Below are 144179 nucleotides of genomic sequence, written 5' to 3'. Positions count from 1 at the left end.
TTGTTCTATTGCAAGCCTATTAAACCCTAACCACCAAAATCAAAATGATTCCAATTGATAGACTCAGGGTAACCATTTTTTCTCAACTACGAATCAACATGAACCAGATTCGTACGAAGCAGATCCAAAATCAGAATCTGACTCATCCGACACCTTCAACCAAACACGACCTAAGGCGATCCCATGGATGCCCATGGGAACCCTGAATAAAATTTGAGTCTCCCATGGTTACCCATGGGAACCCTAGTGATTCTTTATTATGGTTTGGTATAAAAATTTCTTACCAAACCCTCTCTTTTCTTGTCCCATAAAATTATGGGATCCACAAGAATAGGGCAGGTCATCTCCTTTCCATCCCATGGAAAGAGGGATCCATCCCATACCTAAATGCACATCGGAAAATAGATCGATTCGGGTTTCTTTCACATCCCATGATTATCAAATAATTAATAAAACTTAATGCAAAAAATAAACATTAAGATTTGCTAACCTGTTGAGCGTCAAGCGTTGCTCTTCGTTCTTCCCCTAACAAGCCGATCAAGAAAGCCCTAATCTGGATCTCCTTGATGTAGTAGAAGATCCCTAAGCCAAACCAGAATTTCTTCTCCAAAACTTGGATCTAATCCAAAAAATCCGTGTTACATCCACGCCCGGATTTACTATTAATTATAATTTCTCTCTCTTGTGACATGTAGATTCTACTGTCGTGTATGCTGGTGAGCTGTTTTCGATTGTGGTCAAACCTAGCCACAAGATTGTTAACCAATTCACGGGCCTGCCTATGGAAGAGACGTTCCTCAACCGGTAGTGGGGAGATTTATTGACGGTGATTTCATCGACTATCCTCCTAGCACGAATCCCAGAGTAAAGAGTACCGGAGGGCGTTCCCTGTGTCCCCACACCTAGACACCTCTTTCGACGATGAGCTTAGCATCGCGATCTGAAAACTCTTTGGGATCATGAAGGACACGTTATGATGATAGAGGGGTAAGATATTGCCCTTGTAAATGTTAGCATACCCTCCCCTTGATGGCCTTGAAGTGTGGGCCAAAGCCTAATCAATTTCTGTAGGGTTCTGCCCTTTACAGTAGCAACAGACGCACGAACGGACTCATAAGACTACTTCCATTCATTAGTCCATCAGTACTATTTTAGGCTTTTTGGGTGTTTTCCTCGGGTGTGACCCACACCCTGTGCCCCGGGCATCCTACCTAGGCACCTAGATAAGGTGGGCCCCACCCTTGGTCTCCTTGAATTAAATGTGTGCTATTTAGGTGGACCCACTTGCCTAAGTGGCATTTAAATGAGTTTTAACTCTTGAAGCCCCAAGCCAAACAGGCCCTAAGTGGGGACTAATTATAAAAGCAAAGCTCAGCCTTTAAGGCTTATTTACTACTCCTACCTACCCAAAATGTTGGAGACTTGGTGAGCTTTGAAAGCTTTCAAGGAAAGATTGGAGTGAGCTGCGGAGGTGGAAGCCTTCTATTGGATCATTCTTGAGGTGAATGTTCTCATCCCTCTCCGTCTCTTTTCCATTTTCAAATTTGGGGATCCCTTGGAATCGATTCCCAACTTAGGGTTTCCTTTTGGGAACCCAATAACCTCTAATAATCCCTAAATTGAGACTCATTTTTTCTTCCTTGCTACCCTCATGGCTTTAATGACCTGAGATGCTATTCAAAGCATTGAAGACCTAGAACTAAGTTTGGGAAAAACCTTGGAGATGGATCCAATCCCTTGAATCTTCTTAGGCCTATGAAGGGCTGTATGTTTAGGACCCCCAACGAAGGCTTGGACTCACCTCCCTAACCCTAAAGATCCTATGGTCTCAAGAATGGAAGGCTGGAGAAGGAATTCTTCCCAAATCTCAATGAAAGTTTTGTCTGATCCACGAACGGATCCACTGTCGTGGTTTCATCCGTTGGTCCATCCGGTATAGTCCAGTCGATTGGCCTGGGTGGAGCCATGAGCGGATTCACTTGGTAAATCTGGCCATAGCTCAGCATGCTCTCGGGAATGTCTCAGGGTTTGGATAGATGCACGAACGGATTCACTTGGAAATTCCATCCGTGAATCCGTTCTATCTATTTTCATTGATTGGCTTGGACGGATCTAGGAATGGACTCACCTGGCTGCCTCTGCCCCTGCATCCACCCTTGCTGTCTCAACCCAAACCTCAAATAAATTGTTGGGACCTCTCATGGGACCCACCTATACACTTCTAACATTGTTCTCACGCATCCTTAGACCTCATAACTTGTACGGGAGTACGTGCACCAAGGTAAATCTTACCAAACACACCGAACAACAAGCAAGCAAACTATGAGTGGGTTTTGGGTGATGTTTGGGTTTGATATAGATATGATATATATATAAGTATATCGATCATATAATGGTTCTTGTGCTTGCATTCATTCTTAACATGTTGCATCCTTGCATATAAGCCATGTTGGATACGAATTGATGAAATGTGGATATGTTAACTTTACTTTATTGTATCAGGTTATAGTACCGGGTATGCCGGTGCTGGAACCCCATAAATGCTTATGGTATTATTGATTTTCATCCTGGTCTGTATGCGTCGTGCCGTGCTAGTACCCGGGTACTAGATGGAATGGGACATTGATGCACCCGGAATATCTCTCGGGACTATAGGACTTGCATGTAGTATATCTGTGGCTAGGATTCTTATTCCCTCATGCTACGACCCTTGCTAGCAGGGGTTTATGTGTTGGATAGTCTGAGCACCTGTTGCCTGCGGAGGTGAGAAAGGCCAGGTCAGGGGTAGTGATGGCTATCGGGGTCTGCCATTGGGTAGTCTGATGGCTTCTACCGGAGTAGGCTCCCTGGTGATAATTGAGGTTTCATTGTGGCGATAAGTTAAATGGCCCACAGTGTCTCCCGAGTTATCATAGTAGCAAATAGCATGACTTAGATTGTTTGTTAGGTGGAAAATCTATTTAACATTACATGCATCATGGACTATGTGTGATTGTGTGTTTGTGCATTCCCCTTTCCCCTCACTGGCTCAGTGGAGCTAACCTCCTATGTACACAATTTTTTAGATTTTGATGCAGATGGTTGCTATCTGGCTGGTTTAGAGGCCTAGCCGATAGATTATGATAGTATTGGCATGGAGGAACCTGAGGCTATGTCAAAAGAACACGGCGATGGCTGCCCCTGTGATGATTGTACCTACGGGCCTTGATGTTGTTGGGGACTATCCCCACTTTTGATTCTTTTGGGGCTTTGTGCCCATTATGAATATTATCTATAATAACTTATTATTCTTTTGAATAGTTACGTCATGGTCAGTTGGTAGTCAGTGTTAAACTATTATTGTATCACCTAGCCAGCCGAACATATAGTAACTGCTATATATATACTGCTTCCGCATGTATTAACTCTGTTTCCAATGGAATATTCCTTCCTTTCGATAAATTATAATTATTTGGGTGGGTCCTTGGTTGTTGACTATGGATTGGGACACTGTCGTTGATCCTGGTAGGAATTGGGATGATGCATGTCATCCTAATCACCCTCTTGACTGTGCTTATTTCTAAGCTTGGGATAGGGGCATGACAGCGTAGTATCAGAGCATGATGCTCTGCACCAAACATGGTCTACCAAGGACTCATGATTTACTCTACACAATAGGGTCTAAGTTAAAAGCTTTCAACAGACATAATTGGAATGTGTGTAAAACATAGGGAGAAGACTAGCTAGGGTAGAATCCGAGAACCATAGTAAAAATAATAGGGACAACATTAAATTAGAAAGTTAATATATTTTCTTATATGTCCAATGTATATCCAGCTGTTATGTTTACTCAACCTCCCTTGGAGGCGAGCAAACCACAAACAATCCAAAAAGAGAATTCCCAAAATTTACAACTGGAAAACCATAATTACATGCCTGGACAAAAAAAAAAAAAAAGAGAGAAAAGATAAAGGAAAAAAAAAAAAAAAAAGCAAAAATTAAAAATATTGTTCTGAGAATATCCAACCAAACCACAACACAATCAAAGAGAGAAAATCAGATATGACTCCAGTAACCCTGGGATCTAGTCCCTCATCTCATCATCGCTGCCCTCATCCTCTTCATCGTTTCCTTTATAGTATAAGTAGGCATTGATGTCGTGGATGCCTTTCTCCACCCTCTCGAAGCAATGATCGTATGAAGCAAACTGTCCATGTATGCCTACAAATCCCTGCACCATGTCTGGATTAAGCTTGGCCATGTTAGTGTTCAACTGCCCAAGGGCATTTAGGACAGCGCCCATATCTGAGGTCCCAAAACTAGAAGCTCCAATAGCAAACTACACTGGTGCTCCTCCCTCGTCATCATCACTCCCCTCTCCACCCTCCTCACCCTTACCCTCCTCACCCTTACCACCCTCTGGGTCCACTGGCTCCCCATCACTGAATTTATCGCATTTGATCTTCATCCGGGCTAGGGAATTTGGCCCAAAAGGGTCCTTGAAGCTCTCTGAGGGTGGCTCATCCTCCAGGTTGACCTGGAAGTACTCGAAGATGCGGGTGAGAAGCCTTCCCTAGGGTAGAGTCTTCTTTATTCTTGATTTGAACAAGACCTACTCCATGTGTTTAACAATGATGTAGGGCAGACACACCTGAACACCTTGATGCAGACAGTAGCCTAGGGTTGTAGCCATGAGTGAGGGCTTAGTGTTGTGCCCCTTGACAGGAACAAGGTTAGTCTTGACCAGCATGATCAAAATCTGCTATGACTTGCCAAACACAGTTAAATTCATCCGGTACTTGTACTTATCATTGGTCAGGGTAGAATACAGATGTTGGTACTCTGCCTTGGACACACAAGTAAGTGGATCCTTCCCTGGTGGATGGTAAACATGGTCTCCAACGGAGCTGATCCCAAGAATAACCCCCAGCTCTATTTCATTGAAGGAAATCCTTACTCCCTTCACAAAAGAATTAATCCGGAGCCTCCCTGCACCCTCCTGAACGACTGTTAGATTGGAGTAGAAGTGCCCAATCAACTTGGGGTAGTAGTACTTGGGTAGAGACAGCATGTTGAACCACCCCAAATTGTCAAACCTTTGCCCCACTTTGAAGGCAATTAATTCTTCTATGATAACATCCTTTCCCACCTCGATCTTCCTATCGTGTAGTTTCTGAGTGTATAGCCTTTCCGCCTCTACTGACACAAATAGATTGGTGTCATAGCGTATTGGTGTTGCGGCCACTGCAGGAGCCTTGCTACCCCTTGTTTTGGGAGCCATCTTTCCACTTTAGTAATCTACACACAAGCAATGAAACAAAAAGGGGGGCAATGTGAGTGCTTGGTTACTCCAACTCTAACAAGAATATAGAAATTTAAAAGTAAAACACAGAAAATAGGTGACCCACGTTTGATTGGAACATTAGAAAAGAATTATTAGGAAGATAACTTCCTTGAACTTGGGTTTAAGGGAAGAAATCCCAATTAGCCTTCCATAAAATCAAATACAACAATAAAGATCAAGCATAAATGTACAAATAATATGTTTGTAAGGGAAATTAAAAGAGAGAATGGTACATCCAAAATATAAAATAAACTCCCTCTCAAAAATGGCAAGAATTTGGGGATTTCTTCTAATTCCCATTGGGGCATTGACAATGATTCTAAACAAGTAAGAATACATATAAATTACAACAAACTCATGGAATGTATGGAGAATTAAAAAGCATATCCTAGTACAAACCAGATTACCCAAAAATAGTGGGGAAAATTTTGGTTTTGGCAAGGGTTTGATCAACCCTAGCCCTAATCGATGGGTGTAGACATGGTAAGACATGTTCACAAATAGATTGGAAGTTAAGGAAACAAAGAAAAACAATATTCCAACATTTTTCATGCAATTTAACACCATATAATGGACAAGAGAAGAAAATTTAACCAAAAACCATAGGAGAAGTCGAAGAACAACCCTAGGAAGTCAAAATGGGGAGAGGATCTTATACCTTGAAAGAGAAAGCTTGAATCTTAAGGTGAAGGAGTCCAAATCCACCAAACTAGGGCTAGAAACTTCGAACGGATGAAGTGTAGGTCTCCCCTGCACTGTGCCTCCGTCTCCTCCAAACAAGCCAAAGTGAATATGAAATGCGCGGTTTACATTCTTATCAAAAAATTTTGAGCAGACGAACGACCGAACTCATTATCGTGATTCCACCCGTGAATCCATTGAGTGTAAAAAACTTAACTTTTCATTTGTTGAACTGCACGGACGCATGAACGGAACCACGATCCAAGGATCCTTCAATAGCTCTATTCGGCTCAGTCTTTTGGGCCAAAATGGACACCCTGAGAATGGACGAACGAACGGATTCACATTCCACATCCGTCCGTTAGTCCATCCAGCCTAATTTGGCGACGGAGTCACGAACGAACTTAGAAGACTAGTTCCGTCTGTGAATCCACCCGTGTTCTAAAGGGCTATTCGCCTATGCTTTTGGCTTAGCCTCATTTTGAGGGCCTTAGTTTCTCTTGTGTGTTGTTACACACACTTTGTATAAAGTTTTGTACTTGTTTCCTTGAGGTCCCTTATGTTGCATTTATTACCCCTTGTCCTTGTGCTAACATGTGAAGCATCTTATCTATATCAGGTGCTAAATCATAGTCAATACCCACAATTGGAATCGTTCCCCTCCTAGGGATGACGCTAGTAACGTCCTTGAGGAAGGTTTGCCTGTACCACCCCCATTTAACACTAATACGGATGTTGCCGCACTCTTGGGGAACATTTTACAAGGTATGCAAAGGGAACATCGGGAATCCAAAGATGAGTAGCGCACTTTTAGGCAGAATGTGACTGCCCAGCTCCAGAATGTTGGACGGGAAGGACCAAGAGTGCCACCACCAGTGCACGTAGTCCCTAATCCCATACCTAATACCACTCCTATCATTCCTCCCCCTGGGCCAACTGCAATTGAAGTCCCTGTAGTACAAGTGTTTCAAAATCCACCTCCTCCTGCTCCGACTGCCCTACCAGTCCAAAATGTGGCACCAAAGTGGGCCGATGCCTCTAAAATTTCTAAGAAGTTCCAAAAACATAATTCTCTCCTACTTTCTACAAGTTGATTCATGACTCTATGTTCCCGGCTACCTAGATAAGAGATCTAGAAAGGATCTTTGAGGTACTACTGTGTAGTGACATTAAGAAGATTCGATGTGCCACTTTCCAACTTTGAGGTGACGCTGATGCATGGTGGCGTTCCTCAAAGGAACATTTCTGGGCCAAATACCCAAATGCAACCTGGGCTCAGTTTATAGAAGCTTTTCTCAAGAATTACTACCCAAAGAACTTGCGAGGGAAGAAGGAAATCGAATTCATGAGCCTCAGCCAGGGATCCAAGTCGGTCCTTGAATATCAACAAACCTTTGAGGAGTATTTCTACTTTGCTTCGGCACACTTAAAGACCGAGGAAGTAAAAGCAAGAAGATTTAAAAGAGGGCTGAGACCCAACTTGAGTACTTCTGTTGTACTACACAAGTACCCTACCTATGCGGAAGTGGTTCAAGCCTCCAAGTTGATAGAATTTCAACAGAGGGAGAACTATAAGGCCATACAAGTTGGCAAGAGGCCAATGTCATCTCATGACTCTAGGGGACCTAATAAGTTCCAAAGGAGAGGGGCCTACATGAATGTGGCTCCAATTTAGTCCCGTAGACCTGATGTGGCCCAAGTACCTAAAGCTACATCTACTCCTTATTGTGGGACCCAGACTCTGGTATGTTACAATTGCAAGGAGTCCGGTCATATGGTCAAGGATTGCCCACATCCTCAACAACCAGGTTCATGGCCAGCTGTGACTTCTAAGGCACCCCAAGCAAAGACTGTTGTTCGCCCACTTATTTCTCCTCCAGTAAGCAAGACTCACGGGCGAGTTTATTCTGTCACTCATGAAGAAGCCCAGTCTGACCTTTGTGTCATCACAGGTATTGTACTCAACCACTTTAGTAAAATTCCTTATGTTGAGTTATCATGTTTGGCTATTCGGTGTTTGTCAGGTGTGATTTTTGTGTGCTCCTTACCTGTATATGTGTTATTTGACTCAGGAGCATCGCACTCCTTTATATCACCTTTATTTGTCGAGAAGTTACCGATTAGACCGACCAGTATGAAACAGAAGCTGATAGTGTGTACACCAACTGGAAGTAAGGTCGAGCTTGACCAAGCCTTCAACTCTTGCCCTATTCGAGTGATTGACTATAGGCTTGAGGCTAGTTTGTTAATCCTAGATATGAGAGACTTTGATGTCATTCTGGGAATGGATTGGTTGTCCACTCACAGAGCTAGCCTGATCTGTGCAGAGAGGAAGATACTCTTTAAGTCAGAGGAAGGTAATGAATTTGTGTTCAAGGGCAACAAAAGTAAAAAGCCTAGAAAGACAATCATTTCGTCTCTCTAAGTTTAGAAGCTCTTAGCGCAAGGTTTCCAATGCTACTTAGCCTTCGTGTTAGACATTGAAGCTAAGATTACACCTATGGAAGTGATAACTGTGGTGAGAGATTTCCCTAACGTCTTTCCGAAAGACCTTACACGGTTACCACTAGACTGGGAGATAGAATTTATGATTGACCTGGTGCCCGGTGATGCTCCAGTGTCTAAGGCACCATATATAATGGCCCCATCAAAATTGAAAGAACTTCAAGAGCAACTTAATGACCTATTGAAGAAGGGCTTCATTAGGCCAAGTGTTTCCCCATGGGGTGCACTTGTATTGTTTGTAAAGAAGAAGAACGGTAGTATACGTATGTGCATTGATTACCGTGAACTCAACAAGCTTATGATCAAGAATCGGTACCGGCTGCCTAAGATTGATGATTTATTCGACCAATTGCAAGGCGCAAGGGTATTCTCCAAGATTGATCTTTGGCTCAGGGTATCATCAATTGAAGATCAGAGGTAGTGACATCAACAAGACCGCGTTTAGATTCGCGATATGGACACTACGAGTTTTTGGTTAAGTCCTTTGGGCTGACCAATGCCCCGACAGCTTTTGTGGAATTAATAAATTGGGTGTTTCATGACGTGCTGGATAAGTACATCATCGTGTTTATTGACGACATCCTGGTCTACTCCAAGAGTGAAGAAGAGCATGCTGACCACCTTTGCTTTGTGCTGTAGCGCTTGAGAGAAAAGCAACTGTATGCTAAGTTCAGCAAGTACGAGTTCTGGTTACAACAAGTGGTTTCTTAGACCATCTGGTTTCTACAAAGGGTATTGAAGTTGACCCTGGCAAGGTACAGTCCATAGTTGACTGAGAGACACCCAAGAATGCAGCAGATATTCATAGTTTCCTTGGTTTGGCCAGCTATTATAGGAGATTTATCGAGAATTTTTTAAAGATCTCCGCTCCTATGACTCGACTGGCCCGGAAGGAGTGAAGTTTGAGTGGTCAGATGACTACAAGAGGAATTTCCAGGAATTAAAGCAGCGATTGATTTCGGCTCTGATGCTTACCATTCCAAATGGTACCGGAGGGATGGTAGTTTATTGTGATGCTTCCAAGATGGGCATCAGTTGTGTTTTGATGCAAGATGAAAAGGTGGTAGCCTATGCATCTCGTCAGTTGAAGGATTATGAGAGGAATTACCCAACTTATAACTTAGAGTTGGCAGCTGTGATCTTTGCCCTGAAGATCTAGAGACACTACCTGTATGGAGAGAAGAGTAAGATCTACAGTGACCATAAAAGCCTCACCTAGAAGGAACTTAACATGAAACAAAGGCGTTGGCTGGAACTCATGAAGGACTATGATTGCACCATCCATTATCATCCTAGTAAGGCAAACGTTATGGCAGATGCCCTTAGTCGAAAGTCCCAGACCTTATCCATCGCATCCTTACCTGTTAGTAAAGAACTTGTTGAAGAAGCTAGAAGGATGGATTTGGAGTTACTAGTAGAGGATGTTACTATTTCTCTAGCAGCCTTATCTGTGCAATCAACCTTGGTGGAAAGGATTCAGTCAGCTCAGGCCTCAGATGAATGCTTTCAGGAGATCATTGAAGCTATCCAGGGTGACACACAGTGAGATCTAGATTTCACATTGACAGATAATGACATTCTCATGTTTAGAAATCGGCTATGTGTTCCTATGGACGATCAGCTGAGGAACGAAGTGTTATCAGAAGCACATGATTCTCCCTACTCGATTCACCCAGGTAGTACTAAAATGTACAAGGACCTGAAAGGACACTACTAGTGAAGTGGAATGAAGAGGGATGTAGCTGAATTTGTGGCCAGATGCCTCACTTGTCAGCAAGTGAAAGCAGATAGACAACGGCCCCATGGCCTTCTATAGTCATTGCCCATGCCAGAATGGAAGTGGGAACATGTTACCATAGACTTCGTCACTGGACTACCTCGTACTCCCAGAGGTGTTGATGCTCTATGGGTTATTATGGATAGATTGACGAAGACAACTCATTTCATCCCAATCAAGGTCACCTATTCTATGGATAAGCTGGCCCGCTTGTACATTGATAACTTGGTTCACCCGCACGGAGTTCTAGTTAGCATTATCTCAGATCGAGATCCCAGATTCACATTTAAGTTTTGGGGTGGATTCCAGAGAGCTATGTGCACCTTATTAAGTTTTAGCACTGCCTTCCATCCGTAAACTGACGGATAGTCGGAGAGGATGATACAGACATTGGAAGACATGCTTCGAGCCTGCGCCATTGATATGTAGGGCAATTGGGATGAGCACATCTCGCTTATCAAATTCGTCTACAACAATAGTTACCAAGCTACTATCGGGATGGCACCATTTGAAGCTCAGTATGGGAAGAAGTGTCAGACTCCATTGTACTGGGATGAAGTAGGTGAGCGACGGATCCTTGGACTGGAATTGATCCAAGCAACTTGTGAAAAAGTAGACTTGATCCGTGAGCGAATCAAGGCTGCCCAGTCTAGGCAGAAAGGCTATGCAGACCAAAGGCAGAAGGATCTAGAGTTCTTTATCGGTGACAAGGTATTCCTCAAGGTGTCGCCCACCAAGGGTGTGATGCGGTTCAGTAAGAAGGGCAAACTAAGTCCAAGATATATTGGGCCCTATAAAATCCTTGCTAAGATTGGACCGATGGCTTATCGGTTAACGTTTCCACCATCTTTGGATGGCGTGCATGATGTCTTCCACGTGTCTATGTTACAGAAGTACGTGCATGACCCAAGTCATGTTCTATCTCAAGAACCACCAGAGCTGGCAGCGGATAAGTCTTATAAAGAACAGCCCAAGAAGATCCTGGATAGGAAAGTGGTGAATCTCCGCAATAGACCTATTCACTATGTGAAAGTAAAGTGGTGCAATTACTCAGAAGAAGAAGTGTCCTGGGAAGCCAAGGTGGAGATGCGAGCAAAGTACCCTTCCCTTGGATTCTTACAAGGTAAGACAAATTTCGAGGACAAATTTTTTGTAAGGTGGGGAGGATGTTACATCCACCCCTGGATTTGCTATTAATTATAATTTCTCTCTCTTGTGATGTGTAGATTCTGCTACCGTGTACACTGGTGAGCTATTTTTGCTTGTGGTCAAACCTAGCCACAAGATTGTTGACCAGTTCACGAGCCTGCCTTGGAAGAGAGGTTCCTCAACCGACAGTGGGGAGATTTATTAACAGTGATTTCGTCGACCATCCTCCTAGCACGAGTTCCCAGAGTGAAGAGTACTGGAGGGCGTTCCCTATGTCCCCACACCTAGACATCTCTTTCGACGATGAGCTTAGCATCGCGATCGAAAAACTCTTCAGAATCACGAAGGACACGTCATGACGATTGAGGGGTAAGATACTGCCCTTGTAAATGTTAGAATACCCTCCCCTTGATGGCCTTGAAGTGTGGGCCAAAGCCTATGTTGGGGTAAATTTCACAAATCACCCATTATGGTTTTAATGATAACAAATAAGTTAGTTGTACTAACTCTTGTCTAAAAGATGCATAGATAAGAGCAGAGCATCAAGTGAGGGGGAGCACTCAATTCAAGAGATTGATGCTCAAAGCAAATTGAACTTGTCCAATCTTTCAAGACATCAAAGAATCATGAAGAATGGAGAACAAGTTTTGAAGACAAAGATCAAGACAAGTTAGAGGAACTCACTTTGAAGATACTCATGTATAGAAGTGAAGTTCAAGACTTGAGGAATTGTGAAGACTTAGAATTGTACTAAGTTGTAAATTCATTTGTTAAAGTCACAATTGATGTAATGCACACACGCACACATACATTCATTTAGAATGACCTTAGGAGGTTAAATGGAACCCTAAACATGTGACTATTGAGTTTTGGAACCCCCCAAACCAAACCCTTTTGGAATCTCCCATATAAGTCCAATAAAGGACTTAAATGAGAATGCAGAAATTTGAGAATCCAGCATACCGGATCAGCTGTTGATCTCAAGAAAATGGTCACAGCAGCTTGGTTAAGTAAGCTGGATAAGGATCCAGCATACCGGATCATAATCCAGCATGCTAGATCACTTTATAACTATTGTAATTTGACCGTTGCACCTTGTTTCAATATGGAAATTAGGTAATCCGGCATACCGGATTGGAATCCATCATACCGGATTATTATTGTCTAAATCTATCCGATCTTAAGACAGTTTTCATATTGATTAGAGCTACGTAGCCTATAAATACCCTTTTGTTTAAGGCTCTAATGACTACTAAGAATCGTCATTAAGAGACTTCATCACAAGCTCTAATTGCAATAGCCTAAGTAAGCATTCAAGCATCCAATCATCACAAGCTCACACACTCAAGCCCCTCAACCTCATCTAGCTTCAAGCTCCAAGGGTGGAAGATAGCATACACTCCTACTACGGTTGAGGTAACCCTTTTTCTAGTAGTTTTTACTTTATGTTTTAATTGAGTCCTCTTGCTCGGAATCAAGAATAGTGAGTCCTCTTGTTCGGAATCAAGATTGGTTGAGTCCTCTTGCTCGAAATCAAGAGTAGTGTTGAGTCCTCTTGCTCATTTCTCAAGAGTAGTTGTACGAGTCCTCTTGCTCTTACTCAATATTCTTATAGTGAAATTCTCTCTAAGTTTAGAGGAGTAGACGTAGGTGCGTGTTGGTCGAACCACTATAAATCTTTTGTGTCTCTCTTTAATTATTGTTTGTCAATTGGTTATCTTTACTTGTTTATTTTTTGCATAATTTTTTGTTTTCCAACCTTCACCTATTCACCCCCCCTCTAGGTGAATTCATATTTGTTTTTCAATCCAATTAAGAGTTAAAGACCATGGGATCCTCTAGCAATCGAAGGATTAAGGGACACACCATTACTAGACTTCCCTTCTTTGAAGGTGAATGATTCTCCTATTGGAAGAATCGCTTCAAGAACTTCGTGTGTGCCAATAACAATGACGCATAGGAAGTTATAGAGAATGGACCTAATACCATAGACAAGCCCAAAGAAGCATGGACCCCAACTAAAAAGGCTAAAATGCAACTTAACTATGTTGCTATAAGCTATCTCCAATGTGCCTTAGGAGAAAAGGAGTATAATAGGACATGCATATGTGACTCCGCCAAAGAGATGTTTGATAAGCTTGTAGTGACCTATGAAGGTACCTCTGAAGTTAAGCAATCTAAGATTGATATACTTGTAAATGAGTATGAACTGTTTAAAATGAAAAATGATTAGGACATCTATGCAATATTTACTCGGTTTACTAACATTGTGAACAAGCTGAAAGGATTAGGAAAAATCTACTCCAATGGTGAAAACGTTCGAAAGATTTTAAGATCTCTCTCAAAGAAATGGAGACCCAAGACTATAGCAATCAAAGAATCCAAAGTCATTGATAAACTAAGTCTAAATGAGCTGCTGTGATTACTCCAAACTCATGAGATGGAGCTCAAACAAGACACCAAGGAGATTGAACCAAAAGAACCAAAGAAGAAGGTTATAGCGTTCAAATCATACCATGAAGTAAATGATGATGAAGAAGAACTATCTGATGACGAGATCGAATATCTCTCAAAGTTTCTGAAGAACAAAGGCAAAGCCACATTCAACAAGAGAAGACTCTCAAGAGACCAAAAAGGTAAAAATACTCTTAAAGAAAATAATGATTCTTCTTCAAAGGACATTGTTTGCTATGAGTGTAGGAAATCAGGATATTTTAGGGGAGATTGTTCAAAGATAAAGAAATATAATAAAGTATACAAAGTCGAACACTCCTTCAATTCAAGCAATGAAGAAGAGGAAGACGAAGAATCTCAAGAAGAAGAGCAAATCAACCTTGCTTTTGTGGCTATTGAAGATGAAGAAAGTGAAAATAAGGTAACCCCCACTTCTCCATCTCATAAGGATAAGAATTTTCTAGAATTAGAAGAAGCTTTTGAAGACCATTACCAAAGTAGCATGGAGTTAGCTACTACTAAAAAGAATCTCTTAAAACAGATCAATACGCTCAAAGACCAAAACACAACTCTAACTTCTCAAGTAAATATCTTGGAAGAAGAGAAAGAGAAGTTGTGTAAAGCCTTAGAGTCCTTTATAAATGGTAAAAAGACCCTTGATATCTTACTTGGAAATGACTCCAAAGCACCTTTCAATAAGGAAGGACTACGCTATGATGTGAACATGAGTTTAAAACAAACCCAAAAGCCAAGTTCAAGTAAGATAGCAAGCAAAGGAGCTAAGAAAAATAAATATTGTAACTACTGCAGAAAGAAGGGACATTCTCTTGAGGAATGCTATTTCAAGAAAAAAAATCCTCAAGTTAAGAACTCCAATCCCAAAGGAAAGACTCAAAGTCCAAATACCCCTCAAATTGTTGTATGCAATAACTGCAACAAGAAGGGATATACTATTTGGGAATGTCATCACATGAACTAATTTTTTCACCATCCTAGAAGACCTTACAATGGTCAAACCAGGAGGAGTCAACCAAAGGTGCAAAGACCTACTAGAACTCCACCTAAGGTACAAAGACCTCCCAAATACCAAGGTTCATATAGAGTACCCCAAAACCAAAGACCTTGGAACCCCCAATCATACCCAAATTGGTATGATAATCAAAGGAAAAATGGAAACCAAATGGTTTGGAGACCAAGAGGAATATATGATACTGATATTGACGGACCCAATGTACAATGGGGACCAAATTTTTATTAAGTTCTTTTCCTTCTATCCTAGCTTTTTGATAATGCTAAAGGGGGAGAAAAATGGGGAGATAAAGTGGTAGTTTCTCTCTTGAACATATATTGTCTTCATATTGTCTCTTTATATCACTTATATTATTTATTTGTCATCATCAAAAAGGGGGAGATTATTGGGATAAATTTCACACATCACCCATTATGATTTTGATGATAACAAATAAGTTAGTTGTACTAACTCTTGTCCAAAAGATGCATAGATAAGAGCAGAGCATCAAGTGAGGGGGAGCACTTAATTCAAGAGATTGATGCTCAAAGCAAATTGAACTTGTCCAATCTTTTAAGACATCAAAGAATCATGAAGAATGGATAACAAGTTTTGAAGACAAAGATCAAGACAAGTTAGAGGAACTCACTTTGAAGATACTCATATAAAGAAGTGAAGTTCAAGACTTGAAGAATTATGAAGACTTAGAATTATACTAAGTTGGAAATTCATTTGTTAAAGTCACAATTGATGTAATGCACACACGCACACATACATTCATTTAGAATGACCTTAGGAGGTTAAATAGACCCCTAAACATGTGACTATTGAGTTTTGGAACCCCCCAAACTAAACCCTTTTGGAATCTCCCATATAAGTCCAATAAAGGACTTAAATGAGAATGCAGAAATTTGAGAATCCAGCATGCAGGATCAAAATCCAGCATACCGGATCAGCTGTTGATCTCAGGAAAATGGTCACAGTAGCTTTGTTAAGTAAGCTGGATAAGGATCCAGCATACCAGATCATGAACCAGCATGCCAAATCACTTTATAACTGTTGTAATTTGACCATTGCACCTTGTTTCAATATAGAAATTAGGTAATCCGGCATACCGGATCGGAATCCAGCATATCGAATTATTGCTGTCTAAATCTATCCGATCTTAAGACAATTTCCATATTGATTAGAGCTACCTAGCCTATAAATATCCTTTTGTTTAAGGCTCTAATGACTACTAAGAATCATCATTAAGAAACTTCATCACAAGCTCTAATTGCAATAGCCTAAGTGAGAATTCAAGCATCCAATCATCACAAGCTCACACACTCAAGCTCCTCAACCTCATCTAGCTTCAAGCTCCAAGGGTGGAAGGTAGCATACACTCCTACTAAGGTTGAGGTAACCCTTTTTCTAGTAGTTTTTACTTTATGTTTTAATTGAGTCCTCTTGCTCGGAATCAAGAGTAGTGAGTCCTCTTGCTCAAAATCAAGAGTAGTATTGAGTCCTCTTGCTCATTTCTCAAGAGTAGTATTGAGTCCTCTTGCTCATTTCTCAAGAGTAGTTGTACGAGTCCTCTTGCTCTTACTCAAGATTCTTATAGTGAAATTCTCTCTAAGTTGAGAGGAGTGGACGTAGGCACGTGTTGGCCGAACCACTATAAATCTTTTGTGTCTCTCTTTAATTATTGCTTGTCAATTGGTTATCTTTACTTGTTTATTTTTTGCATAATTTTTTATTTTCTAACCTTTACCTATTCACTCCCCCCTCTAGGTGAATTCACAGCCTAATCAATTTTTGTAGGGTTCTGCCCTTTACAGCAGCAACGGATCCACGAACGGACTCATAAGACTGCTTCCGTCTGTTAGTCCATCCGTACTAGTTTAGGCTTTTTGGGTGTTTTCCTCATATAGGATCCACACCCCGTGCCCCGGGCATCCTACCTAGGCACCAAGATAAGGTGGGCCCCACCCTTGGTCTCCTTGAATTAAGCGTGTGCTATTTAGGTGGACCCACTTGCCTAAGTGGCATTTAAATGAGTTTTAACTCTTAAAGCCCCAAGCTAAATAGGCCCTAAGTGAGGACTAATTATAAAAGCAAAGCTCAGCCTTTAAGGCTTATTTACTTCTCCTACCTACCCAAAATGTTGGAGACTTAGTGAGCTTTGAAAGCTTTGAAGGGAAGATTGGAAGGAGCTGTGGAGGTGGAAGCCTTCTATTGGATCATTCTTGAGGTGAATGTTCTCACCCCTCTCCCTCTCTTTTCCATTTTCAAGTTTGGGGATCCCTTGGGATCGATTCTTAGCTTAGGGTTTCCTCTTGGGAACCCAATAACCTCTAATAATCCCCAAATTGAGACTCATTTCTTCTTCCTTGCTGCCCTCATGGCTTTGATGACCTGATTGTTCAAAACATTGAAGACCTAGAACTAAGTTTGGGAAAAACCTTGGAGATAAATCCAATCCCTTGAATCTTTTAAGGCCTATGAAGGGCTGTATGTTTAGGACCCCCAACAAAGGCTTGGACTCACCTCCCTAAACCTAAGGACCATATGGTCTTAAGAATGGAAGGTTAGAGACGGAATTCTTCCTAATCTCAAAGAGAGTTTCGACAGATCCCCGAACGGATCCCCTGTCGTGATTCCGTCCGTTGGTCTGTCCAATATAGTCCAGTCGATTGGCCTGGACAGAGCCACGAGCTGATTCACTTGGTAAATCAACCCGTAGCTCAGCTTGCTCTCGAGAATGTCTCAGGGTTTGGACGGATGTGTTGGGAGTGACCCAAAATGCCCTGCCCAGATCCCGGCTCGGGCGAGGGAGCGATGCGCGCTGGCTGGTGTACAATTAGGAATTAAAGTTGCACCTTCCCTCATAAGGCATCTTTTGGGGGATTGGCAAGCGCTTCATCCTACAATTGATATCAAAGCAGGTGGTTGCGAGTTCGAGTCTCCCCAGTGCCATGGTTGCTCTGTTATTGGGAGTACATTTGGGGGGAGGATTGTTGGGAGTGACCCAAAATGCCCTGTCCAGATCCCAGCTCGGGCGAGGGAGCAATGCGCGCTGGCTGGTGTGCAATAAGAAATTAAAGTTGCACCTTCCCTCAAAAGGTGTCTTTCGGGAGATTGGCAAGCACTTAATCCTACAAGATGCACAAACGGATTCACTTGGAAGTTCCGTCCGTGAATCCGTTCCATCTATTTTCATTGATTGGCTTGGACGGATCCAAAAATGGACTCACCTGGCTGCCTCTGCCCCTGCATCCGCCCTTGCTGTCTTAACCCAAACCTCAAATAAATTGTTGGGACCCCTCATGGGACCCACCTATACACTTCTAACATTGTTCTCATGCATCCTCAGACTTCGTAACTTGTACGGGAGTGCATGCACCAAGGTAAATCTTACCAAGCACACCGGGCAACAAGCAAGCAAACTGTGAGTGGGTTTTGGGTGATGTTTGGGTTTGATATAGATATGATATACATATAAGTATATAGATCATATAATGGTTCTTGTGCTTGCATTCATTCTTAACATGTTGTATCCTTGCATATAAACCATGTTGGATACGAATTGATGAAATGTGGATATGTTAACATTATTTTATTGTATCGGGTTACGATGCCAGGTATGTCGGTGCTGGAACCCCAAAAATGCTTATCGTATTATTGATTGTCATATGGTCTGTATGCATCGTACCGTGGTGGTACCCTGGCACTAGATGGAATGGGACGTTGATGCACCCGGAATACCTCTCGGGATGATAGGACTTGCATGTAGTATATCTATGGCTAGGATTCTTATTCCCCCATGCTACGACCCTAAGCAACAGGGATTTATGTGTTGGATAGTCTGAGCACCTGTTGCCTGTGGAGGTGAGAGAGGCCAGGTCAAAGATAGTGATGGCTATTAGGGTCTGCCACTAGGTGGTCTAATGGCTTCTACCGGAGTAGGCTCCCTAGTGATAATTGAGGTTTCATTGTGGCGATAAGTTAAGTGACCCATAGTATCTACCGAGTTATCATAGTAGTATATACCATGACTTAGATTGTTTGTTAGGTGAAAAATCTATTTAACATTGTATGCATCATGGACTATATGTGATTGTGTGTTTGTACATTTCCCTTTCCCCTCATTGGCTCAGTAGAGCTAACCCCCTGTGTACACAACTTTTTAGATTTTGATGCAGATGGTAGCTATCTGGCTGGCCTAGAGGCCCAGCCGATAGATTATGACAATATTGGCGCAGAGGAACCTGAGGTTGTGTTAGAAGAACACGGCGATGGCTGCCCCTCTGAAGATTGTGCCTACGGGCCTTGATGTTGTTGGGGACTGTCCCCACTTTTGACTCTTTTGGGGCTTTGTGCCCATTATGAACATTATCTGTAATAACTTATTATTCTTTTGAGTAGTTACGTCATGGTCAATTGGTAGTCAGTGTTAAACTATTATTGTATCACCTAGCCAGTTGAACATATAGTAACTGCTATATATATACTGCTTCCGCGTGTATTAACTCTGTTTCCAATGGAATATTCCTTCCTTTTGGTAAATTATAATTATTTGGGTGGGTCCTTGGTTGTTGACTATGGATTGGGAAACTGTGTCGTTGATCCTAGTAGGAATTGGGATTATGCGTGTCATCCTAATCACCCTTTTGACTATGCTTATTCCTAAGCTTGGGATAGGGGCGTGACAACCCGAGTTTCCAAAACCCTAACCTAATCTCACAACTCTGGAGAGCAAGAGAACAAAGAAGAGGAGAGAGAGTGCCAAGGGACAGATTTTCCAGAGGGGGAGGTAGAAAAATTTGTCTAAGACTAGAATGCTCTGGCCATGCCCTTTTTGGTGTGCTTAAATAGGTGAGGTTCTAAAGAGCCTCCTCATTCTCGATGAGAGTCTGACACTCTGTCTCCTATTTGACTTAAAATCCTTATGGGCTTAATTAGTGAAGAAGCAGAATCTAAAAGGGAATAATTATAATTAATTAATTTAATCATTAATGGGTCTTTAATTAATTAGCATCAAGCTCATACTAGTTTAAATAAATTAATTATTAATTAGCAAATCCTAGAAATACCCTTGCATACCAATTTATGCACTAACCCTCCACTAAACAACACCATCATCAAAGAATCTAAGGCATGTACACTCGTACTGCCAAACCCCATTCCATGGTGCATGTCTATATCAGAGCATCTGTGTATGTGATTGGAATCCAAAAAACACGATTAATCTCTTTAATCAAATACATAATTAAAAATTATCATTTTATATGAAAATATGTTTTGCAAAAACCATTTAATAATACGGTATAGGATTCTAATTCAAATCCGACCATCCGCAGGCTAACTCCCCTTGATGTGTTCCTCAGTTGAACAGTGGAGACCTGTTGGGTGACTCTTTCACTCACATAATATTTATGCATTCCCAGAACATCAGCTTTAGTTCTCTTGAACCATAGTCATTGGTGAACCAAAGCATGCGCTCACATCATGCAGTGTGACAAGGCCCTCTCAGGTACTGGGTCTTGGTGACACATGTCTATCCCAAACCTACATCTAGTAGTAATACATGAGGGAATCGATAAAATAATATTCTCTGTCAATACACACATCAACATGTGCGTACTCGAATTTGTACCCCAACATCAAACATGTCTAGGCATACCCAATACGATGACCATATGATAAGGGCTGCCCAAACCAAACCCTAGTCGTAACAACCAATTTAAAATAATACTTACAGACATACATTGCTCAAAAAATTTATATAGCATGTGATCATATTAAACAAAAATGTATGAAATGTTTAATACACAATAAACCAGGTGGAACCGGACTGAGCCGGGTTTGATGGACACACATATCCAACATCCTTCTAAGCAATATTCACCACCTCATTAATTGTGCTAGTGTGCCTAAGGGTACACACTATATACTCCGTATTTGTTCCACTTATCTTAAGACTTTTTTATTCCAAGGTAGATCTCAATAACTCCAACTTTCCATTAATCCCTACCTTTGTTTCATCCACCAAAACAATATCTTTAGCAAAAAGCATACACCAAGAAACTTTATCTTGTATGTCTCTTGTTAAATCATCCATGATAGCAAATAAGGGCTTAAGGTTGACCTTTGGTGTAATCCAACTGTAATTAGGAACTCACTACATTGACCCTCCACAATTCTTATGCTATTCACTACACCATCATACATATATTAATGTCAACATAACTGTATGATACCCTTGTCTTCTCTAGTATTTGCTAGATTAATTCTCCAGGAACTCTGTTATAGGCTTTTGTTAAGTCAGTAAAGACCATATGGAGATCTTTTATGCCCTCTCTATATCTTTTCATGAGTCTCCGAAGTAGGAAAATAGCTTCCATTGTAGATCTTCCTAGCATAAAACCAAATTGGTTCTCCAAGATAGTAGTTTCAATGACCCTCTTCCATAACTTCATCGTATGATTCATAAGCTTCATGCCTCTACAGCTATTGCAACTCTGAGATTTCTCTTCTCTAGGTTGGGGTTTTGTATTAGAGAGTCAATAAGATGAGGGATATTTGTAGATTTTAGATGCTTTGTTCGGATCCCTAAAGAGCCATCAGTCCAAATTCTTTTATAAACCTCACAAGAGAGTACAATAAGCTAGTCAGATTCGGATGCATTATTGCAATATGCACACAGGTCATTGTAGACCCTGAATTTTGTCACCCCCTTAGGTAGTGATGGCAACCGGACATGAATTGACGAAGTTTCTCTCTCCCAGAAGGGCTCGACCACCTAACCTATTTAATTTTTACCTTGATCAGGTTCAGACAAGTGTTTTTAAAATGTAAAATACTCAATAATAGCCAAGGGTGCAGAAGCAGTGATTGGAAACATTGTCGGCAATTTGCCAACACCAAATTAAGGTTAATCACTTTATTCAAAGTTAAAACATTTTTTACCTAATCTTGGAATAAGATTATACATTTGGATAGTTCTCAGAAAGATGATTCCAACGGTATATTACACGTCAAAATTCGATACCTGGGTGCGAAATGCGTCCAAAATGGTCGAAATGGACTTTTCTGGGCCAAAACCGATGAGATCTAGATCCACTTAAGTATCCACGGATCCGTGGAACCCTAGGCCTATTCCTCGGGTCTGAGAAGCCTTCTTAGGCGGTGGGCTTTATCCCACATCCCACCCTTATCCCTTAAAAGCTTGTGGAAGCATTTCTGATAAGATTTAACAAAAAAATATATTTGAAGATTTCAAATCAGATAGGTTCTTACAAAAAAAAAATAAATCAGAAAGTTTTTTCAAAAGGGTTTTTTGAGATAGAGTTGAGAAAAAAAGGCTTCTGCAGAAGCTTTGTCCGAGTTTGGTTTTTAAAATTTTTTTTTTCTTTTGGATTGAGTTTTGAAAAGAAGAGAAAGAAGCAGGAAGTTTTCAAAATAGAGTTTTTTTTAAGAAAATCTGATTATCTTTTATCCTTCTCTTTCTTTTTCTTTTTGTTTTTCTTTTTAGATGCCTTGAGTGAGTAAAGTCTGTACCTTTACTCCTAATTTTTCATCCCTTTTGCCAACATGGATTTGTCCCCCTGATGCTTTGTTACTCTGTGGAAAGTCCCTCGATAAGCCCCTCGAAGTCCCGAATCCACAGATAATAGGGATATTTCCAAACCCTACCTTATGAGAGCTATAGCCCTTTAAGTGAGAGAGAAGAAGTCTTTTCCCCTCCACCTAAGCCGAAGTTCTATTTGATTTCCTACGAAGTTCTTCCGGCATGTCGAGGTTATGTTTGATTTTCGTTAGCAAAAGTTTGTTTGGTAAGTCAAGGTTCTTTCTGAATTTAATCAACGAATTCCATGTCATAGAGCGAAAGTGCCGCCAAAATTTGTACGAAAGTTTCTTTTGAAACCTTAGTGGAAGGTTGAATCCAGGTATTTTCACCTTCCTGCTCCATCGTAACTCTGGCATAATGTAGATTAGTAAAGTGACCGGATTATGGAATATACTTGTTGACATTTTCTATCATTCCCATGCATATGTTATGCTCATTGTGCATCATAAAATCATATAAAATAGGGAAAATTATGTTTACCACCCCTATAGTTTGAATTTATTACATCTACCATCCTTGTAAATTAATTAATTACATCTATACCCCTGAGGGCTAACTCTGTTAGTTTTAAATTGAAAAGACAATTTTGCCCTTCCATATTCCCTATTAGTTTGAAAAGTTAGTTTTCCCCTTCCTATTCTCTATTAATAAACTAACCCCGTATCCAGATCTTCTCCGGCGATGACCACCTTCTCTGGCGACGACAACCTCCTGCTCTGACGATGGGCATAAATCGGCATAGATTTTCACTGCGATAGCTCGCCTTCTCCTCTCCCTTCTCTTGTTATTCTCCCTCTCCCTCTCCTTCCATGTCGGAAGTCTCGTTCCGAACGTCATAGCTATACAATCAAATCAATTCTTCCCAAGAACACCAAAAATCAACTGAAACACCTTGAAAGAAGCAGATCAAACACCAAATCCTACAATTCTACACTGAATAACCAAGCACAAAACAGAGACTCAAGGCACTCGTTAGAGCTGAAATATTACCGCTAAGAAGACCATATCCATGTTCTATTCTATATCAAAATTCAATGACTACATCAAATTCCCATTTCGAATCATTTTCTTATCTTCACATTTATCACTGGTCTGTTTAATCAAACTTGTCAACAGCAACAGTGGTAGCAATGGATATTGAAGATCAATTAAGCTCTGCCATTGAATGTCATATTTTAAAAGAAAAAAGAATAGCAGGACTCACTGTATTGAGTGTTGACTATAATCTTTATAGCTCATACTGTTGGAACAGGAGTTGGCTTGAAACTTCAAGGAGCGTTACAGAGTCGCTTTCCTTAAGACGAAATTTGTCCCTACTTTCAAATGCAAATAGGTTGCGGATGAATTGTCTCCCAGGATACAGTGAAGCCTCAAACTGTGTTGATTATCTTGGCTATGTATTGCACAAACGAAGCCAAGAATGATTCCTGCAGCAAAACAGATTCCCTGTAAGATCACCTTTGAGAATGAGGAGAAGTAGAGAACGTTTTTGGGATTTTTTTCAAATTTGAAATACCTCTGGATATTAATAAGCCACTTGGCACCTGTTCCCAACAGATGGATTCTTCCATCTTTAAATCTGGTCTGCTAGATCATAACTGTACGATCTAAACCATCCAAACACATAACAGTCATAACTATTGATCAATTTTGAATCTGGTCCGTGAGATCGTAACTGTATGATCTAAACCATCCAAAAATATAACAATCATAACTATATACATTGATGTTATTCAGATTCAAATCGGAACTAGATCAATGTATACAGTCATGACTGTTATATTTTTGGATGGTTTAGATCGTACAGTTATGATCTAACGAACCAGATTCAAAAGGAATGGTCCAAATCAGATCTTGCTCGAAGTGTGCCAAGTGTTAAGTGGGCCATTCCTTTAAATCTGGTCCTTGAGATCGTAACTGTACGATCTAAACCACCCAAGAATATAACAATCATAACTGTATACATTGATCTTATCCAGATTCAAATCGAAACTAGATCAATGTATATAGTTATGACTGTTATATTTTTGGATGGTTTAGATCGTACAGTTACGATCTAACGGACCAGATTCAAAAGGAATGGTCCAAATCAGATCTTGCTCGAAGTGTGCCAAGTGTTAAGCGCATGCGTCACTAATGCCTCTACAGCCCACTGCCCATGCCGCACTTGCACGCTTGGACGAAAGTCCTCGCACATACACCGTAGCATCGACCTTGTTTATTAACTTAAACAATAGATAGAACTTTATTAAATATACCCAAGTATTCACCTTTACGTTTCCGATGTGGGACAATTCCCAGCATCATTATGTTGAAAAACACAACAAAATCAAACCCTGCTGGTTGCTTAAAAGACAAATCAAAGATAAAAAGAATTCATAAGAGAAAATAAAATTACAGAAAACAATAAATCATGTATTTGGATCTTCACCTCTGTATTCTACAACTTCGAGCAACCAGGACATCTCAACCTGGCATCTCCCATAAAGCCAATAAGATATATGAGATATATGAGTCAAGCCCAGATTGAATCTCACTCTAATTGTTCCCCTTATATTATACCGAATCCGATTACTCTGTAACTGATTTCTGGGCTCAAATGCCATATTTGGAGGCAAATAAGCTTCACTTGTTAACATATGAACCAAATCCAACCTCACATCTCCAGCTCTCAAAGAGAAGGCTTGAAGGGCTTGAGTTGCAATAAGCCTGTCGAAGTAGAGCTCGATTTCCAAGTACTCAAACCTCACATCAATCTTGCGATTTGGATTGGAGAAGTTGGCTAGAAATATAAAATCACCATTTACATAGTCTGATTCTCTTTCTTCTTTTTTATTTTTTACAGATCTCATGACCGATAGAAAACTAGAGTTTTGAATAGAGGTTTTTCAACTTCCCCAGCCAATTCTTCTTTTCTTCTTTGTCTTCCTTGCTCTCTTGCTTGGACTGTTGTAGAAGCTCTATCTTCCAGCCAATTTATTTTTCCTCCAAAAAAAGGAGTGAGAAATCATGGCAAAAACAACTCCTCTTCACCAAACCCTAACCGCAGGTAACCCAGACAAACCCTCTCCTCCTTTGCTGATCTTCTTCTTATTCTTTTCTTCTCTGATAAACCACCATGACTGTACCATCTCCATTATCCACAACTCTCCGCCGAGTGCAACAATTAAAAGGGTAAAACTATCATTTCCTAATTCTTATAAGAAATAAGAATGGAGATGGGAATGGTTGGTGATGGTGGTGTCGGTTGATCGGAGATGAGAATGGAAGTAGTTCTCTCGATTGTTCAGAGGCAATGAAGGTTCTCCTCTAATATTTTTTTTTTCCATTTTGAGATTTGAGAAGATGGTGTTTTGGGGGTAAAATAATAACATTACTTATTTCAATTGAGGGTAAATAGGAAATGAGGTTTTATTAAGGGTAATATGGGCATTTAGATTAAAATTGGGTGATGACATCATCACTTAACTGTTATAATCTAACGGTAGGGGTACGGTTGTAAGGTTTTTTCAAAATACAGGGGAGGTTTTTGAAATAGATTAATTTGCAAGGATGGTAGACGTAATAGATTCAAACTATAGGGGTGGTAGACATAATTTTTCCTATAAAATATCATCCCAACCTTTCAAGGGAATTCTGGTAATTATCCCGAAGAGCCCCAAAATGGCCATCCACTATCACTAAATTGGTGTATTTAGTCGTTTTACAACATTCGCCATCGGGCGATGAATTGTTTTCCGAAGTTTTAGTGATGTGTGAGTGAGTTATTTTACTAATGATCTGATCAATGATTCATGAGGTTGTTACCTACTTTTGATCATTATTACCTTCTAGAATAAATGACTCTGGCATTTGACTAAATTTATTGCTTTACACTGGTCATTCCAAAATTATAGCTTTCTAGAATAAATGACTCTAGCATTTGATAGAATCTTACTGCTTTACACTGGCCATTCAAGAATTACAACTTTCTAGAATAAATGACTCTGACATTTGACCGAATCTTAGAACTTTACACTGGTCATTCCAGAATTATAGCTTTCTAAAATAAATGACTCTGACACCTGATAGAAGCTTACTGTTTTACACTAGTCATTCCAGAATTACAGCTTTCTAGAATAAATGACTCTGGCATCTGACAGAATCTTACTGCTTTATTCTAGTCCTTCCAGAATTTTAATTTTTTGGCCCTTATGCCGTTATGTTTTCTTAAAAGACCTGTCAATCCTTTTATCGTCACAGTACCAACTTTTTCTAAAAATAAGTTCGATCCCCCTGCTAAGTTCAGAACGTTATTTCATGCATATAAATGCATTATAATCATGTTTTTAATCAATGGTGATGCCAAAATATGATTTTATTCGCACTTGTTGCATTCATGCCATTCAGAGCATTTTGGTAATTTACCAATTTTAGGCCCGAAATTCCATTCCAGTAATATTATTCAGTATGTCTGGGCATCTTAAGTTGATCAACATCACTTTTGACCTTTGCAACTCTCCAGAGTGTCATTTGCGACACCCATTTTGCTACACCCACACCCAAAATATACCCTAATACCCCGAGTTAAATTAGACCTTTACCAACAGGTAATGCCATGGTGGCAATGGTCAGCACCTATGACCTTGAACTTAAATTACCATTATAAGTGTCCCCTGGAACTCCTGGAAGTATGGGTCAAAGCTCCACAACTTTTCTTGAGGTTTGGGCCCTAACAGCAACAACGGAGTCACAAACGAACTCACTTGACTGGTTCCGCTCGTGGATTCGCCCATGCTGTTACTTGCCCTTTTAGTTTATTTTCCTGTGAGACCCACATCCTCGTGTCCCAGACACCATAATTAGATCCCCGGACAATATGGACTCCCACCCTTATCACTAATTGGTTAATTGGGCCATGAAAGTGGGCCCATAAGACTTAAACTTAAACAAATAATGAGTTTTCTATCCTAGCTTAAACCAAACAGACCTTAAGGACCAATATGTCTTATAAGACTTAGGGTAGGCCCAAACATGTCCTAACTAAATAGACCTAATGGGTTATGACCTTGGCCAAATAAGCCCTAAGGTCTAATTAAACCCCAAAGACTATTTTGTGTTTAGGGGCACCTAAACAAACAAGACCTAAGGCCCTTTGGACCTTTAAAAAACAAAACATGACCTCATATTCTCTTATCTCTTCCCCTCCAAGCAAACCGTGGAGGAGAAGAGACAAGAAAGAAGAAGTAGAAGTAGGGAGAGGAATGAGAGGGGAAGGGAAGAAGATGGAAGGCATGCCAAGGAGGTTGGTTGCCCTACCTTCCCTCCTCACGTTCGACCAAGGCTTGAAGAAAAGACGAAAAAGGGGAGAAGGAGAAGAAGAAAAGGGAGAGAAGGAGGAAGAGGAGGTGGATCTTCAAGGCTGGCTAGGGCTGGAATTGGAGCTCCACTCACCAAGGTAACCCCTAACTCTTAGTATCTCCCTCTTCTCCTTGTACATTCTTGATTTGGAGTAGATTCCTTGAGCTTGAGCTAACCTAGGGTTCCATTTGGGACTCAAGGTGATGCTTAACCCTTAAAGGGAGCTCAAATGGTAAAGACCAAACCCTATTAATTGTAAAGACTCAAGCTTGAGATGAAGGAACAGATTTACTTTATTGCCTCTACTCGTGGGTCCGTTTCCTCTCTGGAATGTCTCAGGGATCGAACAGATGCAGGGACGGATTAAGATGGTGCAATCGTCCATGGATCCACTAGCTTTCGGGTGTGTCTCAAAATTTGAATGGATACAGGAACGGATCCAAGCATTCCATCCGTGGATCCATCCCTTGTGTTTTGACCTATTGGCCTGAACAGAGTCAGGGACGCACTCACCCTGTTGCTTCCGTACATGAGTCCGTCCGTGTTGTCTTGGTTAAAACTTAGTTTTAACTTTGGGGGTATAATATGGGATCCCTCCATACATCTTTTGATGATTGCTTTTGTATTTTTAGGCTATCCAACTCGATGGATAGCTGGTGCACCGGTGAGATTCATGTCAACCATGCCGGGTGACACTCGAGTTCGGTGAGTGGGTATTGGGTGATTTTGTTGGGCTTGAATATATATGTTAAGCAATCATTATCATGCTATTATATAAAATATAAGCATTGTGCGCATTGCATTATTTATCTCAAATGTGATTTGCTATGGCTCTCACTATTGTATCGGGTTACGGTGTTGGGTGTGTTGGTATCGGAGGTCCAGAATTTAATTATAAAACTTGTTATCTTTCATCTTGATTTGTATGCACCGTGCCATGCTGGTACCCGGGTACTAGATGGAATGGGACGTTGATGCACCCGGAATACCACTCAGGACGATAGGACTTGTAGATAGTATATCTGTGGCTAGGATTTTTGCTCCCTTATGCTATGACCCTTGCCAATAGGGGTTTATGTGTTGGATAGTCTGAGTACCTGTTGCCTGTGGAGGTGGGAGAGGCCAGGTCAGGGGTAGTGATGGCTATCGGGGTCTGCCACTGGGTGGTCTGATGGCTTCTACCAGCGAAGGCTCCCGTGTGATAATTGAGGTTTCACTGGGGCGATAAGTTAAGTGACCCTCAGTGTCTCCCGAGTTCTCACAGTAGTATACACTTGACTTAGAATTGTGTGCTAGGTGAAAAATGAATCTAACATTAGCATGCATCACATTGCTTGAAATTGCATGTTTGTGTGTATGTGCATTCCCCTTTGCTCTCTTACTAGCTTGTGGAGCTAACCCCGTTGCGCAACCCCTTTTTAATTAATATGCAAGTAATCTCTTGATGTGCACATTCGGATGCGAATCAAGTGGAGTCGGTGGCGGTGACTTGCATGTTGATGTACACCCAAGAATGGTGCCTTAATGGCGTGATTTAATTATTTATTTCTGCATTCATTTTCATACATGTATAAACTTTACGTTTAATTTATAAGGAGAGAAATGAAAGGTTACAAACACTTAAATTGTATTATGTGTACCATTAGAGAACCGATGCTCTATATTCACATGATTTAATTAAATTTTGCTTCCGCTAACTCTGTAATTAGAATGATTTACTCCATTGGGTACGTTCCTTGGATCAGGATCATCTACGGCCAGCTACCCGTAGCAGCCATAGCAGCGCCCTAATAAGGCGCAGCTTAATGATCGCCTTACCCCTGCCCGAGCGCTTTGCCCACGCAGGGGTAAGGCAATCATTGTGCCGTGCCTCATTAGGGCGTTGCTATGGCTGCTACATGTAGGCAGGTCATAGACGATCTGATTTCATGTTCCTTGCTATTATCATGACTTGATGATAGGGTGGACTGTGGCTTGGGACACTGTATCTGTGATCCTAGTAGGTATTGGGATGACACTGGTTGTCCCAGTCACCCCCTTTATTGTAAAATATTTTTCATTGGGATGGGGGCATGACACAGTGGTATCAGAGCAATGGTACTCTGCACCGACCACAGTCTGGCGTAACCCCTTGATTTACTCTCCACAATTAGGTTCTAATTTAAAAATCTCAAGAACATAAATGATTGTATGCGGACATAGGAAGAAGACTGATTGTGGTGAAATGAGAACCTAGAAAATAATAGGAAAACATGGAACTTAGGGCTTGAAGCATAGGCTGTTAAGTTATAACCATGTTAATGTTTTGTTGGGTCATGAGTAAGTAATAGATGGGCAATCACATATGAGAATTCACGATAATTAATGATATATCAAATACAACCAACCCATAATTATCAACAAAAAATCCACATGAGGGAAATAGGTAAATATATAAACATATGTATATAAAACCAAGTTCAACGACCAGATTGTTCCAAATTCCTGTTTGGGAGTGATTGTGACTCTCCCAACTCAAAATGCATAGTTCCATCCATCCCATGCTCAAAATACATGATTTCATCTATCCCAATTCAAAATACATACTTCCGCCACAAAAAGTTCCCAAACTAACTGATCAAAAAAAAAAAAAAAGAAAGAAAAAAAGAAAAGAAAAGAAAAGTAAGAAAATAAAGGAAAGTTAAAAGGAAAAAGTTCCAACAACATCCAGCTCTACACAAGTGAGGAAAAGTCTGAGTTAAAACAACTTCAAATTTTCAGAGAGAGAAGTCGGCTAGTCCTCCGCGGCATCGCCACCACCACGACCGAGGAAGGTGTTGATGTCGCTCAATCCTTTCTCTATGCCTTCGAGACGCCGACTATAAATGGAGAACTGCTTCTTGACATCTTCAAATTCCTCCATCATCCTTAGGTTCATCCGCCTGATGGCCAGTAGAATGTTACTCCCACCTCGCTCTCGAGCACCAGAAGTCCCTGCAGCAAATGGACCGGATCCTATGAACTCGATGTCATCATCATCATCCTCATCATCGATCTCTCTGGGTCCTCCACCCTCCCCATATCTGACCTGCTCCCCAAAACTGTCATAATCGCAGTACAACCACATCCTCTGTATGGTATTGAACCCAAAGGGCCCCTCAGAGCTTGTTTCCTTGGGCTCATGGTCAAGGTATATCCCAAAATACAGAAAGACCCAGGTAAGTAGTCTACCATATGGCAAACTGTTCTTGTGGGTAGGATTTATCACCGCATGAGCCATATGCTAGATGATCACATGTGGAAGATAGATGTATTGGCCGGTGTACAGGGAGTATGCTAGTGCTGTTGACATCAAAGGAGGCTAAGTGTTGTGTGCCTTGGAAGGAGCCAAATTGGTCTTGGCTATGAATGTGAGAACCTGCTGAGAAGGAGGAAACTGGGAAAGATCTTCATTTTCATCGGACTTGTTGTTTGTGAGTGTCCTGAATAATTTTTGATTGTCTGCTGGGGACAAATACCTGTTGGGATCAATGCCAGGGGCATGATAGACCCTGTCTCCCTCTGCAGAAATATCTAGAAGAATCCCCAACTCCACCTCATTGAAGGCAATTGTGATCCCCTTCACAAAAGAAGTCAACTTGATGCCATCATCATCCTCTTTGACCAACACCAGGTTAGAATAGAACTTTCTGACTAGTGTGGGGTAGTAGAAGTCCGGATGAGTCAACATACTACTCTAGTTCAGTTTGTTGAATCTGGCGCCCACCTTGTAAGCAAGAAGTTCTTCCACCACCATATCTCTCTCCCTTAAGATTTTCCTATTGTGGAGGTGTTCTCGGAAGAATCCCTCGGTCCTTGCCGAGATGAACCTCCCCACATTATAAGTCGTAGGAGCTGCTGTCACTATGGCTAGTTCCCTCTTTCTTTTTTGAGCCATGGCTATTTCTTACACACAAGACACCACCCAAGAAGACAATAATTGTGAGTCAAATTGAAATAAATGAGACATGATTGGCAAATAAAATCATAGAAGCAAAATGCCCATGTGATATGGAAATTGTTAGATGAAAAGATTACACAAAAAGAAGATAAGACATGGCTACTATTGGAAATATGATAAATTAAGGGGAAAAGAGAAGAGAGTTTTATATGTATGCAAAATCTATACGAGAACCTTATAGCATGAGCATGAAGGGATGAGATCAATATGAACAACATACGTTTTTGGCTACTTTACACCCCAATCAATGCCAAACAAACAAGTGATTGAATGAAAGACCCCAACAAGAGATAAGGGATTATTTATTGTAGAGAAAAAGGGGTATAAATCCTAAGGATTGTACTAATAACCATATGAACAAGAAAAGAATGCATGAGGATATGTCAAGGGAATGATTTTCTATGAAATTTTAGGACATATAAAGAGTTAGACATGCCTTTGAGAGTTTTCCCAAAGTATTGAAGAATTGAGAATTTTACCCCAACCAAAACCTAGAAATAATCCAAGTAATTTAACTAAGTATGGCAAACATGACAAATAATTTCTAAAATTCTTGTAAAGACTTTTAAATTCAATAAAAGATACAATATTCATACAAGGATCCACTAATATAGTGCCATTGATCAATTAGGGTTTGATTCAATCCCCCCCCCCAAAAAAAAAACCCTAGTCTCAATCGGTTTTTGCATGGTTTTGATGTGTACATGGCTAGAAAATACAACTTGAATCAAAACACAAACACAAACTTGAGAAGTTTACCCTAATCCATGTGAAAGGAAGAGAAGACGAAGAGACATCATCACAAACCCTAGAAATGGAAAAGAAGAGAGAAAATGGGGAGAGAACCATACCTTGAGAAAGTGAGAGATTGATCCTAGGGCTTGGATCGCCAAAAACCACCAAAGAAGGGTAAGGATGTTTGAACGGAAGTCCCTTGGGGTAGTTTTTGCCCTACGGTTGTGTCTTTCCCTTTGGAGCCAAAATGAGTTTGAAAAAAACTCGTGGCTCAGTTTTTATAAAATTCTGCAAACGGGCACACGAACGGATCCACTTATCGTGATTCCGCTAGTGAATCCGCCCAGCACAAAATTGTTAAAATTTTGTTTTTAGAGCTGCACGGAACATTGAATGGATCCACTTCCATGAGTCCGTCCAAAGATTCGTTCGCCTCAATATTTTTGTAAAACTTAGTCTTCTGAGAATGGATGAACGAACGGATTTACATTCCACATCCGCCCATTAGTCTGTCCTGCCTATTTTGAGATGGAGCCACGAACGGACTCACATCATTGATTCCGTTCGTGAGTCCATCTGTTTTCTTTTAGGATGTTGAGCCCTGAATTTTTTTGACCTTTTGGCCGCACCTATATGTGATGATTATGTGCCTATACCCTAGTTTTAACACCCATGTTGTTTGGCCCATTTGTGGAGATCACTTAAACCTAGTTTAATGCCTTGAAACTGAAAGGTTAGGGCCTGCACCAATTGGCCAAGCCGGTGAGAGATGGTAGGCATTAGTATATGGTGTGGTTTCCCTCTTATGTGAAAGAAGGAGAGTTACCCTTGAGGATGAAAATCCTTAAACCCCATGAACAATTGAACCTAGAGTAATTAGTAGAACCAAACCTATGCGGTGTCGAAATCTTTGATGAGATAAATAGGATCCAAACTTGTAGTCGGAAAAGAAGAAAGGAAATAATAGGCTGGTTTCAAATAACTTAGTTTGAGTGATCAATAGAGACCTTGTAGGAGTGAAGGTCATTCATGACACCTCACAGGTTAGTGACAACTCTAATTGGAGTTTTACTTGGTGTATCCAACTTTTACTTAAACCCATACATGGACAAGTCTTACTTATAATTCCTAAATGACCTGGTATACCTACCTAAGACTTGCCTACCCTTGAAAATTTACCAAGGTGACAGGTAGATCCTTAGGGATATGAATGTAATTATTGTATTTATACTTATGTATAAGTGTGAATTTAAAGTAAAATTAATATACCCCCTAAAATTTTGAAACGTGTGGCTAGACTAATTTCCCCTGCACTACAAATGTAACCTTATCTTGACCTTGTTATGTTAGCTAGTTGAGCCCCGACCTTGATCAAGTTGATTTTGGGTTAGTGGGCAATGAATTTGATAATGACCAGGTAGGTTAATGGTTAGGACCTGCTTAAAAAATATGGCATAGACCGAAACTGGTAAAAGATTGTGGGTTCTCGAAAGAAGATCATTGTAGACCCCTCTAATAAGTTGACCGGGTAGGTTAATTATTGGAACCTACTTGAAGGAATTGACTTAGACCAAAACTATTAAAAGACTGTTGGCTCTCGAAAGAGAGGACCAATATGGACTTTCCCCTATGAAATAACCGAGTAGTAGGTTTATAAGGTTGTGAAAGTTAAAACTGAAAGATGTAATAAGACCTTCTCCAACAACAGGTATGAATGGGATAATGGGTCACCAAATGCGTTCCCTCCGTACTTGGAGTGAACAATAGGAGATTCCATCAATATTCCAAATCATTCTAAAGTTGGGTTAGGTGATGAGATAACCCAAAGTGAAAGCATTCAAATATGAATCCTATGATCGGGGACTAAACGAAGTTAAATCCTGTAACTCAAGGATGATAGAGTGTAATACCGACCTGATCTGGAAGATCTAAGGAACCTTCTGTTCCTTGTGGCTTAACTTAGTATTGAGGCTCGGTTTTCCTTGGGATAATGTAATCATCGACTCTTAACCCAATTGAGTCCAGGGTTACTGTAAACCACACCCCCTGTGGTAATGTGACCCTATAGGGAAGAGGAGTTGTAAAACCTGACTCGTCGTGCCATGTAGGCACCGCCTCACCTTAATCGGACCCTTGACTTAGTTCTTGCAGTGGGTAATTATAGGCATTGTTATTTAAACAATCCTCACCCATTGAGACATTGGACGTGTCAAATTTCGGGGACGAAATTTTTAATAAGGTAGGGGGAATGTTACAATCGCACCCGAAATATACCCTAATACCCCTGGTTAAATTAGACCTTTACCAACCGGTAATGCCATGGTGGCAATGGTCAACACCTATACCTTGAACTTAAATTACCATTATAAGTGTCCCCTCAAAGTCCTATAAGTACGGGTCAAAGCCCTGCAACTTTCCTTGAGGTTTAGGCCCTGACAGCAGCAACGGAGTCACGAACAGACTCACTTGACTAGTTATGCTCATAGATCCGCCCATGCTGTTACTTGTTCTTTTGGTTTATTTTTCTATGGGACCCACATCCCCATGTCCCGGACACCATAATTAGATCCCCGGACTGTCACACCCCTATCCCGATGAAAGATATTTTATAACAAAAGGGGGTTACTGGGACAACCACTGTCATCCCAATACCTACTAGGATCACAGATACAATGTCCCGAGCCACAGTCCACCCTGTCATCAAGTCATGATGACAGTAAGGAATGTACCCAATGGAATAAATCGTTCCAATTACAGACTTAGCGAAAGCAAAATATATTTAAATCATGTGAATTATAAAGCATCGGTTCTCTAATGATAACACATAGTACAAATTCAATATCTCGAAACCATTCTTTTCTCTTCTTATAATTAAACATAAAGTTTATACATAATTGTGAATGAATACAGAAATTAAATAATAAATCATGCCACTAGGGCAGCATTCTTGGGTGTACATCGACATCCAAGTCACAGCCACCTGCTCCACTTGATTCGCATCCAACAGTACTATTAAGAGATTACCTGCATATCTAAAAAGGGATTGTGCAGCGGGGTTAGCTACACCAGCTAGTGAGAGAGGAAAGGGGAATGCACATACACACAAACACGTAATTTCAAATAATTATGATGTATGCTAATGTTAGATTCATTTTTCACCTAACACACAATTCTATAAGTCAAGTATATGCTACTGTAATAACTCGGGAGACCCTGAGGGTCACTTAACTTATCGCACCAGTGAAACCTCAATTATCACACAGGAGCCTATGTTGGTAGAAACCATCAGGTCACCCAGTGGCAGACCTCGATAGCCATTACTACCCCTGACCTGGCCTCTCCCACCTCCACAGGCAATAGGTGCTCAGACTATCCAACACATAAACCCCTGTTGGCAAGGGTCGTAGCATAAGGGCACAAGAATCCTAACCACAGATATACTATATGCAAGTCCTATCATCCCGAGAGGTATTTTGGGTGCATCAACGTCCCATTCCATCTAGTACCCGAGTACCAACACGGCATGGCGCATACAGATCAGGATGACAATAAATCAATTTCATAATTGAAATTAGGGTTCGGGTACCAACACACCCGACACCATAACCCGATACAGTAGTGAGAATAATATCGCATCACATTCATAGCAGTTCACATCTGAGATAAATAATGCAATGCACACAATGCTTATATTTTATATAATAGCATGATAATGATTGCTTAATATTTATATATTCAAGCCCAAACAAATCACCCAAAACCCACTCACCGAACTCAAGTGTCACCCGACGGGGTTGACATGAATCTCACCGTTGCACCAACTATCTATCGAGTTGGGTAGCCTAAAAATACAAAAATAACCATCAAAAGATGTATAGAGAGGTCCAATGTTATGCCCCCAAGGTTAAAATCAAGTTTCAACCAAGACAGTACGGGCGGACTCATGGACGGAAGCAACAGGGTGAGTCCGTCCCTGACTCCATTGAGGCCCACAGGTTAAAACACAAGGAGTAGATCCATGGATGGAACTTCTTGCTTGGATCCGTTCCTACATCCGTTCAATTCTGAGACACAGCCAAGAGCGAGCAGATCCACGGACGGATGCACCATCTTAATCCTCCCTTACATCCGTTCGATCCTTGAGACATACCCGAGAGGGAACAGACCCATGGGCAGAGAGGCCATAGAGTAAATCCATTCCTAAATCCAGGTCCAGCCACTGGGATTATACTGGACGGATTGACGGACGAAACCACGATGGCGAATCCGTTCGTGCGTTCGTTCAAAATTCTTTTTGAAGATTTCATAGGGTTTTTCCTCCAGCTTGAAGCTTGGAGTTCACCTTGCACTCAAGGTCATAGAGGGGGTGTCTTAGGTCTCCCTAGGGTCATTAGAACCTAGGTCTACCTCATGGATCCAAGATCTCATAAGGATTTAGCTCCATTTGGTCTAAAGGTAGGGTTTGGTGGTTTGAAACCAAGGGTTCAGCAACAATGGTTGCAATGCAGTTTATAGGAGCCTTAACTAGGGTTTGGTCTTCACCATTAGAGCTCCCTTTAGGGGTCAAGCATCACCTTGAGTCCCAAATGGAACCTTAGGTTAGCTCAAGCTCAAGGAATCTACTTCAAATCAAGAATGAGAAATGGGAAAGAGGGTTGTACCAAGATTTAGGTCATACCTTGGTAAGTGGAGCTCCATTCCCAGCCCTAGCTAGCCTTCCTCCCTTCCTTTCTATCTCTCCTTTTTCTTCTTTTTTTCAAGCCTTGTCTGGACAGCAAGAGGTGGAGATGTGGGGCAGCCAGCCTTCTTGGCATGTCCTCCATCTTCTTCCCTTCCCCTCTCATTCCTCTCCTACTTCCACTTCTTCTTCTTCCTTGTCTCTTCTCCTCCACGGTTTGCTTGGGAGGGGGACAGATAAGGGAATATGAGGTTTATCTTATCTTTTAAAGACCAAAGGGGCCTTAGGTCTTGTTTGTTTAGGCACCCCTAAAACATAAAATAGTTTCTTAGGTTTAAATGGGTTTTAATTGGGCCTTAGGGCTTGTTTGGCCCATACCATAACCCATTAGGTCTATCTAGTTAGGACATGTTTGGGTTAGCCCTTAGTCGTATAAGACCTATTAGTCCTTAAGGTTTGTTTGGTTTAAGTTAGAATAGCAAAACCCATTATTTATTTAAGTTAAGTCTTGTGGGCCCACTTTCATGGCCTAAATAACCAATTAATGGTAAGGGTGGGAGTCCATATGGTCCGGGATCTAGTCATAGTGTTCGGGACACAGGGATGTGGGTCCCATAGGAAAATAAATCAAAATGGCAAGTAACAGCACGGATAGATCCACGAGTGGAACCAGTCAAGTGAGTCCGTTCGTGACTCTGTTGCTACTGACAAGGCCCAAACCTCGAGGAAAGTTATGGGGCTTTGACCCGTACTTTCAAGACTTCGAGGGGACAGTTATAATGGTAATTTAAGTTCAAGGTCATAGATGTTGACCATTACCACCGTGGCATTACCCATTGGTAAAAGTCTAATTTAACTCGGGGTATCAGGGTATATTTCGGGTGCGGGTGTAACATTCCCCCAACCTTATTAAAAATTTTGTCCCTGAAATTTGACGCATCTATGGTCTCAATGGGTGAGGACTTGTTAAATAGCAACACCACTTAGTCACCCACTACGTGGACTAAGTCAAGGGTCCAGTTAAGGTGGGCCAGTGCCTACATGGCACAACAAGCCAGGTTTTACAATTCCTTTTCCCTATAGGATCGCATCATCACAGGGGTGCGGTTCACAGTAACTCTGGACTCAATTGGGTTAAGAGTCGATGGTTACAGTATCCCAGGGTAAACAGGGCCATCAAATACTAAGTTAAGTTACAAGGAATAGGAGGTTCCTTAGATCTTCAAGATTAGGTCGGTATTACACTCAGGTCGTCCTTGAGTTATAGGGTTTAACCTTGTATAGTCCCCAACATAGGGTTCATATTTGAATGCTTTCACTTTGGGTTATCTCATTACCTATCCCAACTTTAAAATGATTTTGGAATATTGATGGAATCTCCTATTGTTCACTCCCAGTACGGAGGGAACACATTTGGTGACCCATTACCCCATTCATATCTGGTGTTGGAGAAGGTCTTGTTATATCCTTTAGTTTTAGCTTTCACAATCATATGAACCTACTACTCAATCATTTCATAGGGGAAAGTCCATATCAGTCCTCTTTCGAGAGCCAACAATCTTTTACTAGTTTCGGTCTAAACCAGTTCTTTTAGGCAGGTCCTAATAATTAACCTGCCAGGAATCTATCCGGTCATAGTCAAATTCATTGACCACTAACCTGTAATCAACTTGACTAAGGTCGGGGCTCAATCTAGCTAACATAGTAAGGCAAGGTCACATTGTAGTGTAGGGAAGCTAGTCTAGCCACACATCAAGATTTAAAGGATGTATTTATTTTATTTTCAATTCACACATATATATATAAGTGTGAATTCTTATAGAGGTGAGGGGCTAGGCTTAGCATCAGGGAAGGAACTCCCACATACGATCATAGAGGTTGATGATTCTTTGAAGGTAGATGCACTCGGGTGTGAATCCAGCACCACAGAGAAGAATTTGGTGATTACAGGGCCTCATGTTGAGGGCATGCACGCTGTTTTGTGAACCAAGAAGGGGGACCTAGAGTCTTCTTCACATGTGATAATGGCAGAGCAGGCGGGCGCGCCCACTGTATTGTGCTCGAGGGGAGTCTGTGGAACGTGCTTGGGTGAAGAAGAGAGATCTCAGAGGTTGGCTAGGCTTGAGATTGGCGCTCGATCTGTTGGCGGCTCACCAAAGCCTTATTTCCATGGGTCCTCTTTAGGTTACAGAGCCCTGGATGACTGCTGCTTTCAAAGGGCTGATGAGGAGGTAGATTTTGAAGCATGCAAGGAGAAACTCAAGGGTTTTCATGGAACCCTGGTGGAGAGACTACACAGAACTTTTGGAGTGAAGGACTCGATTGGGAAGGTGGAGGCTAGTAGTAAAACCTTGTTGGATTCAAGGCAGAAGCAGGGAAAGCAGCAGCCCTTTACAAGATCAATGGATCCTAAAAGAACTACCAAGGTTGTTCCTAAATGAATTGCATATTTTGGAACGCTCGTGGCATAGGAAACAAGCCTACGTCAAGGCGGTTGAAAGCACTAGTGGTCAATCACAAGGTCAAATTGGTGGGGATGGTAGAGCAAAAAGTTGGTTTTATCAAAGCTACAAAAATCATGAGGAGGGTAGGAATGGATTGTGTTTGCTCCAACGGTACAAAGTTTGGGGACAGGCTGTGGGTGTTTTGGAAGAGCGATATCCAAGTGGTGGTGACTGATACGTACCATCAATACATCACAGTTGAATGCATTGATGTTGCCAAATCCTTTAGATGCTTTTTCACCTTTGTACGTGGAGATTGTCAACTATCTATAAGGAGGGAGCTGTGGATGAAGTTAGAATGTTTTTCAAGATCCTGCACCATCCCCTGGGCAGTGGGAGGAGATTTTAATGCTGTTCTATCGCCTTCAGAGAAAGTGGGGGGTAGGCCAGCGTGCTCCCTATCTCTCCAAGAGTTTTGAGATTTTTTCAATCAGACGACCCTTATGGATGCAGGATATGTGGGCAACATGTACACGCGGTCCAACCAGCAGAAGGGGGTTTCTAGAATCCTGGCACGGTTGGATAGATTCTTGGTCAACACAGCCTGGATGGTGCCTTACAATCACTCCAGGTTAGCAATTTAAACAGGGACTGCTCGAATCACTCCCCTCTTTTACTAAGCTTTTCTTTAGCTGGTGCCCCCTTTGCATCCCCTTTTAAATTTCAATAGATGTGGCTGCATCACTCTAGGTTCCATGACAAAGTTAAGGAGATTTGGGGAAAGCAGGTTGAGGGGCCTCCATGCTTGGTGCTCCACTTGAAATTGAAGGATCTCCGCTCTGGCTTGCACACTTGGAACAGAGAGGTGTTTGGTAACATACACCAAAATGTAAGAAATGCAAAAGATGATGTCTGTAGAGCTGAGGCAGCCTTTGACCAACTGTCCAATCCACTTAACAAGGCAAATCTTCAGGAGGCTCAGGAAAGGCTCAGGGGGTTCTTTTGCAAGAGGAAATCTTCTGGAGGCAGAAATCAAGAATAACCTGGTTAAAAGAAGGTGATCGAAACACAAAATTTTTTCACTCCATAGTGCAGGTCCGAAGGCAAAAGGCAATAATCAACAAAATTAAATCTACAAAGGGTGTGTGGTTGGAAGATCCTGAGGATATAAGGGGGGAGGCAATTAGGCACTTTGCCAATCACTTTGCTTCTCAAGGATGCGAGGTGGATGAATCCCTATTAGATTGTATCCCTCAGCTGGTAACCCCAGAAGTCAACTCAAGGCTCATTATGGTTCCCACTTTGGAAGAGGTGAAAGATGCAGTTTTCTCCTTGTCTTATGACAGCGTCCCCGGACCGGATGGTTTTTCTAGATATTTTTTCACTTCATGCTGTGAGACGGTTGGAGGGGATACTTGGGCTGCGGTGAAAGATTTTTTCACTGGGGGGACTCTGCTTAAGAGGTACACTTCTGCTAACCTAGTCCTTATTCCAAAAAAGGACAGCCCAGAGACTATGGCAGATTTTAGGCCTATAAGCCTTTGCAATTTTTCATTCAAGATCATTGCAAAAAAATTTACTACTAGGCTGGCCACCTTGTTACCGGAGCTGATTGCAGAGGAACAAGGAGCTTTTGTCCAGGGTAGGAGCATCCATGACAGCATAGCCTTGGTGCAAGAGGTTGTGCAGGATCTTAACAGAACTACAAGAGGAGGAAATGTTATCTTGAAACTGGACATGGCCAAGGCCTATGATCCCATGGAGTGGAGTTTCGTGTATGCAGTGTTGGATAGGTTTGGTTTCTCTAAAGAGTGGATGTTGTTAATTAAAAAAATCATGGAGAATTGTTGGTTCTTTGTCATATGGGGAGGGCTGCCTACAAGTTTTTTTAAATCCACCAGGGGGTTGAGGCAAGGAGACCCTCTCTCCCCAGCCTTGTTCATCATTATGGAGGAGGTACTTAATAGAGGCTTACAAAACCTTTTTATGGAAGGTATGGCCGACTTCTTCCAGCTCCCTAGAGGCTGTCCGGGAGTGTCCCACTCTTTATTTGCTGAAGACACCATTATATTCACAAAGGGCCTGAAGACATCTCTCAAACAGATTCTTGGTTTGATTGACAGGTATGAAAGGTACTTTGGACTGCAGGTTAACAAGCAAAAGAGTTGCTTTGTCATCAGTGCCAAGGCCTCTGAGGCTAGGGCTGCTTTGGTTGGAAACATAACCAGTTTCCCTAGGAAAAATCTTCCCCTTACTTATTTGGGGGCGCCACTGTTTGCAGGAAGACTCAAGGTAAGTTTTTTTTATGATCTCCTTGGTAAAGTCAGGGCAAAAATAGCGGGCTGAAAATGCAAACTACTCTCGACTGGGGGAAGGCTTACTCTACTGAAGCATGTGTTGACTTCAATGCCATTACATGTGATCTCAACACTAGTCTTATCCAAAGCAGTGACAAGGGCCCTATCTAGTATGTGTGCTGATTTTCTTTGGGGACACTCTGAGTGGGGGAAACGCTGTCACTGGTAAGTTGGGCAAAGGTGTGCAGGCCGGTGGAGGAGGGAGGCTTGGGTGTAAGAAGATTGGAGGATATAGGCCTTTCTTTAAGGTTAAAAGGTCTATGGTGCATTTTGTCGGAGAACACTCTGTGGAGCTGTTTCTTTAAAGCAAAATTTTTCAAAGGCGTTCATTGGGTTCTAAGTGATCATAAGAGAGTAGGGTCGAAGTCATGGAGGAATACCCTAACCTTTAAGGAGTTTCTTCTGGTGCGTTCAAGGTGGCTGATAAACAAAGGAAACGCCAATTTTTGGCTTGACAATTGGTTCGACAAGCATCCCCTTATTGATCTGGTTGATAATTCCTTGCAGGTGGACTCCACATTCACAGTCAAAGAATCGATTCTGCATAATGGGGAATTGGATATAAACATCTTGAATAGAATCGACAACATGGAGATCAGGGATAGCATAGCAAATTGGGAATAGAGTTCACAAACATGGAGGATAGGTTGATCTGGACCCCAGTCAGTGATGGGCTTTTTCAGCTAAGGCAACCTGGAACTAAATAAGAACTCGGTTCCCTTCGGTCTCTTACGCTTTCTGGATAAGGAACCAGGCCTTGCCAACCAAATTTGGTTTCTTCACCTGGCAGGTTTTTAATAGAAGAATCCCAAACGAAGATGCTCTGATGTCATTGGGCGTCCCTTTGCCCTCCAAATGCGTCTGCTATGGAAGTCCTAATGCTGAATCGATGGACCACTGCCTTGTGGAGGGGGTAGTGGCATAGAAGGTATGGGCTCACTTTGCTATGGTTTTTATGTTGTTTTAGTGCAGGCCCAGGACATTAGAAGCATGTTGTGTCAATGGCAGGGGTTGGTAAGCCGAAGGAAGCTCTAATGGGGATCATCCCCTCTCTGATCATTTGGGAGCTTTGGCATGAAAGAAACAACCACAGGCATGATGAAGGAACAAGAACCTCAGGGACAATAATTTGGATAGTTAAAAGATGGGTAAATAGTCTCTGTTTCTCTACAAATCTCAAGCACACAGGGAATGCTAGGGAAGAATTGATTCTTGAGTGCTTTGCGATAAGAAGCAGGGCAGCTAGAGTTAGGAGGCCACAGCCAATCTATTGGTGCCCCCCGTTTGTTTCAGTCAAGCTCAATGTTGATGGTGCATGCAAGGGTAACCTTGGGATAGGAGGTGGGCGGGGGAATCCTTAGGGACAAGGAAGGAAGGATGATAATGGCTTTCACAAATTTTTACGGGGAATGTACTAACTCGATTGTGGAACTAAGAGCGTTACGAGATGGTCTAAAATGGTGTGTGACTCTGGGGCTGATTGAGGTGGTGGCAAATACTGACTCGGCCATGTTGGCTTTAATGGCCAAAAAAGGAGAATGCACCCTATGGAAGGGTTGGTACTTATTCAAGGAGATTATCCAATACTGCACAATGGCCAGAGCAAACATAAGTTTTGCTTACAGGGAAAGCAACAGGGCAGTAGATCACCTTGCTAACCAGGCATGTTAGACTTCCTCTAGCATCACTTTTCATGAGGAAAGCGCACTCCCCAGAGAACTCAATAGAATCCTCTGGGAGGATAAATTGGGTTACCCAATTTGTAGCTACTAGGGCTGTTTTGTCTTTATTTCGTTGGCTTTGTTTTGTCAGCTCCAGATCAATGTAAGGGTGGGTTTAAAAGAGAGGAGAGGAGAGTCTAATGTAGTCTTAGGTTGGAGTAAGGTGGATATGTCCCCCTCGTGTATTTTTTGATTATATTTTTCTAATCAATAAATAATAGGGGCCACCCCGGGTCCCACGTAATATTCGGGGTATAAAAATTAAAAAAAAAAAAAAACATATATATAAGTTCAATAATTACACTCGTATCCCTCATGATGTACTTGTTGCCTAGGTAAATTCACAAGGGTAGGCTAGTCTTAGGTACGGTATACTAGGTCATTTCGAAAGTCTAAACATGACCTGGGACTCCAACTATGAGTCTAAACAAGTTTTGGATGGACCAAGAAAATTCCCACATAGAGTTATCACTAACCTGTAGGGTGTCATGAATGACTTCCACTTAGACATGGTCTCTATAGATTACCTAGCTAAGCTATTTAAAATCAGCCTATTAATTGTTTTCCTCTTGCCTGTCTACGAGTTTGGATCCTATTTATCTCATCAAAGGTTTTTACACCGGATAGGCTTGGTCCTACTAATTACTCTAGGTTCAATTGTTCACGAGGTTTAAGGATTTTCATCCGTAAGGGTAACTCTCTTTTTCTCACATAAGAGGGGAGCCACAGTCGGTACTAAAGCCTATCATCTCTTACCAGCTTGGCCAACGGGTGCAGGCCAAAACCTCATAATTTTCAAGGCATTAAACTAGATTTAAGTGATCTCCATGAATGGGCCAACAACAGTGGTATTAAAACTAGGGTATAGGCACATAATTATCACATATAGGTGTGGCCAAGAGGTTTCAAAAATTTGGGCTCAAAATCCTAAAAGAAATTGGACGGACTCACGGGCAGAATCATTGCTGTGAGGTCGTTCGTGGCTCCATCGTAATATAGGCAAGACAAACTAACGGGTAGATATGGAATATGAATCCGTTCGTTCATCCGTTCTCAGAAGACTAAGTTTTATAAAAATACTGAGGCGATCGGATCTTTGGACGGACTCATAAGAGTGGATCCGTTCGTCTTTCCGTGCAGCTTTACGAACAAAATTTTATAATTTTGTGCTGAGCGGATTCACAAGTGGAATCACGACAAGTGGATCCGTTCGTCCGTCCGTTCCCAGAATTTTAATAAAATAGAGCCACGAGTTTTCAAACTCATTTTGGCTCCAAAAGAGAGAGACACAACCATAGGAGAAAAACTTCTCCAAGGAACTTCTGTTCAAGCCTTCCTTGCTCTCCCTTGGTGGTTTTTGGTAATCTCAAGCCCTAGGATCTATCTTCTCCACTCTCAAGGTAAGGTTCTCTCTTCATTTCTCCTTTCCATTTCTAGGGTCTTTGCCTGTGTCTTTTTATCTTCTCCTCCTTTCACATGGATTAGGGATAAACATTTCATGTTGTGATTGTGTTTTTTTATTCAAGTTGCATTCTCCTAGCCATGTAAGCATCAAAACCATGCCAAAAGCGATTGAGACTAGGGTTTTGGGGTTGAATCAAGCCCTAATCAATCAATGACACTATGTTAGTTATTTCTTATATGAATATTGTATCTTTTACTGAATTTAAAAGTCTTTACAAGAATTTTAGAGATTGTTTGTCATGTTTGCCATGCCTAGTTGAATTGCATCTATTATTTCTAGGTTTTGATTGGGGTAAAATTCTCAAATCTTCAATGCCTTGGGGAACTCTTCAAAGGCATGTCAAATTCATTATATGCCCTAAAATTTCATAGAAAATTATTCCATTGTCACACTCTCAAGCATATTTCCTTATTCATGGGGTGTTAGTGAAATCTTTAAAATTCATCTTCTCCGCTTTACTATACGAAAATCAATCTTTGTCCCTTATTGGGATATTTCATTCAAGCACTTGTTTGTTTGGCATTGATTGGGGTGTAAAGTAGCCAAAAGCACATGTTGTTCGTATTGATCTCATCTCTTCACATCCATGCACTAGGGATTTCATATGGATTTTTTATGTGCATTGATCTTGTCTCTTTTCCTTCACTTTAAGCATCTCTCCAATGGTAACCATGTCCTATGTTCTCATTGTGCAATCTTTTCATCCAACAATTTCCATATCACATAGGCATTTTGCTTCTATAATCTTATTTGTCAATCATATCTCATTACTCCAATTTGGCTTACTATTGTTGTCTTCTTGGGTGGTGTCTTGTGTGTAGGAAAATAGCCATGGCTCCCAAAAGAAAGCGAGAGCTAGCCGTAGTAACAGCCGCTCCCACTGCCTACAATGTGGGGAGATTCATCTCAGCAAAGACCGAGGGAATCTTTCGGGAACACCTCCACAATAGGAAAATCTTGGTGGAGAGGGATATGGTGGTGGAAGAGCTACTGGCTTACAAGGTGGGTGCTAGGTTCAACAAACTGAAATGGAGTAGTATGCTGACTCATCCGGACTTCTACTATCCCACGTTGGTTAAGGAGGAGGATGATGGCTTCAAATTGACTTCTTTTGTGAAGGGGGTCACATTGTTTTTAATGAGGTGGAGTTGGGGATTCTTCTGGATGTGGGCCTGGCAGTGATCCCAACAGGTGTTTGTCCCCAGTAGACAGTCAAAAATTGTTCAAGACACTCACCAACAACAAGTTAAATGAAAATGAAGATCTTTCCCGATTTCCTCCTTCTCAGCGGGTTCTCACATTTATAGCCAAGACCAATTTGGCTCCTTCCAAAGCACACAGCACTCAACCTCCTCTGATGTCAGCAGCACTAGCATACTCCCTGTACACTGGCCAGCATATTTGTCTGCCATATGTGATCATTCAGTATATGGCCCATGAGGTGATAAATCCTACCCGTAAGAACACTTTGCCATATGGTAGACTGCTTACCCGGGTCTTTCTGTATTTTGGAATTGACGTCGACCATGAGCCCAAGGAAACAAGTACTAAGGGGCCTTTTGGGTTCAATGCCATACAGAAGATGGGATTGTATTGTGACTATGACAGTTCTGGGGAGCAGGTCAGATATGGGGAGGGTGGAGGACCCAGAGAGATCGATGATGAGGATGATGATAATGACATCAAGTTCATGGGATCCAGTCCATTTGCTACAGGGACTTCTAGTGCTCCAGGGGGGAGGTGGAAGTGATATCCTGTTGGCCATTAGAGGATTGAACCTGAGGATGGTGAAGGGCTTTGAAGAGGTCGAGAAGCAGTTCTCTTCTCAGGATCGGTGTCTCGAGGGCATAGAGAAAGGATTGAGCGACATCAACACCTTTCTCGGCCGTGGTGGTGGCGATGGCGCAGATGATTAGCCCATTTCTCTCTCCAAGCAAATTTGAAGTTATTTTTATCAGACTTTTCTTTTCTTGTCTTTGGATGGATGTTTGTTGGAACTATTTCCTTTTGTCTTTCCTTTATTTTCTTGCTTTTGTCTCTCTTTTTTCTTTGATCAGTTAGTTTGGAAACTTTTGGAATGGTGAACTTGTATCTTTTGATTTGAGATGGACAAAATCAGGTATTTTGAGTTGGGAGAATCACAATCACTCCCAAGCAGGAATTTGGAACAAGTTGGAGGTTAAACTTGGTGTTATATATATATATATATATATATATATATATATATATATATATATAATATATATATATATATATATATATATATATATATATATATATATATATTTAACTATTTCTCTCATTTGGATTATCTTGAATCATTGTTGATAATTGTGGGTTGGTTATTTTTTATTTATCATTGATTATTGTGAATCATCATATATAATTGCCCATCCATTACTTACTCACACCCAACAAAATATTAACATGGTTATCACTTAACAGGCCATGTTTCAAGTCCTAAGTTCCATGTTTGCCTATTATCTTCTAGGTTCTCATTTCACCACAATCAGTCATCTCCTATGTCTGCACACACTTATTGATGTTCTTGAGATTTTTAATTTAGAACCTAATTGTGGAGAGTAAATCAAGAGGTTATGCCAAACTATAGTCAATACAGAGCATCATTGCTCTGATACCACTTTGTCACGCCCCCATCCCGATGAAAGATATTTTACAACAAAAAGGGGTGACTGGGACAACCAGTGTCATCCCAATACCTACCAGGATCACCGATACAGTGTCTCGAGCCATAGTCCACCATGTCATCAAGTCATGATGATAGCAAGGAACGTACCCAATGGAATAAATCGTTCCAATTACAAAGTTAGCGAAAGCAAAATTTATTTAAATCATGTGAATTATAAAGCATCGGTTCTCTACGGATAACATATAGTACAATTTTCATATCTTGTAACCATTCATTTCTCTCCTTATAATTAAACATAAAATTTATACATGATTGTGAATGAATACAGAAATTAAATAATAAATCATGCCACTAGGCCACCATTCTTGGGTGTACATCGACATCCAAATCACAGCCACCGGCTCCACTTGATTCGCATCCAACGGTGCTCATCAAGAGATTACCTGCATATCAACTAAAAAGGGGTTGCGCAATGAGGTTAGCTACACCAGCTAGTGAGAGAGCAAAGGAGAATGCACATACACGCAATCTCAAGCAATTATGATACATGCTAATGTTAGATTCATTTTTCACCTAACACATAATTCTATAAGTCAAGTGTATGCTACTGTGATAACTCGAGAGACACTGAGGGTCACTTAACTTATTGCCCCAGTGAAACCTCAATTATCACACGGGAGCCTACGCTAGTAGAAACCATCAGGTCACCCAGTGGCAGACCCCGATAGCCATCACTACCCCTAACCTGGCCTCTCCCACCTCCATAGGCAACAGGTGCTCAGACTATCCAACACATAAATCCCTGTTGGCAAGGGTCGTAGCATAAGGGAGCAAGAATCCTAGCCACAGATATACTATATGCAAGTCCTATCGTCCCGAGAGGTATTTCGGGTGCATCAACGTCCCATTCCATCTAGTACCCGGGTACTAGCATGGCACAGCGCATACAGATCAGGATGATAATAAATCAATTTCATAATTAAAATTGGGGTTCTGGTACCGACACACCCGGTACCGTAACACGATACAATAGTGAGAATAATATCACATCACATTTATAGCAGTTCATAATGGAGATAAATAATGCAATGCGCACATGCAATACGCACAATGCTTATATTTTATATAATAGCATGATAATGATTGCTTAATATTTATATATTTAAGCCCAAACAAATCACCTAAAACCCACTCACCGAACACAGGTGTCACCCGGCGTGGTTGACATGAATCTCACCGGTGCACCAGCTATCCATCGAGTTGGGTAGCCTAAAAATACAAAAACAACCATCAAAAGATGTATAGAGGGGTCCCATGTTATGCCCCCAAGGTTAAAATCAAGTTTCAACCAAGACAGCACGGGCGGACTCATGGATGGAAGCAACAAGGTGAGTCCGTCCCTGACTCCATTCAGGCCAATAGGTTAAAACACAAGGAGCAGATCCACGAACGGAACTTCTTGCTTGGATCCGTTCTTGCATCCATTTAATTTCTGAGACACACCCGAGAGCGAGCAGACCCACGAACGAATGCGCCATCTTAATCCGCCCTTGCATCTGTTCGATCCTTGAGATATACCCGAGAGGGAACAGACCCACGGGCGGAGGCAATAGAGTAAATCCAATCCTTCATCCATTCAGGTCCAGTCATTGGGATTACACTGGACAGACTGAAAGACGGAACCACGACGGTGAATCCATTTGTGCTTCGGTTTGAAATTCTTTTTCGAGATTTCACAGGGTTTTTCCTCCAGCTTGAAGCCTGGAATTCACCTTGCACTCAGGGTCATGGAGGGGGTGTCTTAGGTCTCCCTAGGGTCATTAGAACCTAGGTCTACCTCATGGATCCAAGATCTCATAAGGATTTAGCTCCATTTGGTCCAAAGGTAGGGTTCGATGGTTTGAAACCAAAGGTTCAGCAACAATGGCTGCAATGCAGCTTATGAGCCTTAACTAGGGTTTGGTCTTCACCATTAGAGCTCCCTTTAGGGGTCAAGCATCACCTTAAGTCCCAAATGGAACCCTAGGTTAGCTCAAGCTCAAGGAATCTACTTCAAATCAAGAATGGGAAATGGGAAAGAGGGTTGTACCAAGATTTAGGTCATACTTTGGTGAGTGGAGCTCCATTCCCAGCCCTAGCCAGCCTTGAAAATCCACCTCCTCTTCCTTCCTCCCTTCCTTTCCATCTCTCCTTTTTCTTCTTTTCTTCAAGCCTTGTCCGGACAGCAAGAGGAGGAGATGTGGGGCAACCAGCCTTCTTGGCATGCCCTCCATCTTCTTCCCTTCCCCTCTCATTCCTCTCCTACTTCCACTTCTTCTTCTTCCTTGTCTCTTCTCCTCCACGGTATGCTTGGGAGGGGGAGAGATAAGGGAATATAAGGCTTATCTTATCTTTTAAAGACCAAAGGGGCCTTACGTCTTGTTTGTTTAAGCACCCCTAAAACATAAAATAGTCTCTTAGGTTTAAATGGGTTTTAATTGGGCCTTAGGGCTTGTTTGGCCCATGTCATAACCCATTAGGTCTATCCAGTTAGGACATGTTTGGGTTAACCCAAAGTCTTATAAGACCTAATAGTCCTTAAGGCTTGTTTGATTTAAGTTAGAATAGTAAAACTCATTATTTATTTAAGTTAAGTCTTGTAGGCTCACTTTCAAGGCTCAAATAACCAATTAATGGTAAGGGTGGGAGTCCATATGGTCCGGGGATCTAGTCATGGTGTCCGAGACACGGGGATGTGGGTTCCACAGGAAAATAAATCAAAATGGCAAGTAAGAGCACAGGCAGATCCATGAGCGGAACCAGTCAAGTGAGTCCGTTCGTAACTCTGTTGCTGCTGTCAGGGCCCAAACCTCGAGAAAAGTTACAAGGCTTTGACCCGTACTTCCAGGACTTCGAGGGGACACTTATAATGGTAATTTAAGTTCAAGGTCATAGATGTTGACCATTGCCACCGTGGCATTACCCATTGGTAAAAATCTAATTTAACCCGGGGTATCAGGGTTTATTTCGGGTGCGGGTGTAACATGGACCATATGGACTCCCACCCTTACCACTAATTGGTTAGTTGGGCCATGAAAGTGGGCCCACAAGACTTAAACTTAAACAAATAATGAGTTTTCTATCCTAGCTTAAACCAAATAGGCCTTAAGGACCAATATGTCTTATAAGACTTAGGGTAGGCCCAAACATGTGCTAACTAAATAGACCTAATGGATTATGACCTTGGTCAAACAAGCCCTAAGGCCTAATTAAACCCAAAAGATTATTTTGTGTTTAGGGGCACCTAAACAAACAAGACCTAAGGCCCTTTTGGCCTTTAAAAGACAAAACATGACCTCATATTCTCTTATCTCTTCCCCTCCAAGCAGACCATGGAGGAGAAGAGAAAAGAAAGAAGAAGAAGTAGAAGTGTGGAGAGGAATGAGAGGGCAAAGGAAGAAGATGGAAGGCATGCCAAGGAGGTTGGCTGCCCTACCTTCCCTCCTCATGCTCGACCAAGGCTTGAAGGAAAGAAGAAAAAGGGGAGAAGGAGAAGAAGAAAAGGAAGCAAAGGGAGAGAAGGAGGAAGAGGAGGTGGATCTTCAAGGCTGGCTAGGGCTGGAATTGGAGCTCCACTCACCAAGGTAAGCCCTAACTCTTGGTATCTCCCTCTTCTCGTTGTACATTCTTGATTTCGAGTAGATTCCTTGAGCTTGAGCTAACCTAGGGTTCCATTTGGGACTCAAGGTGATGCTTGACCCTTAAAGGGAGCTCAAATGGTAAAGACCAAACCCTATAAAGGACTTTTATGTACTGCATTGCAGCCATTGTTGTTGAATCCTTGGTTTTAAACCATCAAACCCTACCCTTGGACCAAATGGAGCTAAACCCTTATGAGATCTTGGATCCATGAGGTAAGCCTAGATTCTAGTGACCTTAGGGAGACCTAGAATACCCCCTCTATGACCCTGAGTGCAAGGTGAACTCCAGGCTTCAAGCTGGAGGAAAGACCCTAAGAAATCTCAGAAAAGAATTCCGACAGACGCACGAACGGATTCATCGTCATGGTTCCGTCCATCAGTTTTTTCCAGTATAATCCCAATAACTGGACCTGAACGTATGAAGGAATGGATTTACTCTGTTACCTCCACCCGTGGGTCCATTAACTCTCGGGAATGTCTCAGAGATCAAACGGATGCAAGGACGGATTAAGATGGCGCAACCGTCCGTGGACCCGCTCGCTCTCGGGTGTGTCTCAGAATTTGAACGAATGCAGGAATGGATCCAAGCAAGAAGTTCTGTCCATGGATCCGTCCCTTGTGTTTTGACCTATTAGCCTGAACGAAGTCAGGGACGAACTCACCCTGTTGCTTCCGTCCATGAGTCCATCCGTGCTGTCTTGGTTGAAACTTAGTTTTAACTTTGGGGGCATAATATGGGACCCCTCCGTACATCTTTTGATGATTGCTTTTGTATTTTTAGGTTACCCAACTCAATGGATAGCTGGTGCATCGGTGAGATTCATGTCAACCACGCCGGGTGACACCTGAGTTTGGTGAGTGGGTTTTGGGAGATTTTATTGGGCTTGAATATATATGTTAAGCAATCATTATCATGCTATTATATAAAATATAAGCATTGTGCACATTGCATTATTTATCTCAAATGTGATCTGCTATGATTGTGATGTGATATTGCTCTCACTATTGTATCGGGTTACGGTGCAGGGTGTGCCAGTACTGGAGCCCCAAAATTTAACTATAAAACTTTTTATCTGTCATCCTGATCTGTATTCTTCGTGTCGTGCTGGTACCCGGGTACTAGATGGAATGGGACATTGATACACCCGAAATACCTCTCGTTACGATAGAACTTGCATATAGTATATCTGTGGCTAGGATTCTTGATCCCTTATGCTACGACCCTTGCCAACAGGGGTTTATGTGTGGGATAGTCTGAGCACCTGTTGCCTGTGGAGGAGAGGCCAGGTCAGGGGTAGTGATGGCCATCGGGGTCTGCCACTGGGTGGTCCGATGACTTCTACCGGCGTAGGCTCCCGTATGATAATTGAGGTTTCACCGGGGTGATAAGTTAAGTGACCCTCAGTGTCTCCCAAGTTATCACAGTAGCATACACTTGACTTAGAATTGTGTGCTTGGTGGAAAATGAATCTAACATTTCATGCATCATATTGCTTGAAATTGCATGTTTGTGTGTATGTGCATTCCCCTTTGCTCTCTCACTAGCTTGTGGAGCTAATCCCGTTGCGCAACCCCTTTTTAGTTGATATGCAGGTAATCTCTTTATGCACATTTTCGGATGCGAATCAAGTGGAGCCGGTGGCTGTGACTTGGATATTGATGTACACCCAAGAATGGTGCCCTAGTGGCGTGATTTATTTATTTATTTCAATTTTCATTTTCATACATGTATAAACTTTATGTTTAATTTATAAGGAGAGAAATGAATGGTTACAAACATTTAAATTGTACTATGTGTACCATTAGAGAACTGATGCTCTATATTCACATGATTTAATTAAATTTTGCTTCCGCTAACTCTGTAATTGGAACGATTTATTCCATTGGGTACGTTCCTTGCTGTTATCACGACTTGATGACAGGGTAGACTGTGGCTCGGGACATTGTATCTGTGATCCCGATAGGCGTTGGGATCACAGCTTTGGTTTACCCTTTTATTGTAAAATATCTTTCATCGGGATGGGGGCATGACACATTTACTATTATGTCATTGGGGGCATTTTGGTCATTTTGTAGTCAAAATTTGATTAGGACCTTTGAAGGACTCCTAATAAGTACAACACATGTTTTGACACAAAGTATCATTTCCATGCATTTTCTTCAATTCTACCCTCTAGTGGCATTTTGATAATTATTGCCATTATAAGCTAGAATGCACTTTAGATATTTGGAATATCTCATATATGTTTTGTTAACACATTTAGTCATGTTTAATATCATTAGTGATGCTTAAATATGATCTTTTTTGCAATTCGCCCACTAGTGGAATTTGGTAATTATTACCATTTTGAGTCAGATTGCACTTTAGATATTTTGAATATCTCATATATGTTTTGTTAACACATCTAGTCATGTTTAATATCATTGGTGATGCTTTAAATATGATCTTTTGCACTTCTACCCTCTAGTGGCATTTTGATAATTATTGTCATTTTGAGATGGAATGCACCATATATATTTGGAATACCTCATATATGTTTTGTTAACACATCTTTTCATGTTTAATATCATTGGTGATGCTTAAATATGATCCTTCCGTAATTCTTCCCTCCAAAGGGTATTTTGGTAATTATTATCATTTTGAGTTGGAATACACTTTAGATATTTGGAATATCCCATATATGTTTTTTTTTTATATATTTAGTCGTTTCATATCATTGGTGATGTTTAGCTTTGATTTTCTACAAGTCTCGCTTCTCCAGGGGCATTGTGGTAATTATTGTCATTTTGAGTTGGAATGCACTTTTGGTATTTGAAATACCTCATACATGTGTTATTAATGCATTTAGCCCTATTTGGTTCAAGTGGTGATGTTTAAACATGACTTTATTTGCATTTTATGCTTTTATCCACTGGGGAAAGTTAGTAGTCAAGCTTTCAATACTAGATGTTTCTGTTTTAAATGCATAGATTATTTTCTCTTATATGCTTTGGCTTGTTTGACAATATGCTTGTTTGATAACCTTGTTTGTACCATGATTGTACTAACGCATGCATCATGCATCAGAGTAAACCACAAATATCCATCAATTTGAGTGCTAAGGAAAAAGGACATTCAGTCATGAGGCAATATGCATCCTCACCAAAAGGGTGTCTCTACTCCCGGAGAGGTGAGACACATCATAATAAGTACTACTGGGATCGAATGATAGTCGCTCGGACAAGAGTGCTCAAAGTGAAATCAGGCGACAAAAATGTTCCAAGAGGACATTTAGAGATCAAATGATGCCCGCTCCTGCACTACACTCATTGCACACACACAATGCATGGAAAACACTCAACCAGATGGTTTAGTCGTTGCTACTTACTATTTTCTGTTAGTTTCTATTTTAGAAAGTTTCAATTTTTATTGTAAGCTCATCTAAGTTATTAATAGGCCCCCAGTTGTAAGGAAAGAGCATAATTGAATAATAGAATTTTGTGGCCAAGCTTGCCATCGGCTGTGGCAGAAATTCCATGTTTCAACATGGGATAGCTATGGGTGAGAGACCTAGGCTGAGAGAGCCATTCCCCTAGCCTTTTCTCTTCTATCTTCTTTTCCTTTCTTCTTATCCTTTATGTTCTCCATTCATATGTAATAGAAAGCAACAATAAAAAAAAAAAAGAGTTTTAGTAATTTAATTTGTTCCTTACCATGTTGATCCTGGTTGCAATCAATCTCCCACTGGTTTCCCTGTTTCTCGGTCGACTTTTGCATTATTTGGTATCAGATCCATACAATGGTCAACATGTACGATACTGTTTGGGAGCTAAAGAAGTTAATAGGCGACATGATTGATCTTAAGCAAGAGTTCCAAAAGTTTAAAGCTGATTTTTGTCCTGGCTACCGTCCACCTCCAAATGCTACTATGACACTAGAAGAAATTCTGCAGATGTTAGACCAACGTCTCAATGGTCTTACCAAGGAAGTCTATGTCGAAGTCGTCAAGGTAACAGAGACGCTAACTTCAATCATTGCGGGTATGGAAGCTAACCCCGATGTACAGATTTGTGAGCCTCAGTTCGATGATTATTGGTCAGTCAATCCAACCCTTGATGGTAATAATGATGATGACCTCTTGGATTATTATATTGAAGAGACAGTAGAGGTGATAATGGTCCCCCAACAAGAAGAACCTATTGAGATCACCAGTGCATAGGATTCTGAAAATAAGGAGTTCAAGCCTACAACAGAAGTCAATTTTGTTGATATGATAATCAAGGATATCTCTAGTTATAAATCAGATCATGTAGAGTTCATTCTTCGACCTGAATTCTTCCAAGAATGAGAGCCACGATTACAAGATTTCATTCCAGACATCAATGAGCTGCCAGAGTTCTACTACGGCTTGAAGATGGATGTGCATCACACAACAATCCTTCCTATCCTCTTCAAAATTCGAGGTTGAATCATATCTAAGAGAGGGAAGGTTTGATGTAGATCCCATGACTGACCAAAAGAAGAAGAACCAAGACCCATTGAATCAGCTCCAGATGGACAAAACTAGACCAAATCAAGCCAGCCCAGCAGGTCTTTTAGAAGGGCCAAGAAAAATAGGCCAAACACTGTTCATGTGAATAGTGTCACAGCCCATATTTTCTTTTGTGGAGATATTTTTTTGAAGATTTTGCGAGCCGATCAAGTGGAGAAAGATTCTATCCTAATGGTGTCATAGTATAGTTCCTATTTTTAGTTTTAAAAAATATATCATGTAGTTTCTAATTCTAGTTTGTGGCTATTTTTTTTTCCTTGCTTGTTTAGAAGGCTAAACTATACAGCCTAGTAATTTCTAATTTTAGTTACTTCTATTTTAGTTAGGTTTTAGTAGTTTCTATTTGCTACTTTCTATTTTCAATTAGTTTCTATTTTTATTTTAAACTTGCCTAAGCTATTAATAGCCCCCCCCTATTTGTAAGGAAAAAGCATAATTGAATCATAGAATTTTGTGGCCAAGCTTGCCATCGGTTATGGGGGGAAATTTCATGTTTCAACAGCTGGTGTAGTTGTGGGTGAGAGACCTAGGCTGAAATTGCCATTTCCCTACCCCCTTCTCTTCTATCTTCTTTATTTATCTTTCTTCTCCTTTTTTATGTTCTTCTTTCATATGCAATAGAAAAGAACAACAATAAAAAATGAGTTTTAGTTATTTAATTTCTTTCTTATCATTTTGATCCTAGCTGCAATCAATCTCCCGTTGGTTTCCTTGGTTCAAGGTCGACCTTTGCATTACACCTTCTCAACATGATGTGTTCAAGTTGGATTTCTCAAATAGATTTTACACTGGACCAGCATAGCTGGGTAAAAGATTTCATTTTGCAGATCATTGTGAAATTGAATTTCACTCTGAAAGATTTCATTAACACACCCCCCAAATCCCCCCACCCCCCTTTTTTCATTAGTAAGACGGAGTGACCCAATTTGGAGACTTTTGGGAGGTATAGGACAACAGATCTGTGAAAGATTCCATTTTGCATTCCAAAACCCCCCCACCCCCCGTTTTTCTTTCTTGAAATAAGGAGAAAGAACCCAACAATTAGACAATGTTTACATCTGCTGACCTTAGATGATCAATTTCAAAACTTCAAATCAGTATAGCCATTAAAGGAGTCTTCATAAATCCTTTTCTAAGAAAATGTGTACACTGGCCCATAACAACAGATGAAAATCGGTGGGCAATCTCTAGATGAATGTTATCAAGCTTCAAAATGCCTGTTCACGTTCTGAAGACGTAAACCAGTACTTGTTCAGGTTTATCAAACAGTAAGAGTTGCAACTGCCGATCATCTTCGAAAGATCTAGTGACCACTCAAATCAGTATGATAAGTCATTGCAACTGCCAATCATCTTCGAAAGATCTAGTGACCACTCAAATCAGTATGACAAGTCATCTACCGTACCATGAGGGCGAAGATGGGCAGACCTGTCAAAGACACCAATAACCTGTCAACATCACCAGATCAAACATATCTGTCTCTTCATTGCGAAGTGCTTGCTTTCAGCAAGAACAAGAAGGTGATGCAGCAGTTGTAAACTGTCTACTAGTCATTGGTCTGGCTTTATGTTTGTTTTTTTTCTTTCGCATCTATGCAATATAGTACTGCTTCTGCATTTCAAACAAACAAGATATCTATTCCAAATAGGAGACATAATTTTGATTTGTTTTAAAAGGGAGAAAAGATGGTTAAACCTATCCCAAAGAAATGACAAGAAATAGGAAATTGACCTATCCAGGGAAAAAGAAAAAAGGCAATTTGTGAAAAACCTGTGAAATCTGGAACCCTCCTAGAGGCATATTTTTTTGTGAAGTCTTCATTCAAGGTCCAGGTTAAATATGGTGAATGGTATGAATGGGGACAGCTTATTGCTTGTACCAACATATAAAATAGATGAATGGGGAACAGCATTTGTCATTCCCTTCACTATGACATAAGTAGTTGTCTACACTGTCCAATTTCACAATAGAACTTCTAGGAGCTCATAATATAAATGCCCTTGTATGATTCTAACGTATTAATTCAAAAATTTAGCTTTCACAAATACAAGATTTTATGTTAAGGAAACCAGCCACGACAACCAGCATTATGGGACATAAAACAACAACTCAAAAGGGAAAGCTTCCTCAAAGAGAGGATTATACTAACTTGCAACAAGATGTAAAGATCTCAGTCTGCAAAGTAGTATTGAACTGCAAAAACAATTTCAACAATAAGCATGGGGATATGTGGTACAAAAGATTAGCTCACCATTGTACAAACTAGATAGCAGCAGTACGTTGCTGGACTTTAGCCTTCTCTGCATCAATTATAGACTCAACAAGCTTAACTGCATTCTCAAGCTTTCCTTCTGCATTCACAACCACATAGTCGAATTCCTTGAGATGTTTCACCTCCTCACGAGCTGTAGCAATCCTCACAAGAAGTGCCTCAGTGGTCTCTGTTTTACGATCAATAAGCCGCTTCACAAGGGCAGATTCACTTTCGGCAACAAGGAAAATGAAGATAGCAGATTTCCCAAGGATAGATCTCAGAGTGGCAGCTCCCTGTATGTCCACCCTTAGAACAATGTCAAACCCCCTGGACATGAAATCGCGAATCTGTGAAATGAGAACAAATATATCAAGCTACCATCCAAAATTACAAAATGCATAATCTTTTTTGATGCATCTAAAAACTTGCACTTATCAGTGCCACTCAGCATTCAATAATACCCTAATCTATGGGTAATGGGCCCAGTTGCAATTAATTTCACACCATTTGATATCCATGGTTCTACCCTACAAATCAAGATTGATGTCAACAACTACTAACAGGGTCAAGGGGCCAGAGAAATGAAAAACCAAAAACGTAACATAGGACTATAAGGGTCTGATATAGGAACAAAATCCAGCAAGGCCTAAACCAAACGATGGCCTTAGTAAGGCATATCTAAGCATGCAGGACTAGCATTGAGGGTTTTTCTCCAATTATAGGCAGTTGGCTGATAATGATACGTGTGTGACCATTGGAAAGACAGACAGGTTTCTTGAATAAAGAAACAAATGTTTGCCATGAAAAGGGTATAAAATCCATCATGTATGAATTTCAGCAATAAAGAATATAGAGATCTGTTGGAATAGGTGGTTATAAGGTTATAAGGGCAGATAGGTCTTTTCTCTTTATTCATTTCTGTTCTGTGTTATCTCGGTTTTGTGTAGGGGCATTATTGTCCTAAACTTTATTTTATTGATGTCATTAATATATTAGGGACAGGCCTGCGATAGCTCTCTATGTTCTATCGCAGGCTCTCTCCCATCTTGGAGACTTGCGGCTCTTTTACTCTTCTTCTTCTCCATCTCCATTCTGGTCTGATTATATTAAATCTGATATTATAACATGGTATCAGAGCTTCTATAATCAGATTGGAATTTTTCTCAATCTCTCTTACTGGTTTCTCTTTTTCGATTCTTCTCTGTGGTGTGCAGCCACCAATAGCTGTGATTACTATGCATTAGAATCACTTCTTCAGCAATTAATGAAGTGTTCTATCCCTAATTACTGCCCCAACAGATTTGTGATTTGAAGATTCTATCATATACAGCCCTTGTTGCAGGTATCGATCTCAGAGAAAAAAAAAAATCTCACAAGGATCGATCTCTATATGGGAAATTTTTTTGGGATGTTCTCTGATCATAGTTATGATTGTGAGGATTTTTTCTAGTTGTTTCTAATTGATGGCATATCAACACATCAATTTGGTAACCTGGTTTAAGAACCCTGAGATCGATTCTAGTCTGTTCCTTATCTTGGCTACCTCTATCAATGTGGTGCTGCTGCTGTCTATTGCTGCCTTTCTTGCTGCAGATCAGTATTTTTTTTATTATTAGCTGCTGTTGTGGTTGCTGCTTCTCTACTTCTCTTGCTTCAGAGTCGATTTCCCTGAAGTGTGGTTACTATGGCTGATCCTAAGACACCCCATGACAATGTCAATGTTCAGATTACTTCCATTAAGTTGAAGGGGAATTCCAGCTACTTATTATGGGCACAGGCTGTCCGGGTTTACATTATAGCTAAGGACAAGCTTAGCTACATTACCTCTCCTCCTCCACAATCTGACTCTAAGGATTACAGCACTTGGAACAAGGAGAATGCTATTATGTTAATTTGGTTATGGAACAGCATGGAGCCGGACATTGCTGCGAATGTTATGTTCCACACCACGGCAAAAGGAGTTTGGGATGATCTCAAGGAGATATACTCTCATGAGAAGAGTATGACACGTATCTTCGAACTCTATGAGAAATTGTTTCAGTTTCAGCAGGCGGACAAGTCTCTCCAAGACTATTACAGTGCCTTTAAGGGCATGGTTGAAGAATTAAATGTTTTCTAGCCTCTTACTACTGACATTGAAAAATTGAAGGCTCAAAGGAACGAGTTTTTTGTCTCTAAGTTTTTGGCTGGTTTAAGTCCTAGTCTCAAGGTTGTTAAAGGACATCTATTGGCTGGTGAATCTGTCCCTTCTTTGAATGACACCTTTTCTAGGCTGCAGCGTATTGTCTCTCCTAGCTCCAAGCCTGAAACTAACCCCAAGGAAAATTCTGCTTTCACTACTACTAGAGGCCGTGGTAAAGGTCGTGGTTCAGGGGGAGGACGTGGATTTAATGGTCGCAATTTTGGAAGACAGCATATTAATAGAGCAGCCCAATTGTGTTCTCATTGTGGGAACACAAATCACACTGTTGACACATGCTGGTCCAAGCTTGGGAAACCCGAATGGACTCAAAACTTGGCCAATCATGCAGCTTTTGAAGAGGGTACTGATTTTGTTACACCTAGTGATACTAAGGCTGGTTCGTCTGTAGGAGATTCTTCTACCAACATCCGTGATGAGATGCAACAACTCATGCATCGCATCAAGAGTCTGGAATCATCTGCTTCCACTTCTGGGGCATCCACCACTGCTTCCACTCTTGCTCATGTAGGTACACTTGCTGCTCTCTTTTCCACTACTTCCACACCCTGGATCATTGATTCGGGGGCTTCCGCTCACATGACTGGTAAGTCATCTGTTTTTAGTTCTATTTCTTCTAGTTCTCATACCCCTCCTGTTATTGTAGCCAATGGTTCCTCTACTCCTGTTACCGGACATGGTACTGTTTCTCTTAATTCTAATATTTCTCTTTCTTCTGTCTTACATGTTCCGCAATTTTCCTTAAGCCTTCTTTCTATTAGTCAACTTACTAAACATTTGAATTGCTCCGTCACCTTCTTTCCTTCTTATTGTGTCTTTCAGGATCTTCAAACGAGGAGACGATTGGTGGACGCTGTGAGAAAGATGGACTATATTATTTGAATGGTGCTACCCCGTCTGCTTCAGCTACCACTACTACTGTTGGTGGAGAGTCTCCGTTTCAATGGCATTGTAGGCTAGGTAATTTAGTTTTGTCTAGGTTAAAGGTTGTTTTTCCCTAGTTTAAATCTTTAACTAAATTAGAGTGTGAGGGCTTCGAGTTGGGTAAGCATCATCGTGCTACTTATCCCTCTTACCCTTTGCCCCGTAGTACTTCTCTATTTTCATTAGTGCATTCAGATGTATGGGGTCCTTGTCGGGCCAGTAATAGACATGGTTTTCGGTATTTTGTGACTTTTGTGGATGATTATTCAAGAACTACTTGGTTGTACCTTTTAAAGGATAGATCAGAATTTTTAACTGTGTTTCCATCTTTTTGCAATGAAGTAAAAAATCAGTTTAATGCTTCTATAAAAGTGTTTCGGTCTGATAATGCCTTAGAATTTGTTCAATCTGAGATATCCTCTTTTTGTGTTACTAATGGAATTATTCATCAAACTAGTTGCTCCTATACACCTCAACAGAATGGGGTAGCGGAGCGAAAAAATAGGCACTTAATTGAAGTTGCCAGGGCCCTCAAGTTGCATATTCAGGTGCCCAAACATTTTTGGTGTGATGCAGTTCTTACTGCGTGTTTTTTGATTAACCGAATGCCATCTTCTGTTCTTGGTGACAAGTCACTATTTTCTATTTTGTTTCCCGGTGTTTCGATTTTTAGTTTGCCTCCTAAAATTTTTGGGTGTGTTTGCTTTGTTCATAATTTCCATCTCCAGTGGGATAAATTGGACCCTCGGTCAACCAAATGTATCTTCTTGGGTTACTCTAGGACCTAGAGGGGATATAGGTGCCATAACCCTCTCACTAGAAGGCAATTTGTGAGTGCAAATGTCACTTTTTTCAAAGGTACATCCTATTTTTCTGATCAGCCCATCGTGTCCAATGATCCATTAGCTGTGTCTGACCCTCCTCCTATTCCTGCCATTGTTTCTTTGTCTACTTCTCCACTACAGGTGTACCGATGCAAGAGGCACATTGGGCAGCTCTATACAGATCAGACTGGCCCTTCTGCATCGCTTCCTATACCTTCCTCAACCTCTAGTGGAGATCTAGTTTTACCTGTTCTTCCTAACTTACCAACTGATCCGGATCCTAATGACTTACCCATTGCCACTCGGAAAGGTAAACGTTCATGCACTCAAAAATCTTTTAGTTACCTTTCCTATTGAGAAGTATGTCTCTTTATCTCATCTTCCATCTTGTCCTTATAGTCTTGCTACCTCTTTGTCTTCCTATACTGTTCCTCGCACTCACACTGAGGCTCTTAATATTCCGGCCTGGAAAAAGGCCATGGATGTGGAAATGGATGCTTTACTGACTCGACATACATGGGAGTTGGAGGATTTACCTCCTGGTAAAGACCTAGTCAAGTGTCGGTGGGTGTACACTATTAAGTATCATTCTGATGGGTCTGTTGAGCGGCTCAAAGCCCGGTTGGTAGCTAAAGGGTACACCTAGACTTATGGTGTTGACTATTTTGAGACCTCTCCTGTGGCTAGGCTAACTTTTGTTCGTCTCATTATTTCTTTGGCTGTAAATTTTGATTGGCCCTTGTACCAGTTAAATATCAAGAATGCTTTTTTTTATGGTGACCTACTTAAAGAGGTCTATATGGAGCAACCTTCAGGCTATGTTGCTCAGGGGGCGAAGAGTAGGCGTGTGTAGGCTGCACAAGGCCATCTATGGGCTGAAACAGTCACCCCGAGTGTGGTTTGAGAAGTTTAGTTCAGTTGTGATTGGTTTTGGTTTTACTTAGTGCTTTCCAGACCATTCGATGTTTGTTCGTCGCCAAGGAGAGAAACTGGTTGTTCTTGTTGTTTATGTTGATGACATTATTGTGTCAGGGAATGATGAGAGCGGGATCAAAGAAGTGAAAAATTACTTACAGAAGCATTTTCAAACTAAAGATTTGGGCCAAATTCACTACTTCCTTGGGATTGAGGTTATTCAAAGTAAAAAGGGAATCAACCTGTCCCAAAGGAAATATGTATTAGATCTCTTGACCGAAACTGGTATGCTTGCTGCAAAACCAATAGATATTCCTATGGATCCTAATCACAAGTTTGGCTTCGATGATAGTGAGGGTCTGAAGGATGTTCATTCCTACAGAAGCTTAATTGGGAAGTTGCTATATTTGACAGTCACTAGGCCAGATATTTCTTATGTTGTTGGTGTTCTCAGTTAATTGAAGCAGTCTCCTTGTAAGTCTCATTGGGATGCAGCCATTCAAATTCTTCGGTATTTGAAGGGGGCCCCTGGGAAGGGGTTGATTTATCGTCCAAATAAACATATGGTGCTTGTTGCCTACTTTGATGCAGATTGAGTAGGTTCGGCTAGTGACCGTCGATCTACTACTGGATATTGTACGTTTGTTGGGGGAAATCTGGTTACGTGGCGAAGCAAGAAACAGACCACAGTTGCCAGGCCCAGTGTTGAAGCGGAGTATAGAGCCATGGCCCATACCACTGCAGAGTTGATGTGGGTTAGGTCTCTCTTACTTGAGATGGGGTTTTCTATTCCTACCCCTATGAAGATGTTTTGTGACAACCAGGCAACCATCTATATTGCTAGTAATCCTGTCTTTCATGAGAGAACTAAGCATATAGAGGTGGATTGTCACTTTGTTCGCAGTGCCATCTTGAAGAAGCTGGTTAAGACACTGTTTGTCTCTTCGTTTGATCAGATTGTTGATGTGTTCACAAAGTCCTTGTTTGCTCCTAGTTTTCAATCTTGTTGTAACAAGCTGAGCATGGGTGATGTATATGCTCCAACTTGAGGGGGAGTGTTGGAATAGGTGGTTATAAAGTTATAAGGGCAGATAGGTCTTTTTTCTTTATTTATTTCTGTTGTGTGTTATCTCAGTTTTATGTAGGGGCATTATTGTCCTAAACTTTATTTTATTGATGCTATTAATATATTAGGGACAGGCCTGCGATAGCTCTCTATGTTCTATCGCAGGTTCTCTCCCATCTTGGAGACTTGCGGCTCTTTTTCTCTTCTTTTTTCTTCTTCTCCATCTCCTAATTCTGGTCTGATTATATTAAATCTGATATTATAACAAGATCAAATCAAGAACTATATTAAATCAAACAAATAAGAACTCTATTAAACCACATCTGAAGAGGAGAATGCAAACCGCAGTTGTCACAGGTCAATATTTATGTGTACGATAATTAATAGAACAAGCACAAAGTTTTCCCATCGTCAACCAATAATTTGATTAGTCTTCTTGCTGGCAATCACAATCTCAAGTCAAGTACAGTATCCAATGTAAGAACTTATCGTTTTATTCTCAGTGATTGTGAGACATTTTTTGGAGGCGCATGTTAGCATCGTTTAGCTCTGGAGGCGCAGGTTAGCTATCTTTTCGTAGGGTTTTGTCTATGGAGATTCCTCCACCTCGGGAGGATCGCCCTCCTGATCTTGGGCTTGGGAGTGCTGCGGCAGGGGCGTTGCAAGCATCGTTTGCGTCTGTGGTTTCACAATAGCTGGCCACGTCTCCTGTCGAGGTGGAGGTTAAGAAACCTTCGTCGTTTTTTGGAGAGCCTGCAGTGTTTTTTTCAAAGGCGGAGGTGGAGTTGTCTGAGCGTGCATTTTCAACTGCGTCGATCGCCAAGTGTAGTTATGGCAGACCTTCCTTGTTTTCGATCAAGGATTTTTGCAAAAGTCCTTATTCCTTCAAGGGGATGTAATCGTGTCGCTCTTGGACCCAAGACATGTGCTTCTTCATTTTTCGATCTAGGCTGACTTTGTTAAGGTTTGGATAAAGGGCCAGCTACATGTCCAAGGATTTCTTCTACGGTTCATGAAGTAGAGTTCGGATTTTCTCTCAGGATGGGAATCGCCCTTTGCGCCAATTCGGGTTTCTTTTCCTGGGCTGCCTATTAATTTCTACTACGGGAATTTCTTGGTTTCTATTGCAGGGGCTATTGGAAGGGTTTTGAAAGTTGATAGTGCAACAGCCAGTTGTACACGCACGGTGGCTGCCCGTGTGTGTGTTGAAGTTGATCTGCGAGCTTCTCTCCCTTCGAAGGTCTGGATAGGGTGTGGTGCTGACGGTTTCTACCAGAAGATAACTTATGAAGGATTACCATTGTACTGCGACTTTTGTTCGAAGTTAGGGCACTCAAAGGAAATGTATAGAAAGACTTTAAGGGTGAAGGAAGGGGCTTTTTGTTCTGAGCCAAGAGAGGTAGATGCTTCTCAAGGGGTGGAGAAACAAAGAGCTGAGGCTGTTGGTGATGGAGTAAGTGACCGAAATATGGAGGGAGTCTTTATCTCAAGGGGAGAGGGTTAGTCGCGTGGAGTTTCTGCAGCCCATGGGGGTGTGCCTAAGCAAAGAGGCGTGGTAGCTAGTCGTGGACTGAAGGGGAGGGGAGGTCGATGGAGGCCTACTGCCTAGAGGGCCCCTGTGTCTCAAGAGCCTTTAGCGGAGGGGCCTAGTTCTACGGTTTCTGTTGGGAGTCTTGTCGCCAGCAATCTGGGTGGTGATGTTTATGTTGCTCATGGTGGTCCTGCTCAGGCAATTGCCGTTGAGTTTGGCACGGTCTTGGCCACTGAAATCTTGGAGGGTGAACTTACTGGCATTGAGGGTGGTGTTATGGCACCTCATATGGAATCGAAAACATGTTTAACTGAGAAGGTGGGAGTGGCAGCTCTTGTTGCGCCAATGCAATTGCGTTTGGAGGTAATAAGTGAGGCGGAGAATGAAGGTGATGATGTCTATGACCTGATGGCGTCTGGCTCGCAGTCTGTGGATGGCTCGTCAACACCTTTTTTGGGGAATAAGGCTGGGCATCTCTGTGTTAGAGATGACTCGCATGTGGCAAATGGGAATGTTGCCCTCTTGAACCGTGTTGATTTAATAGAAAGCTTTAAAGCCTTTAATGCTACTCTCGGGCATAGTTATGAAGGCGTCGCTATGGCAACACCATGGCGTCCAGGCTCCTTGGTCACCTTGGACGCCTTGGGCGCCATGGCGGGCGGCTTGCCACCATGGCGGTGTCGCCTTGAATTTTGGCCCTCTAAAAAGACATGGTCGCTTTCCCGCCTTGATAACTATGCTCTCGGGGATAGGCTCCGCGGAACTTTTGAGAGGAAGGATGAAGAGGGTAGAATCTTCCCAGAGTAAAACACAAGTCTCCCCGGACCACTGTTCTCAAGGCTGCTCAGGTGTATAAGAGAAAGAAATTAAAGCATGCACGGCCAACGAAGGGGGGATCCAGAGGCGGATAACGAGGTCAATGGGGCCAGTGGGTACTTCCGTTATAAGTTCCAAATGAATTGTATATTCTTGAACGCTAGGGGAATTGGAAATAAGCCTACGACCAGGCGGCTGAAAGCGATGGTTAATTTGTATAAAATTGATATTGTGGCTATTGCATAGCCATAATCGCAGTCTTCTAAGATGCAAGTAGTGATGCAAAGGATTGGTTTGGATTCGGTGTATACAGCTGAGAGAATTTGGTTGTTTTGGAGGAGCTCGTTAAGAGTTAATGTGGTGGAGGAGCATCGCCAGTTTGCCACACTGGAATGCCTGACGCCTAATGTGATTAATTTCAATATTATCTTTGTTCATGAGCTTTGCTCGGCAATGGAGCGGAGGGATATGTGGGAGGCCTTAGCTCGGTTTTCCAGGTCTACTTCGCTTCCCTGGGCGGTGGGAGGTGTGATTTTAATGCTGCATTCTCCCCCTTGGAAAAGATTGGTGGTAGGCTAGTATGTTCTCTGTCTTTGGATGATTTTGGAAGTTCTGTGCATGGAGCTGTCCTCATAGGTGCGGGGTATGTTGGCAACATTTGCTTTTGGTCGAATAATCAGAGTGGTGTGGGAAGGGTGCTGGCAAGGTTGGATTGGTTTCTGGTGAACTCGGCATGGTTATCTGCTTTTCCCATGTGTGAGGTAACCCATCTTAGCAGAGCCTGTTCAGATCATGTGCCTTTATGGCTCTCTGTTTCAGATCCTGGTAGTCGTTCTGTGTCAGCTTTAAAATTCCAGCAAATGAGGTTGTTGCACCCGAACTTTCAAGATTTCATAAAGAGCCAATGGGAGTTGCCTACTTTCGCCTCGCCTCTCTATGTTTTATTTTTTAAGCTTAATCGACTACGTAGTGCGCTACGAACTTGGAATAGGATGGTTTTTGGCAACATTCACCAGAAGGTTAGGGATGCTAAAGATTCGGTTACCAGGGCCGAAGCGACCAATGGCCATCATGCTAGCCCGGAGTCCATGGAGACCCTCGTAGAGACAGGAAAGTTTTACAGGGGGTGTCACTGCAGGAGGAAATTTTTTAGAAGCAAAATTCCAAAGTTACCTGGTTAAAAGAGGAGGATCGAAACACTAAATTTTTCCACTCTATGGTTACTATCAGAAGGAAGCAGAGTGGTATACACAAAATAAGGGTTGGGGATGGCTCTTGGATATCAGACCAAGAAGGGGTGCAGGCGGCGACGTTGACTCACTTTGCGGACATTTTCACTTCTCAAGGATGTTTGGTTGATGAGGAACTGCTTTCTCATATTCCACAAGTTGTGACAGAGGAAGATAATTTAACTCTTTTGGCTTCACCCTCTTTGGAGGAGGTGAGAGTGGCAGTTTTCTCCTTGTCAAGTGACAGTGCTCCAGGTCCTGAAGGTTTTTCAGGGTATTTTTTTCCGGCTTGCTGAGAGATTGTTGGTAATGACGTCTGGGCAGCAGTTAAAGATTTCTTTGAAGGGGGTTTTCTTCCAAGAAGTTTCACTTCTGCAAATCTGGTGCTTATTCCAAAAAAGGACAGCCCGGAGGTAATGTCTGCTTTTCGGCCCATTAGCCTCCGCAATTTTTCATATAAAATCATTGCCAAAATTGTTGTTTCTAGATTGGATGTGCTGCTCCCTTCTTTGGTAGTGGAAGAGCAGGGTGTTTTTGTCCAAGGCAGGTGTATACATGACAACATTTCCATTATTCAAGAGGTCGCCCAGGACTTGAACAGGAAGGCTCGAGGAGGAAATGTGATACTCAAGCTGGATTTGGCGAAGGCCTATGACCGCCTGGAGTGGAAGTTCCCCTACTTGGTTCTCTCTAAATTTGGTTTTGCTAATGCTTGGATTAATTTAATCAAGAAAACTATAGAGAATTGTTGGTTTTCTATAGTTATGGATGGCAGAGCCTTAGGTTTCTTTAAGTCCACCGGGGGTTTAAGACAAGGAGATCCCTTATCGCCTGCTCTGTTTATTTTAGCGGAAGAAGTTCTTAGCAGGGGGCTAAAAAATCTGTTCTCAAAGGGGCGAGCTTTGTATTTCCTGCTTCTAAGGGGGTGTCCCGGAATCTCTCATTGCTTGTATGCAGATGATACCATCATCCTTACCAGAGGTTTAAAGAGCTCTTTAAAACAAATTCTGAGCTTTATCAGCAGGTATGAAGGCTTTTCGGGGCAACTAGTGAATAAACAAAAAAGTTGTTTTGTTTTGGGTAATAAGGTTTCAGCGGCTAGGGCTTGCATGGTAGGAGTTGTTACAGGTTTTGTGAGGAAGGCGCAGCCAATAACTTATTTGGGGGCCCCGCTCCATGTTGGAAGGCTTAAAATTTGTTTCTTTGGCGATTTGGTAGGAAAAATAAGAAACAAGGTGGCAGGTTGGAAAGGAAAGCTTTTATCGTCTGGGGGACGTGTGACACTGTTAAAGCATGTTCTTACTGCTATTCCCATTCATGTGCTCACCACTTTGGAGCCACCCAAGGCTGTCCTTAAGAGGATATACGGCATTTTCGCTGACTTCCTATGGTGGAGTTCGGAGTTGGGAAAGCGCCGGCACTGGGTGAATTGGCAGAAGGACTTGTTGGAGGATTTCGGCCTCGCTCTAGAGGAAGGGGAGTTGAGGATTAGGCTGTTGGAGGATTTCGGCCTCGCTCTAAGGCTTAAAGGGCTACGGAGGATATTTTCTGACCACTCTCTATGGAGTACGTTCTTCGGGGCTAAGTTTTTTAAAAATATTCATGTGGCATTGGGCAGGGTCAAGTGGTTTAGGCTCAAAGTCTTGGAGAAATGCTCTAGCGCATAAGGATCTCTTGCTAGCTAAGTCAAGATGGTTAATTGGCTCTGGAGATATTTTTTCTGGTTAGATAACTGGGTGGGGGATGGCCCTTTGATTGACTATGTGGATAATGCACTTCTGGTCGATACAGATTTGCAAGTTAAGGATGCTGTAGATGAGGTTGGTGCTTAGAAGCAGGACTTGTTGGCCTAAATTGACTCTACAGGGGTAAGTCAAAGCATTTTATATGGTAATTTTCCTTTGTCAAATAAGGAAGATGTTTTGGTGTGGTCTATCTCTAGTGATGGTCGATTCACAGCTATATCAGCCTAGAATGAAGTGCGGTGTAGGTCGACTGAGGTTGCCTATGCTAGATGGATCTGGAATCAATCTCTGCCTACTAAGATAGCCTTGTTTTACTTGGCAGCTTCTTAATGGAAAAATTCCTAACTGATTATTGCTTGATTAGAGGAGGCACTGCAGCTAAGGTTTGGAGATTTTTTTCGAGTGTCTTTGATATTGAGGTGCTGCCATTACAGGATGTCAGAAGCCGTTTCTCTCTTTGGCATGACTCGGCGAATTGTAGCAGCCTAAGTGCCTAACAGGGCTTTTACCTTCACTAGTTGTTTGGGAGCTTTGGAAGGAAAGAAACAAGAGAAGACACGGGGAATGTAGGCGTACTGCAGGTTCTATTATTGACAATGTTAAAATATGGGTGAAAGGCCTTCCATACCCTCCCAAGATCAAACGCTCCACCTCCCCTAGGGAGGTCTTAATTATGTCGTGCTTTGGCTTATCGGCGCCTCCTGTCCGGCTGAAACGTCCTCTCCCGGTTTACTGGTGTCCGCCTTTCGTCTCATTGAAGCTTAATGTGGATGGTACTTGTAGAGGCAATCCAAGAGTTGGTGGGGTTGGAGGGATCATCAGGGATAAGGAGGGTGTTGTTATAGCAGTTTTCTCTAATTTCTATGGTGATTGCACAAACTCGATTGCTGAGCTGAGAGCTCTGAGAGATGGTTTGAAACTTTGCCACGATTTAGGGCTTAAGGAGTTTGTGGTTAATTCAGATTCTGCTTCCACCGTTAGAATGGTCAAGCTTAAGAAGTGTAACCTTTGGAGAGGGTGGTACTGGTTCCAGGAAGTCATGGACCTAATGTGTTCTACTCGGCCTCTGGTTTCTTTCGCTTATAGGGAAAATAACAAGGCGGCTGACTGGATGGCCAATCGTGCTTGTGATTCAGGTTCCTCCGTTATTTACCATGCTGGAAGCCAGCCACCAAGGGAGATGCAGCGTATTCTTCGGGAAGACAGTGCTGGCTTGCCAGTACTAAGAAAGTAGTGTTTAGGCTTGTCCCCTCTTCTTTGTTTGGGTTGGATCCTGAGTTGAGTTGAGAGGATTTGCTCCTTTGGGCTGGGGTAAGGTGGTATGTCCCCCCCCCCCCGGTTGTATTCTTTATTCATTTTTTTATATTAATAAAATTTCAGGGGCTGGCCCGGGTCCCACGTAATATTCGGGTGTTTTAAAAAAATGTAAGAATTTATCAAGAAATGTTGGAACATTGCTTGTACTGCTAAGAAACCAACACAGACTCCATTAAAAGAAACACAAAACCAACTCCAGATTCGATAACAATACCATTCTTCAACTTTCTAATCTAGTATTCAATGAAAGACAAAAAACAGAAAACAAAAAATTGCAGTGATTGTATATATCAGAGGTAATAGTTGTCAACAGAAAACTATAAAGCAAGACACATTGGCAGTGTTATGCATGTAAGCCAACTCAATTGGACCTGATGAGATTTAATTTCAAATCCTCAATGGGTCAAATGAGTCACATGGGTCATGGGCTAAGTATTTGTAGTATTACCATTGTAATGGGTCAGTTTTATGAGTCTAAATCAGTAGGGTCTAAGGCTCTCTCTGGTGTAGTTTAAATTTATGTTTATCTAATACATAAAAAAACATAAATAGAGGTGTTTGGTATGATTTATGACCCCTATTTTTCATTAATATAAATCAATAAACCAATAAATTCATGAAGAGGTGAGGAGGTGTTTATGATTTATTGGCATAAACTGTTTGCAATTGTTTAGCACTCGATGTTTAATGAACATGTGCTAAATTGGTTATTAAGTAGGGGTAATGGTAAAGACAACGATTTTTACAACAAAAGCCGTTCCCTTGCATCTCCCCACCCCTTGCAACTACAAATAATATAATATATTATGTATTATATAATATAAATATATATTAAATATTATGTAATTATAAAATATAATATATATAATTTAAAATATGAAAATATATATTATATATAATATATATTATATTATATAATATATGATATAAAAAGGAAGGATTTTGTTATATATAACATAGGAGAGAAAGTTCTCTGTCCAGGAGTGTAGCCTGCACCAGCACTCTCATGAGTCTATCTCTCTCCTCCCCATATGAAAAGACACATCTGTCCCCTTGTTTTGAGGAGGAGAGAGACAGACACACAGGAGTGCTGGCGTAGACCATACTCCCAGACAGAAAACTAATTCCCATAACATATAATATATAAAGGGAAAATGTTCTCTATTGGGGGGGAAAGGCCATGCCCAGACTTAGTGGGAGCAAAATGACCGCCCCGCCCCCCATGAAAGGTAGAAATTCAGCCCCCTGCGATGCCAGCATGCACACTCTCATTGGCTGCCGCATGCGCATGGCCCCTGCGCTCACTCACAGAGAACGGTCTCCCATATATATAAATATATATATATATATATATAGTATGAATAATATAATACATAATATATTATTCACGTAAGCACATCAAACCTATTTTTTATTATATAATCTATTATGTCTAGTAATAACCAAACGATTATTGTTTATAGCCAACAATCTATTATCATAATTGAATACTCATAAATAGTTCACAAATATTTTACCAAAAAAAAAAATAGTTCACAAATATAAATATAAACTATGCCAAAGAGAGCCTGACATACCAGATTAGGTGTTAGTTTTTGGATTTTATTACTTTCTATTTTCTGTTTTCTAAAAGATCTAGACTAGCTTGAGTCTATTTCTAATTTGAGTTGATTCTATTATTGTTTTCCTTTTTTTTATTTTTTCTTTTTCCTCCAGTATTCAACTTAATTCTCTTGCATTTCTCAAGATCCACCATTACAATGAGGAAGGGATGATACAGATAAACTTGAGATTCCAGCAATAAACTTTCTAACCCTAAAAATGGAGACTAACTAATAAAACTCTTAACAAAGTTCTAGAGAATCAAGGTGAAAAAAAATAAACTAGCTCCTAAACTCGTTGGAGTGATAACCAAGGCTCAAGATCTCGTCTCGCCATTTCGGGCAGGTCGAGATTTCCGAAATATCCGAAATTTACCGAAATTTCATCAAAATATGGTATTTTTTCTGCCATATTTCGACAGTCCATCTCGGTGGGTTTTTGGCCAAATTAAGGCCTGATACTTCATGTATACCCTTATTTAAGCTAAATAAACACATTTAAACCTTCATATTGCAAAAAAATGAACTCAAAGTGGTGTTTTGGGTTTGCACCCTTGATTGACAGTATACGATCGAACCCTGATGTATAAATAGTTAAATACACATTGTATAAGTACTAAAAGACATAATAACGAATTTAAACAAAGTAATGAAACAAAAATAAAGTCAAATGTAGCCTTTTAAACTTTAAACTCATAAAGTCATAAGTGCATAAGTTCATAACTCATAACTCATAAACTCCATAAAAGAAACTCCATAAAATCATACTCAATAGCATAGTTGTCACGGCAATCCAAGTAGGTGGAGGGGTGTCACGTCGATATATGGACATGTCGCCCGCCATGGCAATCATGTCGACCATGTTTTATTTTTATTTTCTCTATTTTTAATGTCATTTAGTATGCTATAATATATATCCTATAACATCAAAAATCAACATGAAAGTGTACTACTAATATACTATGGTTTAATTCATGAAAGTGTAATATCCATTAGATCATATTAGATGATTGCATGAGCGACAAATTATTTTAACCCCACATGAATAGAAAAATATCAACTAATTATTTTAACCCCACATAAACTGATCAATGCAGCTGTTGAGAATTGAGATAAGTCCTAAACCAGGATGGAAAACACAAAATCAAAGGACTGGTTTTTAGCAGATTAACATTAAGCTGAAGGGAAAAAATAACCGAAATTATGGAGTTGAATATGTGCTTGCTGCTGTTGTGTGTGTGTGAGTGATGGACTACTGGCTGTAATAAATCCCTCCCCCCCCCCCCCCTGTCTCTCGACTCTCTCCCTGTCTCTGTGTGTGTATGTGTGGCTGTGTGCAAGGTAAGAAGAAGAAAAAATTAAAAAAAAACACCTTCTCTGTGACTGTGCAAGCCTGCAACTGCAAGGCAAGAAGAAGAAAAAAAAAAAAACAGAGAGAACTACTAGCTGTAATAAATCCCTCCCCCCCCCCCCCTTCTGTCTCTCGACTCTCTCCCTGTCTCTGTGTGTGTATGTGTGGCTGTGTGCAAGGTAAGAAGAAGAAAAAAAAAACACCTTCTCTGTCTATGTGCAAGCCTGCAACTGCAAGGCAAGAAGAAAAAACAAAAAACCGAGAGGTCTATGATTGTGTGCAAGCCTGCAACTACAAGGCAAGAAGAAGAAAAAAAAAAAAAAAAAAACTGAGAGGTCTGCGACTGTGTGCAAGCCTGCAACTGCAAGGCAAGAAGAAGAAAAAAGAAAATAAAAAAATAGAGAGGTCTGTGACTGTGTGCAAGCCTGCAACTGCAAGGCAAGAAGAAGAAAAAAGAAAAAAAAAACTGAGGTCTGTGACTGTGTGCAAGCCTGCAACTGCAAGGCAAGAAGAAGAAGTTAAGAAGACGAAGAAGTGAGAAGAAGAAGAAGAACTGAAGGAGAGAGTTGCCGGAAGTGAAGAAGACGAAGAAGTGAGAAGAAGAACTGAAGAAGAACTAAAGAAGAAGGATCGAGTTGCTGGAGGACTAGGAGGAGATTGGAGAAGAAGAAGAAGAACCAAATAAATAAAAAATAAAAAATTACTTAACTGGAGGTTGCCGGAGGGGTTCGAACTTGCCGAGAGTTGCAGGAACTGAAGCTTCAGTTCTTCTTCTTCTTCTCACTTCTACGTCTTCTTCAATTCTTCTTCTTCTTCTTCTCACTTCTTCGTCTTCTTAACTCCTTCAGTCTTTGTGTCTTTGTCTCACGAACTCTCTCCTCTGTCTCGACCTTTCGCTTTGCGATTTCTAAAATCTCCCAAATTCCAATTCCAATTAGTAATAGTGTTTCAAAATTAGGGTATAGTACTATAGTGTACTGTTTAATGGTTTTAATTTTTTTATGTTAATGTGTCCAATACAAATCAAGGAAAAAGCATTTAAGCTCTTAAATGGTTTAAAAAAAAAAAAAAATTTAAAACCTAAGTTTTATACACTAATATCGACCGATATGCCATATATCGTGGTATGGCGTCCATGGCGACGCCATGGAGGCCATATCGGGCGATATTTGTACATCATCCATGTCGAAGCTCGATATGCTTGTTTCTCCAACGCCAGGACGCCATGGCGACGCCATGACAACTATGCTCAATAGTCAATACACAAAGTCACAACTCACAACTGTCATAAAACAAATTCTAGTAATAATTGATTTGCCTTCCTGGATCGACCCAACTCATGTTCCGCTGGAGTCGACGTCCATTGCTCTCTGCCTGAAGGACATGCATGGACCACAGTATAGTTTCGGAGAAGAAACGAGTGTAGTCATCCATAATTGTTATGTAAATCCCGAAATATCACGAAATTTCGCCGAAATTTGTACTTTTTTCATTTCGTATGGCCATTTCGTCTCGATAGTGTCAAGATTTCCGAAATATGCCGATATATCATGAAATCTTGAATCATATTGATAACCCTATCTTATGGGCTTATAAATAGGATCAGTACAATGTAAACCCAATAAAACATCAAGCCCAACACCTAAATCACTTATCAAAGGTCCAAAAACGAGGCTTAACTAAACCTAGACTTCTTTAACCCGCTTCCATCAAATCCAGGCCTTCTATGGAGAGGGATATATCTTGCTTAGGCCTCTTAATCCCAAATCTTATCTGTCTGCCACCATCGCAAAGATTTGGAATTTATAGGGTTGAACTGCAATGATTGCTGAATCCTTACCTCAATAAATAGGAAAAAGTGGTGGGAAAAGGGCATGGCTATTTAGGGTTTACAAAATGGTACTGCTATGGAGCTGGAAACAGTACCTGTGAACCATAAGCTTCGCAAAAACAAACAAGAATAAATGAGGTACTGTTTTAGGGTTGTGAACAGAAGCCGTGAATGGTAAGTTCTAAGAATAAAGGTAGAAGAAATTGTGGTAGAAAGGTAAATACAGAAGCAAACCCTACAACAGCAAGGGGAAAGCATTCCAACTGCAGTGAGGAACTCCTCAGGGCAGCCAACCCTAAAAGAATACCCAAAGGTTTATCTTCCGATACTCAAAAATCAACTTCCCTTTTCATTTGACATGTGAAGCTCTTTTTAGAGTTTTACAAATCTCGCAAGGTTAAGAAATTAAAATGAGAAAGGACATCTGCTAACTTAATCTTCCATAACTGAGAGAGACTCACGGTTATTAAGATATCTTAAAATAGTGAAAAGAAGGGAAATTTTCCTTTAGATGACCCCAATTTGGAAGAGCTTCCTAAATGGTCCACCATTTTGAGCCATGTTGATAGATGATTTGGCAATTCCCACTTGAATAGGGAGGACGGTCCAGATTAATCACCTGTTAAATTTCATAGCCTAATTCAAGCAAATACCGTCCTGTGTATTAGCCTGCGTCCCCATGTGTGTCTATGCACACTTATGGTACTCCGACCAACACTATGCACTCTCCCAAAGTCTTATATTTCAAAATTTTCCATGTGGGCAAATTCCTATTGGGCTGAAAGTTGTCATGTGAGAAGGGGATCTATGGGTCTACCTGCCCACAAAATTTTGTCCCATCTGATCTGCCACATGGCTGATTTTTAGGGCCATTTAGGGAAAGCTTCCTAAGTGGACCATGCTGGAAACCTTTACCCATAGGAGACACCCCTCATGAGAACTCACAAATTCACAATATTACAATGCTCCCAATGACCAGCGTGCAATCACAGTCTTCTGTAAGATTAAACAACTGAAATTTACTAGGACTCCTGTATGAACAAGGCTGATAAAATACTATAAGTCCATAACACCATACAAATAACGTCAACAAAACCCTCAGCTTCTCACAATACTATAGAGATGTACACTACCAAAGCCCTTTAGTCAAAACAAGTTCATCTTCCATCTTCAAATATCAAGTAAATTCAACTGATGAAAAGTCTATCAGCCTTAATGTACTTACAACCTTAGATCCAGAATGTTGCACAGGGTTGTGAGAAAGGAAGCCACTGTATTGTCACAATATAAACTCACAAAAGCCTGGGTACTGAGACCCATCTCCTTCAGAAGTATTGTTGACCAAAAATGTACACAAATACCATGAAATCTTGACCATGAAACATAGACTGCTTTTTACACCTTCAAGTAACTAGGTTATGGTACACTAAGTATGATACCCTATATTAGATTTGTGGTCAGTCACTGAACCTGCCAAACTGCATTTGTATGTTTCTCCACCTCATATGGCCATCCTTGCCAGATAGGAGACCTTTTGCATGTGGTAGCCTTCAAATATCTAATGACACTATATGTTACATCTAATGCCTAAATAGAACTCCTCTCGAGCATGCATGAACTGATTGATGACACTGGTTGGGAATGCTATTAATGTGCAGGCATCAGGTATGTGCCTTCTATCTTAAGCATACTTATGCCATGCCTAGCATCCAGGTGCAAACCTTTCCAGTGGGTGAATTCAGGCTCAAGTTACACCAGGAGTGCCTCAATGAAGTGGGAATGGTCTCTGCAGTAATCGTGAGTGGGTCCATGTGATTGAGGATGTGACACCCAATGTCACCGATAAACTTTCAGCTAAAATCAAGGGAAGTGACACAAAGTCAAATGGAAGAATTGATAAAACTGAAAAATGACATTTTGTTACAATTGAATCTAAGATTGATAAAACTTAATAATGACATTTCGTTAAAATTGAATCTGGTGGCACTATGGTGAGTTTTGGTCAATACAATAAATTTTTAATCCACTTACCCTACCTGTTCAGGGCTGTAACACCAATTATGGAGTCTTCTATCACATGAACCCAAGCAAGTGCAATGGGTGATGCATTATAAAGTTCATGCATGTGAAGATGAACAGAGACACCACATTTTTTTTGGGGGGGTGGGTGGGAGGGAAGGGATCAGCAAAAAGGGACATTTCATTAGAACAGAAAGAGAGAAGAGAACAGGTACCCAAAATCACATGAGACCAAGCAACAACAGAAAAATTCCTACACAAAGATACTCAACTACTTGTCTGCAAAACAACATAAGAGAAACATCTAATAACCCCCACCCTCCAATGCCACGTTACTTTATCCATAAATGTAATCATATCCTTTTAACTGATTGTGTTCTGTTGCTCAAAATTAAACTTAAAGAGCATAATAAGTACTGAAGAAGCCAAATACCTGTTGCTTTGGGATCCCTTTGTAATCTCCATACACCAGAGCATACTCTAATAGTTCATTCCTTTCGATCATTGAAAGGAACTCCTCCTTTGAAACAAAATAATAATCCTTTCCATCCACCTCACCTGGTCGTTTTGGTCGGCTTGTAGCTGTGACAACAAAATGAACACCCTCCCGAACTTCTTGTAATCTCTGTCATAAAATTAGAAATGCATCATTATTCGATATCTTGACCAAACTTACTCACCTTAAGCCATAGTGAACAGCTTAATGGTTCTAGAACATCAAAACCTCCAAGGCTCAAATTGACTAAAAGAGAAAATATAGAGTTCCCGAACCATAAATAGAATCCTCAAGAAAGCAACATCGGCCAACAACATGATTACTAGAAAAGGGAATACCATGATTAAGGACAAACTAACTAGAATATGAACATAAGAGAGATATCTTACCGAGGAGAGATGCTAATTAACCCACCACTGCTTGTACATGTGGGATCAAAAATTTTATTCCATTCTGGGAAAAACTATGGATCATCCAGGTGGGTGATTTTTCAAAATTCAAGCTACCATAACTAAACCTCCTTCTCCATCCCTTTCAAAATTCACCCCAAAACCAACGAGAACCCTAATTTACATAATCCTACTTTAGAACCCCAGTTCTTTGACCTAAAATATTTTCCACCAAAAAACCTATGGTTTCAGTAGCTTCATACATCTAAACCCTAGTATGCCAGACCCTAGCTTTTTCTTAGAAATCCAACATCAGAAACATGTTGAAAAAATTCATGGAAATTCATATCACATAATGAATCATGATCAAGATGCAAAGACTAACTGTGAGAGTCAAAACTTTCATATGAACCTACACCACACAAAGCTAGTAATCATAGATAGAATTCTAGATCAACAATTTATATTGTTGATGGAACCACATTTTTATTAATATAGGGCGTAATTAATTTTGACTATATGTCAACATTATAGGTACCAATAATTAGAACTACAAAATATATTTTAAAAATCATATCTTATGGATATGGTTTACACAATCAGGCTAGAATATAAGATCTTATAGTTTTATGATATAAGATATAAAAGACATACATATATAAAGAATTGAGAATAAAATAAAATTATCTATCAATCTAATGTTCTACACATAGTTTTCTCGTATGTGAGGTGCATGAGAAAAGCTTATCTATAGACAAAATGCTCCAAAGTAGTATTGCAGAATTTATGAAAAATATTAAATTGTAATTATCAAAGAAAAGCATAAAGGAGAATCTAGTAGTGTCATTATCAAACCATAAAAAGGCAATCTAGTAATTTAGATTCTCACTAAATTCACAAGAATCTTATCCTGCAAGACAACATCAGTTCCTACTATTTCTACAAACTAATTAGAGATTGTTGAGTATGAGAATATAAATTATGAGAATTCCAACACTGATGTTCACGAAAGTCGTCATTTCAAAGTTTCAGCAACTTCAATTGTCTGATAAATTCATTTATTAACGAGGTTCCAACATGTGGAACTGAATATCCTCAAGCAATCAGCATTCTATACCCACTAAATACAAATATGAGTGGTAAATATTGAAATGCTTAGAAACGAAATTAGATACCTTGATGACAGCATCTTTGCCAACACCACTAGGTCCACTGATAACAATAATTCGAGGATTTGGAGATGGTGATAAGGGTTCCGAACTGAAGGGTGAACCTAAAGCTGTTTCAAGCCCTCTTAGCAATTCAGCCTGCCAAGACAACTCAAATTACTTAAAGGAAGGATATTATGTATTCCAGAAGTCTAGTAATTAAAAACTAAGAATATTCAAATTTGTTTCGTTTGAGAGGTTCCTGAAATTGGGGTTAGCAGAGTCTTGAATTTATATCTACTAAAAAAGAGGGGGGGGGGGGGGAAAGAATAAAAAATTTCATGAATGATACCTCTCTTGATTCTAAGATTGCACAAGCTACTGTTCTACATATAGAAAATCATGATCCTATTGATATGGGTAAGAATGCAAAATGGGGGTGACAGAAAACTGCCACAGTTAATATTGAAGTGTTCTTTATGTCTCTCACACAAATTACAAAGGAATACCTTCCGAACCCATCCATATCAGTAAATACATCCAAGTTCTTATCTGGACCCAATGAAGATAAAAAATGGAGAATTCCAACTTATGTTCTTTACAGCAATCATTGACCAGATCATTCGAAACTGTGGATCATGGAGTCCAAAATCCAGCTCATCATAACCTCACCTGCTTCCATCCTAAATCAAAAATGTCATTTGCTCACACATCCAAAATTATGGATTCCAATAATAAAGGTACCAGTATACAGAATAGTATAATGCATTATATAACCTCTTGACCTCTTCCAATAATTAGTAGATCAGACCAAATGATGCATTTCAAAAACTAAAACTGGTCTTCTCACCCCAATCCAACAAGTCAAATCTTTTGACCCCTTACTCAACCCCGAAACAGATGGGCTGACACCCAACCCATTTGCACTCATTCCAAAGATTTCATTGTCCACCTTGATTAAACAGTTGGGGCTAGTTGGGAATTTCAACAACTTGTTGAACCATTTCACCACTGACCCAATAAGATAAAAAAGGTCAAGGGCTTGGCCAGTTTGGCTTAAAAGACAAAAAATTGAAATTATGAGATGCTTTACTTTCTGCTTGCGTATGTGATGACTATTTGGAGCAGTAACAACTTATTAGAAAAATAAGAGGAGCAAAGATCAAGAGGAGAACTACAGTCCTCTAGGTAAGCACAAGAACTCCAAACCTGATAACCACCAAATCCAGAAAGACCAGCAGTCTACCTGAATGGGATTTGGACGGTGAGCTTTGACATGCCGGAACTACGGTGAGCTCCTCCGCCTCCACCTCCCCTCCTTCGCCTCCTCCCTTTGGGGGTATGCAGTCATCCCCTAGAACCTCCCCCTCCCCTGCTCCATCTCCACCGCCACATCCATCCTCTTTGTCCCTTCCTCCGCCTCCACCCCCATCGCCACCTCCCTCCGGCTCAACTCCACCCTTACCTGTCCCTTCCTCAGACTGGAGTGCGTTGTTCAGGTCGTCTCCAAAAGCTTACAATGGCATTCCTCTGCATTTTATTGCCCCTTCCATTATGGGTTCTGCAAAAGTTGCATGTTGCCCTTCTGGTTTCCTCGAAGACGAAGCAAGGCTCTGGGAGAATTGTTTACTTGGAAGTTTCCTTGGCTTTAGACCTCCATTCCACACGGAGAAGCTCTCTCTCTCCAAGCAATGGGGTACTCAGGGGAATCTTGAGATTTCGCTCCTGATAATGGTTTCTTTTTCTTTAAGTTCTCTGATGAAATGGACAAGTCTCGTGTTCTTGAAGGTGGCCCCTAGCATGTGGGAAAGAAGCCATTATTCCTCCGACAATGGCACCGTCAGCTACAACTCCGGCGACTTGATATCTCTTTGCTCCCTCTCTGGGTTTCTCTTCTAGGCCTTCCCCTTCACTACTGGTATTCTAAAGGTCTCAGCACTGTGGGATCAGTCCTGGGTACCCCCTATTTTCTGATCTTTGAACCTCCAGGAACGATCGGTTAGCCTATGCTAGAATCTATATCGAGGTCTCTGTCGCTGGCCCTCTTCCTTCGTTCATCATGGTTCATGAAGGCGACGATTACTCCTTCAAGCAGGAGGTTCACTTTGACTGGAAACCTCCGCACTGCCTGGTCTGCAAATTGTTTGGGCATGATTCGAAGCTCTGCGCCTCTAAAGTTGCAAGCCCAACCTCTGATGGAAACCAAGAGACCCAGCTTTCTCCTTCTCGAGCTCCTCTCTCTGAGCTCTTCTCCCCTACGCGTGGTAGGACTCAAACCAGGTCCAAGCACCAAAATCTTCATCAGGAAAAACCTGCTGCCGTCGCTGCTACTTCTGGGTCCTTACCCGATGGTAACAACAGGTTCTCTATCATGTCCTCTGACGATGCGACAGATGCTAATGCCTGCCCCGAGGTGCTCTAGTTCCAGATCTCTGATCGCAGTCGATCTCACATGCCATCGATCCCTCGTGCCAGCTTCTTTGGTGATGGCTCTCCTGCTCCTAGGTCTGACTCTCCTATCGTGTCGGCCTCTCTTGATGCTATCCCCTCTGCGAGACCCTCTTCCTTATCGAGTGCTCCCTTCTCGGATGAATTTGCAAAAAGCTTGACGCCTCTTTCCCCTTTTGCGAGTAATCCATTGTCTCTCTCCTCCACCTATCCCCCACTGGCCCCCACTTCATCTCTAAAGCCTTCCCTTCTTGGCCCTGGACCCCTTTTAACCCATGTGGGTTCTTGGGTAACTTCCCCTCTAAATCTTACTACCCATCAAACCGCTTCTAACCCAAAATTTAAACACCCGATTCAGGCCACCTCCCCTTCTGGCCGTGACATCCCTCTCCTCCCTTTGGCTAATCCCTCCCCTGCTAGCTCTTACCAACGCCGGCACCGCAACTCCTCTCAACCCAGGTCGGTTCTTTCTCGGCTTTGTGAGCCTTCATTGCCTTTAGCCCCGCTGTCTAAATGAATCAAGGCATATTTTGGAACACTAGGGGCCTTAATTCCCCCTCAAAGCATGTTGTTGTTCGATCCAAGATTATGTTCATGCAAGCTTTTGCTGCCTTCTTGAAACTCATATCAAGGAGCCCAACTCTTCTAGAATCTCGGCCTCCATTGCTCCGGGCTGGTCTCTCCTCTCCAATTACCCTCACCATTCTAATGGCGGAATTTGGGTTTTATGGGACCCTTGTAAATACAATATCTCTCTCATCTCCTCTTCCTCTCAATTCCTGCATCTTAACTTTCTTGATATTCGTAGCCAATCAAGTTTCCTCCTCACTGTGGTCTTTGCCTCTAATTGCCCCTCTCAAAGGCTCTCTTTGGACTGATTTACGCTCCATTGCAAATCAGATTGGAAATGCTCCTTGGGGGCTTGGTGGAGATTTTAATGTTATAAGGTACAACCATGAAAAGCTGGGGGGAGATCATTTAGACATGGATGTTATAAACTCTTTCAATGAGTGCATTGAAGACATAGGGGTTAATGATCTAAGATGGACTGGTCCAACTTTCACCTAGAACAACACAAGAACTGGTAGCGCCCGCATCACTTGTAAGTTGGATAGAATTCTGGTTAATGAAGAATGGCTTTCGTCCCTCCCTTCATCTCTTGCCACCTCTGATACGCCGGGCATCTCTGACCACAGCCCTATCACCCTTACCATCCAACCTTGCATCTCCTTTGTTCCGAAGCCTTTCAAGTTTTTTAACATGTGGATATCTCACCCAACTTTTTTGCCTACTGTCCAAGAAGCTTGGGATAAGCCTGTAAATGCTTTCTCCTCTCCTCTTATTGCTTTTGCCAAGAAGCGTAGAAATGTCAAGGATGCCCTCAAAAGTTGGAACACGACCTCCTTTGGTAATATCTCCCAGCAGGTTTTGTTATGCAAAGACAAGCTCTCCTCTATCCAGTTGCAGCTCCAATTTCACATCCTTAATGTTGCCTTGGCTGAAGAAGAAAAGGAAGTTTCGATTGAGCTATCCTCGCTTCTCTCTCAAGAGGAATGCTTTCTCGAGCAAAAGTCCAAGATTAAATGGCTGGAATTAGGAGACTCAAATTCAGCTTACTTTCACCGATCTTTGAAAGCCAGGATAAATGCAAATTATATTCTCATGCTAAGGGCTCCTGATGGTTCTTCTATTACTAGAGTCAAAGATTTCAAAGACACGGCTGTGAAGCACTTTAAGGAAATTTTCAATGGTTCTTTGGATGATCCTGGCCCTTTTCCTAACAACCTGCTCAACAAATTCATCCCAAATGAGCTGCTCCCCCCTCTCTTAGGGCTATTCCTGATGAAGCTGAAATTGAGACTGCTATTCGATCTCTCAAAGTGGATGGTACCCCTGGCCCTGTGGTTTCAATATGGGGTTCTTTTTAGCCGCCTGGGACATTATAAAGCATGACCTTATCAAAGCTATTCGGAGCTTCTTCTACAATCCCTCTTGGATCAAAGGGGTCAACCACACTTTCCTTTGTCTTATCCCCATAAAAGAAGGTGCTTCGGTTATGACAGACTTCAGGCCCATTACTCTTTGCAATCTGATCTACAAGTTTATTGCCAAAATCCTTGCCATCAGACTTAAGAGTGTTGTGGACTTGCTTGTCAACAAAAACCAATCAACCTTCATCCCGGGCAGAAACATCTCTGACAATATTCTCCTTTGCAATGAGATTGTTAGAGGCTTTGCTAGAGCCAATCACTCCCCTGCTGCCCTTATGAAGATTGATATTCACAAGGCTTTTAACTCCCTTAGATGGGATTTTTTATCAATGTGATGACTAAGATGGGGTTTCCGCCAGCTTTTGTTCATTGGATTCATGCTTGCATCTCCACTACAAGACTTTTTGCTCTAGTAAATGGCAGTCCGGCAGGCTACTTCTCAACTTCTAAGGGAATCAGACAAGGGTGCCCTCTTTCTCCCTATTATTTCACTTTGGCTTTGGAAGTTCTTTCGAGGGATATTCAAATTTGCACGGATCAGAACCTCATTTCTCCCATCCCCAAGTGCAAAGCTCTCAAGCTCTCCCATTTAGCTTTTGTGGACGACCTAATGATCTTCTCCAAAGCTTCCTTCAGCTCCTTTGAAACCATCATGTCTTGTTTGCAGCACTTCCAATTAATCTCGGGTCTGTGCATAAACCCATCAAAGTCTCTTCTCATCCTTGTTGGGGTTTCTAATTTGGATAGAGCTGCTCTTATTGAGAAAGTGGGATTCACTGTTGGCCAGTTCCCTGTCAAATATTTGGGTCTTACTCTAATTCCTGGTGGGCTCTCTGCCCATCACTGCACTCATATGTTGGATCTCATCAGGAAGCGTCTTCAACTCTGGAAAGGAAAACTTCTCTCTTATGCGGGTCGCTTGGTTCTCATCAAATCTGTGTTGGAATCCTCTTGTATTTTCTGGTCTGGTATCTATGGGTTGCCTCACTCTACTATCAAGGCTATGGAATCCGTAATGGCATCTTTTCTTTGGAAGGGCTCGGACTCCTCCAGATTCCTTCACCCTATTAGTTGGGCTTCAGTCTGTCTCCCAAAAAAAGAGGGTGGCTTGGGTATTCGAAGAATCAAAGAGGTTAATTTAGCTGGCATTATCAAGCTGATTTGGAAGATCGTCTTTAAATAGAGAAGTATTTAGGTTGACTGGATCTACTCAAGGCACCTGCAACAAGATTCTTTCTGGACTGTTTCTCCGTCTTCTAATGCTTCTTGGGTCTGGCGCAAGATTTTAGCTACTCGCTCCCTAGTTCAAGGATCTATCTGCTCCCACATTGGGGATGGCACCTCTACTTCCCTTTGGCTGGATTATTGGCACCCCATGGGCATCCTTCTCCACCTTGTCAGCCCCAGAGCTATATACAGATCAGGCCTTTCTAGACAGTCGAAGGTTGCTACTATCCTTGGCATCAATGGTTGGACTCCGCAGCCTTCCTCCCATCAGTCGCTTTTCAGCATTTGGGCAGCTCTTCCTTCCATCATTAGAAGCCCATCTGGGAGAGGTGATTGTGTTTTTTGGGCGCATTCCTCTTCGGGTTCCTTTAGTGCTAAAGCTGCCTGGGATCACATCCGCTCCAAAAATCCTTTGGTCCCCTGGAGAAATATTCTATGGTTCAAGCATCACATTCCCCGGCACTACTTCACAGCCTGGAGAGCGCCCTCCAATTGTCTTCCAACGCAGTCCTTCCTCCGTCATCGTTAGATTGATGTCCCCCCTTCATGCTGCCTTTGTTGGAAGAATGTTGAAGATACTGACCATCTTTTCTTTGTGTGTCCTTTCTCTTTGGGTATCTGGAAGGGAGTCTTAGCTAAATGTTGGCCTAGAAGTCGAAGAATTCTTCCCTTCAGTAGAGAGTAGCTTTGGATTGACATGACTTTTGCTGGTTCTTCAATTTGTGATACTGTTGGAAAGTTAGCTTTTTGTGCGACCATCAACCACATCTGGATGGAGCGTAACCTAAGGAAATGGACCTCCAAATCGCGAACTCATCAGCAGATTTGGTGGGGTCTCTCTTCCACCTCCCTCCGATCCTCCTCTTGAGGATTTGGCTCTTCTTTTCTGTTCCTCTTTGCTCCCTAAGGGAGCTGCTGTATTTTTTCTCTCACTTTGGTAATGAATTTATTTATTCACCCAAAAAAACTCAAGAAAGCCTCTCAAACATCAAATCTGCAGAGTGGTGTCTGCACATAGGAATAAGAGATTAGGCCAGCAGACCATGGTTAAGGTCCTAGGCCAGAACCAGGCTCATAAAACCAGCCATGGTCCTGGTTCTGGTTCTGGTCCGTGACTGGACCAGCATCTAGACCAAGCTTCTGTAGCCAGCTTAGGCTTGTGCATGACTTGGTGGGCCCCATGAAGCCAGCTTGTGTTGGTTGGAGATTTGGAGCTGCAAGGATCTCTTAGTAGTTACTACTTATCTAGTTTCTAATTTCATGTAATAAGCTACTTAGTGATTAAGCTATACTACGCATTAGTTTCTATTTTTATTGCTTTCTATTTTCAATGTACTAGCAATGGATTCTCTCTAGAAGGTTTCCATTCTAAAGTTCCCTTGGCAGCCAAGTGGCATGGGAGAGTTTCGATTTTGTATTCGGGCCATTGGAAATTATAAAATAAAGAGAAAAGGGCAGCAAGCACATGATTTTGACTCTCTGATGATTTTATGCTCCATGTGAGTGTGTTCAACTGTGGTGATTCAGTTGCAGCCAAGCTGATGAAGCCCAACTGCAGAGTTTGGTGGTGAAGCTAAGCCATATCTTCTCTTTTCCTCCTTCTTCTTCGTCTTTCCCTTCTCTTCTTCTTCCTTTCCTGTTCTGCAGAAATTCCAGCAGTTAATCTCTCTCTACCATGGCCTCCATGGATGATTTCTAAACTTATTTTGTGTTTTAATAATCCTTTATTGCTGCTCTTATATTTTCTTCCATCTACTAATAATATACTGCTTGCGATAGGAGTTATTTCCATTATCTAAGTCTGAAGTTTTAGTCTCTGATTTCAGAATATCTAACCATCAGATTGGACTAAGTTTTGGATATGTTAATCCCTTTCCCTTATAATCCACTCAACCCAAACCTGGAAGTCATCAGACTGGTAAATTGGAAGTTATCCCAGTTCTCTTTACTTTTTGTTTTCTGATTTCTTCCTACTCTCTATTTCTGTTCATGTTTGTTTCTCCTAATCTAACCATCAATTTGTTTTGATACAACTATATACTCACCCCATTAGTACCTCTAGTATATATTTAATGTACTTCTAGATTGGAAAGGGTCAACTAGAAGCCAATAACCAGGATCTGCCATGAACAGGATAGTTCGAATAGGTCAAAATAGGTGTTTTTTGGTTAAATGAATCGTTCGTGTCAATATGATACATACCGATACGTATATATTTTTTAAAAAAATATAATGTCTCGATTGTATCAATATGTATCGACCGATACACATCTATACAATACAATATGGTCAATACGTATTGATACAACCAAGACATACTTTTTTAAATTTTTTATTATTTTTTTAACGTATTGATATGTATCGGTATGTATCAATATGTAGTACATATCGATATGTATCGGTCGATACATATCGATACGCACCTATACGTCTCGACACTTAAAGTAAACACATGGGTTTTTTTAAGTTTTGCCAGCAGAACACGATACAGAGAGCTCCAGGTGGAAAAAAGCCCTGTCCAGCCAAGGGAAAAACCCCCAAATCAAACCTTCAAACCCATTTTTTTAACCTAATTTTTTGAGGGTTTCAATTCCTTGGGCAAAAACGATTCTAAAGGAGGTGGAATCACAGCCTTTGCTGCATCCAACAACCCAGATTCGAAATCAAAAGGTGTTCTTGAAGGGAAAGGTAGGTTTTTTTAAAGAAAAAAAATTTGTTCAAATCTTTGATTTTAGTTCTTTTTTTTGCTATGATTCAAAGAGAATAGGTTAAACTAAGCTAATGATGCATTCTTTGTATACATTTGCATTTTTCTCCCAAAACCGAAAATTGCTTCTCAAATTGAATTTTTTTTTTATTTTTTCCAAAAATTTCAACCAATGCTTATGTGTATAATATATGTATAACATAATGTACAGATCTATCACTTTGCATCAAGATTATATTTTTACCCTATAATATGTAATTTTTTTATTTTTTTGCTATTTTTTGAAATTATAAAATACTCACAAAAATTAAAAAATTCATGATTTTTTCATCTTTACTTTTTCATTATAGTTTGATAAAATGTATCAATGGCTGAAATACAAGAGAAGACGTAGATTCATATTATTTGTATGCTAATGTATTCTTATGTCATATTTTTTACTTCTGAAAAATTAAATAATGTGAAACTAATTGTGGAATATATCAAAATGTTTAAAGTTTGCTTAATATACTTTGCTAAGTACATGCAATGCATGCAATGCATCATATAGACATGTACTTTACTTGTATAAATTATTGATGTGTGGATTTTAATATAGTTTAATACTTATATAGTTATCTACTTTTGTTTGGTGTTTAGGACGATGCCGCGACAACAAGATGTTGGGTGGTTTTATTGTACCAAGATAAACAACAACAGATTGTATACACAGTGCAATTTCTGTGACACTCAACATCTTGGAGGTGGGGTAACTCAGCAAAAAGAACACATGGCAGGAGGATATGGAAATGTTGTCAAGTGTACAAAGTGCCCTGTAGAGTTAAGCAGGGCAATGCAAAAACAATTTAGAGATTCAAAAAAAAAAAAAAAATTCCACCCAAGCACATGAAGATGAGGATGTATTGGTGGAAAATTTGATGGAAGATTTTGAAGGTTATGAAAGATCGGATATGGAAGCGGAGGAGGACCTAGAGTTGGCATGGGCGATGAGACAATCAAGACATGAAGCAAGAGAGGAACAATGGAGAGCTGAGCAATTGATAAGAAGTCAATCAGCTCGACCCCAACGTCAGGGCCCTGTAGATATTGGTGTTGGCTCCTCTTGTCGTCCATTTGTAGGTAAGGAGCCTGCTAGCCTTAGTAGAGCAACCCGTGTCAAGGGAATGTTTGACCGGTTTACTAAGAGTAGTAAAGGTAAGAGAAAGAAGAGCCCAGATATCAGAGACATGGATCCTAATGTCTACCGACCAAGGGATGCTGGCCAACAGAAGATTTAAAAAAGCTTTCAACCCAAAACACTTAGTAAAAGGATAGGCAGAGCAATCTCCAGATGGTTCCACAGTTCCATGATTCGACCACATAAGGCCAATGATCCCTACTTCAAGGCCATGGTAAAGGAGATTCAATGGTGTAGGAAAAATGTTAAACCACCCACACCTTATGAGATTGTTGGGCCTTACTTGGATGATATTGTCCAAGAGGTGCACGAGTATCTTGAGAGGTTCAAGGAGAAGTGGCCATTATATGGAATGACCATCATGTGTAATGGATGGAGAGGACCAACAAGATTATCCATCATTAATTTTCTTATCTATTGTGATGGAAAGACGATCTTCCACAAGTCAGTTAATGCATCTAGTGAAATCAAAGATTCCCATTACTTGTATAAGTTAACGGATGAAGTTGTGGAAGAGGTAGGAGAAGAAAATGTTATCCAGATAGTAACTGACAATGCAGCAAATTTCAAAAGGGTTAGTCAGTTGCTTATGTTGAAGAGGCAACATCTATTTTTGACACCATGTGCGGCTCATTGTATAGATTTGAAGTTCAAGGACATAGGTGAATTGCCAAAGGTCCAACAGTTGGTTAGTAATGCAAAGAAGATCACCAACTTTATTTATAACCATAGTTGGGTTTTGGCATTGATGAGGAGTCACACAAGAGGGGATTTAGTGAGGCCTGCAACCACAAGATTTGCAACAAATTATATTGCAATTGATAACCTCATTTCCCGAAAGGATTGACTGTTTAAGATGTTCACCTCTGCTGACTGGATGACTAACAGTTATACAAGGTCTAAAATTGGGAGCTATGTTCAAGACCTTGTCACCTCCTCGAAGTTTTAGGATCAGATGCGCTGACTTTATATGATTATGCACCCACTTTTTTGTTTCCTTCGAGAGGTTGATGGGGATAAAGAGCAGACTATAGATAAGATGATAGGGCTTATGCAAGTGGTTAAAAAGAAGATACATGATGATAACCCAACATCAAGCAAGAAGTATTTGAAGATTATAACCGATCGATGGGAAAAGATGCTGGTTCAAGATGTTCATTGGGCAGGTAATCTTATAACTCATCCTTATGTAGAAAACTTTGGTTTCATTTTAAACTCTTACTAAGTTACTATTTATTTATTAGTATTCTAGGTTTCTAACCATCAATTACAAACCATGTGCAGCACATTATTTGAATCCGAATATTCAATACAACAATGATGTAGGGTGTAGACCGGATCTATTGAGTGCCCTAAGGAATATTGTCAACAGATTGGAGCCAGATGTGGTCAAGGCCACACTTGCCATGGATGAGGTTAGTAATACATTAGTTGTGTAAAAGATTGAAACCAAGAATATGTCAAATAACAGTTTCAGTGGTGATTGGTGAACTAATATTTTAATTTTTAATACCTCTCTAGGTTAAGTATTTTCGGGAGACCACTTGTGGTTTTGCTGATAGAATGGCTATCCATGCTAGGGGCACACAACGTCCAGGTAAGTTAGGTTTACCTAATTTATTATGTCATTTAAAATTTGTTTCAAGGTTTTATCTTTTAATATTTCATTTATTATTGTGCAGCTGATTGGTGGCTCAATTATGGGGTACTAGTGCTCCACACATAACTCGAATTGCTATTCGAATGTTATCCCTGACTGCATCCTCTAGTGGCTGCGAACGTAGCTGGAGTACATTCGGGTTGATACACACCAAACCCTGCAATCGTCTCAGTTATTCAAAGTTGGAGAAGCTAGTACATGTCCATTACAACATGAAGCTAAAGCTTAAATATTTAGAGTTGGAAAGAGAAGGCAATGATGTAGATGTCAACCCAATCGACATCAACCACCTACTTGATGATGAAGATCCAGTTAGAGCATGGATAGCGGATACCGACAAGGTATTGGTGATGGATCAGTTAAGTGAGGATCGCTAGACAACCAAACCAAATCCAATGATAGAGAACATCATTCTACAGATGGATGATGATGAAACACAGGCACCATCAGAAGATCTTTATCCTAATGTTGAAGAGGATGATAGTAGCCCTGAAGAAGGTTTAATTAGGAGGACGAGGTCAGGTCATCCGTATGGAGGAACTCAACAAGATGTTGATGATGATGATGAAAGGCGACGATGATGATGATGGTAGTAGTGGTGGTGGTGGCCATGGTGGTAGTGGTGGTGGTCCTGGAGGTAGTGGTGGTGCTGGTGATGGTGGCCATGAGGCTTCACAACATTATGCTGGGATGCAGTTCACATGTGAGGCAGGATACACATGCTACCTAAGACACTCATCATGGTGGTCACCATCAGACTTACACTTGGAAGGGCAAGGGCAAGGCTAGCAAGCATTCCCATAAAGGCCACAATCCATATGATGATGTGCTTATGAGTGGCATGGAGTCGCTTAGCATTAGTTCTGATCATGTTGGTGCTTCATCAAGCCATGGGCGTTATACATCAAGTTCTTCTTCGGGCTATGGACATGGGGTTTCTGTAGGGTATGGAAGTTATGGATACGGAGAAGCACAACCACAACCTAGTACTTTCACGACATTAGCCACTCCAGAGCAGTACACACGATTCTACTATGAGTGAGAGAGTCACTACCATCAGTATTTCAACTGGGCTCAGTATTGTGCTTATGTTCGATCAGTACACAACATCATCCTAGTCACTCCTATTCTTGAAGACCCTTACAGACATGACTTCGATCCACCCCGACATTCTTCATGGCAATAGAGTGACTCTACCTGTAAGAAATCTCATCTTTTAATCTTTTATAACAATTTCAAAGTGCGACACTTGTCTGGTTATTGATTATTCACAATTCTTGGTGTATATGCACGAGATATGACATAAATTGCTTGTTTATATTGTTTTTTTGTGTCCAAAAGGGTATTTCCATGTGTATTTTGATCATTTTCATTGGTTTCTGCACCGATCAATACGTATCTCTGATACGATACGATATGATACGTCTCTTAAAATCGTCCGACCGATACGATACCCGATACCGATACTTTAAACCTTGATCGAGTCTGAGTGAAAATGGTTTTTTTTATGGAATGAATCGATGGTATCAGTATGTATCGGTATGTTTGGTATATATCCAGCCGTATCGGCCCATACGTATTGATACATATCGATATGTATTAAACTACCCACAGAACCCTTTATTGGATGTATCAATGGTATTGATATGTATCAGTCAATACATTGCAATACAATTCGAGATTAGTCCATTTTAAAAAATTCAAAAAAAAAAAAAAAAAAAAAAAACAAAAAAAGATGTATCGGTATGTATCGTACCGGTACTGACCGATACCGATACATATCGGCACCGACCGATACCGATACGTATCGGCCAATACTAGACATACTAATGCTTTAAACCATGGTTAGGGTTTAATAGGACCTAGGGTTTAATGGTAAGGTTATGCTAAGTTGATGTAGGGGAGCCTTCCAGTGAAGGTCTTCTTAAGTTTTAACAAATGTAGGCCTTTTAATTAGAATCGGCAGCAATGTTAGGGTTAGGGTTTCGGGTATTTGAAAAGAGAAAAAAGATGGATTTTTAGGGTTTATGATGGTCAAATGAGGGAGCAACTTGGATCGAGATTTCCCTAATATGAGAGGAGAATTCGATCTGGTGTGATTTGGATGGCTGATTAGGTCTGGGCAGAATTTAGGTATTGGGAAAATTGAAAATAAAAAGGGGGAATTTAAGGTTTGGGCTGTTAGAGGAATAGAAGAAGAATTGTTGGGGATGGGGATGATTCAAACTCACTGTGATTGCAGAATTTCCTTGGCAGCAGCTTGTTTGATTGTAGATCTTGAATAAAAATCAAAACTTGAATTGAACTTGAAAGTAGGGCATCAAAAGAATAAAGAGACCTTGAACGAACCACCCAGGTTTCACACCTCAAGGTGCCGATTGGATCAAATACCAATCCCACCAGCCTTGATCAAACACAAGATAAAAATATGTTCCCTAAGACTGTATTATACAAGATTGTCGTGCTCCCTGCCAGCAACTAAGAATATGCAGGAAGGCTCAACCACTTTGTATTCAATGATATCACTGAGGGGCTTGGTATCTGGAAATGTTCATGCTTTACCTGCATTCCGCATGGGAAATCAAAATAAACAGAGTACCCTCCCATTCCCAACCTCTTCCCCTCCTCCCCTTCCCCCACAAAAAAAAGCAGAAGTGAGAATAAATCCTGGCTGTGTTCCGTACTTGTTTCCCTGTTGCAAAGGACTTCAACAGATAAGTGCAGAGTCTAAAATGGAATCATTTCAAGAATGTTCATATTCATATCATGAAATCCTAAAATGAGCCTATATCTTTCCCTTTTCTGTTTGAATAGGTAAGCTAAATTTATTGATAAAGGGGGAAATCAAACAAACACAAAAGTACATGTGATGTAGATTCTGGCCAGAGGAAGAAGCAAAAGAACCATCAAACCAGGTCCTTTTTTGGGCAAGAACTAGACCAGCTCGAGCCAGCCCAGCATGGCTTATAGAAGCTGCCCACTCCACGATTTTGACAGATTCTCCTTTGACCAGTCAACTAAGAATGGTGCATTTTAGTTTCTATTTTATGACTGCAGCCTTTAGTAGTTACTATATTTATTAATTTCCAATTTTGTTCCTTGCATGTGGCTGAACTATAAAAACTAGTAGTTTCTAATTTTAGTTACTTTCTATTTTAGTTAGGATTTAATAGTTTCTATTTTCCTTACTTTCTATTTTAGATCAGTTTCAATTTTAGAAGTTTCTATTTTTATTGTAAGCTTGCCTAAGCAATTAATAGGCCTCTTATTGTAAGGAAGGAACACAATTTTGAGAATAGAATTTTCTTGCCAAGCTGCCATCGATTATGGGAAAACCTCCTTGTTTCAACAGCTGGGATAGCTATGGGTGAGAGACCCAGGCTGAGCGAGCCATTCCCTGGTGCAGACCTAAAAGGTTAGCATCCCAAGATCGAAACTGGTAGTGGATAGGGTCTGAACTGAAATGGGTTTGATTAGGCTAAGGTTGATTAGGATGGTTGACTGCTGGCTTTGATGGAGGTAAAGTAAAGGCCATGGCTAGCGGGTTATGTATAGGGTTTAAAGGCAGTAAAGGGGTGCAAATGGAAGAAGGGTGCAGGGACAGAATATAGGATATTTTGATAAACTTACTTGAATATCGGCTGCTGTAGTTGATGATGGAAGCTTGAGGTTGAAGATGATAAATAAGAAAAGATAAACATACAACTAGAGTCCCACTAGTGTGATAGTGTCCCACCTAGGCTGCTTGATAAACTCACAAGCAAGTTCTCATAAGAGAGAGTACAAAGTCTTTTGTTGAATAATTCTGGATTGGCTCTACAGCCTCCACGATTTTGGTATTTATAGGGGAGGAAGAGGTGAAACTACCTCTTGGATACATGCATAAGAATTAAAGAGACTTTTGGAATTCCAAGACAAATGGAATTCCAACACCTAGAAACCAAACCCCATTACATAGAAACTTCCCCCCCCCCCCCCATGCATCTAGAAACAATAAATAAGAACCTAGGAACTAGAAACAAAAAAACAATAAATTATCTAGGAAATTTGAAAAGACTTCTAGGAAGATGAAAAGTCTAAGAAATTCTGCAGATTTTGTGGGCCCATCTTGGCAGCTCCAAGGGTCCACGATTTGGGCTGGTTGGGTTCAAAGTGAGACTTAATTCTTGCTGGGCCCAATGGGGGACTTGGGCTGGAATTTTTTGCTGGCTGATCTGGGCCTTCGGCTGCTGTTGGGATGTGGGCTTGGACTGGGCCTGATCTTGAACCTGGGCTGGGCTGCAATTGAGCTGGGCTTGCAAATGGGCTGGGATTGAACCAGCCAGATGCTCTGCATCATTCCCATACCTCCCTTCTCTTCTATCTCCTTCTCCTTACTTCTCCCTGTTCTGCTCGATCTCTTTAGCATAGCTGCTATTAATCTGTGACTGCAACAACTGCTTCAATCGATCCCTGCTGAAGACCAGAAGTTATTCTCCAATCAAGTTCCCAACTGCTGCTGCTGGTCATCATCAAAAGAAGGATCAAAGTACACCTCTGCAGATCTGTGTCCGCCCTACATCCTGCTACAATTGAACCTTCTCTTCTCTGTAGCCCAAGCCCTATTACAGCAGAGCTTTGGAGCATAGAACCACACCAACTTACACCCCACTCGATCCATTGTTACAGGCCATTCTCCTGGCTGGATTGTTCCACAGCCTTAATCTTCTATTTTCATTCTCATCTCATATCTCCACTTCTGTCCATCATTACACCAAACTTGCAGCAAGACATCTTCCCTTCAAGGCCTCCACTCGATCCTCATTGGAGCCCAAACAAAGTCCTCGTTTGTAAGATAACTCTTAACCGTCGATTTTGATGTAGCTGCCATATCTCCAGTTCTTGTCCATCTTACATTATTTCAAGATGGGGAGAGCTGATGTAGATCACAAGTCCATATGTACCAGCAGGAACAAGCCCCAAAATCAGCCCAACAAGGTTGTGGATTCGACAGCTGTGAGAGGCAGCCTGGTCTGATGATGTGGTAAGCTTTTGTTTGTTTGATGTAGCATCACCTAAGGCAGCCCCAGCCCCAGCCCAGAGAGAAGCATGAAGAACAAGACAAACAGACTTCCAAAAAAAAAAAGTTACTGTTCACGTGAACAGTGTTGTGGGTCCATAAGCCTAGTATAGCGAAGGAAATCCAAGCAAATATTTGAGATTCTATGGGCCCCACAGAAGATAGCAAGACAAGGCAAGTTTTATTGCAGATTTAATTAGTTATATTTAATTAAGTTTCTATTTTTGTTTACTCTCTAATTTTATTTCAGTTTACTTAGTTAAGTCTTAGTCAAGTCTTAGATTACTTGGTATGCAAGCCTCAATATTCTCTTGTAAGAGGCTTATAGTAGTTTCCTTTTATGTTACTGTCTAATTTTCAACTTTCTATTTTTATTGTAAGCTTGCCTACGCTATTAATAGACCCCCTATTGTAAGGAAGTACAGATTTTGGAAAATAGAATTTTCAGACCATGTTGCCATTGTTTATGGTATTCATCCTTGTTTCAACAGCTGAGATAGTTGTGGGTGAGAGGCCCAAGGCTGAGATAGCCTACTATCCCTATCTTCTTCTTCTTCTTCTTCTTCATATGTAAAAGAAAAGTAGCAATAAAAAAAAGAATTGCAGTTTGTAATTTGTTCTTTTCAGTATCGATCCTGCTGAAATCGATCTCCCACTAGTTTTCCTGATTCGAGGTCGACTGTTGCATTATTTGATATCAAAGCTAAGGAGAGACGGCTCAAGATCAACAGTTGTTGCATTTTACTTGAAGGTTCATCATGCAAGTCAGATTCAGCATCTCTACCAAACTCAAGGGTGAGTTTTTTTCAAGATAGGGAGAGTTGATGTAGATCACAAGTCCATATGTACCCGTAGGAACAAGCCCCAAAACCAGCCCAACAAGGTTGTGGATTCGACTGTGGTGAAAAGCACCCTGGTCTGATGATGTAGTTTTTGTTGATTCGATGGAGCACCACCTAAGGCAGCCCCAGCCTAGAGAGAAGCATGAAGAACAAGACAAAACAGACTTCCCAAAAAAATAAATTATTGTTCACATGAACAGTGTTGTGGGTCCATAAACCTTGTATGGAGAAGGAAATCCAACCAAATATTTGAGATTCTGTTGGCCCCATTGAAGATAGCAAGACAAGGCAGATTTTATAGCTGATTTAGTTAATTACTATTTAATTAAGTTTCTATTTTCTTTTACTTTCTAATTTTATTTCAGTTTACTTAGTTAAGTCTAACTTAGTCAAGTCTTATATTACTTGGTGTACAAGCCTCGATATTCTCTTGTAAGAGGCTTATAGTAGTTTCCTTTTACGTTACTAATGTAGGACAAAACATGAAGAAAAAGAGGTCAAAGCACTGTTCACGTTACTGTTCATGTGAACAGTGTCACAGCCCATATTGCCTTGATGGAAATCCTTCTATAAGACCCAAGTTGAAGACTAAAGCACTGTTCATGTCACTGTTCACGTGAACAGTGTCAAAGCCAAAATTTGCCTTGTTTGGGATTGATTTTTAGAAGACCATGTGGGCCCATCAAGTGGAGGAAGATTCTATCCTAATGCTGCCATAATTTAGTTTCTATTTTCAGTTTATATTAGGTAGTTTCTAGTTTGGTTATCTTTGCATTTTTAGAAGGCTGAGTTATAAAGCCTTTAGTAATTTCTAATTTCATTCAGTTTCTATTTCCATTAGTTACTATTTTCATTAGTTTCTATTTTCCAAATAGTTGCTAAGTTTTACCTTCTACTTCTGTAGTCCAGCCTCAGTCTATATAAAGGCAGCTATTGTAATTGATTGACAGAGAGTTAATGAATAAAGTTTTGAGACCTTCTTGCACTCGATTATGGCAGTAAAACCCCTGTTCAACAGCTGGGATAGCTGCGGGTGAGATACCAGGCTGAGAAAGACATTCCCCTACCCTCCCCCTTCTTCTTCTATCTTCTTCTCCTACCCCAACTCGATCTCCGTTGCTGCTTCTGTTTGTGACTGCAACAATTCATTAAGAACTCAACCTGAAGATCAGAATCCATCCTCAATTGATTCTAAAGACTGCTACTGCTGCTATCAATCGATTGAAGGCTGCTGCTGCTCCTACAAGTTGATGTTTTGCTGCAACTTTTGAATCCCATATCTTCACCACCCTCCATCAGAATCTGTTGAGATTTGGAGAGCTGAATCACACCACCAAACACTCCACTCAATCCCTGTTGCAGGACCTTCTATTGGTTGTATTCTTCTACAGCACCAACCATCTATTTTCATTCCCAACTCATATCTCCACTTCTGTCCATCAGAACTGAACCAAAATTGCAGCAAAGTTTCATCCCTTCAAGTTGTTGGCTGGTTTGGCCTGCAGGGCTTAACTTTCTATTTTAGTGTCAGCCTCATATCTATCAACCTAGCCATTGGAATTGGCTGTGATTTCCAGCAAAGGTTCTCCTCACTGCCTGCTCCATTCGATCCAAGTTTGATACCAAACTACTGGTTGGATTACCTAGTATTTGTTACCTTCTATTTTGGTGTTTGCCTTCTTATTCTGATTTGCTTCCATTATTGATGATCTGCTGCAACAATTAGCGATCCTCCTGTAGAGTGGTTCTTAGCTGAACCTTTTCTACATTAGTTACTTTCTAATTTTAAACTTCCTTGTTTCTTCTTCTTCTTCTTCTTCTTAGATTCGATTATTGATGATCTGCTGCAACAATAAGCGATCCGCCTGTAGAATGGTTCTTAGCTGAACCTTTTCTGCATTAGTTACTTTCTACTTTTAAACTTCATTGTTTCTAATTTTTTTTAGTAGCAATGAAAATAAGAGTTGCAGTTTTTAATTTATTCTTTTCATTGTATCGATCCTGCTGCAATCGATCTCCCGTTGGTTTCCCTGTTTCGAGATTGGGCTCTTGTATTATTTGGCGCAGTTTTTAATTTGTTCTTTTCATTGTATTGATCCTGCTGCAACTGATCTCCTGCAACTGATCTCCCGCTGGTTTCCCTGTTTCGAGGTCGACTCTTGAACTACTGTTTACGTGAACAATGTTGTGGGTCCATAAGCCTTGTATGGAGAAGGAAATCCAAGCAAATATTTGAGATTCTGTGGGCGCCACTGAAGATAACAAGAAAAGGAAGATTTTATTGCTGATTTAGTTAGTTACTATTTACTTAAGTTTCTATTTTTGTTTAATTTCTAATTTTATTTCAGTTTACTTAGTTAAGTCTTACTTAGTCAAGTCTTAGATTACTTGGTGTACAAGCCTCAATATTCTCTTGTAAGATGCTTATAGAAGTTTCCTTTTATGTCACTGTCTAATTTTCAACTTCCTATTTTTATTATAAGCTTGTCTAACTATTAATAGGCCCCCTATTGTAAGGAAGGACAGATAGGCTATCCCTAGCCCCCTTCTCTATATCTTCTTCTTCATATGTAACAGAAAACGTAGCAATAAAAAAAAGAGTTGCAGTTTTTAATTTGTTCTTTTCATTGTATCGATCCTGCTGCAATCAATTTCCCGTTGGTTTCCCTGGTTCGAAGTCGACTCTCGCATTATTATGATGTAGATCACAAGTCTGTATGTACCCGCAGGAACAAGCCCCAAAACCAGCCCAGCAAGGTTGTGGGATTCAACTATTGTGAGAGGCAGCCTGGTCTGATGATGTGGCAAGTTTTTGTTGGTTCGATGGAGCATCACCTAAGGAAGCCCCAGCCCAAAGAGAAGCATGAAGAAGATAAGTGACCAAGGCAAAAAAATTTAAAAAAAAACAAAGAAGAAGTTATTGTTCACGTGAACAGCAACTCAAACAGTACCCGAGTTATTGAACAGTGATTTGGGGGCAGATATGGTCAAGTTGGTGGAGATTGAATGCAACTTTGAAGACTTCTAGAAGACTTTCTAATTTAGTGTCCTTCCTTTTGTTTTAGAAGGCTGATAGTAGTTTTTAATTCTAGTTAGTTTCTATTTTCAATAAGTTGCAATTGACAATAGTTGCTAGGTTTAGTAATTTCTATTTCCTACTTTCTATTTTCAGTTTTTTTCTTTTTTAGGAAGTTTCTATTTTCTACCTTCTATTTTGTAAGCTAGCCTAAGCTATTAATAGGCCCCCTATTGTAAGGAATGATCAAAATTGAATAATAGAATTTGCGGCCATTCTTATCATCAGTTATAGGAGAACATTCCATAGTTCAACATCTGGGATGGTTGTGGGTGAGAGATCCAGGGCTGAGATAGCCCATCCCCTACCCCCTTTATCTTCTTCCCCTTTCTTATTATCCTTTATGTTCTCCATTCATATGTAATAGAAAAGGCAGCAATAACATAAAAATAAAAAGAGTTATAGTTATTTAATTTGTTACTTATCGTGTTGATCCTAGCTATAATCGATCTCCCGCTGGTTTCCCTGGTTCGAGGTCGACTTCTTGCAATATTTGGTATCAGAGCTAAGGAGAGGCAGTAAACACGATTGTCAGTTGTTAATTCTACTTCCAATTTAAGATTCCTCATGAAAGTCTGATTCTATAACTCAACAAAACTTGAGAGCGAGTTTTTTTCAAGATGGGGAGAGCTGATGTAGATCATAAGTCCATATGTACCCGCAGGAACAAGCCCCAAAACCAGCCCAGCAAGGTTGTGGGATTGGACTGCTGTGAGAGGCAGCCTAGTCTGATGATGTGGCAAGTTTTTGTTGGTTCGATGGAGCTTCACCTAAGGCAGCCCCAGCCCAGAGAGAAGCATGAAGAAGATAAGCGACCAAGGTAGAAATTCAAAAAAAAAAAAAAACAGAAATTACTGTTCACATGAACAGTACCCGAGTTACTGTTCACGTGAACAGTGATTTGGGGGCAAATATGGACAAGTTGGTGAAAATTGAATGCAATTTTGAAGTCTTCTAGAAGACTTTCTAGTTTACTTAGTATCTATTTTAGTGTCCTTCCTTTTGTTTTAGAAGGCTGATACATAAAGCCTTAGTTTCTATTTTCAATAAGTTGTCATTGTCACTAGTTGTTAGGTTTAGTAGTTTATATTTCCTACTTTCTATTTTCAGTTAGTTTCTATTTTCTACCTACAATTTTTTAAGCTTGCCTACACTATTAATAGGCTAGTGCAGAACCAAGGGGGTGGTCTGCTATGGTGGGCTTCACAGAGAGAACAGTAAATGAATTAGAAGAAAGGAGGGGAAGGGACGAAGGAACTCACATTCACACACACACAGACACTCTCACAGAGCTTGACAAACAACTTTCATTAATCAAATCTTCAAATCTGTTGCTCTCCTACGATTACAATGAATAAATAGAGAATAGCCTTGCATAGGAATAGAAACCTAACTAAAATAGAAACAACCCAAAATGGAAACTACCAAAATAGACCATAGCTAAAGAAAGGAAACTACCTAAGATACTCCTACGTAATCTACCCATGAAATAAAACAAACCAAACTAAATACTGCATCCTAACTCCTAAGTGAACTACTAGCCCTTGCCAGACCAGAAAACCAGTTTAGGACCAGTCCTTGGTTTGGGCTTCCAAAGTGGGTCATGTCGGTCCAGCCATGCAAAGGCAACTGCATCAGCTCTCCTCCTCTGAAAAGAACTCGACTCCGACAAGTTCGGATAGGGTCGAAGAATGCCGTCTGAGTCAACTCACTGTAGGAGAAATGTACCGGCTGTCTTCTTGAGTTTGATAGATGGAAGATCCTTCGTTGGGAGGAATTTCATCTCAAGTCCACCATGGTGAAAGGAATATGGATTCTCATAACCACAGTGCTTGGCTTTCTTGTCATACAACCATGGGCATTCCAAAAGAATGTGGCAGACTTTCAAAGGGAGGACATCAAATTGCACATGATCAATTAGTCCACCAATGGAATATGTGAGCAAACACCTTTCATTAACCTTGAGGTTTGTGTTGTTTCACCCATGCAACCTTGTAGGGATTCAGATGAGGTTCCGTCTTTAAACCCAACTTGCGAACAGCATCTTCAGCGACAACGTTGGTGCAACTGCCTGAATCAATCAGCATATCACATAGCTTGTCATTGCATCGCACCCTGGTCTAAAAAATATTGTTACGATGCCAATCTTTATCTTCCTCATTGGAAACTTTCTGTGTAGCCAAGAGGGGGCAAATAACATAGCAATACTGATGCTCGCCATCACTATCATCATCAATCTCACCAAGCCCACGCTCATGTTCAGCCACCAAATTGACTGTCCCTGTGGGCCGTTGCTCCTTTGGATCAAATTGTATAAAATTGTCCTTGTCAATGTGGGCTACAAAACGATTAGGGTATTGAGTAGTCATATGGCCATACCCCTTGCACGTGAAGCACTGAATAGCTGCTTTCGGCATCATCGAATTTCTGTCATATGCACGCCGAGGTGGAGAATAAGGTCTATTTGAACCTCGCCAAGGTGGGGAGTAAGGACGAACCGGTCGTGTAGGTGCCACAGAAGAATTACTAGCCTGTGGTTTGTTAACCGAAGCTGACTTCTCCTGAAAAGAAGACTGATGTGGGCGAAAACTACCACCTCTAGAATATGTGTCAGTAAAATTTCTTCAATTACAAGGTTTCCTCAAATTTTCCTCAACCTGATAGGCCACCTGAACTGCTTCCTCCATAGTAGGTAGTCTACTGGCGGCAATTACGGCACTTATTTGTGGATGCAAGCCATTGCAGAACTGCGCCACTAAGACTTCCCCATCCCACTCAAACTCAGATCGAGTGGCTAAGTGATAGAACTTGGACATGTACTCCTTAACTGACAAACTATCTTGTCTCAACTGCACAAATTTGAGGTGTACGCGTTGCTTGTAATCAGCCGGTTGGAATCTTCAGTCCATTGCAATGCGCATCTCAGCCCATATAGTAACTTGGCCAAGATCTCGAGTACAGTTCTATTGTTGGTGTTTGATCCACTAAACCCGGGCCGTGCCTTTCAACTTACCCTCTGCAAATATCAGTTTCCTAGCCTCTGGCAAATTGTACCATCTAAAGAAAATTTCCAAGCTATGAACCCAGTCAAGATATTGCTCCAGGTCGTGGTCCCCATAAAAATCAAGGACTTCCAACTTTGCTGCTTTGTCCACTCCTTCATATTGTCCAGCCCCATATGGTGGTGGTGGTGAGGTGTAATTCGAAGAATCCACAGATAGCATGGGACTCTTTCCTTTATCAGAAGCCACCAATCGATTAATCAAAGCTTGCATAGATTCCATCACTGTTTGAATGGAATTAGCAATGGTGGTCAGAGTGTCCAATTTGGCATTTGTTTCAGTCTTACAAGAATTTAACTGTTGGTGGAGTTCACTGTTGGTTACCATGGTTATGCTAAAGCAAGAGAATACTCAAAAGACAAAGGTTGAATGGCAAAACAGCAAATAAATGGAAGTTTATAAGTGGATGGCAGAAGTGTAAATATGGAAATTTCAATGAAAAGCACAAGTATAATGTATAGGAGAGGGTTAAATATGGAAACAAATTAGAATATGGATAGAAGGGGCAAGTGGAAAAACAGGGGCAGTTTAGGGAAATAAAAAAGGTAAAGAAATAATCGTGGGTGGGGAATATGTTAGGAAATAAAGTAAATTGGGAAACTTATCGATTTGCGAGAGGAGAAGAAGACACTTCGTCTTCAACCTTTGACCGAGAGAAGAACCAGAGGAGGAGACTGCAAATTCGATGAAGCCAACAACTCCGGCGGGTGGGGGATTCTACTTCATCTGCTTTGAGTTTGACTGCAACGAGGAAGCAAACTTCTGAACCAGGTATGTAAATTTCTTTCTTCTTCTGCTTCGATTCTCTGTTTCTCTTCTTCTCTTCTCGATTTTTTTTTTTTTTATTTTCTTTTCTGTTTCTGGTTTCTGGTTTCTGGTGGAACCCTATGGGGTGGAATCAAAACGATGGAGTTGGGGAGAATGGATTTCTGCAGGAGAAGGATGAATGGAGGGGGTTTTTTGGTGCTTTTTTTTATTTTTGGTCGCTGTTACAGCGAGGAAGAAAGGGGTTGTTGCGGTTGGGGTTTCAGGGAGTTGAAGGAGAGAAAGAAGGGAAGGGGTGCTGCAGAAGATGGAAAGGGGATGGGGGTACTGGTGTCACAGTAGGACAACTGGGAAGATAAGAAATACAAGGAAGAAGGAGAATGGGATAAGAGAGATGGACAGGAGGGGGATGGATCCCTTGGGCTCTGATACCAGATAATGCAGAACCAGGGGGGGTGGTCTGCTATGGTGGGCCTCACAGAGAGAACAGTAGAAGAATTAGAGGAAAGGAGGGGAAGGGAAGAGGGAACTCACGTTCACACTCTCACAGAGCTTCACAAACAACTTTCATTAATCAAATCTTCAAATCTGTTGCTCTCCTATGATTACAACGAATAAATAGAGAATAGCCTGGCAAAGGAATAGAAACCTAACTAAAATAGAAACAACCCAAAATGGAAACTGCTAAAATAGACCATAGCTAAAGAAGAAAACTACCTAAGATACTCCTATGTCATCTACCCATGAAACAAAATAAACCAAACTAAATATTGCATCCTAACTCCTTAGTGAACCACCAGCCCTTGCCAAACCAGAAAAGCGGTTTAGGACCAGTCCTTGGTTTGGGCTTCCAAAGTGGGTCATGTCGGTCCAGCCAGGCTAGGGCAACTGCATCATAGGCCCCCTACTGTAAGGAAGGATCAGAATTGAATAATACAATTTTCTGGCCAAGCTGCCATTGATTATGGGAGAAATTCCTTGTTTCAACAGCTGGGATAGCTGTGGGGGAAAGACCAGCCTGAGAGAGCCATTCCCCTACCCCCTTCTCTTCTATCTCCTTCTCCTATCTTCTCCCTGTTCTGCTCGATCTCTTTAGCACTGCTGCTACTAATCTGTGACTGCAACTGCTGCAATCAATCCCTGCTGAAGACCAGAAGTTGTTCTCCAATCAAGTTCTCAACTGCTGCTGCTGTTCATCATCACAAGAAGGATCGAAGTACACCTAAGCACATCTGTGTGTGCCCTACTTCCTGTAACAATCGAACCTGCTCTTCTCTGTAGCCTAAGCCCTATTACAGCAGAGCTTTGGAGCATAGAACCACACCAACTTACACCCCACTCGATCCATTGTTACAAGCCATTCTACTGGCTGGATTGTTCCCCAGCCTTAACCTTCTATTTTCATTCTCATCTCATATATCCACATCTGTCCATCAGAATTACACCAAACTTGTAGCAAGACATCTCCCCTTCAAGGCCTCCACTCGATCCTCATTGGAGCCCAAACAAAATGCTGGTTTGTGAGATAACTTTTAACTTTCTATTTTGGTGTTGCTGTCATATCTCTCAACCTCACCATCAGAATTGAATGAAACTTTCAGCATAGCTTCTCCTTTAGACAAACACCACTCGACCTGAGTTTGGTTCTGTTCTATTGACTGGTTTGGTTTCTACACACTTATCTATACTTTCTAATTTCGGTGTTCTGCTGATAGTCTTGTTTTCGGCCATTCAAATCTGCCCCTACTTGGAGGGTTTGCTGAGCATACCTAGGCCTGCACTCGACATTGATTTCAGTCGCATTACTTGACTGAAACCTGAGTTTCTGCCTGCACCCTAAACCTGAATTTTGAACCTGGTTTGTACCCTGCTGTTGGGGTTAATATTAGTTGACTGCTGTGAATTATTGTGGGTTTACTTGGGGCTGGGTTAACCCTAACCTAGTCTTACATTATGTAAGACTGCAAACTAGGGTTTACAGTCCCAATAATAACTTTCAAACTCCAATAAACTCGGTGAGAATACTCAGGCTTTAGGTAGGGAAGTAAATAGACAAATCTGAGAATACATTCAATGGCCAGAAACACAACAGAAGTAGGTTTTCAAAAGTAGAAAGTACTGATGAGTGTGTAGAAACCAAACCAGCAATGCGAAGAGACCAAACTTGGATCCAGTGGAGCAGGGACAGAGGGGAATCTCTGCAGAAAATTTCAGCCAGTTCCAATGGCTAACTTGTGAGTGGTGAAGGAGTTCCCAAATTAGAAGGTTAGAGTCTGCAGGCCAAACCAGTTAGAATCTGGGCCTCAAGTCAAGGGTCGAATGTAGCCTTTGATGGTGTGATTCAATCTTCCAAATCTCAATTGATTTCAGTGGTTGGTTGAGAAAATATCCCAGCCTGAAGTCTGCAGCAATACCTAGACAGCACAGCAGAGCCGCAGGGTATTCAAGTCTCCCTTCAAATTGATGCAACAGCAATAGATCTGAACTTGATTGGGACTTGATTCTGATCTTCCATAGGTCTTCACAGCACTTGCAGCAATCTTAGAATGGCAGCAGCAGTAAAGGAAATCGAGCAGGAAAGGGAGGAGGAGAAGAAGATAGAAGAAATGGGGTAGGGGAAGGGAATGGCTTTATCAGCCTGGGTCTCTCACCCATAGCTATCCCAGCTGTTGGAACAAGGATATTCTCCCATAATCGAGTGCAACAGTTTGCCTCAAAAGTTCTTTCATTAATTCTGTGTCAATCAATTACAATAGCTGCCTTTTCATAGACTGAGGCTAGGTTACAAAAAATAGAAAGTAAAACTTAGCAACTATTTGGAAAATAGAAACTAATGAAAATAGTAACTACTGGAAATAGAGACTACTAAAGGCTTTATAACTCAGCCTTCTAAACATGCAAAGACAACCAAATTAGAAACTTAAGCCTACTTTCTAACTATGAAAATAGAAACTAAACCATGGCAGCATTCGGATAGAAGCTTTCTCCACTTTGATGGGTCCACAAGATCTTCTAAAAAGCAGTCCCACACAAGGCAAATATGGGCTGTGATACTGTTCATGTGAACAGTGTTTCGGCCTCTTTTTCTTGGCCCTTCTAGAAGACCTGTTGGGCTGGCTCGATCTGGTCCATCTGGAGCTGGTTTGATGGACCTTGGTTCTTCTTCTTCTTCTTCTTCTTCTTCTTCTTCTGGTCAGTCGTGGGATCTACATCAGCTCTCCCCCTCTTCTCAAAATTCAACCTCAAATTTTGAGAAGAGTGAAACTGATTTTCGAGTTGTGCACATCTGTCTTCAGTCCATAGTAGAATTCAGGTAGTTCCTTGAAGATACAAATGTAATCCAGAAGATGTGGAGTTTGTTCTTCAGTGTACTTTGGTGGAATAATAAATTCCACATGTTCAACTTCAACATCCTCAAAATCTCAAATGTATCCATGGGATCATACATATGTGGTGGAAACCATTTCTGATTCAGACTTGAACTCTTCCTGTAAAGGTGCTATATCTGATTCGTTACTAGCTGTCAAGGACTCTGTGTGAGATAACACTAGTAACGGCTTTGCAACATGCTGTCCTTTACTCGTGGTTGAACGTGTATGCTTCTGAAGAGGTGTTTACCTTCTTCCTTAGTTGGTGGCTTCTCAAGAATAGGATTCAATAGTTGTTGGCGCTTGGCTTGGGCAGCCTTTAATTTTGATTTCATGGCAGGTATATTGAGTGGGTTAAATACCAATGGTTTTCCCTTGAAATCAAAGAAACATTGGTTCTTGGTATCTCTCACCAAGACATTGTTGTCATAAATCCATGGCCTCCCTAACAACACATCAATCAAGATCATAGGGATTACGTCGCACCACACATCCTCCTCATCGCCTGAAATCTGAAGTGGGACAGAACACCTTTGGTTGACCTCCAAAGTGTTGTTAGGTTGACCTCCAAAGTGTTGTTATTGAGTAGCGAAACTTTGTAAGGCTATGGGTGTGGTTCAAGCTTGAGCTTCCCGTCAATGACAAATGCTTGAGAGACCACATTCACACAACTCCCACTGTCTACAATCACTTGTGCCTTAGACTTTCCGCTGCCCATCAAGGTATTAAAAATTGTGTTGCCTCCAGTCCTCTCCCTTAGATTCAGCAAGAAAATTCTTGAAACAACATGTACTTCATAGGCATTTTCAGCAAAATCATCTTCTAGGATATCATCCAAATCCTCACCCTCAAGGGCAGCATTAACAGCCCATTCATCACCCAACTGCGGTTCACATACAAGCATCTCCGGGTTGGATTCAATGGCTGTAATGATAGAGTTGGCCTTGCCACGATGTGGGCACTGAGCAGAATCTAGCAGCGTGCCCAAGTCTACTGCAATGGTAAAAATTTACACCAGCCGCATCCATAGGGGCCTTACCCTTACCCGGTGTAACTTGTGGAGTTTGGGTAGGGGCACCACTAGGTCGATTAGGGGTGAAGGTCTTCTTTACGTCACCGGATGAGTTATTGAAACATCGTGGAGCTGCCTTTATCAAATCTTCGGCCATCATAGCTTTCTCAACACAATCATTCAAAGTATGCATTGTTACTATGCCCATCTTCTCTTTTTTGTCACCTCTTAATCCCAATTTGAAGCGGGAAAAGAGCTGTTCATCATCTTCATTAACACCAGTATGAGAAAGTAAATCATTAAATTTATCAATGTACTCTTCAACAGTCATAGTAATTTGGCGTTGAGTATTGAGCTGATCGTGGAAGCGTTGACGGTAAAGTAGAGGGAAGATGCTTCTCCATAAGGACTCCCTTCATGCCTTCCCATGTAGTGGGTTCTATCCGTTGATGTATAAGCCTTGTCTCATGAGCATAGTTCAAAATCTCGCGAAATCTCGATCGAGATTTCGGAAATTTCGGATATTTCGACCTCCTCGAAACAAAATGCCACCTCGAATCAAAAAAATACAAAAATTCGATCGAAATTCTTGAAATTTCGAGATATCTCGAGATTTTTTCAAAATTTCGAGAGATTTTGAGTTTCTCGAGAAATTGCTTTATATAAATGAACATGTTTCGTCAGTCTCAGTCGAAATTTCGACCGAGACTGAGAAACAGCTCTGGTTTTGCACTTTTGCTTGGTTTTTTAAGGTGATTGACATATTGTGATTTGGAATGTTTGATATCATCTTCTTAAATCATAACTCTTAAGTTGTTATTTATTAACTTGTTATTGACTTGATGTCTTATGTACTTAATATTATGATTTATGACTTAACTTATGAGTCATTATGTTTCCAACTTAGTTCCAAATCAATTTACTTGTTTAATGTACAATGTGTATGTGTAAATGTGTAATTAACTAAGTTATACATTAGGGTTCGACCGTACGTTGCCAATCAATCTTGCACATCCAAAACACCATTTTGGGTGACTATTTTTGCAATTTGAACATTTAAATGTGTTTATATAGCCTAAAATAGGGTTTCCATGAAGTTTCAGGCCTTAACTTGGCCTAAAACCAACCGAAATGACCTATCGAAACATACCAGAAAAATACAATATTTCGACCGAAATATCCGAAATTTCGAATATTTCGGATATTTCGGTCAGCCCGAAATACCGAAACGAAACGAGTTCTCGAACCATGCTCATGAGTACGCCACCATTCTCTAGCTCCCCCAATGAGCTTAGTGCGGGCCAGTTGCATCTTTCGTGCTTCCGTCAATTGAAACCATTTGAAATAATCAAACCAAAGCATTCACCCAATCAAGGAAAGCAATAGGATCATGCTTCCCGTTGTATTCTTTAAGATCCAGCTTCACTTTGTGCTTGTCATCACGTGGAAGATGATTAGGATAAAATTCATCTCCATATTCATCCTCTTCTAGATATGTAGGTTGGACAACGCAACGAGGTGGATGTGGTACATGCCTAGGAACATTGTTCACTGTAGGTTGCTGGCTGCCTGCTTTTGATGCTTTCATCTCCTTGATCTCTTGGTCTATAACAGCAAGTTTATTGGACAGTTGCCGGAATGCTAGGATGAGTTGTGCTTGACTAGCACTCTCAGTGATTGGAGCTTGGTTCACCCATAGCTCTGATACGAAATAATGTAAGAGTGAGGTTGAGAGCTATGGCAGCAACACCAAAAAAGAAGCTTAAGAGTTATCTCAAAAATCTTCATTTTGACAGATGTAAATTCTCGCCAGAGGAAGAAGCAAAAGAACCATCGAACCAGGTCCTTTTTTGGGCCAGAACTAGACCAGCTCAAGCCAGCCCAGCAGGGCTTCTAGAATCTGCCCAAAGATGCTCCACGATTTTGACAGATTCTCCTTCGACTAGTCAACTAGGATTGGTGCACTTCAGTTTCTATTTTATGACTGCAGCCTTTAGTAGTTACTATATTTATTAGTTTCTAATTTGTTCCTTGCATGAGGCTGAACTATAAATCCTAGTAGTTTCTAATTTTAGTTACCTTCTATTTTAGTTAGGATTTAGTAGTTTCTATTTTCCTTACTTTCTATTTTTACTGTAAGCTTGCCTAAGCTATTAATAGGCCCCCTATTGTAAGGAAGGATCAGAATTGAATAATACAATTTTCTGGCCAAGCTACCATCGATTATGGGAGAAACTCCTTGTTTCAACAGCTGGGATAGCTGTGGGTGAGAGACCCAGGCTGAGAGAGTCATTCCCCTACCCCCTTCTCTTCTATCTCCTTCTTCTATCTTCTCCCTATTCTGCTCAATCTCTTTAGCACTGCTGCTACTAATCTGTGACTGCAACTGCTGCAATCGACCCCTGCTGAAGACCAGAAGTTGTTCTCCAATCATGTTCTCAACTGCTACCTACTGTTCATCATCAAAAGAAGGATCGAAGTACACCTCTACAGATCTGTGTGTGCCCTACTTCCTGCAACAATCAAACCTGCTCTTCTCTGCAGCTTAAGCCCTATTACAGCAGAGCTTTGGAGCATAAAACCACACCAACTTACACCCCACTCGATCCATTGTTACAGGCCATTCTACTGGATGGACTGTTCCACAGCCTTAACCTTCTATTTTCATTCTCATCTCATATCTCCACTTCTGTCCATCAGAATTACACCAAACTTGCAGCAAGACATCTCCCCTTCAAGGCCTCCACTTGATCCTCATTGGAGCCCAAACAAAGTGCTGGTTTGTGAGATAAATCCAAACCTTCTATTTTGGTGTTGCTGCCATATCTCTCAACCTCACCATCAGAATTGAATGAAACTTTCAGCATAGCCTCTCCTATATACAAACACTACTCGACCTGAGTTTGGTTTTGTTCTATTGACTGGTTTGGTTTTTACACACTAATCTATACTTTCTAATTTTGGTGTTCTGTTGGTAGTCTTGTTTCTGGCCATTCAAATCAGCCCCTACTTGGAGGGTTTGCTTAGCATACCTAGGCCTGCACTCGACATTGATTTCAGTCCCATTACTTGACTGAAACCTGAGTTTCTATCTACACCCTAAATCTGAATTTGGGGCCTGGTTTGTACCCTGCTGTTGGGGTTAATATCAGTTGACTGCTGTGAATTATTATGGGTTTAATTGGGGCTGGGTTAACCCCTAACCTAGTCTTACATTAACATGCAGTGCAAGAAACAACATTAGGGACAAGGGTGCCATCATTTCAAACTGCCAGAAACAGTTTTGGTGATTAATAAGTCACAATTCAAGTGTTACGCCATGCCACATTGAAACAATTTCATATCATATGGTTCACAAAATTCAAGTAACTCCAGTTTCCTATTTGGGGCTAGGCTGACTTTAACAAGTTAAAACCGTGTGGCATTTGGATTCTACACAGAATACTACAGACAATTCGGAAGCAATAAATGATTTTCCTATTTTGGGCTAGGTTGTCCATAACAAGTTAAAACTATGTGACAGGGGGTAAGGGCACCATGGGAGAGACCTTATCAAAAGCAACCTCAACACAAGAGAGAGAGAGAGAGAGCGAGAGAGACCTTATCAGCAGTGACAGGGGGTAAGGGCACCATGGGAGGTCGGCTGGCATCGCCCATTCGGAATCGAGAAGCCCTGAAAGGAGGTGAGAGAAAATTATTATCCCTTTGAAATCCGAATCTCAACACACTTCGTTCGGAGAGCCTTGCTTTGAAGGGAACTGAGAGATGGCCAGAGACTTCTCTGGGCAATGGGAGAAGATGAAGGTCTGAGCGGACGATAGAGGTGAAGAAAACTCGTCGAAAGTGCATCGATGTAGGCAATGAGCCTTGAAGGCTTATAACCAACCTTCCCATTTCTTCGCTGCCATTAAACCTCTGACCCCTCTCTGTCTTTCTCTCTCTGCAACGCAATGAGACAAGATCGTTTAGGCGGTAAAGGTAATATAAAGCCGGCTGCGCGGCACGGGTTGCGTGCCCGATCCATTACCAACCCCAACTAAACCCTCCTGTGACGGTCCAGCCGGAATGTACCCAATCCACATTGGCTCATCACCAACCGGCTCAACCCTGTATCCTGCTGTAGTAATAAAATCAGAAATCACATTTCTTATGTAAAAGAACAGATCAATCAATGTGGTAAGATGTGGACAGACCTAAGGGATATATAATAGCTTGATTTTGATTTTCACGGATTGTTTCAATGAGATATTTTCAGATCAACAAAAATAAAAATAAAAAAACCAAATCTTAAGGCTCATTATTCAACCGGAACCTAGTTTTGTATGGTACAAATTTCTTTGAATAGTTCTATCATACAAAAAGGGTCCTTCTAGGCGTCAACTATGCCTAGTGGTGTATGATGCTTTACTATTTGCCATATGGCTTAGTCCAAGCCCTTTGAGAACCCCCAAAGATAAGTTGGAGAACTGTTCTAACAATCGAGATACCTTCTAAGAAGTGGTTGATCAGTTTGAGGAAACGATTTACCGGTTGTTGCAGAGGGCTTCCGACAATTTGCGATCAGACAGAGAGCCAGCTAAACGAATTGCGTCAGTTGCTCACTGTGAGCAAACTCTATAAAACAGCGACTTAGGAGTTGCATCTGGATGGAAGTGATTGATCGATAATGTGACAACCTTAACCCACTAGACCTGGCGGGGCTCATAACCGCCAGACCTGGCTGAGACTGCACAGGACAAAACCATAATCATTATCCATGTCGACAGAAAATCCAGGTCGTGTCAACACACGACTTCAAAAGGGGTGAAATACCCAAGAAATTCATTTCATCAATGAATACAATGAAGTCTCTTGGTAAATGAAAGGGTTAATAACATTCAAATGTTGTTCCCAAATGTTACAATTACAACAAAATATGGTATGAATCTGATGGCATCTAATAAAACTCAAACTATTCATATTTACTATTTACGTGTAAACATAAGATTTACATATTGTCTGAGATACATCATAACATCATTATTTACACAAGTTTAGTAAAGAAAAATTACAAATAAAAGACAATTGGGTCTCATTAGTCCCGGCAATTCATTTGCCCTTAATTATCTGCACTGCTATCATCTGTTACAAAAGAATAAATAACAAGGGGGTGAGCTAAAAGCTCAATGAGTGCAACTTACAAAACCATGCTAATCATCCATTTTCAAGTATTTAAGCACTTAATTACTCACCTACACATTGTTCATTCATCATTAAAAACGTTTTGTCAAACTCATTATTCATATCTTTAACATAATGAGGCTTTTGCTATATGGCATGATTCCGAACTTGCCTGTCATATTCATCCCTTTCATCTCAATCACATAAAGTGTGAGGCATTCTACCCAAAAGGGCAAAGTATCATTCAATCTTTTTATCTCAAACACATAAAGTGTGAGGCATTCTGTCGGAAGGCAAAGTATCATTCATTCCTTTCATCTCAAGCAAATAAAGTGTGAGGCATTCTGTTGGCTAGGCAAAAATCCTATCAAAGGTAGGGCATCTCAAGCGGCATTCAGTTGGTCCAACCAAGCATCTCACTACTAGAGTGAGGAACATTCATTAGCCTGTCTTATTCATTTTCATTTCATCATTTCTATATTTATTCATTACCATTCATTCTTTTCATTTGCATTTATACTTTTCAATCTCATTTTACCTCATATGGATTTTCATAGCATTACAATGGCATAGATCCATTCACATGTAAACATAATTATTTCATACCATTTTCAATCCATATGTCATTATAATAGAATTCTACCATTCCATTCATTCATTATGATGCATTAAAGACTTAAAGTTTCAATCATAATACATTTCATATAGCACTCAAGCTCATTATAAGCACTTATCATTGGTAAAGTACCATTACATTCAATCATATATATATATACACTAAGTAAGAATGCACGTGGATTCTAAGCAGAGATTTTAGAGAGTGAAACTAACGACATCAGAATTTACTCAATAATATATGCACTTGTATACCTTTGTTACGTTGTAAACAGTGATAGAGAGATAGAGAGATAGATAGAGATATATATAGTTTTAGATATACTTTTTCTCTCATTTTTTTTTTTCAATTTTGAAACCATGAATTTTAATTAAAAACAAACATAAAAAGGAACATTTTTAAATTTAAATAATCATAAATATTATTAATTAAAAATAATTATTAATACTAAGGGTACCCAAGATTAAGAAATTATAAAAAGGAATGACCTATAGATTAAGAATAGAAAATTATAATTTAAGATAAGAATGAAGGATAAAAGTGGTAATTGAAAGATTTGCTTTAAATAATAATAAATATTATTAATATTAATATTAATTAAAAATAGTAATTAATACTAAGGGTTTTTTTTTTTTTTTTGGATAAAAATACTAAGGGTACCTAAGATTATGAAATTATAAGAAAGAATGACATAAAGATTAAGATTTGAAGAATGGAATTTTAGATAAGAATGAAGGGTAGAATAGGTAACTGAAAGATTTGCCACTAATTAAAAACAATAATTAATACTAAGGGTACCTAAGATTATGAAATTATAAAAAGGAATGACCTATAGATTAAGAATAGAAAATTGGAATTTTAGATAAGAATGAAGAATAAAAGAGGCACTTGAAAGATTTGCTTTAAATAATAATAAATATTATTAATATTAATATTAATTAAAAATAATAATTAATACTAAGGGTACCTAAGATTATGAAATTATAAGAAAGAATGACATAAATATTAAGATTTGAAGAATGGAATTTTAGATAAGAATGAAGGGTAGAATAGGTAACTGAAAGATTTGTCACAACGTGCTTTTATATAATAGAATAGAATATGATAGTATGATATATATGATTGATGTTCATTTCTTACTTAGCAAAGCCATATCGTTCTAGATTAAAATATCTAAAAAATTCCACTTTTTGGTCATCTGTTCGAAGTACTGATCGATCGCCTCATCTAGTCAAAGCCACCGGTCAACCATTTCCATCCGGATTCAACTCCTAGGTCTTTGTTTTACAGGGTCTGCTCACAGTGAGTAATCAGACACAATCTGGTCGACCGCTTCTGGCCCTAATCGCAGATTGCCCAAAGGCCTCTATAATAACCGATTGACCGCTTCCTAAAAAGTTCCTACTTGCAAGGGTAGTTCTTCTCCAGGTCTTTGAGATTCTAAGAGGATTTTTCAACCCATACTAAACTCATTTAAAAATTCATACAAATGCCCGCAATAGAGCCTCATTCTAATCTTGAAATAAACTTAAAGTAGAGAATCAAGATGTAGATGTTGAACTTACTTCAGTTTTTTCAATCACAACTCAAAAGGGTTTCAAAATTTTGCTCCTTGCTCAATTCCTCAATTAGTTTCTTTACTACGACCTCAAATCTGTTTTCCTTGTCAAATCTTCTACTAAATCATGGGCTCAACTACGTGCATTAAAACCCCTTTTCAACCTTTGTTAATATCTTAGATTCAGTTTATACATTTCTCATTTCCTTTAATATCAATACTACAATACGTCAATAACAAATTCACTGTCCATCTAAACTAGAAGAAATCCAAAATAAATAATGAAACCTACCTGAAACACCCTTCTTCTCTTCCTTCTTCCTTCCTCTTTCTTGTTTGCACTTTAGGTTCTCAGCAATTTTGCAACTTAGCAAAAGAACTAATTAAACTCTTTCTACACTATACAAAAGATCCATGGCATACATGTAAATTGATACCCTTGCTTAAGAGAACTCCCCAAACAAAATACCCTCTTATTAGCCATACACTATTCTCTTTTCCACCAATTTCCATGCAAGCTTACCTAACTTTTTCAAGCTCCCAAGTTGTCCTTGCCTCCATTCTATAATTACCTTGCTACCAACAACCCAAACCTCTTAGATTGAACTGAACAACTAATTACTAGAACCTTTAAATCCATTGAACCCAAATGAACCCTCTTGAACATACCAAACCACCAAATCACTTAAATTGAACCCATGAACCAAACTGTACATAGCACAAGACATAAATATATATCAAATAATTAAAATATTAGAAGCACACATTAAAAATAAATAATAATTAAATAATCTAGGTAACAAATAAAAATGATAATATAATTCAGTCATAATTAAAATATTAGATAATTAATCTAAGCAGACACTAGAATAATATAAATAAATACACATAACACAAAATATCAATTAATAATCCAGACAAACAATATTCATTAAAATACAAAATAAAATATACCTACCCTAAGGCAATAGTATTCCAAAATTGAATTCTAGCAAAATCCTGCAACGTACCTGTCGGTCCACGAATAAAATACTATAATTAACGGCATCAAAATACAGGGCATTATAGGTAGCTTCGACCGGATGGAAGCTGTTACGCCCCCATCCCTGTACCACAGAAATGCGTAACTAGAGCGTACACACTCACTCCACTTTCCACCAGGATCACTGATTCAGTATCTAAAAGACTAACTCATTCACAACGACAGTTAATAGATCATGAAAGAAAGATAATAATTATAACAACATCAGAGTCTATGGAAACTATATTATAACATGTATCTTAACTGTGTTCATATCCTGTTACAATCCTTTCCAAAAAATACATTTCCTTTCCTATCAGGACCTATGTATTATATAAGGTTTATACAATACATCTCTCATGAAAGGAAATCAAAAGAATACACTATTGTGTCGAATATCAAGTATGTCAAAGTGTATCAAAAGAGGAGGCCACTCGGCCATAAATTACTGTTCCTTGGAGGAACACATCTCACAGTAGCACTCCGGTCCATGCTTCTCGAGCTCCGGAGTCCACCAATGATCATAACCAGCATCGGGAGCCTTATACTCCGCACCACTCAGATCAAAGGCACCTGCATCATCTAAAAGATTGTTTTCCTCGAGGAGTGAGCTCCACTGAGCCCAATGAGCAGCTAAGCCATACAAGCAAGCACAGATTAATATGGATGATGTTGTGTGACACCCCAAACCACCCCTGGGAGGATTAGGTAGGTGACCCGAATTGCACGGTAGAAATCCACCAAACCCCGAGGATCCAAAAGCTGTTAATATGATTCACAAACACACACACCCATAATGATAAAGGAATCATTAGAGTTTCTGCATTCGGTCGAAGGTATGTTAGCTCAAGAACTTATAAAGCAAGAAAAACTGACTGACTTACGGACAACGCTTGGAACTATCGAAGCATGTCCCGATGTCCATTTGGTCTTCAAAACCTATCTCCAAAGGTTGAAAGACATGATCCCATTGATGACCAATAGAATTTCAGCTTGTCTTGAGATTTTAGAGCAAGCCACAAAGGTCATTGTCCAAGAAAAATAGCTTTCAGAGAAGGTGAAGAAGTTCCAATTGGTCATTCATGAATGCCGTGAGATTGAAATTTCTTATGATGCTCAACTAGCCGCTTTTAATGAAGAAATAAACAGTTTGATGGAGAAAAGAAGATCCATCCTTGAGTTACAAAAGGGAAACCTCCACGCTTTTGTTTTGATTGTCTTCAAACTAGGTAGGTTCTTCTTCATCTTTAAATCTTGTCTAATATATGTGTTTTCTGTCTTACTTCGTTTTGCATCTTCGGAGGAATGTGATCCTGTCTCTCTAGATGGTAATCACCGACGCTCCTTGTTTTCCCTCTTTCTCCCATATTGTATCTCACCTGCATGCATGCATATCCCCATGATTCTCATCCCCCGTAGTCTAAGACTCCCTCATACATATATTGGATAAGAATTTAAATACACGTTCACTGTGGACCCCACCAGTGTGCCCAGAATCACTCAGAATCAGTTTAAAATTTGATTTTCAAAAGAGGCCTTAACGGCCAAACAAGCCTCAGTGGGGGCTGGGCCTATAAATAGAAATGCCTTGGGCTCATTTAGAGCCCTTAGCAACTCTAAAACCTTGAGGAGAGAAAGGAGAGAAAGAAGAGAGAAAGAAGAGAGGAAGCGGAAGGAAGAAAGGTAGAAGGAAGGGAGAGTTGCTCTCAGCCCCTAGGCCTGGATTTTCATGCCTCCTCTGCACCGTTCAGGTATGAATACATATGTGTATACCTGTTGCCTCCATCCTATCTCTGTGGTTGATGTATTTCTGCTCCCTGGGCAGCCCTGAACAGCTAGGGTTTGCCCTGGACAGCTCCAGATCTGCCATGCAAGCCTTGAGCATGGAAGATCTGAGATTTTTATTTAATTTTATAATTCTGATTTGTTGTTCTTGAGAGCCGAATTTGGCTATGCATGGCTGCACTGCCCAGATTCACTTTTGGCTGACAGTTTGGAAACCTGGATGTAAACCATGGCTACACAGACCTAACCCTAGATGATTGCAGCCATGGAACATCAAATTACATCTGATTCCAGCCCTACATGTGGCTGAAATCGAATTTCAAGCTTGAAGAAAACCCTGTGATACTATTCACTGGGTTGTCTGGGCAGCCTCTGGCAGCCAAATGGTGGGTCTGATGGAGGATCCATTTGGATCAAGAGGTAGACCATCCCAGGGGCTACCTGACCCCCTAACATGCAGAGGGATCAGATTTGAGCATAGCCTAAAAAGTCTAACCTTGGGAACTCAGCCCAATGTTGATTTGAGGGCACTGGGCGATGCACCCAACGCCCAGAGCCATTGCCCAGTGAAGGAAATGCTGTTGTTTTTGCAATCAGACCTGAGGAATTTCACCCATTGGCTGTGGGATTGTGTGGGAAGGTGGGAAATGACATAAATGCCCTTCCCCACATCTGTCCATATTAAAGGAATGCTTTGAAACCCTAGTGGGCCCCGTAGGTGAAGGAAACCCTGCTGTGCTTGGTCCTACAGCTCAGGCAAGCTGTGGACAGCACTGTGAACCTAATCTGACCTAGGGTCAGGTACAACTATTGAAAATGACCATTTTACCCTGATGCCACTGACACTGGAAGATGCACCGGGACATGGACCTAAGCCCAGTGCAAGGCCCAGTGAATCCAAGTGAGGACCAACTCAACAATCGGGTCAACCTAGTAAGTTTAGGTTAACCGTAGGGGTACCAGTGATAGACTGAAAACTCAATAAGACATTTTCTGATTTATATTTAGGATTTGATCCCACGCTCGAGGTCAACAACCAGACTGCTTTTGAAACTCAGTTTGCAACTGAGGTCTTAGAACCCAACTCAGGTGAGTGAATAATATTATCATATGTGCATGTGTAATTATGATGCTATGCCGGCTATTAAGAATTGTAATTATAAATGCTGTGTTACTTATTTCTATTTCAAATTACTCAAATCATTGCATAATGACTGTCTGTTGATCAACACTATGAATTCTTATATGATGATTGTGAATGTTAGACTAGATGCCGTAGTCAGCTTGGAAATGAGGCCTGTGGTAGCGGGAGTTTCATCACTCGTGCTACACACCCTTGCCAACAGGGGTTTAGGTGTTGAATGCCTGTGGGGGCGACCATATGTATATGAGAAAAAGAGAAAAGAAATGAAAAGAACACCAAAATGGTGAATGAATGAAAAGAACACCGGAATGGTGAATATAGGCTGTAAGCCAAAGAAATGAAAAGAAAAGAGAAAAGAAATGGATTGTCCCACGGGTTAATCACAGAGGGCTGGTCGGGCTGACCTTGGTGAACGAATGCAGGAGCTGACTGGTCCTCTCCGATAACTCAATGGGTATATCGCGGGAAGGGGTTAGAAGCCCGCACCAGGGATACATGTATTGGGGATTGTAGTAGCACAGACCTAACTTAGTTGTATTGTTAGGTGGCTAATAATAATAAAATGGACTTGCATATCATATAGGATCATGTGGATTGTGATTGCACGTGCATGCATGATGATATATTTGCTCACGAGCTCGGTGGGGCTCACACTCTATTATATATGTTTTTCTTTAGATGATTTTGCAGATCGATGCCGCTGTGGCATGGAGGCTCATCTTGAGGAGGAGAGTCCTGGTTATTACAATGATGTTGGTGTGGATCCCAACGGAGGTCATACAGATCCTGCGTACATTCTCGGTGGTCATTAATGAGGACCGTTGAAGAGTGCATGTGATGCTTTTTATCTTGGGGACTCCTTTTTGTTTTCGTTAGGAGTTTATCCCTGTTCTGACTGTGGTTCTGTTGTAGTTTTTAATTTCTTTCTTTTTAGGGTTGAGTATGTTCACCCTGTATATTTATATGTATAGGTTATCTTTGGTTTTACCCTTGTCAGCTTTGTTCTTTACTTTGTGGGTCGTTGGGAAATGTAACAGTACAATCTTACTTATGTATATATTATCATCATTTCCCCGTATCACTATGCTTCCTTTTATTATTGTAATTTGTAGTAAATTTGTAGCACTCTGATCTTGCCTTTGGTAAAGTGAATGAATGTGGTTCCATGAATGTAAGTATTACTTCTAGATCCGTGGGATTTGGCGGATTGCCGTTACGTAATTCGGGTCACCTACCTAATCCTCCCAAGGGATGGTTTGGGGTGTGATAGTCGAGAAATGGTACCATAAATGGATGACAAATAATAGTGCCATGAAAATGGATGATATTCTGACCATGTCGACCCCATGTTACCAAGGAAACTCGCAAGACCGGACTCATTCACCAAGTTGTCTGCGAGCCCCCAATACAAACCCCATCTTGACGTCTACCAAAATACGATCAGTGACTTCTCGGTGGGCTACCCTGAAATACGATCGAGGCCCATGGGTTTGCCCGACACTTGTACCCCTGTCGGAAGGGTCATAGTACTGGGTATGTTACATCCTACCCAACAAACAACTATTGAATGTATATATATATAATCTCACGCGTGCAGGTGTAGCCTAGAGATCGAGTCCATAGTGCCTTAACAGGAGGCCAACTATCCTCTCATCTCTCCAACTTACACCCACACTAAGTATCAATACGGTATGTGTGATTCTGAAATAATGGTCGACTGGTCACCACCCAAATCAAATCCATCAATCAATCATTATAAAGAATTTCACATGTAAAGTATCCTACACTATCAACATCTCATTCTCATATATAGTATTATGCATAACTGATCATGTTTCATCATGTTTATTATCCAATCCAATTAATAGTCAAGATAAAGTTGAATCAATATGCATAACAGTTATACAAATCAACATGCACAACTAGCTTGATGCTTAATGAGAAACATGCTGTAAAATAGTTCAAACGTTCGATCCACTCACAAAAGTCCACGCGTAGGTAATAATGGCTCTCGTGCAACGTACGTTCCTTCCACACGCATGAGTCAGCCTAACAAGTCAATACACAAGTGCTCAATAGGTAAGAAGAGGTTTGGTTGAAGTCTCAGAGCTAAAACTCCAAAACAGCAGCGATTTGCACTAGGCGGACGATGCACTATGGCCTAGGCGGATCATGCCATCGTCCGCTACTGCCGGATAATGCAGGAATCAGCTTAGATTGTCACCAAACCTTGGTTAATGACCATAGGATCAGTTGGGACCTACGGGGTAATGTATTAGGCCTCTAAGTGAGCCATTAAACATGTATATTGGATCCTAATTAGGTCCCAAGGCATGGATTGTGTGCTCAATGCTCAAAACCCCAAAATGAAGGTTTATAAAAGGGGGTTTCATGGCATCTCAGCCAAAGGTAGGGGAATGGGGTGTTCAAGGGTTTCAAATGGTGCTCTAGGCATCCAATTAGGTGAACAAACTAATTGGAAACAGAAGCCCTATGGTTTGGCATGAGATTGGATGGATTCCAACATCAAGAATCCTCAAATTGGAGGTTCTTCAAGAGGGTTTCATGGCAATTAAGCAATGGGGTTGAGGATGAGTGATTCTAGGTCAATAGTTGATGTCTTTAACATCAAATAGAAAGGATAAAACATTTAAAGCAAGAAGCCCCATAGTTTGGGATCTAATTAAGAAATTCCCAAAAGAAATCTAGTAAGAATCAATGGAATCAAAGGGAGGAAGGGGCTGCTTACAATAGAGATCAATGGAAGTGGCTGAAGGAGGTGTTTTTGAGCTTGGAGATGCTCAATCTTCTTCTCCTCCATGAGCTCCTAGGTTGGAATGGGTTCCAATGGTGTTGGCAAGAAGGTGCAGCTCACAATGGTGTAAAGATGGATTTGGGACAGCAAGGAAGTGGTCTTCTTCCTTCTTCTTCCTCCTTCTCTCATTCCTTTTTGCTTCCCATGTTCTCTCTCTCTTCTCTTAGGTGTTGGAGATGGGAGAAATGAGAGAGGCTGAGGTTTTCACAAATTTTGATAAGGATTCAAAGGTGTGTTTGGTTGGGGGTTGATTTTAGGCTTGAAATGGGTTTTAAAACACAATAGAACCCAAATAGGTCTTCGGTTAATGTTCTTAGGGTTTGGTTAAGCCATATGGGCCACAAATGGTCTAAAATAACCAAGGGTTAAGCCCTGGGCCAAGGAAATATGAAACTATACTGAAATAATCATTTTTACAGTAGGCGAATGATGCAGTGGTGGACTGTGTGCATCGTTCGCCAGTTTCCCAGGCATGAGCCGCCGGGGTAAAATATAGAAGAGCTTTGCCCATTGTTTTAGCCATAACTTGATTAATACATAAGGAAATGATGTGATTCAAAGTGCGTTGTAAACTAGACTTAAAGGGCTACATTTTTCATGAGGAAACCATTGATTAAATCAGAAGGGAAGGTCCTAAAAATTGGGTTCAAAGATGGTTGTAGTGCATTGACAGCAAACCAGAATTTGAATTGATTCTGATGATCTCGCCTACTTCAAGGGTATTTAGGTAGTGGTTGAGAGGGATTTTAATAGGGGTTGTTTACAATTATTAGAATCTTCCAAACATACTAAATTAGGCCAACACCACTGCTCAGATTTGGGCACGGGCATAACATTCCCCACACCTTATAAAAATTTCGTCCTCAAAATTGATTTATCGGATGGGTTGAAGATTTGTGGGTACGTCACCCACAATTCGACCTCAAACTCCCGAAACGCTTCCTTATCGGAAAGACTATTCCAAAGCACCTCCTCCTAGGTAAAGGGGTGGTTGCGAAGGTGGATTTTCCTTTGGTTGAATATCTCGGCTGGTTGCTTCACCTGAGTTCAGTTGGCAGCAAGTTCAGGCTGCTCCTGAGTAAGGACATGAGTCGAGTTCGGGAGATACTTCCGCAACATCGATACATAGAAGACATCACGGACACCTGCCAATGGTGGGGCAATACCAAACTACATCCTACGTACTCGCTAGGCGCCAAAACCTCGTATGACCCAAAGAATCTCCGGCTCAACTTTCCTTTCTCTCCACGCCTCAACACCCCTTCGGTGGGTAAAACTCGAGAAAGAAATTACATGGTCTCCAATAACAAACTTTAGGTTCTTCCATATAATATTGGCGTATCTCTTTTGCCCCGACTGAGCCACCAAGATACGATCCCTTATCAAATCTACATTCATCAACGGTAACCTGGATCATCTCAGGTCCTAATATACGTCACTAACTGGTCTCATCCCAATTTATTTCTTTAGGAGGCTAGGCGACAGGTTGGCCGTTCCACAACACTTCCGAAGAGGGTCCTCAAGTATCAAAGGTAAGATACCTAAGAAGTCATTTTAACTCCAAATGATCCGAGATTTTCTCCAGTACACTCCACATGCAACTCAGGTGAAGATGTTTCATACCATAATACACACTCGAAAGGGCTTCAAGTATTCCCTAAGGTCTTCTTCACACCTCGGCACTTACATGAGAAGTTGTCATTACTTCCAATTGCCCTCATGACTGTCACATCTCATTAATTATTGGTATCAACAGTCATCGGGGCAACACTCACAATGAAAGTTCAACTTAGCCCGGAATTTTGGGTGCGGGTGTAACATTCCCTACACCTTATAAGAATTTCGCCCCCAAAATTTGGTGTTACAAAACTTGAATAGGTGGGGGTTCCTATACCAAAATTGGCTTAATTACTTAGTTTGGGCTAAATAATCTTGATCCTTTTATACACGTGGCTCTCATAATACTTGTACTTCCAAAATTTAAAGGTCCAAACCCAGTATACCTCCTCTAATACAATAAGGCTTAGTCTAGGGCCGCATGACATAAATTCACATCATATTTAGTCAATGAGGCCCTTCTATAATAACTTCCACATCCGATTTTTCACTACTCAACTCAACTTTAGAATGAAATGGAATAGTGATGGAATCCCTGTCATTCACTCCCAAATACAGAGGGGAGATTTGGTGACCCATTACCCCACTCATACCTATCGTTGAGCAAAGTTTTTGTCAAATCCTTCAGCTTAGTTACCCTATTCTCAGCTGAGCTTGACCATAACAACACCCGAAAAAGGGTATACTCAATTAAAATTTCAAACCTGTCACTTGTCTCCAACTATCCAGTGACAAGCGGGTGTATGGCCACACCGAGATTCAACTATAGGGCTAAAGTCTTTCACTAACCCCTGGAATTCAGGTACAAAAATTGGGGTTCTCTACATGTTATAGTCCAAGGACTGGTCCAAACTAGTCCATGCAAACCACAAATCAAATAGCCAAGCCACAAATCAAACCACAAATCAAACTTGGCATTCCCTGAAGGGCTGCCAACAAACTATAGGTGTGACACGTGGGGCCGTAGGCTCACCCAAGAGTACATGGGGCTATTCTCAGCACTCCTGGCAAGGTTACTATAGGTTTCAAGAAGGAAGGTCATAAATGATAACCCCACAAATTACACAATTAAATAATCAATGTATTGTCAAAGAGTGTGCAACTAGATGGGTGAGTTTGTGCCTTAAAAGGCACAAAGCATGTAGCACAGGTGCACGCCAAATAGGGTGACAAAAACCAATAAATCAGGCCAAAATTGTACCTAGCGGACGATGTATGTGGTGGCCTGTGTACATCGTCCGCCAGAACTGATGGCTCATGTAGGCAGTAACTGGCTTAAATTTTCTGGCAGCCGATGCATGGCGGCTCATGCAGAAGATTCTGGCGGATGATCGCATCGTCCGCCTGGGCGGAAATCAAATTTTAAAACATAAGCCGCGACTCTCTGTTTCTCACTCCCATTCTTCCGTCCGCAGAGCACTGCACCAAGGCGAAAAAGAGGGCTCCAATCTTCACTTTCAAGCTCCAATCGACCATCCACTTCCCTCCAAACCTCTTCCAAGGTAAGATCTTTTCAAACTCCCTCCTCAACTACTCTTCTTCTCTAACCGTATCTAGGTTAGGATTGGGTGTCCTCCTTTGATTTCCTTGTGTTTCTCTAACCTACAATGGTGCTCTTACTTAACCAATCCATGAATGCAATCAAAACTTGTACACATAGGTTGCTAGAGGTATGATTTTCATGATTTGACTTAATCTCTGTAGCCTTATTTTTAGTTTTTAGGTGAGATTTGCCCAAAATTCGAATATTTGTTGCATAACCTAGGGCAAAACTCAAGATGCTTCAATGGATAAATGTTTAAACCCCAAACACACATCAATGCACACACTACTTAATACATACCTTTGATTTCATACCTATTGGGCATCCAAAATCTGAGCTCTCCTTTAATTTTCCACATTAGGTATTTGTACATTGCTTCAAACTTAAAATTCCTTATAATGTGATATGTATAGAATTGGATTCTTTGTTATTTATTTTTATTTTTATTTTGGGTTCATGCTAGTTTGTTTCCCATGTCTATTATGCTCAACCATCATGTTGGATCTTTGGTTAGGAATTATTTTCAATTTTGACTTATTAGTTTTTTGTTTTATTTAGTCTGTCATTTTGTTTAGGGTATGGTTTGCACACCATGTGTTTGTGTTTTGTTGTTAATGAGTTTATTGCCCAATTTATGGTCTACTTATCCATGTGCTACTCTATTACGTGTATAGGTTAGCCATGGCCACAAGAAGAGGCGTAGCTAACCCACCTCAGCCCATGGTATTTGATGAGCGTTTGTTTCGTGAGCCAGGGTATGCAGAGTTGTGGGAAGACCTACAATGCGCCTCAGTCATACCTGAGAGACGGGTCATTACAGAGGACTTCCAGTCATTTCGAGTGGCGGAAAGGTTTGCCCATCTTGGATGGTCAAACATTCTGGAGTCAAATGAAGACTACTGCCCTTTATTAGTCTGGTATTTTTATGCCAACCTTGAGCTAGACGACATTGGCGCGGTAGGGCATCGACTCACTACTAGAGTCAATGGGGTGGACATCAACTTTACCACCACCGAGTTGGGAGAGTTATTGGGAGTATCCATGGTGGGCTCATGCAAGTACGAACCCCTTGGGTGTGATTACTCAGCCTTCCTCTCTGATGAGGAATACATGGACATGATCAAGGTCCCACGCCCTGAGGAAATAACCTCCCGACTCCTCATCAAGGATTACTATCCGTCTCTCCGCATCTTTGCGTGTCTGGCACAATTAGTTTACCTCACCTCAGGCGGTCACAAGAATCAAGTAAGTATTTAACCTATTTTATTTTATTATATCATGGTTCGAATTGTTAAAATTTCTAACTCTCATTTTCTATTTCTTGATAGGATTCAAATATCCAGAGCTATTATGCCTACTGCCGCTACACAGGGTGACCACTGTGTCCCCCGAATATCATTATTCGGACTATGGGGCACCGTGGTGAGTACCCACTTGATGGAAACTTTCCCTAGGCCAAATTGGTCACCAAGATTCTATGTCGGTTCAATGTTCCTTTGAATGCGGACTGGCTAGGCAAGGCGGTGACTCCAGTCAACAAAACTACACTGACAAAGATGAAGATGACTAGGAGAGAGGGAAGTATAGAGTTATCACCGGAGAGGCTAGTAGGGGATGGTGATGGCAGTGGTAGTTCTGATGGAGATGGTGGTGATGGTGCAGTGGCTCCTCCAGCTGCTAGAGAAGTTAGAGTTACCCGAGCCTCTACACGTGCATCAGCACGGGGCCATAGACGGAGAAGTGCTGCCTCTATAGGCCGAGATGCTGGGGCATCTAGTTCCCAGGTTCATGAGGATCCACCTCCACTAGAGGGAGTGCGAGATATGTCGAGTGTACCAGGCTGGGGGTACATGGTACAGAGGTTCTCTTCCATGGAGCAGATGTTGGAGCAGAGACTTTCTGCCATAGAGAAGAAATCAGAGGCCCAATACAATGATCTAGTGGCTCTTGTGAATGCGGGGTTTGATGAAACTGAGAAGAGGTTGAGTGACATCGAGTCCCATCTGATGATGGACAGGGCTGCAGCTAGAGCTGGAAGGGCAGGGCCAACTCAAGCACAAGATAGGGGAAAAGGGAAGGAACAAGATTAGCCCTAGGATCTATTTTGGGTTACTATTTTGTTATGCCCATCGTTTTATTTGGTGTTAGTTTAGGATGGTAAGGTTGTAAAGGATCAGAGAAGGATCAATGTATTTTCTCTTTATTTCTTTTTAATGTTATTTGAGTTATGTCGGCCTTGGATGGCCTAACTATGTACGAAAAATTTTACCTAATGAAATTTTTAGTTTTAACCATCAGCATGTCTTTACCTTAATTTCCTTAATTGTGTTTGTTAAGATTTTTATGTTTTGAATCCTAACACAGAATGGATCGAGATGGATCAGATCTGGTAGTGTACATGGCAGGGAATTAGTGCTCTGATACTATACTTTCACACTCCCATCCCTCAACTTGGGGAAATGTGATAGGAATACTCCTGTATTCCACATCGAACTACAAGATCGACGCTTTGGTGTATCATGTACACTACCTGGGTTCTTATTCAGAATATAAGAACCAAAATCAGAGTTATGGTGGAATAAATATGTAATATTTAATCTGAATATAATAGAAATTCTAAATGATAAATTCCTTATATGGATAACGGTTTCAGTTTTCAACCCAACAGTTAAATACCACATATAACAGTTAATAATATCCAAGGAAGGAAAAGAAATAAAATCCCAAGGTTATTAGTTACAATAATCCAAAATGTTAGCCAATAAGAAAGAAGTAAAGTCCCAATCAAAGGGCCCCTAGCCCGAACTATGGTGCTTTATGAGCACACTCATCACACAGGTAGTCAGATGCATGCTCCATCTCTAGCTAACCACCCCCAAGCCTCATAATCCTCGCCACCCAGATAGGCTGGGTCAATCTCCACTGGATCTGACGTTCCTGCATCCATATCTAAAAACAAAGGTTCCCGAGGGATGAGCTTACACAAGCCCAGCGAGCGATCAAACCATTCACAATCATACAATAATAGGTACCCCATCAATGCATGCTAAAGTATGCACATCACATATGATGCATGAATGCTTTTGTTCAATTTTTCCCCTAACAATAAGATTCTATGTTAGGTCAAGTACTACAATAACATAGGCAGCATTGTCGGCAAATGGTACCATAAACGGATGATAAATAATGGTGCCATGGAAATGGATGGTATTCTGACTATGTCGACCCCATGTTACCAATGAAACCCGCGAGATCGGACTCACTCATTGAGTTGTCCACGAGCCCCCAATACAAATCCCGTCCTGACGTATACCAAAATACGGTCAGTGACTTCTCGATGGGCTACCCTAAAATACAGTCGGGACCCATGGGTTTGCCCGACACCTACACCCCTGTCGGAAAGTCGTAGTATGGGTATGTTACATCCTAACCAGCAAACAACTATTGAATGCATATGTATATATATATATAATCTCACACGTACGAGTGTAGCCTGGAGATCGAGTCCATAGTGCCTTAACTGGAGGCACTATCCTCTCATCTCTCTAGCTTACACCCACACCAAGTATCAATATGGTGTGTGTGATACTGAAATAACGATCGACTGGTCACCACCCGAATCAAATCCATCAATCAATCATTATAAAGAATTTCACATGTAAAGTATCCTACACTATCTACATCTCATTCTCATATATAGTATTATGCATAGCTGATCATGTTTCATCATGTTTATTATCCAATCCAATTAATAGTCAAGATAAAGTTGAATCAATATGCATAACAGTTATACAAATCAACATGCACAACTAGCTTGATGCTTAATGAGAAACATGTCGTAAAATAGTTCAAACGTTCGATCCACTCACAAAAGTCCACGCGTAGGGTAATAATGGCTCTCGTGCAACGTACATTCCTTCCACACGCATGAGTTAGCCTAACAAGTCAATACACAAGTGCTCAATAGGTAAGAAGAGGTTTGGTTGAAGTCTCAGAGCTAAAACTCCAAAACAACAGCGATTTGCACTAAGCGGACGACGCTCTGTGGCCTAGGTGGATCATGCCATCGTCCGCTACTGTCGGATAATGCAGGAATCAGCTTAGATTATCTCCAAACCTTGGTTAATGACCATAGGATCGGTTGGGACCTACGGGGTAATGTATTAGGCCTCTAAGTGAGCCATTAAACATGTATATTGGATCCTAATTAGGTCCCAAGGCATGGATTGTGTGCTCAATGCTCAAAACCCCAAAATGAAGGTTTATAAAAGGGGGTTTCATGGCATCTCAGCTAAAGGTAGGGGAATGGGGTGTTCAAGGGTTACAAATGGTGCTCTAAGCATCCAATTAGCTGAATGAACTAATTGGAAATAGATGCCCTATGGTTTGGTAGGAGATTGGATGGATTCCAACATCAAGAATCCTCAAATTGGAGGTTCTTTATGAGGGTTTCATGGCAATTAAGCCATGAGGCTGAGGATGGGTGATTCTAGGTCAATAGTTGATGTCTCTAACATCAAATAGAAGGGATAAAACATTTAGATCAAGAAGCCCTATAGTTTGGGATCTAATTAAACAATTCCCAAAAGAAATCTAGTAAGACTCAATGGAATCAAAGGGAGGAAGGGGTTGCTTACAATGGAGATCAATGGAAGTGGCTAAAGGAGGTGTTTTTAGGCTTGGAGAGGCTCAATATTCTTCTCCTCCATGACCTCCTAGGTTGGAATGGGTTCCAATGGTGCTGGCAAGAAGGTGGAGCTCACAAATGGTGCAAAGATGGATTTGGGATAGCAAGGAAGTGATCTTCTTCCTTCTTCCTCCTCTCATTCCTTCTTGCTTCCCACATTCTCTCTCTCTCTCTCTCAGGTGTTGGAGATGGGAGAAATGAGAGGAGGCTGAGGTTTCCACCTATTTTGATAAAGATTCAAAGGTGTGTTTGGTTGGGGGTTGATCTAGGGCTTGAAATGGGTTTTAAAACATAATAGAACCCAAATAGGTCTTAGGGTTTGGTTAGGCCATATGGGCCACAAATGGTCTAAAATAACAAAGGGTTAAGCCTTGGGCCGAAGAAATATGAAACTAAACTGAAATAACATCATGTTTATAGTAGGAGGATTATGCAGTGGCAGACTGTGTGCATCATCCACCAGTTTCCCAGGCATGAGCCGCTGGGGCAAAATACAGCAGACCTTCACCCACTGTTTTGGCCAAAACTCAGTCGATACTTAATGAAATGATGCAAATAAAAGTGTGCTATAAACTAGACTTAAAGGGATACATTTTTCATGAAGAAACTATTGATCAAATCAGAAGGGAAGTTCCTTGGATTTGGGTTCAAAGATGGTTGTAGTTCATTGACAGCAGACCAGAATTTGAATTGATTGTGATGATTGCGCCTACTTCAAGGGTATTTAGGTAGGGGCTGAAAGAGGTTTTAATAGGGGTTGTTTACAATTATTAGAATCTTCCAAACATACTAAATTAGGCAAACACCATCACTCAGATTTGGGCACGGGCGTAACACTCCCAGCCATTATTACGTCCACTTGTAAGATCATCTAAAAAGAAATATATAAGAGTGTGAGCTCCACCGAGCCTATGAATGAAATATAAACCATGCCTGCACATGCAAGCACAACCAAATGAGTCCTATATGAAATGAGGTTCTTTATTATTATTAAGCCACCTAGCATCACAACTAAGGTAGGTAAAAGTGCTACTACAATCCCCAATACATGTATCCCTGGTGCAGGCTTTTAACCCCTTCCCGCGATACACCCATTGAGTTGTTAGAGAAGACTGGCCGGCTCTAATATTCTCTCTATGGTTAGCCCGACCAGCCTTCTAAGATTAGCCTATGATACCACCTTACTAGAAGATGGGCACCCAGCCGAGCAGATTCCTTTTTGGTATAAGTTCTCTCACAAACATCCAACACCTTAACCCCTGTTGGCAAGGGTTCATAGCACAGGTGATGATACCCTAGTCAAATGCATTCTATATGACATAGTATGATTCGAGTGGTGTCAACCGTATTCCATTCTATGAGCTATCACCAACCTCATTTCCAAGCCAGCTACGGCATCTAAGCTAGCATGTTCACATGTATAGCATTTACATTCCATTCCAATATCCACCTGATATGAATCAGAATCAAATAGGAATCTAAAGCAATTTAAATTAATGAAGACAGTAAATGTTGTTGTTATAGTTGTCATGACTTATCAGTCATGTTATATCGACACCCATGGTGTAATTTCACTCACCTTGTGCAAATCCCGCTTGTTCTTCAGCCGGTTTGGTCCCAGTCGGTGTTTGACATTGCACCTCATGTTCGGGGTTATAACCTATGTTAATCAGACCATTAGAACATGTCAAACATTGTTTCAAAAGGGTCTTAGAGTTCCAGGATCGGTCTAGGTTTGCGTATTCATTGCTCAACGTTCATGGGAAACAGTAGCATGGTTCCTTTCTCAGGTTTGGCTTAGGTTACAATGTGGGTTTCTGACCCCTTTTGGGTCCACTGATACACTCAAGGTATGGATATCAGCAAGGATGGTTGGGGTAGGCTTTTAAAGTGATTTTCATGCCCCCTACACTGTCCTAGGCCTGCGGGTGCTCATCCAACAGGCTGGAATCATTTTAGACCTAGAACAACAGCATTAGACGTTTCACTGGACATTTGGGTCAAACGTCCAGTGCATCATCCAATCCCTATTAGACACGGGTTTCCTTGCTTAGAACCTGCTTTTGGCTGCTGGATTCTTCCCATCTTCGATTTGGGAGTATTTCAGGGGGTAGCATAGCTTATAATTAAGCTAATGCAATGGTTTTGGGGATTTCTAAGCTGGGTTTACCAATTGGTTGATGGGTTGGGTTCAAACACCAAGTAAATCAAGTCAACAAGGCTGAGATCGAACATGTAGCCTCTCAAACTTCGATAATTCACACAATAGCAGACATGCATAAGCATTACAGCCAAGATCCTAAGCCCTAGTATGTAAAACACATCATGCTTGCAGAGGTACATGCTCTGGCTTATCATCTATGAGTTGCATGCATGATCAGGCATGGGATCTAACTAGATGCATGGCTGGAATTCAAGATATATATATTAACAAGCTGAAATAGTGTAGAATCACATAAACTTCCTAGAACTAGGCATGCATGGATGATCCAAGTTGTCCTGGAGCTCCAGGTGGTGATTCCATATGAAATCCTATAGAGACGGGCTATATGGCTATGGTTCTTGGGTTCAAAATCAAAGAATAGAATTAGGTCATGATTATGAGAGTAGTTTAGGCTTGGTTTGACTACCTTAGGGCTATGCAGGATTAGGCCAAGGCTGCACGAGCCTGCAATCCTTCCTTCTCTTCTTCTTCTCCTTCCTTCTTCCTCTCTTTCTTTCTTTCTCTTTTCTTCTCTGCTATTAGGAACAGTAGTGGTCTAAATTCTGAGCTGGGGCCCCTATTTATAGTTTATATGGAACTAAGGCCTATTTGACTAGGCAATCCCATAAGTAAAAATGCATTTTTAAAGTGATTCTTGCTCAGTTTAGCTATATAGGTGGGGCCCACATGGATTCCAAGATGGGGAATGGTTCCTAAAATTCCAAGGTATATATAAGTGGTGTTTGCAAGCAGTAGATTTAGTTCCCACAAGCTTTGAATAGGAAAATACAGGTTTTGGCATCACTGGAGCTTGCACTGGAGCTTTGGGCCAATCGTCCAGTGCATCATCCAGAGAATGCAACACTGTTGAATTTTGCTGTGGTTTCCACAGGGGTTTGTTTTTCCACATGGTACCTTTCCCACACCCTACTACTCATACAAGGAGGACATATTTAAGAGCATGACCCCCTTAGTACTCAGGAGAGAGAAATACCTATGCTCTGTGTTGTACATCAGGTGATGGGCTGAGCAGTTGTAGGGTGTTGCAACCCACCTTCTTACAGGTATGGTGGATGTCATCTGTGGGGGCTCCCTACTAATTGTAACCACTGGGCTGATACACCGCAGATCAGTGGTGTGGGTGGCTGCTGATCCCTATTCTTTAAGCAAAGTTTAAGTCAGATTGGGGCAGGTTTGACATTCTCCCCATCTAACAAAATTTTCATCCTCGAAATTGGCATACCTTGTGGTCCAAAAAGTTGAGGATATATAGCACGCATTTCCTCCTCTCACTCCCATGATGCTTCCTTTGGTGGGCAGTTCCCCCATCGAATTTTAATGAATGCGACTGTGCGGTTATGGAGGTTGTGCTCCTTTCTATCTAATATCTCTATTATCTGTTCCTCATAAGTCATATCAGCAACCAGCTGCTCCGGTTCAGCCGAGAGTACATGTGTTGGGTTGTTAATATATTTCCTTAGCATCGACACATGGAATACATCATGGACTCCTTCCAAGGTTGGCAGTGGGGCCAGTCGATATGCTACTGGTCCGATCCTTTTCAGAATTTCATATGGGTGGATGTATCTCGGGCTTAGTTTTCCCTTCTTGTTGAATCGCAGAAGCCCCTTTGTTGGAGAAATTCAGAGAAATACCTTCTCGCCAACTCCAAACTCAATGTCCTTCCTCTGGTTGTCGGTGTAGCTCTTTTATCTGGATTGAGCCACTTTGATCTTTTCTCTGATCACATCCACTTTCTCACAAATTGCTTGTATAATCTCAGGACCTAGATACTTTTGTTCCCCGACTTCTTCCCAGTATAACGGTGTGGGGCATTTTTGGCCATACAAGGCTTCATATGGTGCCATGCCAATGGTGGAGTGGTAACTGTTATTATAGGCAAATTCCACTAAGGGAATGTGGGCGTCCCAACTATCCCTCATTTCTAATATGCAAGGTCTGAGCATATCTTCAAGAGTCTGAATGGTCCTTTTGGATTGCCCATCCGTCTGGGGGTGGAAAGCTGTGCTAAGATTTAGCCAAGGCTCGTTGTAAGCTCTTCTAGAATCTTGATGTGAATCGGGGGCCCCTATTGGATACGATGCTGACGGGTACGCCATGCAGGCAGACCACATTTTCAATGTAGAGCTGGGTGAGCTTTTTCATGGAGTAAGTTGTTTTGATGGGAAAAAAGTGGGCTGTCTTGGTTAGTCCATCGACTATCACCCAGATTGCATTCATTCCCTTTCTCATGTTGGGCAAATTGGTCACAAAATCCATGGTAATCCTTTCCCACTTCCACTCTGGAATTGAAAGCGGTTGTAGTAGTCCATAAGGTCTGTGTTTCTCTGCCTTTATCTGCTGATAGGTGAGGCATTCAGACACGTAGGCTATGGTCTGTTTCATCTCAGTCCATCAATAATATCTCTTCAGATCCTTATACATTTTTGTGTTGCTCGGGTGTATTGAGTAGGGTGAGTTGTGCGCTTCCCTGAGGATTCGATCTTATACTTTATAGTCATCTGGCATGCACAGTCTATCCCTGAATCTCAATGCTCCATCGTTGGCTATCGAGAAATTGAGATCTTTATGAATTCCTCGCTTTATCTCCCAGATGAGCCTTGCTAGCTCAGGATCTCTGAGCTGCTTCTCGATTATTTCTTCTCGGATCAATGGCTATATGTCCATAGCTGCCAGTCGAGTAGCCATTCTCTCGATTATGAGTTCCAAGTCAAATTTCTGTGCTTCTTCTGTTAACTGTTTGCTAACGACCAAGGGAGTGAGGGATGCGGTTTGGAATTTTTTGCTAAGTGCATCCACCACTATGTTGGCCTTACTAGGGTGGTATTGAATATTGCAGTCATAGTCCTTCACTAATTCCAACCACCGCCTCTGTCTCATGTTTAATTCCTTCTAGGTGAAGAAATACTTCAGGCTCTTCTGGTCGCTAAAGATTTTGCTCTTCTCACCATAAAGATAGTGCCGCCAAATTTTCAAAACAAAAACTACCGTAGCCAACTCTAGGTCATGAGTGGGGTAGTTCTTTTCGTGTTCCTTCAATTGCCTTGAGGCGTAGGCGACCACCTTTCCTTTCTATATTAGTTCGCCGTCTGATCCTATTTGGGAAGCATCTACATACACAACCATGCCACCAGTGCCATCTCGAATGGTTAGCACTGGTGCTGTCACCAATCGATTCCTCAGTTCTTGGAAGCTTTTCTCACAGGTGTCGGTCCATTCAAACTTTGTACCCTTCTTCGTTAGCTTTGTCATTGGTGCCAAGATGCATGAGAAATTTTTAATGAATCGACGGTAATACCTAGCTAATCCTATAAAACTATGGATCTCGGTGGCATTCTTTGGGGTCTCCCACTCGAGAACCGCCTTTACCTTGTCTAGATCTACTTTGATACCTTCCTTGGTGACGATATGTCCAAGAATCCATTCTGGTGGAGCCAAAATTCACATTTACTGAATTTGGCGAACAACTGGTGTTCCCTTAATTAATGCAACATGAACCTAAGGTGTTGGGCATGTTCCTCTTCACTTTTGGAATAGACCAGGATGTCGTCGATAAATACAATGACATAATTGTCTAGTACGCTATGGAATACCCTATTCATCATGTCTATGAACACAGCTGGGGCGTTGGTTAATCCGAATGATAACACCAAGAATTCATAGTGGCTGTATTGGGTTCTGAATGCCGTCTTATGAATGTCGCTACCCTTGTTCTTCAACTGATGGTACCCAGACCTAAGATCAATATTAGAGAAAACCCTGTACCCTGTAATTGATCGAATAGGTCATCGATGCATGGCAATGGGTATCGGTTCTTGATTGTGAGTTTGTTCAGCTCCCGATAGTCGATGCACTTCTACATGCTTCCATCCTTCTTCTTCACGAACAACACGGGTGCTCCCCAAGGGGACACGCTTGGTCTAATAAGTCCTTTCTTCAATAGATCTTGCAACTAAATCTGCAACTCTTTTAGCTCCACAAATGGCATTCTATAAGATGCCATGGATATAGGTGTTGCACCAGGAATTAAGTCGATCACGAACTCCATTTCTCGATTAGGTGGTAGCTGAGTCAGATCTTTTAGGAAAACATCAGAAAACTCCCTAACAACATCGAGTTCCTCTAATGGCCTAATCTTCGCCTTGGTGTCCATTACCGTGGCCAAATAGCCCTGACATCCTTCGTCCAACAGCTTTCATGCTTGGAGGGCGAATAAGGTTATCCTTTTGGGTTTCTTCATTGGTTCACTTTGATAGGTGAAAACTGAGTCATCCTTCATCTTAAATAAAATCTTCTTTTCCACACACATGATGTTCTCCCTATAGGTAGACAGCCAATCTATGCCTAGTATTACGTCAAAATCCCTCATATCAAACTTGATCAGGCTGGCTGTCAGGTTCTTTCCATAGATTTCCACTAGATAGGGGTCGTAAACTTCCTTTAGGGTCACGACATTTCCAGTCAGAGTGCTAACTACTAAATCATGCCCTATGTCCTTTGGTTGGATGGTCATCCTATCTGCAAAAGCAATAGATATGAAAGAGTGGGATGCACCCAAGTCGAATAACACTCATACGGGAGCGAATGATATTATCAAGGTACCTAGGGTTTTTATAAAGATAATGATGCAATCAAATTTCTTGCCCCCAATTGGTTTGGTTCCTATAATTTAGTAGTGCTATAAGCACATACCTGTTATTACTTCTGGGTTCACCTTCGCTTCTTCATTGGTTAGTGCAAACACCTTTCCTTGTGTTTGGTTGTCCTAGGGCTGAAAGGGTTGAGCAGAAGACTGGAATGGTGGGTAAGAGCTGTATCTACGGCTTGCACAATCTCTAGCTAGGTGCCCAGTTTTGTTGCATACAAAGCATTTGTTGGATAGTGCAGAGGAGGGAAAGGCCTGGCTCGCTTGGCTCATCGCTGGTCGAGGTGGCGGGGCAGCAATTGTTGCTTAGCTAGGAGTGGGTTGAGCGTGCTGAGTAGTCCGATTGTAAACAGGATGGAAGGGTTAAGAGGTCTGGCTCATTTCTTCCCATCGATATTGTATCAGATTGGGGCTCGAGCTGTTTCCTCGAAATGCCTTATTCGGACACCCAAAATTCTGACAGTTACTCGGCCTTTTGCCCAATCCAGGCGACGCAGTGGTTTTCTCCTTTACTCTATCCCCCAGGGTCTTTGTCTTATAAACCATCTGTGTATAGTCTCGAATGTCTAGGACTGACAGAGTGGATCCGATCTTTGGCTTGAGTCCTTTCTCAAACTTCTTCATCTTACTGGCTTCTCCCTTTATGTGCTCCGGTGCGAAATGGAACAAATCCTCAAATTGCTTCTAGTAATCCAACACGGTCATTGATGCTTGTACAAGGGCAGAGAACTCAACTTCCTTCTTATCTCTGAAACTCTTGGGAAAATAATTCTTAAAGAAAACTTCCTTAAACTGATCCCTAGTAGGGTTGGGATGAACTGCTTCCAAGTGAGGTCGTGTCGCCTTCCACCATGCTTCTACCTCATTTTGCACCTAGTACCCTGCGCATATCAATTTTTGAGCATCGATACGCTCGAGTATGTTGAATGCTTTTTCTAAGGCGCTAATCCATCTCTCTGGTTGCATCACCTCAGAAGTAAGCTTGGAGAATGCAGGCAACTGGAGTTTCTTGATTCTCTCCATTACTTTAGTTGTGGAGCTATCCGCCGTGGGTTGAGGCACAGGCGGTGAAAATCGCAGGGGCCGATTGGGTGGTGGTGGTGGTACCGCTCGCTGCTGCATTATTGTCATGAATTGAGCAGTCATCTGGCCCAACAACTCTTATTGTTGTTGCATGGCCTGCATCATGGTTGTCATGATGATATTTACTTCACCAGCGGCCATATCCGGAGGGGGTACGATTGCAGCAGCTGGGGCAGCTACTGGCATCGTATTTGGGATGACTCGAGGTACTCTTGGTGAAGTAATTGATACCTCAAAATTTTGAGCTTTGGCTCTATCCGGTAGCTCAACTTCAGGAACGAATCGAGGGCCTCTTCCACAACGACCACCTCGGTTTGATCTTGTGTTAACCATGTTTGATTGCTGAAAGGAATTTCGTATATGAATAATTCTATTCTTATCTTTACTAGTGATAGTTCTAGTTTGATCTGAAATACAAAGGATAGCATCTTCCTAGGTTGCAGTTTAATAGCATTTCCATATAGCAAGGAGAGTTATATAACTTTAAAAAAATATTCACATAAGACAACAGGATCAATTTCTATGATAGGAAAGTATCTTTTGGTTTATACCTGTGTTTAGCAAGCAAGTTGTTCCAATCTTTTCCTTGTAAAATAAGCCTGTAAGTCTAGGTACTCTAGGTCACTCCTAACCTCGTCGACTAAAGCAAGATAAATATAGCAGTCCTCCACCTGACTGGTGTCAAGATGTGCTAGGTATACTATTAGGTACTTTTCTGCTTGGGTTCTAATCCTTTGGATTTGAGCTAGCCTCTTTCTTAGTCGTCTAATGCAGTGCATGTTGCCGGGGTTTGCCGAGCCCGAACAACACAACCAACCCTGCCATGGAGAGATTTTGGACATTAGGCTCCTATGGTTGCCCTATCTTATGGATGTACTTAAGGCTGCATGAATTTAGGCAATACAGTTAAGAATCTTAAATGAGGTAACTCAAGGATATAAGTAAAATAGTAGTATTTCACAAAATTTAATGCATCAATCAGGCACAAGCATGTTTGAAACTTAAAGGACGATGCAAATTATTACCTTCACCTGAATTTCCTATATCAAACATTGAATCAGGTCAGACCATCGACAAAATATGCTTTCGATGCGGGTGGTGTGATATTGGAGGTAACTAATTCTTTTGTCGATGATGTTGAAGTCCCTAGCCATGAGATCCTTATTACAGTACATTTGGTCCTGTAAGTACCTACGGTCATTGACCATCATCTCAAGCTTCTGGTTTAGCTCATCAATGTTGTTCTCATCATAGTCATAGTCTGATATTGGCCTTAGGAGGTAGCTCATTGTAATTTTAATTCTTTTTCCAGCTCGTGTTGGCACGCTACTCCCGTTACCTAAAAATGTTTAGTTAGACTTATTTGGTTTTTTCTCATCCCTACCTATCTATGCTTGGATTTCTACTCACAATATTCAAACACAAGTTCCTACATCCATGTTCACATATACATTATTTATGTAAATGCACATATACACACAATGGGTTTTGCTTTACAAACCCCCTTTTTTTTTGTTTAAACCCTAACTTCTCTCTTTGCTGTATTGCAGCCATGTCTACTAGCAGGAGACATAGCACCGCAAGGAAAGCAGTAGCCCCCAAGCGCCTACGGTCTGATCCATCGCAGCCACCATTACCAACCGTGCCATCACCCACATCTAATGGTGATTCTTCATCTGAAGAACATGAGTTTGATCAATTATGATTCGCACACTATGAGTACGAGCAAGAATGCGGAAAGTTCCAGGACAAGAGCATTGTGAATGGAAGGGTGGTGCAAGTGGAGGACTTTCAGTAGTTTAAGCTTTTTGAGAGGTTCAATGCTTTGGGTTGGGCACCCATACTATCTCCTACCCTTCCATGCTACCCAAATCTGGTACGGCATTTCTATTGCAACCTTGGTCTGGCGGCTGAAGTGCAAGGTTTTGGGCTTCAGAGCAGGGTGAAAGGAGTGGACATGACCTTCACCCCAACTATCTTGACTGAGATCCTATAGGTGCCTGATAGGGGTAGTAGGTGTTTTTATAAGCCTAGGGTGGATATCTCTGATCAGTTTTCTATGGAGACCAGGGCTTGAGTGTTCAAGGCTCTTACTGGGTCGGAGAGGGTTTCAAAGTCTGAGGGGAGCTTCAGGCCTTCCGCCAGGATTATTGAGTAGGTGTATCTCCTACAACATTTACCCCAAAGGAGGTAACAAAGTTAGTATTTCCATGCTCCGTGCCTACATTACATATTGTTTGCGGAGAGCGGGAAAGGGGAGTCCCGAAATCAACCTACCCTATCTACTTATGCAAGTCATGCTTTACCATGCCCAGAACCCAGCTGATGGGAATCTGCCTTATGGGAGGTTCCTCACTCGAGTCTTTATGCATTTTGGAGTTTGCCTTAATGGGGAGTATCAGGTAGGTGATGGGCTGAAACCTATTAGTAAGACCTCCATCAAGAAGATGAGGATGTTGGGTGAGCCTAAGAGTGCTTCAGAGGATGTTGACGAAGAGATGGAGGAAATAGAGGAGGAGAATGAAGGAGCTGAGGATGTAGGGGAAGTGGGTGAGACTGGGGAGATGCATGGGAGAGAGGATAATCCTATAGATCTAGGCACACAGTTTGGTGATCTTCCCGTGTATGGCCTTGCAGAGGCTTCTGGTTCGCAGGTACCTCCTCCAGTATCTGGGGCTTATGGTTGGGAGGATATGATGGCACAGTTCAGAGGTATACATACCCAGCTTACCCAGATGTCATCGAGGATGGACCGTAGTTTTACTTCCTTGGAGGGATGAGTGGGTTCTATTGAGCAGCAACTAGACTTCTGGGACTCTCATTACCAGGTTAACTCGCGACAGCCTCAGCCTCCGTGAAGCGATAATCCAGCCCAGGAGTAGCTTACTAGTTCTGATGTCTCTAGTTTAGAAACCTATGTTTTATTTCAAGTTATGTTTTATGCATTTTCCTATTATCAGCTGTACTTTCTATATTATATTTTTTTCTCAAGTTGTAATCGAGAGTAGTACTTCTAATCTACTCAAGATGTAATGGCTTATGCCAAGTTTCGATCTATGAATCCTATTTTCCTTTACATTATGTCAGTCCCTATGGTGTGTTATTCACAAGTGATCTTATGCTTACTAATTTTTCTATATATTTTCTTTCCATTATTAGTTGTCCTATCTCTGCTATTTGTGAATATAGAAAGAACTTCTCACTCTGATACTAAGTTCTCTCAAACCCCAAACCACCCACTGGGAGGATTAGGTAGCTGACCCGAATTGCACGATAGCAATCCGTCAAACCTCGAGGATCTAGAAGCTATTAATATGATTCACAAACACACACACCCATAATGATGGATAAGAATTTAAATACAGAGTGCAGCGGAAACTAATATTTACATTAACCCTCAAGCTAAGATACACACCATACTGTTATTGTTTACACATATACCACCAACCGGATAGTCACTACACCTCCAACCAATAGCTTCACAAAACAACAAAAGGGGCAAGACAACAGAAGCCCCATACAAGCTATACAAAAAGGGAAAGTTAATAGATTCCTATCTACATCAAAAGAATCCCTAGGTTAGATGAGGTAAGCTGCCTGCCCTTTATGGGCCATCTTCAACTGTCACTGCAATCACCCATACCAGAGAGATAGCCTCCAACTGGGTCCACACCCACACTGGCATAATCAACATCACCCTCCTGCTCGAGATGAGCCTCCCAACCATCATCACGTCCACCTATAAGATAATCTAAAAAGAAATATACAAGAGTGTGAACTCCACCGAGCCCATGAATGAAATACAAACCAAACATGCACATGCAAGCATAACCAAATGAGTCCTACATGAAATAAGGTTCTTTATTATTATTAAGCCACCTAGCATCACAACTAAGGTAGGTAAAAGTGCTACTACAATCCCCAATACATGTATCCCTGGTGCGGGCTTCTAACACCTTCCCACGATACACCCATTGAGTTGTCTGAGAAGACCGGTCGGCTCTAGCATTCTCTCTATGGTTAGCCCGACCAACCTTCTAAGATTAGCCTGTGATACCACCTTACTAGAAGATGGGCACCCAGCCGAGCAGATATCTTTTTGGTATAAGTTCTCTCACAGACATCCAACACCTTAACCCCTATTGGCAAGGGTTCATAGCATGGGTAATTATACCCTAGCCAAATGCATTCTATATGACATAGTATGAGTCGGGTGGTGTCAACCATATCCCATTCTATGGGCTACCACCAGCCTCATTTCCAATTTTCACATGTATAGCATTTACATTCAATTCCAATGTCCACCAGATATGCATCAGAATCAAATAGGAATATAAAGCAATTTAAATGAATAAAGATAGTAAATGTTGTTGTTATAGTTATCATGACTCATTAGTCATGTTACACCTACACCCATGGTGTAATTTCACACCTTGTATAAATCCTGCTTGTTCTTCAGCTGGCTTAGTCTAGTCGGTGTCTGACACTGCACCTCTTGTTCGGGGTTATAACCTATGTTAATCGGACCATTAGAACATGTCAAACATTTTTTCAAAAGGTTCTTAGAGTTCCAGGATTGGTCTAGGTTTGCTTATTCATTGCTTAACATTCATGGGAAATAGTAGCATGGTTCCTTTCTCAGGTTTGGCTTAGGTTATAGTGTGGGTTTTTGGCCCCTTTTGGGTCCCCTGATATACTCAAGGTATGGATATCATCAAGGATGTTTGGGGTAGGATTTTAAAGTGATTTTCATTCCCCCTACACTATCCTAGGCCTATGGGTGCTGATCCAACAAGCTGGAATCATTTTAGACCTAAAATAGCAGCACTAGACGTTTGGGTCAAACGTCCAGTCCTTGTTGGACACGGGTTTCCTTGCTCAGAACCTAGTTTCGACTGTGGGATTCTTCCCATCTTCTATTTGGGATGATTTCAGGGGTAGCATAGTTTATAATTAAGCTAATGTAATGGTTTTGGGGATTTCTAAACTGGGTTTACCAATTGATTAATGGGTTGGGTTCAAATACCAAGCAAATCAAGCCAGCAAGGCTGAGATCGAACATGCAGCCTCTCAAACTTCGATAATTCACACAACAGTAGACATACATAAACATTACAGCCAAGATCCTAAGCCCTAGCATGCAAAACACATCATGCATGCAGAGATCCATGCTCTGGCTTATCATCTATGAGTTGCATGTATGATCAGTCATGAGATCTAACTAGATGCATAGCTGGAATTCAAGATATATGTATATATATATATTAACAAGCTAAAACAGTGTAGAATCGCATAAACTTCCTAGAGCTAGGCATGCATGGATGATCCAAGCTGTCCTGGAGCTCCAGGTGGTGATTCCATATGAAATCCTACAGAGAGGCTATATGGCTATGGTTTTTGGGTTCAAAATCAGAGAACAGAATTGGGTTATGACTATGAGAGTGGTTTAGGCTTGTTAGATTACCTTAGGGCTGTGGAGGATTCGGCTAAGGCTGCACAAGCCTGCAATCCTTCCTTCTCTTCGTCTTCTCCTTCCTTCTTCCTCTTTGTCTTTCTTTCTCTTTTCTTCTCTGCTGTTAGGAACAATAGAGGTCTAAATTCTGAGTTGGGGCCCCTATTTATAGTTTACATGGAACTAAGGCCTATTTGGCTAAGCAGTCCCATAAGCAAAAATGCATTTTTAGAGTGATTCTTGCCCAGTTTAGCTATATAGGTGGGGCCCACATGGATTCCAAGATGGGGAATGGTTCCTAAAATTCTAAGGTACATATAGGTGGTGTTTACAAGTGGTAGATTCAGTTCCCACAAGCTTGGAATAGGAAAATACATGTTTTGGCATCACTGGAGGTTGCACTGGAGCTTTGGGCCAATCGTCCAGTGCATCATCCAGAGAATGCAACACTACTGAATTTTGTTGTGGTCCCCACAGGGGTTTGTTTTTCCACATGGTACCTTCCCCACTCTGTACTACTCATACAAGGAGGATATATTTAAGAGCATGGCCCCCTTAGTACTTAAGAGAGAGAAATACCTGTGCTTTGTGTTGTACAGCAGGTGATGGGCTGAGCAACTGTAGGGTGTTGCAACCCACCTTCTTACAGGTATGGTGGATGTCATCTACGGGGGCTCCCTATTGATTG

The 144179-nt window shown here is 41.0% G+C and overlaps 2 protein-coding genes across 2 annotated transcripts; both read right to left on the bottom strand.

The window, feature by feature from the left end:
• Positions 1-24921: 24921 nt before the first annotated feature.
• On the bottom strand, positions 24922-25362 carry LOC122643516. Its single transcript, XM_043837130.1, has one exon. The coding sequence runs from the start codon at positions 25360-25362 to the stop codon at positions 24922-24924; it is 441 nt and encodes a 146-aa protein (XP_043693065.1).
• A 32081-nt stretch (positions 25363-57443) lies between these two features.
• Positions 57444-125069, bottom strand: LOC122643902 (guanylate kinase 2, chloroplastic/mitochondrial). The gene is made up of 6 exons (XM_043837476.1): positions 125059-125069; positions 111742-112065; positions 79775-79906; positions 78148-78339; positions 58343-58692; positions 57444-57539 (listed from the first exon to the last, which is right to left on the bottom strand). The coding sequence occupies exons 2-5, from the start codon at positions 112033-112035 to the stop codon at positions 58354-58356; spliced, it is 957 nt and encodes a 318-aa protein (XP_043693411.1). The 5' UTR covers positions 112036-112065; positions 125059-125069; the 3' UTR covers positions 57444-57539; positions 58343-58353.
• Positions 125070-144179: the final 19110 nt, after the last annotated feature.

Source organism: Telopea speciosissima, chromosome 10, assembly GCF_018873765.1.
Source record: "Telopea speciosissima isolate NSW1024214 ecotype Mountain lineage chromosome 10, Tspe_v1, whole genome shotgun sequence".
Classification (NCBI taxonomy): Eukaryota; Viridiplantae; Streptophyta; class Magnoliopsida; order Proteales; family Proteaceae; genus Telopea; species Telopea speciosissima.
Note: the sequence above shows the minus strand (reverse complement) of the source record. Positions and strands in the feature narration are given on the sequence as shown.

Excerpts from the sequence above, each read along its gene's own strand:
- LOC122643516 (XM_043837130.1), bottom strand. The coding sequence starts at position 25,362 with ATGAGATCTGTAAAAAATAAAAAAGAAGAAAGAGAATCAGACTATGTA.
- LOC122643902 (XM_043837476.1), bottom strand. The coding sequence starts at position 112,035 with ATGGGAAGGTTGGTTATAAGCCTTCAAGGCTCATTGCCTACATCGATG. Across the intron at positions 79,907-111,741 it reads CCCCTGTCACTGCTGATAAG|GCTGAATTGCTAAGAGGGCT; the intron begins GTCTCTCTCGCT and ends TTGTCTTGGCAG. Across the intron at positions 78,340-79,774 it reads GCAAAGATGCTGTCATCAAG|AGATTACAAGAAGTTCGGGA; the intron begins GTATCTAATTTC and ends ATTTTATGACAG.